At 43.4% G+C, this 144,179-nt stretch overlaps 1 protein-coding gene across 1 annotated transcript; it reads right to left on the bottom strand.

The window, feature by feature from the left end:
* Positions 1–29,321: 29,321 nt before the first annotated feature.
* bnc2 (basonuclin 2) lies at positions 29,322–126,919 on the bottom strand. The gene is made up of 9 exons (XM_056408781.1): positions 126,760–126,919; positions 74,329–74,431; positions 72,752–72,987; positions 43,476–44,032; positions 42,751–43,310; positions 42,452–42,702; positions 41,634–42,373; positions 34,894–35,053; positions 29,322–34,794 (listed from the first exon to the last, which is right to left on the bottom strand). Exons 1-9 carry the CDS (start codon positions 126,862–126,864, stop codon positions 34,228–34,230), a joined length of 3,279 nt encoding a protein of 1,092 aa, XP_056264756.1. The 5' UTR covers positions 126,865–126,919; the 3' UTR covers positions 29,322–34,227.
* Between the last annotated feature and the right edge of the window lie 17,260 nt (positions 126,920–144,179).

The following is a 144,179-nucleotide window of genomic DNA, read 5'->3' as shown; positions in this document are numbered from 1 at the left end:
ACTGGTTGGGGCTGGCCCATCGGCCCGTAGAAAGTGCTTGGAGCAGCAGATGCAGTGGCGGCTCAGGGAGCCCTTTTTCCATTAGGAGTCATTTCCAGGTCCACCCTCAGCCGGTGACAAAGTGGTCTCCGCGTCTTCATTTTCTGCTGATCTCGTGTGAGCCGGAGGGAGGGAGGGACTGTCATCAGTTACTGCTGCCGCCGCCCCCTAATTGCAGCCAACTGTCGATGCGTGCATTTGGTCCTTTTTCTGGCCTACATTATTTATTGGGAGAAAAATATTGTATTGATTTTGGATGGCATGGTGAGGTATAAGTGATGTTGCTAAAGAGCTGACAAGACACTATACACTTTTATAACGGTGTCATAGCTGTACTTTGCTCACATCAAATTAACACGTTTGAATATAATGTAGTCCAGAATATGTCTGCAATGCAGGGACTCACAAATGTGGATCTTCAGCACTGCTGCCAGATTTGACTTAAGCTTTTCTCATCTTTACAGCACTTCCACATAAAAGCCGAACATGTATGTGGTTTGTCTCTTGTCATAGTTTCCTCCACATAGAAGAAATAATCAGATTATTTATATAGAGTATTTATGGAATAGCCAGAATTTTAAAAGTAAATATCAGTGATAGCCTTGTGAGCGAGTTATGTTATTACCCAATCAAGTGTTGGAATGCGTTAAGTTGATGTGTCGGCGAGATAAGACCACTAGACAGTAATCATTTTGTTTTTTCACCCACAAACCCGAAAAAATGGCTGCTTATACCAGTTTACACTTCTGCGGCAAGGCTTGCGGAGAGCTGCACATTTTGCACAACGTTTGCGGTCCTCTTTTACACCTTGTGTTTAACGTCCTGTCAACCAATTGGAGAGTGATACCCGATTGGATGCTTGAGCAGTCGGGAGTATTCTTGATTTTGCTATGATCATGGAGTACTTCATTCCAAAAGTTAATGTACAACACATACATTTTATTTACTCGTTTCATCTTGCTACATAGGGCATCTTACCTCTCCTCGTTTAAGACAGAGTGCTTTGTTTTGCAGATTGTTACATTAGATTGGGTGTGCAAACACCCACATACTACTATAACTGTATGTGCTGTAGTGGCTCGCCATATCATAAACCTGGCTGCCATTTTTATGTGTTTTGAACACCTCAGCTTTGCACCTTATCCTCTATGTGAATGTGTGTTTTCTTGTTTTTTATTGTGCCGACTTGCCATACCATCTAATTTCCTCCAGTTGGGTCACATTATAAACATGTTTTCATTATCCCTTTCCAATGCAGTGACCTCATTACCTGTAAAGACTCCTCGTCGATGTGTGAGCACATTAGAGCTGTTTAGTGGGGAAAAAAGGTTCAAGGCTGTGTCTTGGCACCAGCTGTGGGCACTCCAGGAGTCCCAAGAACAATGCAAACAGCCAGAATGCCGCTCTGCATATTGAGCATCAGTCCGGGATTCATAATGAAACGCATACATGTGGGGAGTGACACGTATAATCCAACTCTAATCTTTTCAGACGTTTTAACAAGGCTGACAAGTCATGTAAAATCAAAGAGACCTCACTGTAAAACTCTGCATATAATAGTTAGCACAGCTTTGTGAAAGACAAAAAGAAAAGAAATCACATTGTTACTGAAAACACAACTATTTGCCAAACTACCACTTCCTTTTGTTGTACAATAGTTTCAAATCAGACAAGGCCGCCTTTCTCAGGCGAAGGAGGGCAAGGGCTTTGCAAACCATTTTCTCCCTCCCTTTCTCTCTTTCAACAAAGACCCTGTGCCTAACATACCTGCAATGTTTGATTCCTTGTAATTGAAACAAGGCGAGAGGGTCCTTGCCAGCACATGGCCTCACCATTTAAGGTAATGTTTGCGCTGCTAAAGCGGCTAATGAATCCAAGTCTTGGGAGCTGGCACGGTGACTCCCCTCACCAGGGCATGAAAGCGCCTCGGGATGCTGTCCCCTTCCATTCCATACAGCTGTGAAAAGTTTAAAAAGCCCGACCCCATAACATGAAACGGTGAGGGCGAATACAACTACAATTAAAAAGGGGAGAAGAAATATTACTTTGGCATCCTGAGGTCATTATCCACAGTTTATTGCCATTTGTACAGTGCTTTTATTTTGCTTTATATGAGGAGAACTGGCCTTTAATTGCAGCGTTTGCTTGTTTTTCCTTGGTGTTTTTAATTTCTGTATTCATGCGTCAGGGGAAAAAAGCCTGTGCACCTTCAATGACCCCATGAGTTTCCCAAAAGAAGTGTGTCCTATCGAGAAACCCTCTGCTCCCAGAGTTCTCCACAAAGCTCATGATACGTGGAGCAGTAGACAATAAGGTTCTTGAAGATGCTATACTCATAAATGTTACAAATTGACCGTTGTCAGAAAGCCAAGTGGCTTCATGACGAGAATTGTTTATTCCACAGTTAAGTGAAGTAGACGGGGTAACATGTGAGTTAATATGGTAAGGATCTCAGAAATGATAACAGTTCAGGTTCAAGGGTTAGACAGGACTACTTCGTCCAAGAGCAGCATTTTTAAATCCAATTTTTCTTTTCTGTGACGAAGTATAACACAACACAGCCTCCCAACAGGACAAAACCACAGTTAGCCAACAGTACAACAATTATGTATGTCCAAAGGAATTAAGAACACATTGGAGGCCACAAGCCACAAATGCGTTAGAGGAAACTCTACTTTTCAGCGATGCTACTTTTCCTGCATGTGAGCCTTTTGAGAGAGGGGCTTAATCCACTAACCAGACAAGAGAGCATCCTAGCTGACCTAATCCAGAGGCTCTCTGGGGCTCGCCCAGGTACTGATTGACTGATTGGTGGAGATGGATGCTATCTGGTGTAGTGCAGCTCCATTGGGCATTTAAACAACATTAACATTGCTGGATAGGCAGACAGAGGGCGAACATTTAGAACTATGAATGATGGTCTCCTGATAAATCAGTATGCTCCATGACAAATCCACATTTTATGACACCGTTTCTGTCAGAAAAAATGACGAATGCAGCTCCTGTGTTTGTATGTGGTGGAGTTAATGCATTCATATTGAGTCCTCGGTCAGTGTCCCTTTCTAGTAACTTGGCAACTGTGAAGTGATGTCATTTTCACCACTTCTGAAAGTTCAGACATTGACAAGAACATTAGGCATTGTTAGATTTCACCAGATCACTTTGTTGTTGTGTCGAGCCTTTTCTGGTCTCCAAAGGCTCACACCATGATGTAAAGACATGTCTTACGTAAAGTGGCAGTGATTTCTCCTTTTCTTGTTTTAAGGCCTTCATTGATCTGAAAGTTGATGTTTTGTCATCAATATATGCAAATTGTGTAAAGCTTGCATTGAAATATCACGCCAATAATAATCAAATCCAGCATCAACTCTTGATTTTGAAACCGTTAATTTGAACACTGAGAACCCTTTTTTGATGTGTTAAACGTGTATTAAGAGTTTGTAACACTTCTGAGTTGGGTGGGTGGGATTATATCCAAGACTTTTCTCCCTCCAAGGTTTCAGCTTCTTGTAAAATATGTCTATATCCTGTGCTCGAAACTCATTAGAACAGTGTGTACCCACCGGTGTGTGCGAGCCCTCGCAGAGCTCAAATCTTAGGAGCACCACTGATGTAATTCGAGATTGGTTCGCATTGCACATTAAAGTGGTCTTTTCTTTGTGGGCAAAGCAGCAAAAACAACACAATCTGATATTGTAATCTGTCAGTAATTTTTCTAATTTTTTGACTATTAAAACAATAACTTAGATAATAAAAAGGAACATGAACCATAATTGAGCAAAGCAATACTGGACTCTAATTCAATTACACCCCTCCCCTTTCATAGCTAAATGATAATCATCACAAAGAATTCACATGCCCATTTGCTAATAGATACGTTGAAGTTATTAAAGTAATCAGCAGCAAAAGAAATCCATTTAGAATTGATTGTGGAATATGCTGATTGAGGCATGGTATTATTTGGAGGTTGGGTCCGGTGTGGGAGTGATCATTAAGAGATCCTCCAAATGAATGGGAATTATCCCTGTTCTGAAGAGGGGGCTTACTGGAGCGAGGGCTTCTCACTGAAACATACCTTAATTAAGAGCTGCAATTTTATTATCAAGCAATAGCAAAAAGTCGCTTCTACAGGAAGAAAATACAGTAATAGATACATTAGAGCGAGGAGCCTTAGCATTATTATCAGCTTGAACAAAGGAACATTTTTACATTTCTTTACTCCAAACCTCAAAGTGAAATCTGTCCTTCAGCTTCCCCTGCCACACTGTTTCTCATGGTTAAAATGCTTTTTATTGTATTTGCATGCATGCAACCTTTTTCTATTGTCTTGATCCGAGTAAAAATCAATGCTGATTATCCTGGTAATATGATTATGTGCATCTGGAATCGATGTTTACCCTTAAACCAGTCGATACCAGTTAGGTATGAAACCATGCATTCCTTCACACTAAATCACATTAATAGCTAATCATCCAGAATGAGGGAGAAATTTAATTGGTGACAGACTCAGTTTAAATTACTGACTTTTCCAATTGTCTTTTAAAAATTAAAAAACAAGATATATTTAGAATAAAGAGGCCCTGCAGAAATGTTTTACAAAAATAATTTAGATTTTGATTTTGGTTACAGTATTAATTTAAAGTCAAAATAAGCCAAACTGTGAACCAAATTCTCCTCCTCGGCATTAATAAAATATTTCTTTGTGTAATGTTGGTCAGTTATTGTTTCAATGCTATTATTGTTTCTGTTTTTACTTTGTAATGTGCCTTTGAGTTCCTTTTAAAGTGCAATACAAATAATATGTATTATTATTGGTTGAGGTCTTCTTACTCATTATGCTATTGGCCTCATTTTATTATTATACTCTGTGGCACCATGTTTATCGGCCGTTGTCAGCAAATCGTTATTATATTACATTTCTACAATGAATAAAAGAAACGTTACGCCCCTGTCCTGCATTGCAAACAAGACTAGATGAATATGAAACACGTGCAAGCTTTGATCCTCACAGTAGGCTTAAGGCCATGCAGGCTTAAGTCCAAGCCACATGTTTACATATTGCGTTGTTGGTATAAAAGTAGTGTCATGCATGTGATGGTGGATGCACTCAGGGCATACAGCACCGGCCGCTTGTGAGAAGTGCCAGTGTACAAGAAAAAGTCATGGTACACCAAAGAGTAAAATAAAAAGAGATTGTTTGTGTCTGTGCCTCGTTTCTCTCTTGTATATGCAGGACAATAACATACTATAGCATTTCAGACCTTTCTGCTTTGCATTACACTTCCAACAAGCACAGATGCTTTCTAATATTCACAGGAAGTCCAGACGAGTAAAATGCTCAGGAAGGGGAAGAAAGGCAAGGGTAGGTATACAGTCCAGTCTGTTATTCCGGCCCATTTTATACCCACCTAATCACACGCTCAAATAGATTCTGTGAAACCCCATCTCCCTTTAAAGACACTCCCACCACTCATGTGATCTGATTAGTATTTTACATGAGATACCAGCCAAGGCCAATTATGAGAGCTGACCACAATGTTCCAGTCGAGGAAATTATGATTCCAGGAATCATAATTTAGGGCAGTTATAGACAGACCGCTGGATCACTGGCTCCCATCACCATAAAAAAAGGTGGCCCAATTAGTGGTTGTCCAGGAGCGTTTTTTCGTCTAACCTAGCCTTATGTACGCCAGCAATTAGTTGCCAAATCCTGTATGGGAGTTCCTTAATCTTTCAAAGCCCTTTACAACTCTATTTTAATTTTAGACGTTTTGTCTGTAAAATGTTATGTCCTTTTATTTTTATTGAACAGCAAATTCATAGTCATGTTTACAAAAATGTTGTTGGTTGTTGCACTGAAAGAGTACACTGCACATTATATGAGATTACATGTGTGCCTCGGTCAGAAAATTATATTTCTCTTTAAAAGAAAAGAAAAAAAGAGAATTATGTTGAAGCTCATTTCTACATAAAGCACAATAAAAGGATTGAAGACAATTACATTTTGTTGTGTTCTCCGTAGAGAGGAAAGTCAAAGATAGTGGGTCCAGAAGAGGGTGCCATAGATCAGAATCCAAGGACGCTCTGCCTTTTCTTTTGCCTTCTTTTCTATCAGCCATGGTAACACACACACACACACTCACACACATACAAATCTTATCAACTAAGGTAGCACGCTGCCTATTCATCTGAAGAGTTCATAACTGTCAGCTTCTAATTCAGTACAGTAGAGCAGTTTGAATTATCCTTCAGCAAGACTACAGAACAGGAGGCAGGGAGCCACAAAAGGAAAAGCCATTTGGAAAGTATGAAATTAATTTGTGCTATAAGGGCAGTAATTATGCTTTTATCCTCAACAATATATATATATATATTCTTTTTTTCTTTTATCATTCTCTACGCTCTGTCTCTCTTTTTCCTCCAAACCAGTGTATGTACTCTCCCATAGGACCTAGGTGAGGAGTTATTTCTGCATCTGGCTTGAGGTTCCACCGAGCTTTTACATAATCAAATCAATATTGCTATGATTCACCCTCTGGCAACAACTGCCTCGTGCAAGTTTCACTGGTGATGTTTGGCAGCTTACGAGATAAAAAAAGGCAGAGAGTGAGAGGAAAAAAAAAACCTTAGTTAAAAAAATCTCTGAGCTATTGATTTCTTGCCTTGTTGGTCCTTTCCCTACCACCCAGCTTCTCATCGCACTCTTTTTTCCCCTCACTCTTTTCTTTGTTGTGTCCTCAGTGTTCCAGGTGAAATTGTTTCAGTCATGTAAATATAGGAGTGGTCCGGCAATGAGGTGGTGTTTCGGGCCAAGGAGGGGCCTGAAGTGTGGCAAGGATTTCTCTCTGAGGAAGTGCGGCGAACCCACTGTGTGATCCGTTTTGATGGGTTGACGGACTCTGGACAGGAGCAGCATGCCAAACGGAATCCTCAATAAAAGCAAATATGACAGCCGAATGTTGAAAAGAGAAAAGAAACCCACCCACCGATATCTAAAACACAAAGACAAAGCCCTTGTAAGTACTGCTGTGAACGGCGGATCTCTCCGCACTGGTGTTTCGCTCCTTATTGAACTGGGGTGGTTGAGAGGAGTTGCAGAATGCTAGATATCATTACAACACGCTGGAATGACATGATGAAAAGTAACAGAAACCACTACGCTCCAAAGAAGCAACAAAAGCAGACACATTCCAATCCACAGTTGAAACAAAATTCACAGTTGAAACAATACAAAAAAAAGGTGTGATTAAGTTTGCAGTGAATCTCCACAACGTCTTTGTGTTGAAACCCACTTTCACCATAAAGTGTGCTTTGGTTTAGTCAAGAGGAGTGAGCACATTCAAATATCCTCTATTTTGCTTTTTTACTCTCTTCTATCTTCATAAATCTTGCCTAAATATGACTTATTTAAAAGGGTCTTTGGGGAGCTTGAAGCTCCGCCAGCCTTTTCATCTTAATACACTTTCTGGACAAGTTCAGCTCGGTCCTGTTAGATGCCGCACCACAGCATAAATCCTTCCCCTTTGTCACTTTGATCAGCCTCCTTTCCTTTCCTCAAGTGTCCATGAGGAATGTGATAGGGTGGGGGACAGCGGGTGGAGAGGGAGCACGGTGACAGGAGAGGCGAGAGAAGGAGGGATGAGAGTGTGTGTGTGTGTGTGTTAGGGGGGCTATAGCACATATCACATTGCATTGATTCGGTCCATTTGGTGGACTGAACATGAACCCAATAATCAGATCTTGCTTAAGCACGCGCTTCCTCAGTAATTGACTCTCGCATATTGATTAAGATGTTGATGTGTCCCAGTCCTGCTCCTGTGCTAATGCAACTGAGAATGAGCCTGACCCCCCCCCCCCCACCCCACTTGCAACACCGACACACAGACACATGACACACATGCACGCACGCACACCAACACACACACACGCGAACATGCATGAACAGGCACAATACACGTGCACACACAGACACGTAAACACACACGCAGCCGGAACAAGGCTGTCATTGGGCTCAGTTGAATAGATAAAGCTGTCATGCAGTGTCTCACAGGGCCAGCAGACCAAATTAGCCAGTCAATAATTTATGTAGAATAAGAAAAGAGAAAGGAACACAGGCAGAAAGGTAAACAACACAAGGTGGAAGTGTCAGCGACATACAAATAACTGGTGGATTTGATTATTGCTTTGAAAAGGTCAGTCGCTTAGGTCAGCTTTTTTTCTTTTTCTTTTAACTGATGATGGTATGTGCACTATGTTCCATGCATATTGGATATTTAAGAGGCACACTTGCCACATTGATTTGTTTACCATTGTGCACTGTAACCGTGCGTGTGAAGTATGCACAATGTGGGATTTGATGGCCTCAAATAACAACAATGAACGGTCACAACAGATAGAGATAAGAAAAAGAGGTGTTTTAAAATCATATTCCTTTTTATAGCCTAAGCTATTTTTATAATCAGATTATTTGGGTAGTCATTACTGTATGTCTTAAACATGATGTAACATAACCTGACAGTGTAAAGTGATTTCATGATATTTCACTTTATCATCACTTCAGTTATGGCACCTAATGATCCTTCATATAAATAAAACAACTGAGAAATCAACCATTTAGAGAAAAAGAAAATACAATGTTTCTTGTAATTGGCCTGACGCTGCACTGCGTGAACATTTCAAGATAAATGTTTTTATATTATTTAATGACAATAACTTACAGGCTAATAAAATCTGGTGAATTTGACCATGCGACTATTGTGAATAAGTTGATTTCTTTGTTGCAATCACAAACACAATTTATTTAATATTAAGATTGTAGTCCAAATCATGAATTCAAATAAGACCATCTTATTTTTACTGATTTATAATTAATTAAAGTAGTAATTAAATTCATCCATTCTCGCACTTTCAAATATGCCATAACCACATAAAACCTGACAAAGTGGCTTTAAGTTGAGTATCAAATCTGCATACTGTAAATGGTAGAGCCTAGTATGATGTTTTTTTGGGGGGCAAATAGATTGTGTATGTTACTTATTTCTCCATATATATGGGGGACGTAGTAGATGTGTAAATAGAATATTTATAATTCCCTCTACATTCATAATGCAGTGCTGTTTTTGCATGTCATCAAATCACATATTTGGGCACTAAACATTACATTACATTCATATGGAAGATACAGATGACCCATATGCTTTTTGTATATTATCTTTCAGGTTAAGGTTTGTTTTGTCTTCAATTTTGACATCATCATTTTGCACGAAAATAAAGAAAAAAATATATGATGTCACAGAAAATACATAGTAATTTAATCTGTGTACATTGAGGAATGCTTTTACTGTGCAGTTTGCACACAGTTCATTGGAGCTGGTGTCTGCTGAAACAAATGTTAAGATGGCATATTACAAATCATGTACTGTTAATATAAAATAACTGACAAGCAACCATTTACCACGGGCTATCATGGACAACATTCAATATATGAATGTGAAACAGTTTGACTCTTTGCACAAAAAGCCTCTTCCCTGCAGATAACCACAAATCTTATTCTCACCCTGACAGAGTGTTGATGCTTTTTAGATTTTACATATCTCCCAAATGACCATTTTGATGAGCTCTTGAATGACAGCAGTATCTGTTTCTACAGTGTGTTGTTGGACAGTGAAGAGGATTCTTGATTTCCATCACCTCTGACAACCCCCCCCCCCCCTCCCCACACACACATACACACAGACACACACACACACACAAACACACACACAGTTACCAGTACTCAGACTTCACTCTTCAACAATGCAGGGTTACAGTGGCAAAGCACACAAGCACTATTGTTTGAGATTAACCCTTATCTTTTTGGGACTGCAAGTCCCATGACTAGAAAAAAATCTTCCAGAGGATCTGGAAGAAAAGATCATTGTGTGTTTGTGTCTTATGAAAAGCAGAATGAGTGTCTGTGTGTGTGTGTGTGTGTGGCCTTCAGGCCTCTCCTAGCCTGCTCCTGCCCCAATGGGAGGACTGCCTGTAGCGAGGTGAACCATCACTCTGAACCACCCACCCCCTCCCTCCTCTCTCCCTTACTCCTCCATCTCTCCCAGGAGTGGACCGACACCTCTCCGCTGGCCAGAGGGAAGACCAGCGCCTCTCTTGGGCCTCCTTCCATGTCTCCAATCAGCCTGCGCTGCCATGGCCCTAGGGCTGCTGCAATGTGATAATCTCTGCCTTTTGCGTTATGCATTGCCCCGATGAATTCATCTTGTGACCACCTGGCACTCGCTGTTAGGAATTCACGTGTTTTCTTTTTGCAGCAGAGGCTGGGGCAAACGCTGAGAGGGACTGTTTTCTGACTGTCAGAGAGACCCTCTCCTCCTCCCTCCCCCCTCTCTTCATCTCTCCTCCTCCAACATCGGCAGAATGTTTTAACCTCTCAGAAGACCCTGGCGTATCTGCTGTTGTGGTGGCAGGAGTGGGATTCTTCACCTCAGCAGGACCTGTGTGGGAAAAAGCCCTGCTTGGTATTTAAAAACGGAAGGGCTTTTTGCTGTAAGACAAATTGAAACGAAGGAGGCTAGAGAGGAATGTGGCTGTCAGAGTCAACAGCTGCTAGTTTTTTGCTGTGAATAATCATTGAGGTTGACCCATGGAAGCTCAGGATTGTGTAACACATATTTCACAAAATTAAAGGTCAATGCAAACATATGGCAAAGCTTTTGCCCCATAACTTTTGAGTTTCTTCAAAGCTGCTTTTGTGACCTCAATTAAATTATGGAAATAGAAACTTGAGGCAGACAGAATCACTGTTGTGTTTCAGTGTTGGGTTTTATAATACAGGTTCAATCGAAATAATGAATTAATAGATGCATTTTTCATAAACCTTCAGCAGAAATGTGAGCCCCAATGCTGAAGAGTCCAAATTTGAATACGGTCTCACATGTGCAGTACACTATGTAGTCGCACTGCACTTGAAATAGCTTGTGGCACAAAACATTAGAATTTCATATTTTGTTCTTGGTTGCTTCTGTGTGTATTTGAGAGAGAGAGAGAGAGAGAGAGCGTATGAGTAAGAGAGCAATAGAGTGTCCATGTCCCTGGCATCACACCAAATCTATAATTTACACTTTTACATAATTGGACTTTGCCTTTGCTGCTTATTGATTGTGCATCCTTGTCTTCTCATTTTCTCCAAGTGACAGAGCGGCATGGGTAAATATTTTCATAAAACATTTTGGGGTAAAAAATCTTCACTTCCCACTTTACAAACACCCGTCCCACGTCTGAGAATGAGAAACACATTTTGAGACCACCAGGTAATGGCACACACCCGGCGGCTCAGACACGTGTGTCAGTGCTTTTGGTTTCACACTCATTTAATCAAATTTCTTTCCAGCCAGGCCAGGACACTAAACAGAGACGCAGTATTCACCGCAGCGTCCCTGAACAGGACATATTTTCGAACCCTCAGAAATGTATTTTTCCACAAAGTGAAAATAATCAAATGAAGGTTCGCCTTGTTTATTATGCCTCATTATGTTGTGCTGTAAATGGATATGATAAATTGTTCTATATATACCAGGCATGCTTGCCAGGAAAATCTGATAAGAGAAATATTTACCTCGAGAGTTCTGCCAGTAAACCTCCAATGATGAATGAGCAAAGGGCAGAGTCTTTTCCAGACGTGACATTTGTGGCCCAACATCTTCAGTCAAATTGGAAATGGGTTGTATTTGTAATTTCTATTACTCCACAATACTTATTCAGTAGTTTTTTGTTTTTATTATATTAATATGATGTTATAGACATACCTCTAGAATTTTTACATTTTAAATACATACAGCTGGTTAAAAATGCAATGAATACGAGTTATGACCATCAGATTTAAACATTGACCACCGCAGCAAAAGAAGTTTTCTTTGTCGGTAAAAACATTTGACGTGCTGTCAAAGAAAGTTTTAAATAGTGTTGAAGTCCCTCGTTTTGTAGTCTCAGCACTAAGTCATCTAAGACTCAGACAACTATGATACATCTTAGGGCCATAGTTCCAAGATGAAATATTAATCAGAGAGAGGTAGCTTGCCAGGCCGCTGTCACTCCTCGACCATTCACAGGACTTTGGACTTGTGAGCCAGGTAGCTACAGGCGAGGCCCCACGGTTTAAACCGTACGAGGAGTTGCTGAGTGGGCAGGTGTCTTTGTGTGAAACCTCTCTCTTGTTTCCCTGGACTAACTGTTTGTTTTGCTCTGCCTCTGATCATAAAGGGTAACCTTAATCGTGGTGGGTGAAGCCAATCTTCGGGAGCTGTCATTAAAACGGCCCCCACGGGCATGGTGGTGCGCTAGTAATTTTCCACTCCGGGCTATTCAAGTCGCCATCTAAAGATTTACTCCTTTATTTTTCGCTTTTCAACAAGCAGGCTTCAAATTTCCCCCCGTCTTAATGCTCGTTTGATTGAACATGACAGCTCTGTAACTAAACTTGAAAGGGGGCTCAGAATACATGCTGCTGCTGTGACTTTTCTTTTAGAAGTAGCATCAGAGGATCCAGAGGATCCTTCAGTCCTTCTACTCTGGAGCTGTAGAGAGCGTCCTGACAGGAAGCATCACAGCCTGGCAGGACAGGAAGGACACCAGGAGGTGTCCTCACCACCCCAACAACAGACTGTTTCAGCTGCGCAAGAAGTTTCTTTCCTCAGGCCATCAGGATTGTGAACTCCACACACACACACACACACACACACACTTACTGTAAATATTGTGTTGTTTTTCATTTCACTGCACACCCTGTGTGTGTATGTGACAAATAAAACATCTTGAATCTTGAATCTTGAATCTTGAGCTACTTTTCGGGACGCTCGAGGAACCAAAATGTGCTGAAATCCTTGATGTTGAAAATATCTTCTTCTTTCGTGCACTTAACGGACACATAGAGACCATACGTGAAGAAGTGGATTAAGCCGAACAGAACAGCAAAGTCCATCAATTTATTCTGTATTTTTGTGTTGTCGAATTTGGTAGCTACTATTTTCATTTGGTCCCCTGTGTTTGAGGTGGTGGAGAAAACAAAAGTAGAAGCTTCAGACCGAACTGTGATGGACTTGGGGCAATTATACTTAATTGGGTCCGATTGGTTCCCTTTCAGCTTGTCCACTCACCTCCCAGTTGAGAGTGATTTGGCTGTGAGTCAGGGCTGGATTGATGCCACTGCTCCTGGCATCTGGTGAACTTTCACTGAGCACTGGCTCGCTTGGTTTCTCCTTAACCAAGCCCTCGCCTCACTGTGACTACCGCCTCAATGGAGCCGAGCGCACAGTTACAGCTGCTCACCTTTGGAAAGAACCGGGTAGACTACAAAATATGCATCGCAGCGATTTGTTGAAATCAAAACGGTTAAATAAATAATCCATTAAGCGTCTCCTAACTTTAAGTTCCGTGTTATGATTTTAGTAAAATATAGTAATCGATTGATTACACTATAGGAACAGGATACATCTTAAATCGTTCAATATGGTGAGTAATATGTGTCAAAAGAGAACAATCCTAGTGTGCCTTCTAGTGATCGCCCACGACATTGTGTGTTCTCATTTAGGGTCTTCCTCCTGCTCCTCGATGCTGCTGCAGACTAATAAGCTTGTCCTGTAATCACGTTAGCCGCCCTGTCGGCCCCAGCCAGGGGACCTAATTGGGACAGAGCCTTGGACAAAGTGAAAATTAATAACTTTTGTCAAGCTCCTGGCGCATTGTCTTATGAAGCAGCGCAGGTCAATTATAAAGCGTGATACGATAAGGTCCAAGCAGCAGAGGAGAGCTGACTCAATTAGGACGGGGACTGGACTGGGAGCCCGCAGTCAGAGAGAGAGAGTTCATCCCTAAGCTGCAGGTTAACGTGCTGCAGAAATCCACTGTTGGTTGCATTTAAATGTCATTTGTAAATTCAGAGGACACAACACCACACGGATCCACCAAAGACATTCACTCTCTGGAAACATTTTCTATCAGCACATCAAACGAGGTGTAATGTTTTTAAGCAGCTGCCTAACTAAGTGTGTATTTTGTGTGTGTGTTTGTGTGTGTGTGTGGTTGTGCGTGCTCATGTGTGCTAGTGATAGTAGAGAGCTTGTGTAGCTGTCACTGAGATAGACTGTTCCCATGCAAGCAGTACAAGCCCCCGAAGCAGGTATCAGTGATGCACATCAAAGGAATTGTGTGAACGCCTTTATAGTTGTAATGGATGGGCAGACGCCAAACTGGAAAACTCTTGATCTTTTCCCTTTCCTCTTTTATTTCTCCCTCCTGAAAGTGATGCGTGGGACCGAGTCCAGGAAGGATGTCACCGTCTCAGTGGGCAGGCTTACTGAAATCACCAGCTTTCTGTTTTACACCACCATCATTAACACTCTGTTTGTCACTGAGCTTTATATAGCCCATGATAGACACGAAGAATCCTGCAAACTTGATCTGAGAGTGCACGCTGGCTCTTGCGACTGCATCCTTCCTCCCTCTACATGTGCTAATAATTTGAAGTATCTCAGGACTGCCACAGCACATGTAATTTAATTATCAGCTTTGCTTTGTATCAATAGTGTCTGCAACACGCAACCGGCTCAGCGGCAGCCAAGAAGTGCAGGTCTGCAGATAATTTACTCTGGAGAGGAAGAACATACTTATCTTTGATTCAACATATTGTCCCCATGTTTCCTCTCATCTCACTACCGGCCTCCCCTGTTGTTTCCCTTTGTTCAGATTCTGACTAACGTGTCCCACTTTTCCCCTGAATGTAACAAAATCTTCTGCTGCACATGTTATCACATTTTATTGTCGTGTTGCTGCATTTGTTGTAGAATACGGATTTATTACGGCTGAGGATAATCTGGATCTATTTACGATATCTATGTATGATGACTTTAATATGATTGGACAATGGTGTTTTCGTTGATTCGTGGACATTTGCACTTCTGTTTGAGTGTAGTGGGGTATTAAGAAGCACCGGAGCAGATGCGTTATTGGAGTATTTCACAGTCCACTTCCATTACCCAGAAACTGATGGGATGTCGAACCCTCTAGTCTAAGCAAAGGTACAAACACATTCAGAGTGTTGGGCGAGGCCATGTGAGCCCACAACTCCAAGAAAGTGTTCTCATTTTCTCGTTCACATGGTTAATAACGCAAGTGTGAGCTGACAAAAAAAAAGAATTCAACTGAACTGTGCAAAATTATAATGAATTTAATGCAGGAACTTGACTTGAATGGTTTCCTATTCTGAGCGCTGAATCAGATAAGATGTTACTTTAAATGCCTGACAAAACCACCGGTACGTTGTTTAGTAGTCCCGATGCTTGAGGCACTGCTACCGCTCCTTCTCCAGCGCCATGAAACCGATCTAATAGACAGTACATGGTCACATAATGTGATACTGTACGCATCACGCTGTAACATGAGGCAGATGTCTCCATCTGTACTTTCCAAGTGTCCCAATTCAATCTTGGGCTTCATCTGTGTGTAACCTAGTAAGCAGTCCCTCTTTGCAACCACATTATTGTTCTCTCCCATCACTGTTCCTTCTCGTGGAAGTCTCAACTCTCATCCATACAGGTAATGCAGACAAATGGGGCTTTAATGCTATTCACGGTCCCATCCTACATTCCCTCGCTTTGTCATCAGTTTGCCTCTCGTTTAAACGCATTTCTCAACCTTAAGCAGCACTTTATTGTGGCGTGTTATTTTGTCCAATTGGATTAAACGGACTGTAACTTGGAATCCGTTTGAACCTGATCCTTGCTTGAGCTTCCTCAGCCAACTCCATTAACTGTCATACATGTCCAGAAGGCCTCCTGTGCAATGGCCAAATGTGTAAGCTGATTCATCATCAATAACCATGGTGAGAGAACTGCACAGTCTTTAAAAAGTAAAACCTTATATTTTACGTCTTCTCTCTGAGGCAGCAGATCAAATCAGCAACAGCGCAGGCCCCGCTCTAATATGTTTAAACACTGATGAGACGCAACTCTAGACTCCCCTGAATGGGACCACGCCACTCTCACTCTCAGTGTCTCAGCGTAAAGTGGTCTCATCCATGAAGTTATGAGTGTAGACACAGGCACCAGAGCTAGTTTACCCACATTAGAGGCTCCTTATCAGGGCTTTCGAGACCCATCCCCTTCTCACATCTCCATCATGAAATACTTTCCTTCTCTATGCAGTGGTCTCCCTCGTGGAGCTATGAGAGGGGAGAGGCAGAATTTTGGGGGTATGAATCCCTGTGGTGAGTACTCTTTGGGCTTATTCCACGTATCTCCCCCTGCTGTCTGTTGGGACTCTTTCTTGATGCTAGAGTAAGAGGACACCAATGCCCTGAGCAGCCCCTCAGATTTATTGAAACTTCATGTCCTGTCCCCGTAGCTCATTTGTCAGGAGACCTAATTTACACTGGCCCTTAAGACTAATTGCAAATTTGCGAAAAAATGCTGATGTCGTTGGAACTGAGGAGGCCTTTTTGCCCCTCCCTCAGTGTCCCTTGCCATGCATTCGCTAATGCGTTTCATCTGTAGAGCATAAAATAGACTGTTTCTTTCCTGTGTGTGCGTGTGTGGTTGTGTGTGTGAGAGTGCTAAGAGAGACAGAGCGGTAGAGTTGTGTGAGAGAGAAAACGCTCCAAGATAAACCCCAAATGGGGACTACTTACAAACCGTAAATCGTGACAAAAACAGAAACATTATTTACTGTTTAATTCAATTGGAGGAGACCAATGCCCTTCCATCCTCCCCATCAAGTTATCAAGGCCAGAGACAAACCCCAAGACACACGGCCACGTGGCACTGTCTATTCTTGGCAACCAACAGACACCACATGATAATTAGCAGTACAATTATCCCAGCCACTGGGTAGCTCTATGTGCAGATGGCAATTGCTCCTAATGAGCGTACTTCAATAAAGCAGAAAATATGCATTTGAAATATAGAGGGATCTGTCTTAAATTGCTATTATATAGGATTTTTTTACACAAAATTCTGCACTTCTGCATTTTAGGTCTGCATATACATTGCAGCTGCATCCATACAGATGGCATGATTGAATGGAGTTTTATGGAAATGTCTTAATCATGGGAGGCCAGATTCCTGAGGTTTCTGCAAATGTTTCCAATAAATACATAATGTTTCAGGCCGTTAAATAAATCTTAAGAGAAGAAAGGTCTGATGTTAAAGACAGATCATGGTTTCACCCTGACCGTTGGATCACATTTCATTTATAGGTCTTCCAACAATAACGTTTATATCCTTAAGAGGGTGTGAAGTGTTTTGGGCTAAATGGCAGAGCTGTGGTGGGCAGTGGATTTGAGTGCTCTTTGCAGATGTGAGTGCAGAGCACATGCTGGTTGATTTGAGGGATAATATGCAACCACATGACTCAATCAGGAGATTTCCTCCCTTCATCAAGGTTTTGACACATTCAGCATACTTTGTGGCCGTTTCACATGCAAGTATTTAGAAACTGGCAGATTCTTGTTATGGAGTACATGTTTCAGGAAAAACCTCTCCATGTGTGCTCACTTTTCAAAGTGGAACCATGTAGAATTTAAAGTTGAGGGTTTCCAGTAATTGTTATTTTTCCATCCCTCATCAATTCACTTTTTAGTCCTTGCAAAGTCTTAATAAACATTGTCCTGAAAGAGTGGTTGCTTGAATGCAGCACACATAGACACACATGTAGAAACACCTCTTTCTTCTTCACGTTGTTTTTTCAAGAAGCCGTTTTGTTCAAGCATTTCAGCAGCAGCACATATGCAGAGAGAGAACGAGAGAGAGAGAGAGTGAGAGAAAAACACTAGAACGGGGGAGTTTAAAGGGTATAGCAATTATCTGATTACGAAAAACATTATATGTCAAAAAGAACAACAACATGTAATTGGCTTGGTGTGTTAAAACTGCAGAGGGCCAGATGTAGAAACGTGTGCATGCCTGTCAATGTAATGGCTAACAGCTTGACCACATAGTCCATAAGGTTTGCACCAGGAGGGCTCAAACAGCAATAAAATCCAATGCTAGCATTTGTTAGTCCTAGACACTCCAATTTGATTGGTAAAATTCACACTCTAATGGGCTTATAAAGGATTTCTTGGGCCCAGAACAATGAGCTGGAGGGCTAGAGCAGTGCCAGGTCATGGACACCCAGCGATTCACAACATCCCCCCCTTCTGGGCATGCTTAGTTTCCTCCATATCCACCAGTTACCCTCTGCAGCTCTCTTTAAAAGCCAGTCGGGATGTTCCAAAGGTATTTAATAGTAGTGGTGGTGAAGGTGGTATGTGAGTGTGGGGGGAGGAGGGATTTCTGGACCTCCCACACACAGGTTCAACCAAAGAGCCATGGTTTTTTTGTATCACCCCACCTCTCTCTCTCTCTCTCTTCAGACCATATGTGTAAGTAGAGGAAAAAAGCTCTTTAACCAGAGGCACCTTTCTCTTGCACCTTGCCCAGTTGCACCCCTTTCTGGGGAAGACAACACAGAGGGATAGAAAGACCACACATAGGGAACACATTTACCCAGGCAAAGGGCCAGAGCGTTGCATTCCCATGGACCTGCAAGGGGAAAGAACTGCAGAGCACATTTCACGCACAGATATTCAGAATTGGATGTGGCACATCCTCCCTTTTTTTTTGTCTTTGTCCTTTTTTTCCCCTCCTCTGTTTCTCACGTCTCATCCCCGTCACTTTAATCAGAATGTCTATGTTTTGACTGGCCACATTGGCCACGGTGGCCAAGATGGGAGTAAAACAAAAGCAGTGAAGGGGCTTGGATTCATTTGATTTTGATTTGCATTGCATCAGGACTTCAAACTCACATTTTGTATTCATTGGTCACACAACAAAGCCAGTGTTACCTCACCGCTTAGATATGTGGGATTATGCAGGAGGAGAGCATGCCTGTGTAATTACGTGTTCTGTATGTATTTGTTCTTGTATATTTGTGTCAATGTCTAATGAACTGTCAGCTGTGACTTAATACCTCAGGGATTTCTTGGTTTTGAGGACTGAATGTGAACGTGTACACGCCTTGTTGCCTCCTGAGAGCATTGTGTGGAGCCATATCTCCGGTTCCCTTTTGCATTACTGATCTTTCACACATGTAACTGGCACTCTCCATCAGCATTGGCATTGGCGTGCCAGTCTTTTGTATTTGATGTATTTCTGCACTAATCGACCACTACGGCCATTAAAGTTTCTACTTGAACTTAAGCGTTGCTGTATTTTTGTGAATATGTATATTTTCGGAATGGCAATTTAGTGTTTCTAGGATCTCAATTTTAGTGTGCGTTTCATCCTCAGTGGTGGGGATGGTGGCAGTGGTGGGATTATGGAGTGGGTGTTTGCTCCCTTTCAACAGTCTCTCCACATGGCCTCCTGCCTCCTTTGTCTTTTTATAGCCTCCTTCTGGGAGACGCTGCACTCTCCCCGAATGCAACACAAGCCAAAACACCTCTCAGTTCCTTCGCCAGAGCCCGTTACCCAGGGAATACTGCGATTCCTCTCATACTTTTCTACACACACCTTCTCTCATCTCCCCCCCCTCTCACTTCAACCTGGGCTGGACACTGATTTTTATTTTTGGAGCATGAGGGTGATATGTGAGTCATAGCGTTGCATCTGAAACTCAAGACTTTGGGTAACAAGGATGACAAGTTTAACCTCCTGTGTTACTGAATTATGATAGTCACCCTTCAGTCACATTCATTTAATCACAGTTATTTTGCAGTGGAAAGCATATGGATCACTTTTTGCACGATGAAATCATTCGGACAACTTTGCTGATTTATTGTAAAAGTATGCTCGCCCGTATGCACCGTATAACACATGTCATTTATTATTGTCAGCTCCACATCATTGTCTGAGAGAAAGTTTCTCTCTAAAATTGTTCTCAAGGTAATTTTTATGTTAAAGAAACATACCAGCCTAATTGCCAGAGCCAGTGGAGTTTATTGTTTTCCATCAATAGTACATTACCACTCCTACTGACCAGTCGGACCGGTTGTTTTCACTCTTTAAAATATGAAAATCAACCTGCAGAGACTTGGGACAGTTAATCTATCACAGTGCTAGTTTTCAGTTATTATCTTTGTATTTTTAGTATACTTGGTAGCGAGGAAAGATCTCTTGGAAAGGTGTTCATTGATGTATAGGTATTTGAGGGAAATGTGATGAAGAGCTTTACATTCATGTGCTTTTTCGCCACCTAAGGAAACAAATGAATGCAGATATATCAATATTGGTCTGTCGGCTGAACACAAGCTAAAATGATTCCATCTAGGTTTGAGGTCATTTGTACAATTACACCTTTGTGCGTCGATGACATGTGACACCTGGATTTGTCATCTGTAAAATGTCCCACTTTGTATGTCACAATTCTTGAGAAAACAAATCATAGTTATTTTTTAAAATCATATATTGGGCCCAGAAATCCAATATCAGTTAGGATATATTACCAAGGTTGTGAATATTAGGGTAACTCTACCTAGTGTGTTAATGCACCCACAATAAAACACAAAACTATTTTTCAACAGCTGCATATTAAGTAATAAATTAGGCTGTGCTTACTTTGTAGAACTCATTTCATCAACGCAGCAACATGAATGGAAACCACTCGCTGCCCAGTTTCTGCTGGAAAAGCTCCAATTCACAGGACCCTGCCCAAATTCCGAGTATATAAAAAATGGATGGATAGGTGGCAAGTTGAAACTGACCAGAAGGTAGATAATTAATCAAAAGAAATTATGATGTGCTTTTGGAAGAGGTTTGCATGCAATGACATCACACATGGCATGTGCTAAGTTAATGGGCCATTACGAGCAAAACAAGCTCCATGGCCCGCAGACTGCAAGGGCAAAGGTGTTTTTCTTTGTTTTCCACACAGACCTCATTGACCACATGAATCATTTCTTAGTTTGGGTATTTTATGTGTCCACAGTTTAGATAACGTATCGCCCCTTTCCCTGCGTTCTGGCTGCTTTGCACACCCAGCCCATTCCTAAGCGGGCCTGGCCTTCTTCCTGTCTGTGACCCTCACCACACCCACGCTGCACCCCAGTGTGGCATCAGACATACAGGCGTGCCACTACGCTGACATGGTCATTTGTCTTCTGACCGCCGTGGCATATGGAGAGGGCTGGCACTGCACAGATGTCCACTAAGTGCTGATGAAGGGAGTGAGGAATGGATGGGCTGGGGCTAAGATGATCTTTGCCGGTGCTGCTGGAGCCTGGTACTGCTCTGCCCTGCTGGTGTTATTAACTTTACTGTGCTGAGGAGGAGGGGGGGCAAGTCTATTCAATAAAGTATGTGTTTCCAGATATCTAGGAAAGCGAGTGAGCATGTGTTTGTCTTCTCTCTCTCTCTCTCTCTCTCTCTCTCCCTCTCTCTGTGTGTCCATATCTCTCTACCACTATCTAAAAAACTTCTATGTGTGTTCAGGCTAGTGGGTGCAGTCTGGTGCAGCTGAGGAGAAGGAGGGTGTGGATTAAAGCCGTAGGTAGAGTACAGAGAGCCTGAAAAGAATAATTTGCAGCTTAAGGGCAATAGCTTCAAAGTCATGAATCCTCATGGGTGAGCAAGCCAGGCTCTGAACCTGTCAGTGGTAACTTACTCCTCGGATAGCACGCCAAAGACTTCAATAATGACATCACCCAGGCGTGGGGGTAGTGTGTAGGAGCTGGGGTGGGGTAAGGGAGAGCCGAGAGACGGGCCAGCTTTCAGGGGTGCGAGCGCGGCCCTTCAGAGTACTTTGGAGTCCCGCTTGACGAGGGCTTTGCAGCTTCCTGATACCGGCCTTGTTGTTCTCGGGATTGGCCACAGAAGCCACCAGGGTGGCTTATCCGATTTATTATGGCTTAGTGTTTGACGTTCAGAGTGTGTATTTGTGATGAAGTGTGTGTGTGTGTGGAGAAGGAGGAACCTGATGAATAGGGAAAGGGTCATCCCTCTAACAATCCACTCGTCCCAGTTAATTTAGACGGCACCCTAGGGTCTGACAGTGAAGAGGCAAGTCTTTGCACCACCCCTCACTGGAGTCCTTAAGACTTGAGCCCAGGAAAGCACTAATATTGCTTTTCACACGAAATCCACCTTTTTTCTCCTTTTGATAATGCTGTAGTGGTAATAGTCATGAGGTAAAATTAAATTTGACAGAGCTGTAGTTATCTCACCATGTACACCTACTCTTTTTTTATACTATGGGCAACATGATCACATTCTGTACTGCCTAATACCACAGTCTGTCTGCATCCCATTGGTAAGTTTACCACAAACTAATGGGATGTGGATATGTTACCTTGAGTCGCGGTGTTCTTGGAGCGGAAAGTGCGCACCACAATCTTGTCTCTGTCAGGTTTCCCAAGCTTAAGTTTCAGACACACACTTCAAAGTCCCTCTAATGAGTGGAAAAACATTGCAGGCTCCCGCACGACATTAAAGAGCGCCATTTTTTCCCCTTTGTGTGTTGTTGCTGCGTTATATTTCACAAGCTTTTCCTTTCAAATGTGAGTAACTCATTTTCACCTCCAGCACAAACAAACAGTGAAGTATCACCCATTGTAGCCAGTATCAAAGGCAACATTTGTTTGCAATAAAACGAGGGTTTGAAATAACTCCAACACAGATTTTTGTGCTTTCACACTGGGCCAACATTTTTATGCAGTAAAAACCAAAAAGGGGAGATGGCTGGAAAAAAGAAGGCAATATATAAAGTACGTCATGGAAATGCCAGACAAACTACACATCTTTCAGTTGTATTTAATTGTTCAATTGCAAAATCTTTGTTCTTGCCGCTGTCATCTTTTCAGATATATATATTTTTTCATTTTGATCATTTTGTGTTGTTCGGAGAACTTGGCCCCTATTAAAAGCATATCGAATTTGGAACGTGCTTCCCAGCCTCCGTAACAGATATGGAGAATCGATAAGAGCATTACAAGGCTGTGACAGAATGACCCCCACCCCCGCTCCTCTCGTGTCTAAAAGGATGGCCATGTGACAAAAGGGTCTCGCTCACTCTCCTGAGATCCTATCCGGGACAGATCATATTATCTGTCGGGTGGCAAAAGTGGCCATTAACCCTTTGGTGACAGTGTGGGCAGAGCGTGGTGGCTGAACAGACCGTTTGATTAAAACCATAAACACATCCAGTCAGAGTCTGTTTAAATACACCAAGATCTGGATGCACTGCTCGTGTTGTGTTTCTGCTGCACGCTATTTTGACAGCCAGTTTCTGGCCTCATCAGTATCTCCACAGTCTCAGTCGCCTGAGCCGCCCGCATTTAGCTTCCTCAGCATCAGTACCAATTCCATTTAGGGGTAAAAATTTAACAATTCTCCCTCGACTCATTCCCAGGTGGTGTTTGTGATACAGAGAGAGGGGAATAGTTCGGGGAGACACACAGAGAGAAGGAGAATATAAAAAATGAGCACCGGGGTTTGTTCAGGTTCAAGATGCATTGTGTCTGTTGGCAGCTTGTTGAGCCAACATTGTTTGACGTTCTACCCCTAGTGCGTTTGTGAGCCTTTGAGGGCTTTATGGCTCGGTGTGACTCTGCCGCCAATAGGTTCCAGATGCCGCCGGTGTGGGAACCGGGGAGTGGAGCAAGAGGGGAAACGGGGAAGAAGCATAACCAGGTGTGACCCATTGCAATCTGGGATGTTCTCCATGGATATTGAGACTTATATGCATGCGTGTGTTGAAGAAACAGCGGGATGCAATATGTTCTCAATCTGACACTGGACAGAGCAATCGCCAGGTCGACCGACTTGTTGGACACACAAAAAAACACATACTTTACATACGCAATGTTTTTTTGTGTACTGCGTACTTCTTCACTCTTGCAAGTAGCCCGTGCACCCACCCTCTGCCAAGGCACGGAGTTCATGGTTTGAGTCTCGTTGTTCAGCACATTTGCTGCTGGCACCAGTGAGGTCCAACATATGGCAGCACTCTGAGCCTTCAAGCCCAGTGTTGGGGCTCCGAACAGAATCTGCCAGCTCCACAGTGGCCTACTGTAAGGGAAAATTGTCAGCAGGACCATTTAAGGTCCCAAACCACAAGCACTGATAAATGTCTGCATTTCTCTCCGCAATTACCTTTAATCCAGTGTCCCTTTTCCAAGGGGCCAGGGAGGAAACAACAGAGCTTAGACCGGCTCCAAACTTAACTGGTGAAAAACAAAACAGAAATACTCTGAATGCTTGCTAAATGAAGTATGGTTCTGCTGTGTGTGATTTAATAGAAAAGAAAAAGATGGGGGTGGAAAGAGGTGGAGTCGAGTTCAGCCAATGTGTTTTTCATTTGAAAAAAGGTAAGATACACTGGAGGGGAAATTTGCATTGGCGATAGGTCTACGGTCACTGAGGACATAAGTTGTATGTAGATAGTCCAAGTTCATTGGAGGCTTTTTAAATGTTCTTATTAATATCAGTGTGGTCACAACATACAGTATTGAGCTCTTATGAACAAAATAAACAATATTGAAAGACAACTTCAGGGATTTATCTGGAATACTTAGAAGTGGACTTGATTTTTTTTGCCTATTATATACATTTAATAAGCACATTCAAATGGGAAGAAACAATAAATGTGTGAGTTGTCTGACATTATGACATAAGTACTACACAGCTGTTGTTGCATGTATGATAAATATTATTATTAAAAGTTGTTGGATTTACCAAAAGCACGCTGTCATGCTGCAGTAGTCAAACCATGTCCAAGGAAAGTGAAAGACCACCAACGTGGTGTTAAACGATACTATTTCATCACATGAAAAAAAAGAAGAGATACAAATAAGAGCTGATTCTAATTTTTTACCATTTTGTGTTGTGAGAGCATATTTTAAAATGTAAAACTTTAGCAGGGCCTTTTGTCTTTTATTGTTTAACTGGACGTGTTCTGGGTTGGATTTAAAGTTTTTATGAAAATAACTGCCATTTTTGCAGCAAAATAATAAACCGTGGTTAATGTGCAGTGATAGAATTAGAGTAAAGATTAATATCGTGAGCCTTGGACCACATTCATTTTGAAATTGCTGCAGTATGCTATCTCAAGAAAAACTTTTCCTTTTGGTCTTTTTATAGCAAAATACCTGCTAGTGTTCTCAGCGGGCCGCTCCTGTTGTCGATAATCCCTTCCTCTTCAATCCATCATCTGCAAAATAAACACAGGCCACCCCCACCTGTGTCTGACTTCGAGGGGTGAGGGCCCGTTAACCTGCTCACTCAGGCCACCGGCTCGGGCTGCCGATTCCCCGCCTCTCTGTTTAGATTATTTCCACGGAGGCGGGCGACTCTCTTGTGTCACTGATAAGAGCGCAGTAGGGTGGTGGCAAGAGGGTCAAACCACAAGGGGAATAAAAAAACTCAGGAAAACAACGGTAAAAAAATCTTTATCCCCTAGAAATAGTACTCTCCCCCCCCCCACCCCTTAACTTCTTCACCATGGCGCAAGGCTATTACACTGATAGAAATTCTTCTCCCTCCTCAGCAGTCTGGCCCTGAGTACGCAAGGGGCCAGAGTCTAAGCCACATCTCAAGCTAATTTACAAAGATCCCAAATTATTCTCTTATCTTGGGCTTTAAAGGTTGTAAGGTTGATTAACAAGGCTCTGTCCTGTTTATCAGTTTGGGGCTGGGTGTGGAAAATAGCCTGCGATAAGTGCACAGACCATTAAACATTCTATTTCCCCTAATATTTGTCGGCAACCATCTGCTTAACTGATCTCCCTTCACTTTAATTAAAAGGGATTCCCGTCTTGTTGGGGTCATTATGTGCTGGCGGACGCCAGGAGAGGGGTTTGTGATGAGTTCAGCGTTCCCTCTGTCCCTGGGTTGCCAGAGGGCTTTTTTCATCCTGTCTTCCACCCTCGTCGGAGTTAACCCCTTCCTATCCTGCTGCACTTCCACCTTGTTATTTAGCGGGTGAAGCAAGCTGAAGAGTTAGTAAGTCCAACAATTTAAAAAGAGATCCAGCGTGTGCTGGTGCAAACTTTTCTCCTCACCAGGCCAGTGCATAGATATTCACACTATCTCCCTCAACTCCAGGGCATACGATTCTGGCTGTAATGGTTTGATTTGCCCAACACTAGTTGGATCGATGCAGCTGTTTACAGTTTCTCCCTCTCTCATCCCTTTTGTCTTTTTTCTAATTTAGTGTTCCCAAACCATGGACAGGGGTCTGAGTCTGTCTGCTGTGCTTGCATCTTCGCAATCCTCCCCACTCTCCATCACTGTCCATTGATGTTTTTATCCTCTCTTTCTGTTCTCCTCTTCCTCTCTCCTTCCTTGGTTGGTCTTGGAAAAAGAGCTGCATGCCTCCACACTTCTGGACAAGACTGATGGCTCGTCAATAGCATTAGCCAGCATTGCAGGCCTCACTGGTGTAGAACCAAATCAATAAGGGCCAGTAAAAAGTATTGTATGTGTATGTGGTCCATCCTAGCCAAGGCTCATGTTACCACAGATGAGTTTTTCTAAGAATTCAGGAGTGACCATTTATTTTAATCCCTTCAAACCCAAATTTTTTGAGCAACTCATTAGTATTTATTAAGTGCTTCTGCTCACAGTCATCCAGTCTCTTTTAGTATAATTATGAATTGCACCTTTCAAAGAGGTGAAAGAAATGTCTCTGCTCATTGTTACATTAAATGTGGATATTAAGATTGAGCAGCTCTGAGACAAAGTAGTGGAATATACAAATCTTTACTGCTCTTTTCCAATAAATTCTGGTAATTTACCTTTAATTACAGTGGGCAATTGCAATCAATTAGTCCTCAATGAAAATAGATTTTTGCTTTCGGTGCAGTGACGATGGTTTGTGGGCACATTTGAGTGATTTTTTTCTGACGATACACTTCACATGTTGGAAGAAACGAAATACAGAAATCCCATTTATGAATTTGGGTATTCTGTATATAGTTCACTTACAGAAATATTGGTCTGTATTTTTACGGCCTACAACCTCGGTTTTTATACATAATTTCATCCAGAAACAAATACTGACCATTTTGAGCCGTGGGAGATTCCCACAGTGAAGTATTGCAGGGGGCTGCAATACTGTCTGGTTGATATGATCACTTCTTTATACATCCTTCACTGACAGATGTTTACTATTGATATGGCTTATAGATTCAATTCAATCCAGTTTATTCTATATAGCCCACTATTACGAATTTGTCTCAGAGGGATGTGTATACAATCTGTATACACAAACGACATCCCTGTCCAAGGACCTCACATCGGATCAGGAAAAACTCCCAAGAATTAGAAAAAAACCTTTCACACGGAAAAAAGGGAAGAAACCTTCAGGAGAGCAACAGAGGAGGATCCCTCTCCCCGGATGGACAGAAGCAATAATATATATATAGCGCTCTTTTCTCTGTATGCCTAGTTTAGGGAACACTTTTACTTTATGGTTTGATTTTTCTTCAAGCCCCTCTTGCATGACATTACATGTTCTGTCTGTAGGGGAATTGGTTCTTTCTGCAGCACTGACGTCCTTCCACAGTGAAAAGACATGCAATTCTGTTGGACTGCAGGAGAGTACATGATACGTGTAGACATTTACAGCCGAAATGCTTCGCAAGCACTATTGACTTTCATTTGAAACTTAAAGATAACCTCTGTAACATGTAGCCACGTCTCAGTCGCTTGAGTTTCACTGCTGCTCGTGGCTGGAAACGAGAGCTGTGTCCTATTTGTGTCCTATATACCGTATTTGCCCCTAAATGTGAAGGTGAATGTTAGCTAGTGATTTGTCTTCTTCTACAATGCTCGAATAATCATTGTATATATCATTGTAAGAAAAACATACTTAACTCTGATATGCTCTTCCAATTTTCCCCATTGTGTTGAAAACATTTAAACCCAGCACGCCATTGACTGACGTAGACTCTTCAATGGACTGGCTCTAAGGTCAGCCAGACAGATGGACTGATGGACATATTTGCCCCCCCCCCCTCTCTCTCTCCCCCCTTTCCCAGGGCAACACCCTTTCCAGTTCAGACACAACAAAGCTTGCCCTGTCTGTCTGTTTGTCTGCATGTACACACACAGCAAAGAGCTCTGCTCCTCAAAGGTCAGCCGAGGGCGAGCGTGTTTGTCAGGCCAATCGATGGCCTGCCTCCGTCAGGAACATGCACGCGAGCGGAGAGGTCATCTTAGCGGCGGACAGCGCCCACCACCTCGTCGCTGAGAAAGGGAGTGTGTGTGTGTGTGTGTGTTGAAGATGGGTGGCTAAGGATATCTGTGAAAAGTGGGGGGAGTATCGTTTACTAACCCTGCATATAATCAATACCATCCAGCGCTATTATTCTGAAATGTGGTGTTTGTGTGTGTGTGTGTAGGGGGGGGGGGGGGGGGGGGGGGCGTAGTTATCAACAATGACAGGATCAAGGAACTGGTGTGTGACAAAGAGGAATGGTGTCTAATTCAAGGTCAATAAGGCCCGTGTCACTCCTTCACATTCAGAGGGGAGGGAGGAGGCATTATGTTCCCATTGGTTACCAGAGCAAACATGACATCCCTGCTGGAGCTCATATCAATTTGTAATTTGACCCCCAGTCACAGCAAATGATGTCAGCACAGGTCGCTTTTGCAAAATGACCCTGCATTTGTCCGTTGTCGTTGTCGATCTCTGTCTACGATGTCGCTTTGCTCTTCTATTGTTATGCCTTTTTCTTCTTCTTTGACTGATGTTAATATTCATAGATGTTAATATTCTTTATTTCATGTGGAGCCAGAAATTAAATTATTGATGGTTTGTTAGATCTTTTTGATACAGGGCATTTGTTGTGTTTTCGCATATTCTGTGCATTATCTTTATATACCCAAAGAATGAGGCCAGTTTGAAGTACTTTTAGGATACATTATTTCCCATAACATAGTTGCTTCACAAGGGTATTTAATTTAATTTCAGCATATGATGCTGTATGTCCTTTGTTTCCCTGTCAGTGACCATCTTACTAATTTGCTAAGACCAGTAGCACCGTCTCCTCATGCCAGTACATCTTTTAATAACTCTATTAATCTAATCGTCCACTAATTGGTCAAGATAGCCTTTTCCCTTGTGATTTTTATCATAGAGCAATTAAGAGCCCGGTAAAACCTGCTGAAATCAGTGTCTTGTTAAAATGGCTTGATTGACACATTGTTTCGGGGCTCTGCATTTCTTTGCTGCATTATGGAGAAGAGTGTCTTTTCAAGCAACTCTAATAAAACAAAATATAACAGAATTCGAATAAAATTGCGATGACAAAATGCCAGTGACTGATAAATCTTTAATATAAAAATTGTACAAGAATTCTGATACAAATTACAAGAGGTATTTGGACAAAATATGAATAAAATTCCATTTACATCCCAAAACCCTTATGCATTTTATGCAAAAACGATAGACAGTTATAATACAGAAACAAATACAAGAAAGGCAAAAAAAGAAAGAAAAGAAAGAAACAAGTCTTTTAAAAAGAGGAACATTTTTTCCCTCCTGTCTGCAAATGGGAAACACCTGTTTAGGTACATACAGTATTCATGAGGCTTCCAAATCACCATTTTGACACAAACTCCTCTGCTCTGTTTGTTCTTTGCTGTGCGACGATGTAGTAATGCAATGCTGTAGATGCCCGTGCCATAACACAGGCTGTTTAAGACGCAAACGCATCGTATACACAAAAACACAAGTGAAAACATAAATCTAAATTCACTAGGTCTTAAAGCTTATTTATACTTTAAGTCTGTAAAATATAGTTGGCACAATGGAAAACAATAAATGAATTAATTCTCGACATTTCACAGGTTCCAGTTCAAATTAATGAGGGTATATTCTTTAGAACATTTCACATCAGACTGAAGCATCTATACAAATGTGTATTGTTCCTCTATCTGCATATTTCTTATGATGTCCCATCAAACATTCGAATTCCGCTTGGTTCCATGAGCTACATAAACCGGACAGTTTGCGTGCGATGTCACCCCTCATCCTCTCTGCTTACACCTATTGTACTCACGCCATCCGTGAGGTGAACAAAAACGAACTGTGATTAACAGGTCAGCCGCTTCAGCCGTTGGCCATCCACTCCTCCCTCCGCTATGTAGAATTACAGAATAATTGATGCCTGACGCTCTAATCAAATATTAAAGATTCCCTCCAGTCGTCTCGGCCAATGAGGCGCTCTGAGTGACGTGTTCTTGCAGCATCCACAGCCCGGTCACTTGGGCCCATGAGCTTGGAGAAGTGAGCAAGGCAACGATTGGATTGTGGGCTTACTCGGAGGAGAAGGGGGGGAAATTGGTGGTCATTTCTCAAAGGAGAGGAGAGCGTGAGGGAGAGGGGTGAAAATGTGAGGGGTTGCTCGATCGCTCTCCAGCAGGCAATCTAGAAAAAGCTGGCGATGACTCCTGGGGAGTCCTGGCCCTGCTGCTCTCTCCTCTCCCTATGTACCTCTCTTTCTCCCCTGCCTTGTTAAGTGACTGCCGCAAGGCTTCAGCCAGACCACTTTCTAAGCCCAATCCCTTTCCACAGTCTCTCCCTTCTCTCTCTCTCTCTTGCCGTCAGTCTCCCTGTCTCCCAGAGGTTTGCATGTGTTCTCATCTGTTTTCAGCCTTTTGCAGCTCTTGAGATCCGCTGGCATCACCAACACCATGCAGGACTCATAAGGAGTCCGTAGGAGGCGGGAGAAGGGTGCTGTAATCTCTTCTATGATATTCAGTTTTCAGCCTGGCACACACGAGTACACAGACAGAGGTCATGCACTGCAGCTGCTGCTTGAGAAATGGACAGCGAGGAACAGAACATAAAGAGAGTGGTAGAGTCTGGAAAACTTTTCTCAAATCAAGAAGGGCATAGAAGCTGAGGTTATTCGGGCAGAGCACACTTACATTAAGATAATATTAGATATGTTGGGTACGCACAGCTCCTTTAATTCTACGAGGTCCAAAACAAAAATCTTGAAGGCTTTTTAAAATTAGATTTCCTTCATTAAACAATGTCTTTGTTCGGTAAAACGTCTCCAATAATTATCGTCTGGATGTTTCAATTTAAATAATAATAATAAAAGCTTTGGACTTTCCATTCCTGACTCAGTGCTAGCTCACATCATTCTCCATAATATAATATCAACTTTCTATGTAGTGGCAGCGGCAGCTATAATGTTGATGCAAGAGTTTCATTTCCTGTGGTGAGAATATTCCTCTGCCCCCATCTCCTCCACCACTAGAGGTTAACAAGTCATCTTGTTCTTGTCATCTTTCTTGCCCGTAAGTAGGAAGTGTGTGTGAGTGTGTGCCACTCTCTGTGTGCATGTGTGTGTGTGTTTGTATGGTTGTGTGTTAGAGAGACAGCTGTCAGCAGGGTTCCTGGAGTAGCACTTTTTTTTCCTGCCATAGCGAGGGCCGGTGGGATTGAATGAATGAATGAGGCAGCAAGCGCCTCAGTGAAACCCACTCCTGGGAGAAGGTAGGGGTTCCTGTACTCAATTTTCAATTCACTTGGGATAAACAGGCAATTACCCATCCCTTTTTTCCTATGCCATGGCCGTCCGGTGAACTTAAGCATACAGTGTGTGTCCCTGTAGGACCTGCGCTGTGGGGTGTGGAGGTGGTAAGTGAGTGGCGGGTTGAAGAAATGGGTAAGGCGGTTGTTAAATGACTGCGCTCTGACAGACAAAGAGAAAAACGGAACGAGAGAAAAGGATGGAATTAAATTATCAGTGACCCTGAATAAGAATAAGCACACATAGAAAAGGAATAGATGAATTGGATTCAACTCAAACAAATGGGTCAAATTGAATTGTTCAGAGCACACACAATATCTTCCCTTCTTTTTCTCTTTCTGTCAGTGTCACAGTCTTGTCAGCAACCTCGGAGCCTGGCAGTGTAACGAAGTGACAAGTGAGTTATTAGACAGAAGAAGCTGGAATGGCAGGGACGCTCGCCTCCAGGTAACGGAGAAGCAGCACATTTTTAATGATCGCTGCTGTCATCCTTTCCTCCCTAGTCAGCCTTCCACCTCCGCAACCTTTCCATCAGCCTCAGCTCTCTGTCTCGCTCTCTTTATCTCGGAGAAGAGAGGACTGAAACCTGCATGTGTCATAAAGGTGGAGTCTTAAAAAAAAATACAGAAATGAAATATTTCACTAGAATAGGTCATGTCTATATTGAAAAATTGCTTAAGAATGATATAAATGGAACTCAACACTGTTATGGATGTAAGGTGTTGTGAATACTGTACAGCACACCACATAAGACTGCATATGTTCCCCCTCTGTGTAGCACCAGTCAAGTAAGAGAAGATCTGCTTGTATAGTAACACAACGCATTGCTAATACATTGATAAACAAGTCAAACTGAGGAACAATCTCTATTTTTTGTCTTTTTACAAAAAATATTCTTATACTGGACAACAACATCTCCATGAAGATACATCACCCACCAATAAATACCCCTTCCCTTGAATACTTTGCCCAGTTACTGGAAATATTTGTACCGTAAGACAGTCATGGACATGTTCAAAATGTCTGCAAACAGCCAGGAAAATGGCAACATTTTTCAAAGAGTACATTTGTAGCTGACACTCAGCAATGGCAACTGATACCGGAAATATTACAGCAAAAGATTTAAGACTCAAGTGTATCATATTAATCCAATGGGGCATGATCTAAGTACATGGTGTCACACTGAAAGAGCTCTTCTTGAGCAAACGTATTTGTTTTGGTCACAGTTAAATGACTATTTTCATCTTTTTTCTCTTTTATCTCATTGTTGTTGTCAAATCTATGGGACAGTCATATTTGTCATTAATATGCCTTCTGTGCTAACAAACAGGAGTTCTTGCATCGTGTCACAATAATGTCATGCTTTACACAGATTTCCCCGCTAAATTTCCTGAAGTAATTATCGGGATCATAACTGGCAGCTGTACACAAATGAAACAAAAAGAGGAAGAGAGACTTTATCAATACTTAACTCCTTTTGTGTTTGTGAAAAAGCAGTTTATGTTCAGTCACACTTGGATTCCTTTTGAGGCAAGAGACTTCGGAGACGCTCTTCGAACACGTTGTTTAGCGACGTGGGCAGATCTCGGGTTTTGTTCAGGGAGGCAAGACGTTCTCTGTTGTGAAACTGTGTTTGAAACTGAGCACGTGCAAAAACAAACTGGCACAAGTATGTTGAAGGTATTATTATCTACCTTGGCACTGTCGCCATCGATGACCCCGAACAACGCCTCACCATTGCAAAAGTCCTCATTATAATAATATTACACATCCCCTTGTATAGATGCAAAGTGCAAAAACTGAATTTGTATACTAAAGCTCATAAACATAACAGACAGAAAAAAAAGAGGAACAAAAAAATAGAAATACAGAGAATGATATCAGTGTAGGGAGCCTAAAAGAGCATGCCGGCAACCTCTGAATATCTAACGAGTAGATAAAACAAGTCACATGATATTCTTTTTCTTCCTAGGACTCAGTTTAAAACGTGTCTTTGGAGCTAACATAAATGAGTCAAGCTAGTAAGATGCTACCTCTTTCTTGCCTATAGCTGGAAGTATTGTACTGGACTGTAACATAAAACCATAACGAGAGAGAAAAAAGAAGCAAACAACCATCAACACAACTCTTTTACACCAAAAACCTCTTGGGACATTATTTACAAATGAAGCTGTCATGCTTTTGTAACGGGTTCATTTAAAAGCTATCATTACACAAATACAACAAGAAGATTTTTCTTTTTTTTCTTTTTTTCCAATACTATCATTTCTGCAGGCAAATTCACAAATAAGAGTTTGAATAGATTCTTTGGAGATTGACATAAAAACACAGGGGGGAGAAGTCTGAAAGCAAAGATGGAGGAGCTTATGAAAAAAAAGAAAAAGACTGGAGTTTTGTTATAAAGCAAACTCCATGCGCAAGAGCGTCTTCGTGTTCCTCCAAAGAAGGAAAAGTCAAAGGTCACAATAATAAACTGTATTTAGAGTCCATGAATTTTATAGAGGGACATAGAAATGTCTTGCAATGACTTACAGAGGACGGGCAGGAGGCATACAGGCATTTAGCTTGCATTTGATGGCCCTGGGCTGGGAATAAAAGCTAATTTGAGGAGGAATAAGGATGAGGAATGAAGGGAGGAGTGGGCCGACTGACAGCAGGGTCGAGTAGCAAGTCATTATTTAGTCTATCATTGTAGAGAAGGGCATGTTTCTATGGAGGTTGGGGTTCTGAGAGTGTCGGTTACGGCTGCGCACAGAGCTGAACGCCATGTTACAACCGGGGCTTTTGCACTTGTGCATCTCGCGCAGGTGCACAGTCTTGTAGTGCACACGCAGGGTTCCTTTGTTGCTGTACATTTTATGGCAGATGTTGCAGAGGATCCCACTGCTACCACTGTTACTGCCCCCGGTGGACGAAAAGAGGAATGATGAAGGGGAGGGTTCCAACCCCTCACCATGTCCTTCACCTCTTAGTTCTCCAGTCTCATCCCGATGCCTTCTTTCAGCCTGCCCCTCGGCATGCTGGGAGCAGTCCTCCCCCTCACTGTTTCCCTCCTCATCCTCTTCTCCCTCCTCCTCCTCCTCCTCCAAGTCATCCAATAGGATGCCTTCGTCGCAGCCCTCGTCTGACTCATGTGAGGAGTGGACACTGCTGCTGGATTGAACACTGGATGTGGTGCTCAGGTCCAACACCATGTAGTCGTCTGGCTGGCCCCGGGAGAAGCCGTTGGTGTGGTGGTTTTTAAGGTTATGGTTGAGAGGGTGGTGGGGATACTCACTGCTCATCAGGGAACGGGCATGGTGGTTCAGGCCAGTGGGCCGGAGGCTGGCGCCTCCGATGCCCATCCCGGCATATGGGTCCAAGCCCATGTGGTGGCCGGCATAGATCTTGGCCAGTAACTCAGCTCGCAGGTCCTTGGGCAGTGGCGGGAGTTGGGGGTCCAGGACAATGTCGTCCAGCTCTTTGGTCAGCAGTTTGCGGTGCAGGTTGATGTTGGAGCTGTGCCTGTGTGGGGAGACATAGTTGTTAATCAGAAGGCTCAAGTGAATGAGCAATTTAGATTACCTCTCAAATATAAGATAGCCATAGTGATGAAGTACATGTATTTGTACTTTCATATTGTCAACTTATCCAAATTCGGTGAAATTGTACCAGGCTATAATATTTAATATTTATTGTTAAAAATGTACACACACAGACAGCAACACAGAAATAGAAATTCATCCTGCAGCTCTCCTCATAAAAAGATTGCACAGAGAGAGCATCCTGCCAGTGTTTACCGCTGTCAGCATGTCTGCACTGCACAGCACTCAAATCCAATAGACTCTGACTCAATTAAATACTCCACCATATTGAATGGGAGTTTATCAATTGATTCGAGCTGTGGTAATGTGATAATCGAGGGGAACTGGATAGCATATTAGCACTAGGCCCTGACAGCATTATCGCATTCATTCCCTATTGGAGGTGGCTTAATCGAGCACCTCAATGAACATGTCTTTATGTAGCCCTGGATTTAATTAAGATGGGCATTTTTCCCAAACACAAAGCTAACTGTATCACACAATGTACTACAGCTGATGAAAGAAACTAAGTAACAAGTGCCATGCTAAAGCCAAGATACAATTAGTGCGAATTTCAGATAGCAAACAAAGCCATGCTCCAAGATGCAAGGTGAAATGAGCTTTAAAGATCTGAGTCGATGCCTTTTCGCTCCAATTTCACAGTGACCAAGTCAGACTGAGAAAAAGGGGACCAACTGCACTCATGTCACAAAAACACGACATAACATAGAAACATAACGTAAGCAGCTAATTTACTGCATCTGGTATAACATACACAAGGCCCATTCCTCTTATATCCAGTAAGCACTTACATCAAATAAGAAAAAAATATGCAAACACTCAGTTCCTTTAATGTGAGGGGTTTCCATGCAAGGAGGGCACGACTGTGTAAAACAGATACAAAAAATTAAAAAGAAAATAAATCGGTCATCCTTTGCAGGATGAGCAAAAATGGAGTCACAATGGATAGTAGAGCTTACCAGCAGTGGCAGGGTTGATGCAGTCAAAAAGGGTCCCTTTCCTTTAATTATTTACTTCCCTATCCGACATTGTCCTGCAAGAGGTAGAAATACATTCATTTGAGGGACCCTTTTCTGTGAACCAGGCAACCAGGAACCCGTCCACTCAAGCATCGTCAGCATTGAGGAGAAAGAGCGTGGCAAATCGATTGGCCGTGGCTGTCACTGTGTGCGTGCAAGCGTGCGTGTGTGTGTGTGCATGTGTGTGTGTATGCACCTGCATGCATGTCTGTGTGTGTGTGTGAGAAAAACTGAAAATATACTTCTTTTATATAGCAGAACGTCGATCAAAACGACTTTATAAATCCTTTGTTCTTTTTTGTCCTTTGATAGTACAGTTGCAGCCATATGGTGTTGACTTATGGTTACAATATATGGGAGTCATAATTCAATGACTGAATCCCAGCCTTGTCAAACACATGTGTGGATGCTTGTCTGTGAGGGGTCAGAGTGTTTTAAAACAGTCTGAAATATGCTGTAGTCAGTGATCAGTATATAAGGAAATGGGGACGATGTCTGCAGGGATACCAAACAGGCTTTGACATGAAGGGGGCCACAACTTTTCTCAGTTAAGCCTGAAGCTCAGAATGCTGTTGATGATGCTCAGGTAGGCAGGTCCTTTGCAACATGTCTCCATCTCTATAACAACACCGTCTCACTGCTAATAAGCTCTAAGTTAACCATGTCTAGCTCAGTTTCAGATATGATAGTTAAACATGTTAAATATCATGCAGTAAGTAGTCTGCGCTATAGCCATCTTAAATACTCTGAAATGCACACCATATTGTTAGAATATTACAGCAATATCTATATAAATAATAGTCACATTTACGACAGTTTGTATTATACTGAACAGGTATATGAAAATAAAATTAAATAAATTGAAGAGAAAAAAAGGCATTTTATGACGCACAGTATATCATTTGTAACCATTTGGTAATGATTTAATCTCAAGAGATGAAGAGGAGAAGAAGAGGCCAGTTTATGATCATTTCTATACACATTATTATGTAAGTCCTGTATTGGTAATGCCTACTTGGAATAAAAAATCTAAATAAGTCCGCTGAATCCACACACAGTGGGCATAATGCACTTATCCCTTAATTTATCACATTTAGACTTTATGCCCCATTTCCCACTCCCCTCCATCACTCCACTTCTGCACGCTCTATCTTTCCTCCCCCAAACCCAACTCCTGAGTGTGCCCCCCCCCCCCCCCTTCACTCCTCCATCTTTACCTCCCTGTTGGCCAGTAATGTGGCTGGCAAACCAATTTGACAGTCTCATCTTTGCCCAAAAGATGGGGGAGGCCTCCAGAGAGCCCATTTGTGACTGTGCAGAGGAGGTAGAGCGAGAGTGTGTTCGTCCCAACCGGCGTTAATCATCTTTAGGTTTGTCTGATGGCCCTTGCCCTGTTTCTTCTCTCTCTGTGTGTGTGTGTGTGTTGTCTAAATTACTCATAATGTGTAAATTAGAGGGGAGGCTGAGTTGTGTTAAACTGCCACGAGTGGTTCTTTGTCTTTCCTGTCATTTGGGGTGTGTTATGAGGTTTTAGGTATAAGTGGGAGGACAAGAGTTTTGGCAACATTTATCACTCTCTGTCACTGTTCGATCTGCTGTGTATTCTTTCATTGTTTCAGTGTGTTCAAGAGCACGGGCTGCAAACAATGATTTAAACATCCTCAAATAAATAACTGCATAGACATTAAATATACATTAAAAATATCATAAAAAACATGTTCTTGTTCTAGAATTCAATTAATTACGTTATTTCTCTCCGAATAGAATAATTCCTCTTATTCTCATAAATTAAAGGGGTGTTATATCATTTCCCGGCATTTGAATGGGTTGATATTTTGATCTGGCGTGCGTGGCTTTTGCTTACATATTCTCTCTATGAGCAGCGTGCCCTTTGTTTAAAAGAGACAAACACAGAGCTAATTGTGAAGCGGTGGAGCCGGACCCCATGCCGGGAGGGGACCGAGGGGAAGGGAGGGAGACAGAGAGAGGAAGGAGAGGGGAGCAAAGAGACTCTCCAACATAATTAACCTTCACTCTCTCTGCAGTGGCCCATGCGCACTTCTGCACCATGGGAATGTGGAAGGAGCTACTCGCTTCAGCGACATAGGAGCAAGTTAAAGTGTTGGCGTGAAGGTTAAAAAAGAGAAGCAGGACAAGCAGTTGAAAAAGAGATAAGTGAGGCAAGTTTCGTCAAAGGTTTAACAACAACATGAATAACGAGGCCAATAATAGTGATGATTGCTGGTATGCGCGTCTATGCAGCAGTTAATCATGCAGCTTCTTCAACACTTCTGCCGACGCTGCTCGCTCCCCACAATAAATATGCAATCATTTACCACCGGCTAGCAGGCAGGTTGGAGGCTGGGAGAACACCCCACCGTAAAACCTCACATCCCCACATTCTCTTATGTTGGTCTCAAAAGACAACATTTACATGCTTGCTTAAAGGCACATTAAATCCTTTATTCTTTCCTGCATTCCTCAGTGTGTATGTGTAACTAATGCGTTGTGTCTTTAAATAGTCGGGTATCCAAAGTGAACGGACACTAGTGATACGAACACGTTGTTGCCGTGGGAGCACATTCGCAAGCCGTCCTATACTCTGACAATGTCATTTCCTCTTGGTTGTTTTTCTCAGTAGATCAAATGACCTCTCCTCCTTTTTTCTCCTTTACTTTGATACGAGAGCTTTTGATGCTGGTGTCTGATGGTGTGTTTACGTGCCTTTGGCTTTTCACCCGGTCAATGGGCTAATCAGATATGCAGATGGGCTTGGACTTCCTTGTGGCTGGATGTCAACAGCTGTGTTCGGGAGGAATTGAGAAGAGGAAGCCAGGCAGGGTTGCATATTAAAATACTGCTTTAGCATATATTATTTAGCTGCAAAAACAACAACAAATAACTCCTGGTTTACCGTCCTTTTATTAAGTCAATGTGGCTATTAATCAAATATTTTATTTTGCTTTTTTAAATAGGATTACTTTGTGTTAAGTATTAAATGTTCCATTCTTTTATATCTGAGGTGACCTCCTGATTTATCATTTCTGACTCATGTAATGCACATTCTTAACATTATTTTGTGGAAACATCTTCGTTCATGCAGTGTGTGCGCTTATGAAAACTACTAAATTATATTCCCTGTTTTATTGCCACCATGACACTCAAATTTACATTATGTCATTAGAAGATGACCCAGGGACAGATTTAATGCGAGCCCGGTGTGTGTATTGACTCATCTCAAAGCTCCAGGATTCCTCGAGCTTTGTCAAGCCCTTCTTTCTGCTTTTTTGCTCCCTGGTTGAACCAGCGGCAAAGTAATATGTCCCATATGCGACCAGGAATGTATCCCCCACGGGAAAAGTATGGAAACAATAGTGTGCTTAGGTCTCACCCACCTGGAACTATATTGTACACCCTCAGCCTTAAAGGTGCTTCATGTTCACAACAGCAATTGGCACTCTTAGCTACACAATGGTCTCTATCCCCCATATGTTCTGCCACGTAATGTTAAAATTGCATTTACATGCTGGTGATTCATCATGAAGTCAAACTGCCACACACACAAACATCCAGGTTGACACAGTATGATTATTTTATGTTTTCTGTTGTCACCTTATTGAGCTTAGTGACAGTTTCCATAAGCCATTGTGGGGTCATGTCAGCCGATTCCAGCATAAAGGGACTACGTTACATAACTGAACAAAAAGTCTGAATCACTGTCTCCATCTTCACACTAAATGCAATTCTGATCACTGTCTGCTGTTTACCAATGGAGCTAGATTCAGATGTTTTTTCCAGTTTACAAAACTCTAACTTGTAACCTATCTTCCATTAAGATTCTCCTATAATTTACAGTGAAGCTCTCATCCTGCTTTTTAAAATACAGGTAAGGCAATTAATAATACAACAACTGTTTGACAACATTAACAAATAAATTATAAAGAGATAAGGTGTCGAGAACAGCAAATAGTTTTCTCTGTCATCTGTTTGTCGATGTGTGTATCTGCATGTGTGTATCTGTGCATACACATGTTACACAGCAGGTCGATCATGCCTCAGGCATCCTTTATTCCTAAAGCCTTGTCTAACAAACCGGTGGCAGTACACCACACTGAGCAATGCATGCTATAATAACCCTTCCTGTCATCGTGCTGCTGTCGGCACAGTTGCGTCAGGTGAGCAGCAGGGTTTCACCTTCACTAACGCTACCTTGTCTCCTGCTCTGCTCCCCCTGTTCCCCTCCCACATCCATCTAATAGTCCCAGAATCACCTGCTTCCCTTTACATGCTGTTAATGAACAAACCGTGGTAGGAACAGATGCCACCAAAAACACACATGTAATCAAAGGCCCGGGTTGGAAAAGGAGCAGTTTGGGCGGATCATAGGGTGGCGGGGCGGAAATAAGTGTGTTGGTGAGACAAAACACCACAAGGAAAGACATAAAGCTCCCTCTGAAAAGATTTGTTGACCAATTGGTAGCAAGCAGTATGTTGAAACTGTCCCCTTCCTTAAATTAAAGTGCCACATATCATTTTTGTTTTGTGTATTTATTTGTTTTCTATTCCTCTGATGACAACTGATTGAGTAAGGTTGTTATACAACACAGCTAAGTTCTATTAAAAAGATAGAGAGTTTAAGCAAGAGAGGTGTTTGCGGTTCTAAAGGATATTATTAAAGTGATTACATCTAAAGGATTGAGAAATTCTGCTCATTAACCATGTCTGGATGTTGGCCAATACGACTCTTAAAAGTGCTCCCATGAAGCAAAAACAACTCCAGTGGTTTGTAATCCCTGAAGGAGTCTGTGCTTGCCCAGGGCACTTGTGATGTTATGTACCTCCAGCATACGTTATGGCATCAACCTGCTGCCACTTCTGCTCCAATATATTCTGCGGAGTGAGTGTGTGGGACTGATATGTGCTAACAAGCCCAGGTGAATATAGCTAGCCTCACCTCCTAATGCGCTAATAAATGCAGTGGTTTGACAAACCGCTGTCTATGTTAATATATGCGCCTCCACCTCTCTATCACAAGGTGAGGTTGGGAGGGCAGGTAAACAACACACTGCAGCTGCAGGGTTGATGGGTACAGCCTCGTGCTTGTTTGAATGTGTGTGTATGTGTTTTTAATCCCGACACCCTACTCTTCCGAACTCTGACTTGACAAGGAGCAGATGTCCCTGAAACCATTTTTTGTGTTGCATTAGTTAACAGATGTTAAGTGATAGCCTAGATGTCATACAGTATTAAAATACTGCAGCTAAATCTTGTTTTTAACATGAAATGAAAAGTGACATTTCTCACACAAATATCTGTTGATGACTTTTTATGAAACCACGATATCCCTATAAAAAAAAAAACCTGGTATGTTCTGTAGATTTAAAAATGCTTTAAATTCTAATATACGATCAATATTAAATTAAGTATTTCAATTGAACCTACCTGTGATTGCATTAATAAATAAAATGTTTTTGTACTAACCTGTCTCGGCTCCGCCGGGAAGGGAAGGCAGCGTTGCAGCCAGCCACAGTGCACACATGCATCTCTTTGAGGTGCACATTCTTGAAGTGCAGTTTCATGCTATAGGAACTCTTGAAGCTCTTCTTGCACACATAGCAGATCTTGGGGTCAGGACTTGAGCACGGGTCTCCCTCGGGTGATTGAGAAGAAGGGAATTTGGGTGGGCTGGCACCATATCCCATTGAAGAGATGAAGCTCTCATGTAGAGCAGCCATGCTTGCAGCAGCAGCAGCCGCCGCCATTCCTCCATTATAGAGGCCATACTGGCCCATGCAGAACATGTCGTAAGTAGGATCGTTGAGTTCTTCCTTGACCCTGATAGGGGGCTGATGAGGGGAAGGTGAGGAATGACTCTTGCTTTCCATTTCCTTTCTCAATTGGGCTTCCTCACAACCCTCATCGTCTTGATCCTTGTCCATACACCTTCCCCCCCGACTGTGTTTTTGCTGTTCGTCCACATCTATCAGCTCATCGCGGTAGAACATGTTGGAATCAGAAGTCTCGGATTCGTTCTCAAAGTCTCTTTCATGATCCTGGTCCTCAGAGGTGAAGCTGCCCATACAACGAAGCTCGCCAGAGTCTTGATGATCATGTCCACCCCTGCTTTCACTACCAGTCCCTTCCCTGCATTCATCTTCACTCTGTCTCATCATTCCTCTCAGAGCTAGGCCGGGGCTCATCTCATCCTGCGAAGGGGATTGCTGCCCACTACCACCACTGTGGTTTCCAGTACCACTGCCACTGTTGTTGTTGCTGTTACAGTTACCATTCATTTTGACATTGTTGTGTAGAAGCGTTGAGTGATGGTGGTGATTATGGCGGATGTCATCGTCATCATCATCTTTGTCATCGTACTCATCTGCCACATCAATCACTTCTTTCTCAATCTTCACTGGCATGCTTGATTTGCGAGGTTTCTTTTTGGGCGTGGGTTCACAGCCGGCAGTGTTGAGGTCGTGATTGGCATTATGGGTATGCAAGCGATGGGATATGGATCCCACCTCTGACATATGAACATTATTGTGTGAAGCTCCTGCAGCAGCCAAGAGATGTTGTTGATGGTCCATCAAGCTGGTACTGTTGGTGGTTGTGGGCAGGATGGGGCTGGTGGGCAGTGACACTGGCGGACTGACGAGGTCCGCTGGGGACAGTAGTGTGCGGTAGAACGGGGGCACTGGCTGGACAGGATGCACTGACTTCAGGGAGGGGAACACCAGTGGGCTGTGCAGGGGTGACTGAAGCATAGGGTCCACCGGTGGGGTTGTGAAGCCCAGTGGTGGCCTTCCAGGGCTAGTGAGGCTAAAGCTACCATTCTTGGTGCTTGAGATGACGGGTGTACCACTGGTAGAGCGGATGAGGTCCTTGTCGCGGTTATTGCGCAGCATGGGCATGTGCAACCGTGGATTGGGATTAGCACTGTGGCGGTTGCGGCTGCGTAGTGAGCTGAAGACCATATTGCACCCGTCAATGGTGCAACGGTGTTTGATCTTCAAGTGTACAGCGTTATAATGTATCTTAAGGGTACCTTTATCATAAAAGGTTTTGCCACACGAATTGCAGCACACACGACCCTTGCGTGAGGTGGATCCCATGCGGCGCATGCGATGCATCTTGGAGGAAAAGGAAGAATGGGAGATGCTTTTTGACTGCTCGTCCTTCACATAATGGTGGTGGACTTGGTGGTGGACTTGGTGGTCACTCAAACTGTTGGATTGCTGAGGTTGATTTTGGGACTGCTGTTGGTCCTGCTGCTGCTGCGGGAGCTGTGTCTGCTGTTGCTGCTGTTGAGCCTGCTGGGTAGACGGGGTTGGTGAGATGGGTGATGCCCTGTGGTTGGGCTCTGTTTTGGGTTCAATGTTGTTCATGTCTCCCATGGCTCCACGACTAGGGCTCTGACGGAAGGGTGACAGGGACACTTCTGATTCACTGGTGTCCACCTGTTCACCTTGGTTTGGCAGGCTGGGCTCCTGGAGCCGGAGAGCAGACCGCTCCATTGGCAGGCTATTGGGGGGCAAGCCGAGCATGGGGGCAGAGACTGGGTTGATGTATTGGAAGGGCAGGAGGAAAGCTAAACTGTTGGGGATATTCTCAAAATGATGAATGCTGGATGGGCTACTGTTGTTTTCCATATGGGTCAGGATCCCTGGGCTTCGGGACCTGTTGTTGCCTTCAATAAATGTTCTTATCCCGGAGTCTGTTTTAGAGGAGGGAACTGTAACTGCCTGACCTTCCTTCTCCTGAATGGCCATCAGTTCTACAATGGACTTGGTCTCACCAAAGCGCAGAAACTGCTGTAGGGTGATTATCTCCTCTTCTCGGGACATGATGGACCAGCGGTCCAGCACCTTGCCTGCAGTATCCTAGATGCCCCAGAAGAGACAAGAGAGAAGAAAAAATGGAAACCATTAATGATTGTGCAAAATCAGTTTGGTCAAGAAGGTGTAAGGTATGTAAGGGCAAGCTCCTCTGTACATGGAATTCAGATGCTCTTGGAGCAACAAGTAACAGAGGTTTGAGGAAAATCACTTTTTTCGAGAAATCATCCCTGAGGAATTGATCATTAATGACAAGATGATGACAGTGGGCCGAGTGAATCTCGGCTAATAAAACACTACGGTTGGGTGATTAGCAGCTCTGTGTGACATTGTGGGCATATTTATGTGGGAGACTGACTAAACAGCTTTGTAAAAGATGTGAACTCTTTCTAGTACACAAACTGCACCTAGGGGAACACACATTGTGTTAGCAAGAGAGGAAATGGTAGAAATAATAGCATAATTAATGCAAGCCACTAATCGCACCTTCGTTGGCAAGCATTTTTCTCAGTGTGTTCTCCATCTATAAGGCAGGGAAATGCTTGAGGGAGGATGGGACTGCTACACTATGTATCAGGGAGTGACTTTGGACATTCAAAGAGCAAAAAAAAATAAAAGCTTGGGTTTGTGTATACCTTGACAGTGGCATTAAGCCTGTGATCCTTTCCTTTGGCAGGCTGCATATTTACTGTATCATGCTTGTATAATAATGAGCATTCAAAAGGATAAATATGTTATTGGGTTTGACAGATGCACAACCTTAAATAATATTATTAATTATTTAATTATATTTAGGACACTGTCGACTGATACATTTTCTGTTGACAGTGGCTACCAATGAAAAACAGCAGATATGTGAACTTACAAACATTTCCAAAAGATAATTTCTAATAACTTTTCGATTTTACAGTTCCTGTATTTTGGAGGCTTTGGAATGGTGAAAATCAAGTTTCCATCATGAGAGACAAGAATTATTCCGACCTGACTTTGTTGGTGTCTTTTGGAGATGTTTAAAAATGGTTGAAAAAAAGAAGAAGCTTAGACTGCTTGCAAATGTGCACATTGTTAATATCAAGACATGGCAAGGGTTTCAAGGAAAATAATATTGGCACATCGTGAGAATTTTGTTTGTGGTTGAATTACTATGTTTGAGCCAGTGCATGTGGTCCTCTTGTATATGAACCCACATTACTTGATGCGTTACTGCAAATAGGATAGAAATTGTCCTCTTGTTATATAATATGTTATGATATGCATGTTTGCATGAACAAGATAGAAATCTTGAAAAGGCTAGACAGAGAGACATAGTGTAAATACTTCACACACAGGTTCCTGGGGAACTAGGCTCAGTGACATCAAGGGAATAACGCAAGCGATGACAATTAGTCACAGTGAAATGGTAACATTTCATATGTGCTTCTAGCTACTGGCATCTATAAAAGATAAATGGAAACTCTGGTGTTGAGTAGAAAGCTGTAAAAAACAACATCACAAAGCACAAAGGCTCCGGAAGAAGAAAACAGAAGATAAATGTTAAATGAGAGCATTGAAAGAAAGATACTACAGGAGAGACACAGAGGAAGAAGAGCAGAAAAACAGAGAAAATAAAAGTTTGAGTGTTTTCATATCATGCCCTCAGATATACTGAAGAAATAGATTCTTCTGAGACGAAACATCAATAGTCACTGGGGTATTTGTTCTAATATATACATTAAAAAACATTTTACACTTTCATTCTGTGTGCGCTCTGGAGTTTTTGCCTGGAGGTATGACTTTAAATTCTGGCCTGGGCACTATTATTCTATACAGCATGGCCATCTGGGTATTAATACTTCTATTTGATTTAATTGAAACAAAAAAAATTAAAGCAGATAAGAAAGTGAATCTTTAAATAAATCTACAACCAGAGCATTTCTTAAGAAAAAATCTTAAGAAAAGTCTATAAATGTTTTGTAGTGACACAAAAAGTTATTAATTTCTGATTAGAAGCATGAACAATTCTAGATGCAATTTGTATAATCCTAATAAATAGTGTCTCTGTTTAGTATTTAATAGGAATAGAGAGTACATGTGTTTTGGGAATCAATGGTAAGCCACATTTAAATAAATTTAAGCCAGTTTAACCCTTGTGTTGCCTTCGGGTCATTTTGACCCGAATCAATATTACACCCTCCCCCCGCCTATGGGTCATTTTGACCCGATTCAATGTTTCACCCTCCTGTTACCTTTATATTTACTAACATGTTTTACCCTTTGGGTTCAATTTGACGCCAGCAATTAAAACCTCCAGAAAATTATTAGAATTAATATTGTTTTCCAAGTTTAAGTGTGAGGCACTTTATGTTTGTTTGTTGACTTCCGAAAGAACACCGACATTAAACATTGAATGGGGTCAAATTAATCCGAAGGTGGGGGGAGGGTGTAATATTGATTCGGGTCAAAATGACCCGAAGGCAACACAAGGGTTAAGACATCTTCATAACAATTTCCTAACTGCTCCCCTTTTTTGTTTGCTGGTCTAATTGACACTATACAATTTTTAAGAACCACAAGCTAACCAAATGGAGGTCATTGTGATGGTTGCATTAAGAAATCCGAGGGATTAGTCGCAAGTTATAAGTGAAGTTCTGATGACATTCATAAAATAAAAAAAATACACACATCAACCAGATCACATGACGTTATCCAGCCCCGTCTTCATCCCTGACTCAAACAGGGATCAGATATTTATTTTATCCTCTACTAGTCCTAACCTGTGCCTCTCCTTCCCCACTCATGAAGTCAAACAAAAGCCAAAACACAGTGACAGAGGCCAAACTGCAACCTATTAGTGTTAGGAAGGGCCAGCCAGCTGTCAGAACAGGTCAGCAGCTCTGCTCTGCACTGGACCCTGTCTGAGAGGAGGCTAACCAAGCACTCCTCCTTCAACGGACAATTGAGTTTGGAAACGTTTGGGCCAGAGTCGGGCTTGAAGCATAGAGTCAACACAAATAAAAAAAATGGTCCAAGAAGGATGTGTGGGGACACACTTGATACGGTTCGGTCCATTTTGAAAAATAATACTGCCAAGAAGCCTTTCAAAACATGTCTTTTTCTTATAAAAGCACACAGTACCTCATTTATAACAACTCCATTTTGAAAGCTATACATTTATAGCCCAATGTTACATTTCAGGCCAAAAAAATGTGTTGACACATTTGCAAACAAACACCCTTTAGTCCTTACTACAGGACGTCTTACAACTTCACTTCCCTGCATTAGCGTTGCGATGCTGTGAGAGAAACAAATATGCCATTAGAAGCACTTTTACAAGTAGGCACTCATCTTCCAATTAGCTTAATGTGGCCCTCTTTCCCCTATATTTTCCAAGCGTGCCCCACCTCTTCTTGTACACTCCCTCCAGTAAAATCTCATTAATCCACCCCTCCCCCATCTCCCCCAGTGCTATGACATATTAGTCTGTCATTATGCATCCCAGAGTCCTTTAAACAATACAGCTAAACCTCTGTTTGCCAGGTTAATGACTATTAGCCAATAATTACAGCAGAGAGACGATGGAGTACCCACTTTATCTGGGGGACAGCCTGCTGCTGTTAGTTTATTTTATCTTCCTGCATCCATGTCTCTCAGAATTAATCTAGCACCGGCTGTATTTATTCATCTCTCTGCCGCTGCGATGAATTCTTAATTCATGGCTGTCTCTAATGCCGTGGTGCTGGATGTTGTGTAGTGGGGTGTCCGCCTTGCAAATTGCTGACAATGAGGATGAGCAAATGATGGCCTTGTCATGGGCCAAGGCACCTCTGTCAGTTAAAACAAATCAGGCAATTATGCAATTAGTACTGTGGGTTATGCGCTGGGCTGAATTAAGAGCCGGGGTGTGCAGCTTTGTTAGGTTGCATGGTGTGCATTGGGGATTATCAGCTTAACATGTATATGCTTTTCACTAATCATCACCTATCATACTCACTGATATGTATGCATGTATTTAGAAAGTAGTGGAGAGAAATGCCGTGCTAGGATCACACTTGGAACAAGGAAAATTGGAGCCATAAATAGATCTTCGGCAGATCAAGTGGGAGATCGCTGACCCTCGTAGAGCTTGTGTCACATAACGCCTCTGATGTTTACATTTTCATGTTAACATGTGTACAGTCTGTGTCGGGTGAATCTACACCGGTTATACATTAACATAAGGGCATCTCGAAAGATCATAAGACAGTATCACTTGCAATAGGATGGATCGGTTCTCACAATGGCAAAGTGAACCATGGGAACCACATTGATTTACCAATCACCTTTCAGTGAATGCGATCTCCACCCAGCCTCCAGGGAATCCCCATTGATCCCGAGTCCTGCTTTCAGATCCAGTTCCTTAAAAAAACTGCTCTATCCTTGTGTACGCCACTTCAAGGGAGGTTAAGCAGAAGTTCCTTGTGATCTGAGAAGGTCTTGAACCTCTGTGCTTCCTTTTCCATATTCTGTTTCTCTCCCCGACCCATCTAGGGCTGTATGAATAATGCAGAGGATCTAGTGGCGAGGGGTGCCATGGGGGATGGGTTCATGCAAAGCCCACTGCCTGGAGCCATCACATCTGAGGGCAACAGCTCCCAAGACACAGGACGCTGCCCCATTGGCTCCTCAGTGGTAGGTCAGGGGTCATGTGTGAACAACTAGCTCTACTTCTTCCCCTCTGATGGACCACAGGGAAATCAGTAGCTATGTCCAGATGCGGGTGGAGGACATTTGTAAGAATCATAGAGGTTGAAATTTGCACTCTGTGATCATGTTAAATTCCTCCTTTATGCTTGGCACATCAATGGTATTTGTTACTTTTGGATGTGACCTTGTGTCACCTTGGAAGTTTGATGTTTTCTAAACTGCGGAAACATTGACTTATAGCTAGATAAAAACAATATACTGGACATGGGCTGTCTGCTGTGGTACAATATGACACTAATTTATAACTCACAAGGCATCTATAAAAACACATCATCTTGTGATCGAAGACGGACAGAGCAGTCTCCCTTTGGACTGATCGGTCACAATCATGTCACCTTGTGGTTGCTTATTACAGGGTCAGGCATTTTTGTGAACCGCCCCTTAATTTTTCTTAAATAATCCCCCCCCCCCCTCCAAAAAAATTGTTTTGTAGTTTACAGATGTCTTTCTTTAAATCAGAATGCAAAAAAATAACAGCCAAACAGCTGTACGTCTGCAGATGGCATTGGTGCCTTCCTGATTGTGGTCTGGTTTTAATAAGTGACAATTTGCTGTTACACTTTGGTGGGAAATGAGATACAGATCAAACGGCTCAACATCATGTTGAAGTGTATTGTATTTTACGACCACTTATGTTCATCCTTTGTGTGCAAGCTTCAGTTAATATGTCAAATACAATCGTTTCAATCTTTAATTGTTGGGGGATAACGGCCACTAATTTCAGCATTGACAGAGGAAAGTGCACCCCTTTAAAAGTGCAGCTGACATGGTGATTCAGTAAAGTCCACAAAGGACCCTCTGCACCAGCTCATATTCGTGATTAAACTTGTAACTCTTCTAATCAAGTTGGATTCCTATTTTATCATGTTATTAACAACCATACCATCGATATTATGCTCATCAATGCCAGAAAGAAGAGCTTTCTGGGATCTGGTGTGAGGAAATGTGAAGCCACAGGGCTTGATTCACCAGGCCACACTGATCATCAGGCAGGGCCTTCCCCTCTCAACCTGCTTTAACTCATGGCGTTGGTTAAAATTTCATGACTGTGTGTTAGTTGTTGCTAAGGGCACGCTAATCGACTGGAGTGAGATTTATAGTGCAGTTCAGACTGCTAGGATAGGAAGGGGTGGGATGTGTGGAGGGTTGGGGGTGGTATTATAGAGGACCACAGATGGGTGAGTCACAATCTGGCACATCCCTGGTTCCAGGTGGCCTTTAGTAAACAGTTTCCGTTTCTTTTCCCTCTGACTTGTCTTTTTTCATTATCTGTTTCTGAAAACCAACCCGTTATTAAAGAAAGGTCTTCTAACCTCCGATTCATCCACACTCCTGACCTCCACCAATTTTTGGATTTAAAGCTGTCCCTCGTCATCTTTAAAAAGTGAAAAGGACAGTCCTTTGGCCACAGCCCAGCAGAGGTGCAGATGGCACGGCACATGGAAGCCATTTTGCAGGCCCCGGTTTGCTGCAGACCAAAGTTGGCTGTTCTCTGAGTTCAGAACCTCTGAAGACCCGCCTCGCAGCACTTGCATTTAAGCAACGTCTGGGTCTGGACTGTTGTATTGATTACCTGTCTCTTTTCACAAAGCATACACAATAACATTAGCTGGCCTCACCCAACTGTGCTAAGGAACCGTAGCCGTGGTCGATGTGTAAAACTCATCGGACCTAGCACTGAGCTAGAGGGGATGCCTCGGAGAAGAGGGGTGGGTGGAGGGATAGAAGCAGCGAGCGAACGCCTGATGGTTCATGTTAATTGAGGATGATCCGTGTGATCTGTTGGATCTGGATGCGGCAGCCAGGTCTGTCGTGGGCCTGGGAGACAGATGTGGGGGCCGCCGAGCCCCTCCAGGGCCAAAGGAGAGCAGTGAGGCGGCTGAGAAATGATCTGTCTGTCCAGTGTGTGTGTATGTGTGTTGATGGATGTGTGGAGGTGGCTGACGACCTGCTTTTCATTCCCTCTTAAATCACATCTCCTTTGTCTTGATTACTATTTTGGCAGGAGGCATAGCATGAACATATGCCCACAATTTGCTCTTCCGCCACATAGTCACTGCACATGTGTGTTTGTCTTGAAGCAACAATATTTTCTGTTACTCTTTTGTGTTATACCTGCCCCTTATCACATTATATTCCGAGGCTTGTAGTGGGCAAAAAATAACTTGATAAGATAAGATATATACTTTATTAATCCCCAAGGGGAAATTAGTTCTCTGCATTTAACCCATCCTTAGTTATTAAGGAGCAGTGGGCTGCAGTGATGCGCCCGGGAAGCAACTGGGGGTTCAGTGCCTTGCTCAAGGACACTTCGACTTGCAACATCTAATGGGGAGAGCGGGGATCGAACCGACAACCTTGGGGTTGCAGGACGACCCCCTTACCCCACTGAGCTACAGCCGCCCCCAAAAATATAAATATCTTGGCTTAAAAAAAGTGAAAGTAGATAAAAACAACGTATTTATTGCTGATGAAAACTTTACACGAGAGTCCCAGCTCATAAAAACAATATGCGACACATTGCTTTGGACTATACTGCGTATAACGTATTAAATAGTGGAAAACTCGATTACATTTTTTTCTTGCTCTCCCATCCCTGTGTTAAAGGAAATAGATGTGAATGTATAATGGATTGTACCTCCCAAGTCCTTTTGTTTTGGTCTGGCTAGGAACAGATAGAGGTGTCTGTAACAGGCAGACACACTGCATTAGGGGAGCTTTTCAGTTTTCTCCTGTGCGTTTGCTGTGGAGCATGCAGTAGGAAAGAGAATAAGCTAATGGACTCTTTACTTAATGTGATCAGAGCCATTATTGACATGCTGCCAGGAAGATGCAAGACCATTAACTGGAGCCTCTCTCTCTCTCTGGTACCTTCCCTCCACCCCGCTCCTTTCCCCGACAGTATTTCACTGGCAGCCTGACTCACATACAGACGAAGGGCCACTAGGGGGTCCGGGTGCCCCAAAGGAGTCTGTGTCTGTCATGTTAACTAGGAATCTATGATACAGGCTGTTTGGAGAATTGGCAATAAGTTGTTGCTCAGGACTGTAAATCAGTCATTATGTGTAGTGTTAGCTGTTGTATCAGAAGTTATAGCAGGACATCAGTGACTGCTGGGGCTGTTATCGTGCACATTCAACATCTTGGGTTTTAAATCCGCCTGTTTTATTCTTTTACTTCAATTTTTCCTGTTTCTTTTTACTTTGACTGTTCTTTTAAAACAGTGGTACAATTAATATTTGTAAGAACAATCGGGGGGGGGGGGGGAAAGCTGGTAGTATTAGAAAACACATTTGTGTTGAGCTTTGTGCAGTCACAAGAGAAATTATAAAAAAAGGTGCTGACATTTCTCACACCTTAAATATAATCATGACATGAAATATAATCTAAGGTGCAAATACATGTGGAGACAAGGCACCTTGCAACAATTATAAACAACCGTGTTACCAAATTAGTTAATTTGTCTGAGCAGGTCGTTTTTCAAAAATGATATCATAATAAATGTCAGCAACTGCAGCTTAACGTATAAAGGAATTAAAAAAACTATTTTAGCATGAGATAGAATGCTGGAATTTGGGTCGCAAGTAGTTAGAAAAAGGTATCATTGTAAGCTATAGGTATAATAAAATAATAAGCAAATTAATCAGACATCTTAAAAATTGTCTTTATGGGGTTAATTGTAAGTTGTGTTTCAAAGTGTTATGTTATAATGTACAACGCTAATTACAATATTCGAAGTGGCACCTCAGGCCGGCTATTCTTTAAAGAAGTGGGCAAGATTATAGTAGTTTTATTGAAGTGAAATAGTACGCTAAGTGGGTAAAGTGGTCCCAAATTACGAAGAGTGCAGTATCCCTGTTTTTAAACTGCCTCAATGGAATTGTTGCCTGGCAAGTTGGCTCATTCATCTTGGAGGCAGAGGGTGCCAGTGTGGCTGCAGTGTAATTTAGACTACCCCGGCCCATGTGCCAGAGCACATCTAGCCCTGACACATCTAGCATCGCTAGCGGCCCGGAGGATGTTCCTGTTTATCTGTGCATGCATGAGTGTGTATGTGTGTGTCCACGATCATGCGGGTACAACAGGAAGTGGTGCTCAGGTCTCTCGGGGCATGGTTCCAGGTCCCTGGGCCTGTCTACTGTCATAAGTTCGAGAATGGTGATTACTTACTGCAAAAATAAACACCATTACCATCTGGTGCTGCCTCTTTGTACTGTAACTTATACACCAAGAAATGCTCTAGACCATCAAAACACACCGTATTGAGAAGAATAACAGACACAACATGAAATCTGCACTGTACAATTGTATTTGTATTCCTGTTAATGTTTGTGAGCACACAACACCTTTCATTCTGAATGCCTAGAATGAAAGTAAAGTTGTTGTTTTTTTAAAACACACTTGGTTAAAAAAACAACTCAATATATATGAGGGGGCAAATAGTGAAGAAAACAAGCTTTACTGGGACGCATGTGGAGAAAGGTTGGATGATGGAGGTCATTCAAGACCGTTGAGGCCTTGCAGATTTAGCAGATGTTTGATCCATCCACAGCACATCTGGACCTCAACACACTCAATCCATTTCACTCGACTTCTCCTTTTTAGATTTTCATTGTTCCTCACAGTCCACTAAACTTTACAATCCCTTGCGGCCCACAAATAGTAATTCATAATGCCCACGTAGTCATTTTAACATATAGGCTTTTTTGTATGTTTCAAATTTGTATTGTTTTTTATTTTAATATCCGTCCCTCATCAAACATCTTTTTTTCTTTCTTTTTTTCTTCTTCAAATGACATAAGTTGTAATTCTCAGCAAGAAATTCAGTGGCACAAGTCGGGGAATGAAAGCTGTCGTTCTCATTGTAGTGGGCCCTGGGAGGGTCATACAGCGCTTAACAGCTTCATTGTTTCTTTTATTGTTGGAAACATAGAGGGGTGTGGACTGCACAGGTTTCTGAATTCTGGAGTGTGACGTGACGAGAGAAATGTCAACTCCCTGTAACTCTCCATGCAACTTCCTTGAATAAATGTCAACTCTCTGACCCAGCGGCAAACCCCTGGCATGCTGGGTGGCCGTGTCAGCAGGCCGGTGAGCCGCACAATGTCTTGGCCTGGCCTCGGTGACACGGGGGAAGTGGAGCGAACCCGCTGCTCTGTTTGTTCAGAGAAGGGATGTAGGGCCACCTGGAGGCTCAGGTCCAGGATCACTCGACACAAACATAACCTGCACGCTTGTCTTTCAGATGTTGGGACAGATCGCACGATACAATAGAATCGTGTTTGTTTGGAAGTGCAAGCTGACTGTGTTTGTGCTGCGTTAATAACACTGTAGTCTTGTCCTGATTTAAGCTCATGTGTAATGCAATCTTCCTGTGTTTGGGTCTGGCCCAGTCTGGCTGTACAGTGCAACGCTATTGATCCCTATAGCCTTGCGGTCCGATGAGCCGGAGCACCTTCCCCCCCCCCCCCCCCTCTGCCCCGTGTAGCACTACAAGCTAAACAGCCATCACAGAAACTCAATACAGGCAGACTGGGCCCGAGTCGTCAGCTCGCAGCAACGTCCCGCGAGGCTTCAGCTAAGTCAATTTAGTGTCAGCGTAGCATCTCACCTCGTAGAGCTGTTGCCAGCCTAATATGTCGCGCTAATATGTCTCTCCATATGAATTACAAGGCTGGGCGAGGAACCCAGATGCAATAAGTATGGATTAGCTAATGTCCAGGTTCTGTCTGAGTCGTGTTGGGATGGAGGGGGAAGCTAACGATAGTAATAGCTTCTAACAGGGTGTCTGGCTGTGGCTTGGAGGTGAGATGGGGGCGTACAGGCTTCAGGGACTTCTAAGGAGCTGTGGGAAATAAACTTCCCTCTCTGCCGCAGGAGAAAAGAGGAAGGGGTGAGGTAGATAACATTGAAAGAATGATTAGTGAAGAAGGAATGGAATTGAAGGGTTGTTAATGCGATTTTATTCGGACTATTGATCAACCTGGAGGGCTAAAGGTGTTTGGGTTAAAGGTCTTGAAACCCTTACCTTGTCTGCTGTTTGTCTGTGTGTTAATGTGTTAACCCATTGATTTGTATTGGACTTGTATAGTTGCCCTATGTGTAGGCCAAAGCGCCTGACAGAGGAAGAGTGGGATGTTAGCAGAGCTTGGAAAGAAAAGAAAACAAAAAGGTGGAAGAAGAGGTGAGCGTGTGGTCAAACGGGGGCGAAATTAGAAACCTTGTTTCCCCTATAGTCTATATATTTAACAGATAATTCACATGCACCATATCTTCCCCTCAACCAATGTGCTTCGATGCTTTAATAATTCATGTTGCAGTTTAACTCTTGTAAATTGCTACATACACTCATTTACATACCTGTTTTTCTGATATAAAACCACTTTTAAGCTTTCATTTTTTTCGTCCTATGTCTTGGTAAACTACTATTGAAACAACGTTTTTTTGATAACTGATCACAAGGTTTTCTGGGAAATGTCTCATCCAATTCACTAACCTGCTGGCATTGTTCTCTGAAAGGAACTTAGTGTTCCTTTTTTTGAAAAATATGAGAATTAAGGAGAAGAGAAGCTGTGTTCTTCATGTTGGTATATTATAACATTATTGGAGGTGGAAATTAAAAAATATATAAACTGTGACCTCACAAAATGTGTAAGTCGTAAATATTTTTTTCTCTGACTTATTACATATACATCTTAGAACATATGCTGTTTTTTGTTGTTGAAATAAACACACACACACACACACACACACCTACACACACAGCTACGCACACACACACAAACACACAGACACACACACACACACACTCACTCACACCGACAGGGGCCATGCTTGCCATTGGCAATCCCTGCAGGCAGATGTGGAGTGTGTGCCAATGGCCTGCTGAGTGAGTAGACCAGTGTGCCCCTAGCTCAGTGCTGGGCATAACGCTGAGCTGCTTTGATGTGTGTGTGTGTGTGTGTGTGTGTGCGTGTGTGTGTTTGTGTGCTGTAGGGGGAGGTCAGTGAGACAGCAGAGGGACTGTGTAATCCTCTGACATGCCTGTGGAAAAATACAAGGATCCCTCTGACAGTGGCTGAACTAAAGCCTCAGAGGACCAGTTAGTGTGTCCACAGGTTCATGTGTTCTGGCTGGACTGCAGGCTATGTGGCGATACTGACACATAAACACACACCACACGAACAAGTCATGCGCTAACACACGTCTAGACACAATTAAGAAGAATGGCATTGTTCATAGTCAGTCTCCTTAGTGAGGTTTCTGGCTTGGTGACACCAATTCTTAAAAGGCTATGTCACTAGCAAGACTGCAATGTAGCCATGTAAGGTGCAGTCCTCAACTAAAATGGCAAGCTGCATTGCTTTTGGCCCTACTCAGACAGACAGACACACACACACACACACACACACACACACACACTCTTTTTTGCTCTTGGAATGCATGAGGAGAAGAGTTTTGGCTCGGCCCTCTCTATACTTTGCATAATTGTATCTTACATTTCCTTTAGTCTGAAAGGATGTTGAATCCTAAACAGAGATGGGAACCGGGTCTGTTGATCATTAGGTTTTGGCGGAGTGACCATGCTGCCACATGTGAGAGAGAGGTAACAATACAAATAATGTGTGTATGCCAGTGCATGTGTGTGTAAATGTCTTCATCTCCACTGTATGTGTCCCCTTGAGAAAAGAAATGGCATAAAAGGGCATTAAGCATATGAATTAGCCACAAGTCTAATGTGAGCTCTGTGAGACAATAAGCAACACAACAATAGTCGCCATTTCATCTTCTTATTGTCTAATCGCCCATCTGACTGCCTGTGTATTTCCCCTCTTAACCCTTGAGATACTCGCTAATGGCCCTCACAATGGAATTATTTACTACCCATGGCAGGGGGGCAAATGGGTCAAATTGTGTGCGTGTGTGTGTGTGTGTGTTTGTAAGTGTGTGCACTTGTGCCCCTTGTAGTCAGAGTGAATGAAAGAGAATGATGGAATCACTGAAGCACGCAGTGACTGAGAGAAGAGGAGAAAGGGAAGGGGGACCGAAGCAGGAGTACTGAGTGGTGCCTGCTAAAGTGAGAAAGCATGCCATGGTGCAGAGGGGCCTGGTTTTGTCCACTGGGAGAAGTGACTACATCTCTGCTGGCACTCAAGTGCTCTTAAATACTCTCTCTTTCGCTCTCCATCTCCCCCTTGCCTCCCTCTATCTCTACCCCCCCCCCCCCTCCTTGTCCCTCTCTTTCTTTCACCCCCAGGTCCAGTCCAGGTACAAATGGCTATTTGCTGTACAAGTCCCACAACATGTTTGTGCTTGTCCCTAACAGCATGTAAAACTAAAAAAAGAAAACGGGCCCTTTCTTTCTCCCCACCCCCCCCCCTCCACAAACAGCTTGCCTGAACACAAAAGCCCCCTGAATGGAGACGTCAATGTGCTATTAGAAATGTCGGCGCTGGAAGCAGTCCCACAGCTTTCGCTGTCATTCGTCTTTAATTCGGCATGGATGTGGGAACCGTCATTGTGTGAGTCTTTGCGTGTGAAGCGATTGAACTTGGCAGTCGGTTAATCTGCATCCTACACACCTCACCACAGAAGGTCAATCCTCATTAAAACATGAAGGAATTACATGAAAGAGGTTATTGTTTATTTTTTGTGTCTCTTTATTAATTGTTATTACATTTTATAGCGATAGCCGTTTTCATCGGTGACCGACAAGGCGGAGAAAAAACTGAAGGGATCAATTCGCAGTTTCCTACCCTGCTCGGCCCTAATTGTGTCACGGTGAGACAAAGTGTTCACTTCTTGATTTAACGCAGCTAAATCAAGAAGTGAACACTTTGAGCACCGCTGACATGAAGGCTGCCTGTGGAAAAGGAATCAACAGGGCTGCTAACTGTCACCTGCTGGGGTTAACCCCGCGGTTGCCAACACATTCACAACGTAGATGAAACACAATAGCAGACCTTTCAAGCCTCTCTCACACCTCCATTTACAGAAGCCTATCTGTCAGCTGCGCCAAAGTGTGTGTGTGTGTGTGTTTGTACAATAGTGCATGCATCGTAGACATATTTCCCCCCTCTAATTAGCACAAGGGAGTCCTGGGGGCAATCAGAGCCGAGGTTAATGAGAGGAGGAAAGAGCGGAAGAGACGAGGTAGGGGTGCGGCAAGTAACGCGCACCATGCTGCACTGGTGCTACAATATAATACTGCCTTCTTATCACGCTGTCACCCTGAAGGGGCTTCATCCTTACGGCGCCCACATTGATGTTTGGGTGTGTGACATATCACATGTGTGTGTGTGTGCGTGTGTGTGTGCAGGAGAGCAGTGGTGTGAGAGTTCCTCTCTGTGCACCCTGATGATCCTTTCACCCATCCTGGTCTTGTATCATCTCTCCCTTCACATCTCTTTCTCTCTGGAAGGCCCAAATGTGACAGCATGTTCGCCGTATCAGAGATAATGTGTACACTGAGAGAGGGAGCAGGAGACACGGCGCTGCCACAGCGGTCTCGGCATCTGTCTGTTCTCAATTGCCGTGTGGCGGTGTGTACCAGATGTCCCCGCTGAACATTGCCCGGGCGTTGTAAGCGCTGACTTGTACAGTATCACCAAGACGAATCCTCCGCGTGGGATGATTTAGATTTTTATAATGAAAAAATGAAAATAATTTGACTTTTTTTTAATCTGTATCCTCTGGATGTCAAATTTGTTGTATTTGTGCAACGTTTCAAATGGACAGTTAATATTACTGTGCACATTTTTTAAAAAAAACTAATTATACACCAATTTGTTTAAGAATAATTTACGCATAGAGACAGACACATCATGGGGAGAGGAAGAAGGGATACGAGAAGCAACACCGATCCCCGGTCCAACTGGGGGCTTTGCTCCGCGTACAAATCCCTGTTCACTAATCATTGTTTTCTGACATACTTCTTTCGAAATTATATTATGAAAACATATCGCCAGATAAAAGGCTTTCTTTTGTGGAGCTCTTTAAAAAAAAACTAGAAGTGTGTTTTTATAAGTGAAGCCTGATGATAAGAGTGGTGTCATCCTCCATTAAGAAAATTGCAAATCAAATCCTAGATTTGGTGAATCATGACACAATAATTGTCTTCAGTCACTCCCGGCACTCCAAAAAAACACCTGCAATTACTAAATTACTTCAAGAAGCCAATTGTCTTTGTGTCCATTATTGTATTCCAGTCTCATGGTCTTGGTTCGAGCTCCTCTCTTTCCACTTCTCTCTCTCTCTTTCTCCCCCCCCCCTCTCTCTCTCTCTCTCTCTCGTGGTGACTTACTGTAGACTGGAATGAGACTGAGTGGAATGGGAATGGTGGCTCATGTGGCTGTCACTCCAAACATGATGTGATGGGGAGTAGGGACAGAGAAAAGAGCTTCCTGCATTATTAAAAAGAGTGCTGCCATTAGCAACATTTATACAGTAGACTGACCCGATCAAACTATAGCACAGATATACACGCGTGCTGCTGTGCACACGGATGCACACTCACTCGGCCTCAACATTGTAGCCTAATAGCCTAAAAAAAAATTCCAGGAAGAAATAACAAAGATTAAAGTTGATGTTGGTAATCTTTTCTAAAAAGCACTGTTTTCAGATCTGTTCAGGTTCTGCTGGAGATATTATCTTGACATGTTTAGATGTGTGTCACAGTTCCCCTTCATTTCATAGTCTCTCATCACTGTAAAAACAGAACATTACTTAAAGATATTGGCTTCAGATGTACTTTATAATTCCTATCTGTCACTATTTCATATTACAAAGGGAACACAAGTCATTCTCTTCCATGTCTCTGTGCAGAGCTACTTCTTCCCGTTTCGGTTTTCTGGCTTGTTTTTGTATCTCTCACCCGTTAATAATAATGCTCGGGGCGAGCACAGATGTATGAAGTAACAGCTCCGCTAAGAGAAGAAAAAGATGAGCGGAAAAAAAAGATAGAAGATGAGAGAAAGGGAAACAGACGGGTAACGCTGCTCACAAGCATCACTTGTCAATTTACAGCCGCTGCTCCCTGAACCGCACCGTATAAATTTCCAGTGTGACATCCGTTTCTACTGCTTCCAAGCCGACTGAGGCTCTGTCCCACCAGATCTCCTCCCCAGACACATACTTGGAAACCTTAAGTACAGACATTGTGCCAGATGTAGTCTGCCTTTACTTTTATTCAGTCATTTTTTCAGGTTTCGAAATGTTGACTTTTTTTTCCGTATCACTATGGTGGGATGAGAATGGATGGGTTAATGTCGGCTCAAGTGTATTTGATGTGGCCGCTGCCATGCACACAGAACACATGTGAACACACATTTACTCATACACATGCATGCAGGCACATACAGGGGTCTATGACAGTAAATCATGCTTGTGATTGTGTGTGTGTGTGTGTGTGTGTGTGTGAGAGAGAGAGGGAGAGAGAGAGAGAGAGAGTGGGTTTAGGATGAAGAGATGGGCCAAAGAGCACCATGTGATGTTGCGTATCTAACGGATAGAGAAAGAGAGCAGGAAAAAGAGAGAGAGAGAGAAAGGAGCTTGGCACTGCTCATCTGTGAGTGATGGCAGTTCTTCAGGGTTGAGACATGGCCTCCCTTTAATCTCTCCATCCTTTGACATGAAAATGGAAGAAAAGGCAGAGAGGAGGGTGGCTGAGTGGACCAAAGCAGATACCTTTGCTGGGTCTTGTGCCAGATTGATTTTGACTTTGTGTCACTTTTATTTTAAGTCAGACATTAAAACTCAACTACCTGCTAACACGCACGGCAGATGGCAACAACAGGAAGGATGAGTTGTGTGACCCCCAATGGATATGATGTTTGTCTCGGTTGGTTTAGTGCCAGCGCATGAATCCTTCATTGCTTTTTGAAGCACCGACTTGTAACAAGTATACCTGACCCAGAGCAAGTTCATCTTAAAATTACACCCATATAGCTTTAATGACTCTCGTTCTCGGAGTCTCTAACTCGTATGAAACAAGGTGTAGGCTTTCTAGCCGAGAAAGGAATCTGCAAAGAAAACACGGACTCGGAGGAGTATGAGCTGAGGTGCTTGCACTAATACAAGATTGCGTTATGAGTGCAACACCTGTTTCAACTTAAAAAGTAGAGGCCAGTAGCAAGATTAGCGAAACATGCCCATAAAGGGAGAAGGTGGCCTACGCTCTGATAACAACGGACTCCTGCGTTTCTTTCAAAGAGCTGAAGGAACTGATGCGGTCATAATGCTGTGGAATTTATTCCACTGCTACACGAAGGCGAAGTTCTTACACCCAGCCAGAGAAAAGTGCCTCAAACGGTCTATTATTAGCTCTCAAATCATACTGTTTGGAAAAGAGATTGATTTTGTGTAGAATATAAACCTGTATGAAAACCTCTTAAAACATTATCAAATGGCAAGTTGAATCATAGATGTCGCTACTGGCAAACTTTACGACTTCCCCCTCAAGGTTATTAAAGCTAATAAATAAGTAAAGAGATTTCTCTTCACTCAACAAGCAAAATATATATTTTCTACACTATCTCCAAAGGTAACACTGTGGGAATTTCAGTGAGTAATTACAGGCTTCGAGACATGTTCTGCCCTCAGAACTGTGAACCTGGGAAATCAATGGAATCCGGAAAATTCCTTCCCTGAGGGACATTGGGTGTGCAGCTTCGCAGTACTAAGGAGACTTGATCTAGGACTGATCCCAGGAATTTTTACGCGGTAATTAGGTTTGTCAGCTTGGTAAAGTGGGAAAACGCTTTGTACTGTGTCACCTCAATGGGCTGGATATTTGTCAGGGATCAAGGTGGAGACAGCTCACCCCATACTGAAGCAGGGCTGCACCGCTTGACGAAGGTGTTATTCCACGCTTAACGTGAGACGCTGCAGCTGGCAAAGTCATTGTCAAATTGTCAGAGCCCGTTGGCACATTGTTCAGTGACTTGCTGTGATTATACTGTCGGGTAACTTTTGAGCCGTGACGGCTGGTGGCAAAGACTTTGACAGCAAGTCGGAGAGGAGTTCAACACCTTACGCTCCCAGTGGCAGTTTCCCGTTAAGCGTTTCAGTGGCAGTGGGTAGTGCAGCACAACTCTGAGATGCTGCTCCAAGAGCTCTGGTCTGCAAATGACACTACATAAACACACACACACACACACACAAACAAACACACACAGCCACGCGACTGTGGTCTCCCAGTAATAGCTTTGTACCTCTTGGGGCCTTGCGCTGACCGTTCCTGCTCTTATCTTTGTTTATGTGGAGGGTAGATCATCATGTACAACTGTGTGTGAGTGCCTGTGCACAAACTCTTGCCAAAAGTGCACATGTGAGTAGGAATGCAAGCACGTTTGTGTGTGTGTGTGCGTGCGTGTGCTGGGGAGGTGATAAGGCAGTGCCTGGCACCAAAGCCAGTTGGCAATGAGCCTTAGATCCTGAAGATTTGGTTGTGTGTGAACACACACACACACACCCACACACCCTGTGTAAACCAGAGGTTAGGTGGAGACAACACAGTGGATAGCATGCCTCAAAGACTTACTGGTGCAAGTGTGTGTTTGTGTGTTGTTAGCCTGCATGCATGTGTCTGAGCTCACTGAGGTCGGTCACCTGTGGAAGTCTATTGATCTTCCTTCTTCAGAAGGCCCTGTTGTCTTTGTTGATTACACACACACACACACACACACACACACACACACACACACACAGGCGTAAACAGCTACACACAGGAGTTGTTGGAGTTGTGGGAGGCTATAACTTAGCTCTGCATCTTGAAAAAAAAAAAAATTCCAGACCTAGAGAAGTCTTAGAAATGCCACTGGCAGGTCGAGCGTTTCGTGCTGGGAACTGATGTATCAGCGAGTTAAACCATCATTTCTGGTGACCCTATATCATATCCTGTCTACGCCTGCGGCACTCAGCCCACAGAGAGCAATGTGCCAGTGACAGCACGGCTCACTTGGTGGTCCCAGCACTCAGCCACTTACCCATTTAATAAGACAGTCTTTAAGAGGACGGAGCCAAGCATATGCATGGTGCTGGTAGAGATTTTTATTTTTCCCCCCCACTTTTACAAGAGCCCCTTTTGTAGGAGGCCCAGGGGCTGGCATTCACCGTGGCTGCGTGTGTGTATGTCCTAGGTATCCATTTATTATCCATTTATTACTACTATTAGTCCCCTTTTCTCTCCCGCTCTCCTTAACCGTAGAGAAATTCTAATAAACAATCAGGGTAGCACCATGCTGAGATGCCCTATAATGGCCTCCTAATTAGCCACTACAAACACAGAGAGCGGCTGCTTCACGCCTCGTTTTCTGCACTCATCTGCGCAAAACTGGATGAATTGATTCCATTTGGTCGCCACTTAATGCTCTGATTGTTTATTGGCATGGCTGGGGATAAAAACAAACAAACAAACAAAATAATTATTTAAGCTTGCAACACATGCTAATACTAATCATCATTAAAAACAGGCTGACCTACCACAGGATTTAACCGACTTTAGAGTTTCCCGAGTCGTTCTCCTCCCCGCTGAGCCCTACCCACTCCCCCCCCACACACACCCCCTCCCCCCTCATCACCTACTCCTCCTCCTCAAACCTCCCTGTCCACTGCTCCTGTCCGAGGTGAAGCCAAACCAATTCGTAGAGGAGAGGTGGTGTCTTTCTTTAGACCCGAGGAAGAGAGAGTATGAGGAAGTGCAGAGGGCGGAGGTGGTCATCACCTTCGCCTCACACCTGCATGACAGGTCATCCTGCTTAATAAAGGCAGTCGTGCACAACACGGCGGTGAAAGAGAGGGAGAGAAAGAGAGGATAACGAAAGAAAAATAGGTACAGTAGAAGCACAAGAGACGGGGTTTTCCAACAAACTGCTGAACATATACAAATAAAGTAGGAGACTAAATTAAACAGGAATTCAAAATAAGCATTCACTTTAGTCGAGAATGAGACGCCCCATTATGTCTATGTATTATTTTGTACTCCGCGGTAAACTTCCGCAGGTGTCTCAGCACCGGTGTTGGTTCACGGTGAGGTCAGTCCACCTTTGAACCACCGCCACATAACATGGAGGTACAGTACCGGCTGTGTGCCTTTTGCCAATGGCACCACAGCGTCACGTAGGAACACAGGAAGCCAAACACAGCTGCGGCCACTGGCGAAAAACAAAACGGTGACAGCCACCGGTGCAAAGCAGCACAAGTGCGGCAGTCGCCGGCGTGTGGTTCGCCAGCATGTGTGTGTGTGTGTGTGTGCATGTCTGTGAGGTCCTTCAGTGTGTGTGTCACGCGCCTCTCACCTCCACCAGTCTGCCGAGCTCATTTCCTCCACAGGCTGCCTCCCCGCTACTTTATGAGTGAGAGCTTCACCTCAGGACACACTTCAGTGTCTAAATGTTTCCATTTGTGGGGGAAGTGACACACATTCACTCACACCGCAGGGCACATAACCATAACTAACCATTTTGCGAACAAGCAGCAATGAATCATGAAAGAGATTGGTTAAAATGTGCGCTGTGTTGTGTGTCTGTGTAGGGGTTGATTATTTTCGAGCCTGTGAAGATACAATATATGTGAGTGTTGTGCACAATTGTGGCTTCGCAAGTGGTATTCACAGCGTGCATATACCTTTAACTGCTTTGTTACGCCTCAATCATAATGTCGGCGTGCAGTTCCGGACATTGTTGTATATTCTTTTAATGTTCATCATCATGCATTTGGTTTCCACTCATTCTGGCAGAATCACACATTGTTTTTGTTTGAAGCATTCATTACTTTTTCTTTCCCAACCCCTGAAAGTGACCGCAGTCCCAAATCACCGCTTATACTACACGAGTGATTTCCACCACACTCCCGAACAATTCCGTGTGACAATCAATACTGGACTAGGATCTCCCGTGCAGATCGATACAGCGAGGTTCTGCACGAGATCAACACCTTCCCACACTATCATTAGTGTCGCTGACCTTGAAGTAAAATTCAATTTCCCTCCGCGGCAACAAACCCCCATAGCCCTCTGAAAAGCCGCTTCAGAATTCAGAAGCCATTTCCGCCTTACAGCGCAGGCGAGACAGGATATTATAACTTATGAAAAGGGATATATAGAGCGAGGGATGCCGAACAGAAAGAGAGGGATTCTGTTTGAGGAGCTAATTATAACATGACCCTCTTCGAAAAGTAAAGAGGGCAGACCCTGGCAGGAGTAAATAAAAATTCCTGACAAGCAGGCTGGCAGATTTCCAGTTTCAATTAGGGTGCGTGGCTGACTGAGAGTCTCCCAAGGGGGGCTTCGGCAGCACAAGGTCGGCTTTGAGGACCTGTTGAGGGAATTGTCCAGGGGGATGGACACTGGGTAAAAAGAGAAAGGCAAATGTGCAGTGAGAGAACCAGAGATCCCATTACACTGATCAGTGTAGTGCCTCTGGAGCAGGCAAGGAGGAGGGATGAACAGGGTGTTCAGAGGGGATGAGGAGAAAGAGAGCAGCCATTAATACAGGGCGAATATTCCTTTTTATTCTAATTATGACATGCCGGTGGGACTTAGAGGGGAGAAGAAAAGCACTGGTGGCCCCTGTTCTTCGCTAACATCTGGAGACACCATGAGGCTGACAAGAGAGAGATGCTTTTTTCCACCAGGTATAGATTGAAAGTGAATACGGTTGTGTGTCTGTGCTGGGGTGGATGGGAGTGGGGGCCATGGGAAGAGAGGCAGCCAGAGAATCAAACCAGCATCTCGGATAAAGCTGTGGGATTCAATATGAGGCTTTGAAGTCCGCTTTATCATAGGGATTTGAGAGGGAAATGGGTAAGAAGGTGGCGTCCATATACTGTGTGTGTGTAGCCTAGCGGAGGGTTTGATCAAACCCTATCGGATCCCATGGGAGCTCCCAGGCCTGACCATGTATGTTAAGCATATCATTTTCACTTCCCATGTTTGCCCTGTACAGCATGATAACCCTCCAATCAGATTTTTTTAGAGCACCGCCTCTCACTCCCATACGTGTTGGCAAAGAATATTCATGATCTTTAAATCTGACCAGATATGGGGTCACCCATCCTAGGTTTGAATAACATTTTGAAACATACATGTGGCCACCAAGCATGTAATGGATGCATTAAAGGGATTTTCAAATGTGTTGTAATTACTTAAGTCTCTCTTAACCCTCCCGTTACCTTTCGGGTCAATTTGACCCCATTCAATGTTTAATGTCTGTGTTCCTTGGAGCCAATTTGACCCCAGGCTGTTTTTCACTGTGTCAAACATATAAGAAATATCAACTTTTTTATATATTTAAAGGGCTATTTAGGTAGTCAACAAACAAACATAAAGTACCTCACACTTAAACTTGGGAAACAATATTAATTCTAATAATTTTCTGGAGGTTTTAATTGCTGGGGTCAAATTGACCCCGAGGGTAAAATATGTTTGTAAATGTTAAGGTAACAGGAGGGTTAAGGAGACATTGACATGTGTATTGGCTCTTTATCGCATTCTCCGATGCAGCATCCATGATCCTCGACGAGTATATGAACTGCTGCTACAGGCCTGTTCTGCATGTAATAATAATATAGTCAAATTTGTGTTTTAATCAGTGGATGACCCTGAAGAAAAGACAGCAGGGAAAGATAGAATGTGTCTTACACTGTAGATGATGCTAACATTGATGAGGTTGATGGTAAAGTGTTGAACCACACTGACTGTTTGATTTAGGAAAAGCACATCGCAGTGTTGAATGATAACAATTATGCCACGTTAAAATAGCAGTGGAAAGATACAGTAAATATCACAACAGAGCTGTGTAGTTCATACCAGCTGAGACCAGAGTACACACACTGAGAAAACCGCCTCAATTCTCTGCTGTAGTCAGAAGTGACAGGTGGAAGTGGAGGCTGCAGTAGAAACTGTGAGAGGGGGAAACGGATCCCAGATCGGTAGGTCAGAAACTATGAAGAAAGATCTAATGATGACGTTTACAAATCAAATGGTGTAAAAAGGACAAAGGACAGTCTGATTAAAAGATATTAAAGCATGAAACAGAATCACAAGGGCATGATCCTGCAGCTACGAACACACTTCTGTTTTGCATTGGCAGTCCTCATATTACCGTAAGACCTAGACAGCTATCTGATCAAAAAATAATCAGTCAGCAAAACTTCCCTTCAGACCTCTGTGCAGCTGAAGAATCATAAATGCACAGAAGAAGAAAAAATGCACTTCTGCTGATCAAAAGGAATTCGACATGGACACTTAATTAATCATTTCACTTATTCTCTTTGGAAGCGATTTTCTCCAACATGTGTAATACTTATACGTATATCAAACCAAACTGGTTTCATTAGAATAGTTTGGATATATTTTTAAAGCCTTGTAGAATCTATGGCAAAATGCAGACCTTCTTCCACATCCAATATCCAAGGAGAATTATTCCCCAAATTCCTGCATACAATGTAACCTGCTCATAACCTTGCTTCCCCAGCTTGAATTCATCTGAGGCTCGGGTTCAGGATTCACAAGCGAGGGACTGAGGATTTGGCATGGGCAGGACTTTGTGTAAGGAGCTGGCTGTGAGCTTTGCAAGCTGTGAGAAAAAAAAAGTGTCCGTGAAGAGGTTCGCAAATTCTGTTAACATTACATGATTTTTTCTGATTGTTTTTGATACATATTATTTGTCGTTGATAAAGCAGGTTTTTTAAATTTATTTTTACATAAAGTTGACTATGATATCACTAGTGTGTGCGCGTGTGTTTGTGTGTGTGTGTGTGCAGAGGGCGTGGGGGGGGGGAATCACCTTGATTCAGTACACCGGCCCTCTTTGAAGTGCTTGGAGCCCAGCACGGCCAGCACAGAGCCAACCGTAAGCCTTCCAACAAAGATCGAGCCTGACCTCCCCACCAAATCATAACCATATGAACGCAAGAATTTCCACCTTAGGAGAATGCTTTCTCCCCCGTCCATCTCCCAGGGTGAGGCATTAAGTAGTGATAACAGAAAACAGGTTCTGAGAGAAGGGGAGGTGATGGAGGGTGGAGAGGAGGACAGAAGGAAAATAGGGGTTACAAGTGTGCCGTATGGAGGGGATTGGAGAAGGGGATTGTGTCCAAAATTTTTGTTGCACTGAGCCTGACTACCTAAAATGGAAGTTTCTCAGGCGAGGATCAAGAGATTTGGTGCCCTTCGCAGTTGACAGAGTGAGAGACAGACAAGGGAGAGGGGGAGTGCAATGAGGGGAAAGAAAAAGACTGAAATGTGACTCTAACTCAATAAATACTTCTCTAAACCACTGTAGAGATGCATAGTGGTACTTTCACTAAGGCCTCAGGACCCACCTGCAACTGGAAATGGTTTCCTGTCTCACACAAATTCTGTTGCACCCTAATCCATGTAATTACATCTCATATTCCACATGTGTAAGTACACATGTACACCATTATAGTCACACTTTTTTTTTTTTTTTAAATAAGAGCACAGCCCCCCTGTGGCTCTCTAAAACGACCACCAATGTTCATGCTCATTAGAGAAAACAATATATTTACCCAATAAGTAGATAACAAGAATGAAAGTGGATTTTTTTTGCGCGTTAACGACTTGAAACACATCCTTATGCTCAGGCATCTGCCACTGAAACAAAGCCCATGCTAGACAAGTGTGATTTTGTGGCGGTGTGTGTGTATGTGCCTGATAGTTTGAATAAGCCTTCCTCCGAGTGTGTGTGCAATTAGGTTTAAGACTGTTTGTGTGAGTAGAGTCTGTGTGCGTGTGTGCGTGCGTGTGTGTGTGTGCGTGCGGTTGCGTGGCGGCGGTGGGGGTTGTTAGCGGTTCCATCTGGGTCTCCTGGAAGCCGTGTGGAGTCAGGAAAACCACATCTCATAAAAGTGGAGGCAGCCCAATGTTCTACAAGGACAGAACATTACTGAGAATGTCGCTCAGGAAAACCCAGGGCTTCGGGCCACATGTTGGCTGAAAAGGCTGCGTCTCTCTCCTCCTTCTCTTTCCACTCGTTCTTTCTCTCTACTTATTTTTCACTTGGTGAAGGGATAAGAAAGAGGAAGCGGCACAACCGTGGAGTGGAGTGTGGGAGACTGGCTGAGAAAGAGAGAGAGGAGCCAGGACTGATAGCAATTCCATCTGTCTGTATCGAACACAGAGGAGTGAGCAGTGACAGGCTGCGGGAGAGGGAGGAGGGGTGGGGGTGGGGGGCATCTGGTGCACATTGGCTGTGGGTCTGTCTGGAAACAACCACGGGAGAGGAGAGAGGGATGAGTGGAGGGAGGGAGGGAGGGAGAAAAGGATGAAGGGCTGTTCACAAAACGCCTCGGACTGAGCTGCAGTCAGGGCGACGTAACGCAGTGAATAAAATATCACACTCACAACCTTCTGTCCTTTCCCCACCCCCCCGACTCACATAACCCCGGTATAAATATAATTTAGGCATATTTTAACGTCGACGTGTACGCAGAAAATAAAAGATTAGAAGTATATATCAGTTGAATACGTCATGGAGAGCTTCATCAATCGATGAAGCTGAAGGAGCGACAGATCACACTTGGTTAACAAAGTGATCCAACCAACAAAAGCATTTATTATTTCAGTAAAGTTGACTGTAAGTTCTCTGAATATTTCCCAGAACATAAGCCAGCTACTGTCGCGGTAACGGGCACTGCACAGGTCATTACATAACTTTTAAACTCTAAAGCTGGGAGGGAGTTATTCTCTTCTGACAGCAATAACTTCGATGCCGCTCGACACATTATTGTGCAGATGCGCGGTCGGCTGAACGCACAAATCTGCATGCATGCATTTGTTTCTGGCAGTACTCCAGCAACTGGATTTGCTGCTGTACAAGTGTGTTCATGCCATGAAAGAGCAGTTTGTGGACTGAAGGTCAAGCTTCAAACGGTTTATAGAAGAGCAAAACATGAGGGAGAGAAAGACAATCATTCATTTTAATGGTTATTGATGTCATGTATAATTCTTCTCCTTTACAAATCAAAATTCCTACCGCTTGATAAGCCATTGCATGTTTAATAATATTGATTCATTTCTCCAGTTAAAGGAGCCAATTATAAAGATAAATTGCACAGTGTACGTATATTTAGTCACACCACCACAATGTGTTGCCGTGCAGTGAACGGCATTGAGGACGGAGGAGGGCAGAGTGTATCTCAGATGTGGACGTGAATTAATTCCTTCTGGAAAGCAAAAATAAAACACATTGGTGACATATTTGTAATATTACTTTACTTTGTGGAGAGTTTATTCTGCAGGTAACCGCGACTAAATAATGATGATAGTTATGTAAATGCATTGGAACGCAGGGTGGTGGTGAGACAGCAGCGATGCTTCTGACATGAATGAATTGGCTTGTGTCGTCCGTGTTTACGTAAAGTATGAGAGTGTTTGCTCACCCGTGCTGTGTGTGATGAGAAGTAGTGAAAGAAACATTTACTTCACTAGATAGATAGATAGATAGAGATAGATATATACTTTATTAATCCCCAAGGGGAAATTTGTCGAGTCATCAATGATGGCACTAATAATAAAATGGAGGGGGTGTAACACATGATTTTGAGCAACGCGGCCTTTTCTTTATGATATCACTATAAGCCTGCTCGCTATCTAAATCAAGTGTTGGTCTGAAGGCAGAAAACTGATGGCCAGCTGCATCTGTGTTTTCTGTTTTTTTTTTGCTGTATGATTGGTCGAATATAAGTGTGTGTTTCCCTTCTTCCCCCACTGCAAACATTCAGGTGGTCAGGCATCAGAGGAGCTGCAGGTAAACTCTGTCAGCTCCATGTCCTAAATTCTCTGGCGCATCACTGACACCCATAACCACTGACACCCAGCAAACACAATGCACACACACACACACACACACACACACACACACACATGCTAAACATGTGACACAATGTGACATAGTAGCAGAAAATTAGACAAATTAGGGGGCAGGGGGTTGGACAAAGAGAAAAAGTGAAATGTGTGGTATGTGAGTTTTTTTTGGAATATAAGTCAGAAATAGGGGCTGTATTTAATGTACAATTACAGTAATTTAAAGCATATCTCGATACAATTTGAATTAACATACCAAAACTACTTTATTTCAATTTAAAATAGGTACAAGTGAGTGTTTTTTAGGATCACAGTAAAGTCATTTGCCAACATCGAAATCAAAAAGACAACCGATTAGCTGTCATCTGAAATACTGTTCTACTCATTGTATTGCTCTTTAAATGCGGCATGGTGGTGGGGGACAACCCCTGACACAAAGCGTTGCCCGCAGGCTCGAGGAAGATGATTGAATTTCATAGCTACTTACAGGCTAATAGGCCCGTACAATGACTACTTACTGTCCTTAAGTGACTGGCTGCTTCTCGCCGGCATGCGACCCTTTGAAGCCCTTCTGAGGAGATCTAGAGGATTTAGCCAGTAGCGTGACATGAGGCTGAGCAGTTGAGCAACGGTGCTCCCACCAGCTGACTATTAGAGCCAGCTGATATAAACACAAAGGCTACAACTATGAGACCCACAGTGCTCTGATGGTCGCTCAATACAATGCCGTATCAGTGCAGATTTGGAGCATTTAGTTTCGTCATAGGGAGAATATTTATAATTTAAAAAATGTTGTGAGGAAACAGTTGATTAATTAGTCTGTCAACTATTATCAATCCAGCAATAATTTTGTTTCCTAATTTGGTTGATTGTCATTTTTTTTGTTTAATAAAGAAAACAATTAAATTATTATATTCCAACTTCCTGCTTGTCAGTGTTTTATATTATTTCAAATGTAATATTTTGGGGTTTAAGATTTGCAAGACATTTGAGTATGTCATCTTGGGTGTTTTAGAAATTCAGACATTTGATAGACCAATCCATTAGTCAATTCTCCAAAATGATTCTGAACAGAGTTAATTAAATATTTAAAAATGTTTATGTAAAAAATAATCAAATAATTGGAATATAAACACGTAGCAGACTAGTATAATAGTACTAAAGAATACAAAATAATAACTGAGGACATTATATTATATTATATAATTTAATACTTTCCCCAGATTTCTGATATTTATATTTGTATAAATATAAGTGTATTTTCACTCACACTTTTTTCTTTGACTGTAAATTCTAATCTCATATGGCAAACCATATTTTCCATATAAATGTAGTTCCATTTAACTGCTGGGCTGCTATTGTTTATTGTGTGTGTGTGTGTGTGTGTGTGTGTGTGTGTGTGTGTGTGTGTGTTCTTAAAGACTTTAAGAAAAAGGGACTGGTTCTGCGAGCGCTTTACTCACAGAAGCCGTTTCCACATACAAACCACCCTCTCCTCACCATGCTGTTCCACTTACACTCTTGGAACACTAAACCATATACACATACAGATAAGCACATGTGCACACAACAGACACACACATACACACACAGACACACACACACTAACCGCATACATATGTTCACTTGCTCTTAACTAATTCATTCAGGAACACTTTGGTTTGGGTTTCAACACCAAAACCTCCGTACCTTTGATTGAGAAATGTGTCTGACTGCAATTATTTGGGAGGGAGTGGTGGAGGGAAGGATAGATGGGGAGAGGAAACACACTACAGTGGTTTTATAGTTTGCTGGCATGACATTTTTTCTCCTCTTTTTTTCAAATTCCTTTCCCTTTTTCGAGAGGACCGGTGTTTACAGGGCAGACTGAAGTAGAAGTAACAGCGGGGAAAATGTGAGGAAAATGGATGGCCAATGGGACTGAAGTGGCTTAGATTGTCACTATTGTGCTTGTGATCAATACCTCTCAAAATAAATGCAGTGCAGGAGAAATTTTCCGATACACTTGGTGAGAAGTAATGGTAGTGGCTCACTGTGTACATTATTCCCACTTTGAAAAAACATTGCAAATGGCCAGCAAATATAAAAGCATGGGAAGGGATGCATTTGAGCAAGGAGAGAGTAAGTGCTGCTAACGTTTGGCCTTGACATTTCAAATAACCCTGTATGATGCTTTTCATGTGATTGTTGCTGGAGCATGCGCGCTGGTCACTGACCTGCAGTATGTAGCCCCTGACGTAGTCTCGGAGGGTCCAGCCCAGGCCGTGCAGGATGTGTAGCACCTCCTCCTGCTTCAGCACGGAGAAGAGGCGATCGAGAAGGATCTTGAGCCTGACGGGTACGGCTTGGGTGCCGTACAGCATCAGGCTGCTGATGTCGAACACCACGTTGGACTGAACGATCTCCACCTGGGTCGGGTGGTACATGTGCTGGGTGCTGAGCTTATCCAGAGCTGCGTGAATCACCGGGTGACAAGATGAGAAATAGAAGAAAATGCACACACACACACACGCTCACACACTCACATATGCAGACAGGCTGGGTCAATGACTATCACGTTTCATTCTCATCTCAAATCTTCCTTTGGAGGATACTGCACGGTCAGCACTACCTGATAAGAACATATCCATCAGATAAAAGCACATGGCATTAACGTAATTATCTGCCATTCTTTTTATGTAATCTAATCTCTTTCTCTTTCCTATGCATGCTGCTCTTAAAGCTCCCTTTTTATCCACTTCTTCTGTCTCCACTTCGACCTCAACCTCCATTACAACCAAACTGTTTTCTATCTTAATCCTCTCTGTTTGTGGCTGGAGTTTCATTTCTTGTTGCCTCACTTATTTTATCCTATGTATTTATTCCTAATCAGGCGTGTGCTCAAATGGTTTATGTACTATGAATTCAAGCATGTAGGTTTGGTTTCGGAAGTGGTGGGTGGGGGCACAGTAAAGTCAAAGGTTTGCAAAAAAGCTTGATCGTGGGTGCGTGTCGGGTTTTGTTATTGCCCCCTCTGTTGCAACCTCAGTCACCTCTCTCTCCTCTCTGGCTGTCTGCGCGACACCTGGTCTCTCTTTCTTTTTCTCTGTTTCAATCCCTCCCTCTCTCCTTCCCTCATACCTCTCGCCTTCCCTCCCCCCACCCCTTTCCCTGTCTGTCTGGGTGACACCTGGTTGGGTCTCTCTCTGATCCTGGGACGGCTTTTTCCTGCTGACGAGTGCTTTGCCTGACAACACAGCGCAGCCAGACACGAACATAATAAAAAATGAAGAACTACTTGTCAGAGTCCCTGCCAATGCCGACATGAAATGAAAAGTGGGGGAGAGGAGAGATGGGCGCCTGACAGTTCAGAGGGAGAGATTAAAAAATAGTCAATGGGGTCTTGTGCGATCCGCTGAAGGGCCCATGGCCCGCTCTTGTGCAGACGCAAGCCAAACAGGTGTTTTCTTTTTCCCCCTCCTCCCTCTCTTTGTACTTTCTTGCCTCCTCTCCCTTTTTCTTCTACCCGCATGAAAAACTCATGAGGTGTGGTCTCTCGCTTCTTTATCGGTCTTGTGGTTATCTTCTTTTCTTTTTGTTGTTGCAAAAAGGTGCAAAAACAAAGCAATGAAAGCAAAGCTTCTTCTACTATGGAAAATGTGCAAACACATTTCAATGTTAGTACGTTCACAACCACAGAGCGAGAGAAGCAAGAATTGGTGGTATATTTATTTAAGGACTAGTAAAAAAGGGTCATTTTTATTGAAACCATATTCAGATAACGTTTTGCCACCCTAACAAAGAGTTGACTCACCGTGGGCTACCCAGCCATGTTTGCACTGGTCACATGTCCGTAGGTGAATCTTCCCTGGCTGGAAACACTCACATGTGCAGTTCACCAGTGTGCAGCGAATGGCCTGCAGAGACAGAAACAGAGACACATCCCCATCAATCACAGCTCGAGTACAGAGGAGAGATGATAAAGACAGGACAGTTATCAGCTAACACTCATAAATACCCCCCAAAAAAGAAAAAATATAAATATATAAATATATCCCTCCCCCAAAGTCTTCCTTAAAAATGCGACAATTGCGGTAAAGAAGCATATCTGCAGTTGCATCCATCAAACTATGTCATTCCGACTCGTGAGTATGACGCTCCATAGCCTACTGTAATCTCCCAGAGTTCATGAGAACCGACAAAGGACTTCCTTTCCTGAAAACACCGAAATGTAACTTGTTTTGACTGAGGCTCCATTACGCAACACTGGAGCTGCACTTAGTCTGACCCCGGGAAGCTTTTAGTTGTGAGAGGTTAAGTGTCCAGACTCGACGAGGGCAACTCCGTACAGCACAATGCATCGTCTGCCTAAGCCTTCATCAAGGGCTGTTAAAAACTCCAACAGAAATCCAGGTGCATTTTTTTAGCGAGGTCATTTGATCCTGTGAGATGTTTCACATTCTTCAAACAATATAGAGGTTGTACAGCAGGGAGAACGTGTACCATGTAGACAGAAATGAATACAGCTCTATCATCACAAGTGCAGCAGCTGCGTGCTGTAAACTTCTCTCTGACAAGAAGGCAGAAGAAAAGGCGTCAAAAGAGAAAAAAGGAATTAGTAACATGAATCTAAATAAGCACTTGCAGCCCCTGTTCATCATTTTTTGTACATGATCCCGATTAATTGATGGATAAAGATAGTCACACTACTGCAAACTAAACTGCTTCAAAAGGAATCTGCAGATGTAGAAGGATCTGTGCAGAAAACCGTGCTTATGGATACAAAACATTGGCCCCGTTTCCCTCTTGAAACACTTATCTCCTTTAAAAATCAAATGCTGTATTTCCTTGTAATATAAGTGTGTAGTTAATAGCTTAATATAAAAAAACAGGGATAAGGATCATGTATTTTACATTTGGCACATATGGTGTTGAGACGTTGGCGAATGGTGTTTTCATTTAATTTATTTAAATGTATTTAACCAGGAAAAGTGTTAGTTATTTAGGCAAAAAGGTTGAGGCGGGAGGTTAGGTGTAGTGTACAAGGGGACTGCTGTGAGTGGTTGCATATTTCTTTTTTCAGGAAAATCCTAATAATCCAGTCCTGAGCAAACTTGTCATATCAAAACGGGAAGGCGCTAGAGATCCACGTCAAAGTGCTCGTCCTCACACCAAAGCTAATTATCAGAGCATGAAACTTTATGAATTTACAATCTGCCCTAAATATGCTGTCACATATGTTATAATAAGACAACAGTATGACAATAATGTGACACAGACGTACACACAAAGGGTCGTAGGTTGGAGTCCATGTTTGCATCAGCAAACATATATTTCACAATGTCTGAAACAGTCGATCAGCACTTCCAGACACATAGATCCACCTTTCTGTCACACGTCAATGCACGATTAGAGGGGACAGAATAGTTGCGCTCTTTCCTTATGTGCACCGGCATTGAACCGAGAGCACGTTCTGGTATTTAGCGGGAGGAAAGGATGTTACCTACTTGGTGGATTAGACCAATATCCTGTAATTCAGCATATGAAACTCAGCTCACTGATAATCTACTAAGGGACCATGAAATCTATCAGAATCCCCCCCTTGCTCACCCTAAGGTGTCGTAAACCAGATTAGTAACTGGTGGTGTCAAAGTGAACATGGGCTAATCCAAGATTAAACACAAAATAACACCACTTCTAACCATGTCACCTCACCGTTTGACACCGGCTGAGACACTGGCTGAGATTATTTGACTTCACACCATTTTTAAGCTCTCCAGGTGCAGGCACGGCAATCCTCACCGTGTGTGAGGATTACACAACATGTGTCAGTTTGAGTGTACATAAATTATGTCCTGAGCTGACGTTCTTATCCAGAGCAACGTGCAATAAGGGAGTTCAGTTCCACTCAAGGACACTTATGTAGCAGACATCCATTGACCGGGGATGGGTCGACCCTGTGACCTTTCAGTTCCAGGATAGACTCAGAAAGCTGTTTTATTTTACTGTTCTTCACATTCAAATGCAGTTTCCTATTAATTATTGTCACAATGTAAAATACTGACAATTTAACCTCCAATTTTGTCACCAGATCTTAACTCGTGGTTATGGATGCATCGAGAATGGATTTCACATAAATTTCCAGGAAATTGCTCCCTAAAAATCCAAAACTTTCGATAATGTTAAGAACTGAAATAATTAGTCAATTCATTTGTATTAGTTGACTGATGGAAACTTAATCGGCAACAATTTTGATCATCTTTTAATCATCATTTTTGCAGCAAAAATGTGAATAGTTACTCTTAGACTGTCGGTCCGACAACATGTGCAATATGTGAAGACTTCATATTCGGCTCTGGGATATGCAATACACATTGTCATCGATTTCATAGAGCAGAACCAGAAATTAGGTCTCACACAAGCCACTTTTTACTCCTTGTTTGTCCGTCAGCTCACCTTAAATGTTGTGTGCGATTCCGTGGCAGACATTATGCCTCACAATAATTCCCCCTTTATATAACACTTCTTGCATAACGATCGAGCAAACTCTCATGTAGAGAACCCAAATTTATCACGGTGATATCACCCAACGCAACCCTTTTCTTAATTACTTCTCTGTGCGGCAGCAGATGGAAATAAACAATTGGAAATATCAAATGCACCTCTGCTGTTTATGAGCCGGGGTCTGACAGCTGACAAGATAGTTAAGGGGCGTCTAATACGGCAATTAGAGCGTGCCACTGTCTGCGGGGCTGCTGCTGTGACAAGGCGCCCTCTAATCACTGACTTATTACGCTGGCTAGCAGCACCTCTCATATCTGGCCCATTAAGCAGACAGCGGCATTAAGGAGCATTAAAGCAGCAAGCCCCCTCAACTGAGGAGGCACTGACGGGAGGAAAAGAGAAGGAGAGGACGTACTGTGCCTGTTATTTTCTTGGGATTCATTTGTGCACTGTTTCCATGTTCAGTTGGGGAACTTGTAAGAGAAGAGCAACACAGGAGATGTTTGTGATATGACGGCATCAGAATTGATCATACGCAATAAGATGAAAGATTACAGACTGATTACAGAAGTGTTATTTTTTTAAGAGAGGCAGCGGAAGAATGTGTCAAAGATGGCCATCAAAAGCAACATCATCAAGGATGTGAGTTCGCCGGCATGTGTGGTTTGTCAGAGGAAACGAGTGAGACGGAATCATAAATACTTCTTCTCATGATTCTCACATACTCAAAAACTCTGCTTCTGTTGCCAGATTGGATCTGGTCTGCATTTGGCCTAGATTTAACCTGTGTCTGGCCGGGGCCGGTTCAGGGACATGCTTGGGCCCGGATCCCACCGCTACACTCGCACACATTTGTCACAGCAGGCAGGGGAGGAGGCTGTGCTATCTGAGGCCCGGCCAGATACACGGCATTAGTCACCGTGCTCGCGTCTCGCCAGGGTTTCCTCTTTGGCTCGCAACAAAGGAGGAAGACGGCGAGCAAAAGGACAGAGGGATGTGTGTGAACGAGTGTGTTTGACTTTGTAAGTCACGAGAGAAATGAGCGGCTCAAAAGGGAAAGCTGTTAGCGAGTGGAGAAAATCCCACAATGCTGTAGCAATTAGACCCAGACAACAGTCAACACTCTCACACAGCTGCCGTGTTACCGCTATGGTCAACAGCTTAACCTAGCTGCGTTCGGAAAGCATCATTTTTGACCCTTATCTGGCTCAAGTGTGTGTGTCTCACTGCTGGATTTTGTTTAGCTGGAGGCTTGATGTTTCATGGATGTTTTGCTTGGCTCGCGGTCCCTGTCCCAGCCCAATTGTATAAACACTGACGGTCAGCAATGGCCAGCATCAGACTGGTTGAGGACTCTCAATTAAAAAACTGTTAGTGGGACGGATGGACTGAAGAAAAGAGGAGCTGCAGAACAAGATGTGTTCAGCTTGGACTCCTGTAGTTTGGGTCCAATCAGGATTTTAAACAGACGATACGCGCAAATAAGTCCCGAGCAGCATATGTAGAGGTCTACAGAGACTATGAAACCATATCACTGATAGTGATCCTGCACAACTTTTTTACTGCCTTGTCATATTTTAAAGTTGACGTGGTAACAATATGCCACCGAAAACACCACTAAAACACCACTACCGTCTACCGGTAGTCTCTTTCAGCCTCTCTGCATCCTCCCTTGACAGCGTACAGTGGAGAAGCCAACCCAGCTGCTAGATGCTGGTCGGGTATTGTTCTTTCTACTTTAATTGAAACCTTTACCATGTTCAACACACAGCCACAGACCACATCTCTTGTTTGGTGAGTTAAGGAAAGCCGAGATTTAAATGAAAACCCTGTGTGTGCATGCGCATGTGTGTGTGTCTTTGCAGCAGCAGCTTCAGATTTAAATTTGTTTCTGCTTAGGGTCACTGTAAAACACTGGGAGCATCTTGTCCTCTCCTCCACCCACAAGATATTATCTCATCCATGAGTTAGCTGCTGAAATGCCGTCAATTTCCTGCCAGAAATGTGCAGCCAACGTGTGTATAGAAAAGAGGCACAGCAGCTTTGCGTGTCATAAAACAAGGCTCTGGCTCCATCAGATAGATCAGGACTTCACGATGTCCATATTGGAAACAGGTGACAAGTAAAACACAGCGAATAAAGAAAGTCTTTGTAGTCAAACACAGCACGCCACAAAATACAGGGGAGCAAATACCTCATGCCATGGCTAATTTTTGCTTGTTTGATTTCAGAGTGGATTTGACTTGAAGCGGAGCTTTTTCTTGCCTCACAAAGTGCGACAGAATAAACAGCGATTAATGACTTGTGCACTGCCTTCAGTGTAAAGCTGGTGTGCTCTACTGTAGTCGACATTTCGGAGGGAAGACAAGCGTCTTCCCTCCGAAATCCCCACAGTGTGAGGCCCGTCCTCCATGTCAGTTCTGGTTTTGCAGCCTGGCGGCTGGCAGTCACGGAGCCGGAGGTCCCTGTCCTCTGTGCAGCTGTGCGTCTGGGCTTTGACACGGGGCAGAGCGACCAGAGCTATGCTAATGGGAACCAAATGGGGCGTGAGTCCCCGGTGGATTACAGAAGGAGAAGAGAAGCATGTGTTTTCATGTATTCATGTGGAGACCTGGGACCCCTCTCTTTTCTTCCTTTCTTTCTCCCGTCTCTAAGCCAAACAAATGGACGCAGCCATGTCGGTTGTTTGCACGCACCTTTCATTAATGCTCTTTGTCACTTGACAGAATTTGACATTCCTTGTCAATCAACGCTGCGCCTCAAATCTAAATCGATATAAAGATTTATTTCAACGTTCAGATTTAAAAGCTATTTAAAGGCATGTTAGCAACTTACTGTGAATTACTTAGACTAACACTGAAAAGAGCCAAATGTGAAAATGAAGTTTGGAAATGGAGTGAGCATTGTAAAATAAACAAAGACTGGGGAATAACAAAATAATCTGTGAACATATTGTGTCTAAGAAAAACAAGTTTCAGATGTTTGGCAGTGCCTCTCAGATTGTGTTGCACTTCACCTGCTATGAATGCAACACGATGTAGCCATGTTAGGTCCTGCTGATCCAACGAATAAAGGTTCATAACTTCAAGTCTGCTCAATTGGGAAGGAGTAATAACAAATTAACAAGTCGGGTTGAAATGTAATAGATTACAAGATTACTGTTGAAAAATAAAGTCCCATGTTTGGCAGGACTCTGGACCTCAGCCTGTTTGTGATGCAATCTGACACATCAAACCCTTTCTTCTACCTTTTCGTGAGCACATGCCAGATGTGGGTTTGCTGCCTGCTCGTAATGAAACTTCAATACAGCCGTCATTGTTAAGAAACACTTATCGGGAACATAAATCTCAAGTTCAAAACTGGACAATCCAAACAACTACACTGTGAGTGGTGATGATATCTGTCATTCCAGATGACGTCCAGTTTTAACTTTGACCGGAGGTCCAGTCCTGTCTTTTTATGTTTGTCAGCCGTCAGATGTGACTCACGCTCTGCAGTCACAGCACCCATCTTATTGCTGCACAACATTACTGCTTTCAACATTCCTGCCCTTTTCTGTGTGGATTGACTCGGTCACAGAACTACCCCGAAACATTTCAAATCAGATCAACTCTCAGTCTGACTCACTCGTATGATAAATAGCTGTGCGTGTACTTCAGGACAGTCATGCATGTTTATGAAGTAAGTAAAAGGACCCAGCTGGCTTTGATATTGGGAAACCGAGAAGGGGAATAATATTCCAATACTGGACCGAAACATAACCCATTGATCTCGCTATCATATGCAATGCTTTCAGTCAGTGCAGGTTTAGATGGAGATCTGTACCTCACTGCTAACACTGGACTACACTGTCAGTTCAAATACCCGAGAATCAAGGGAGCAGCAGTTTCCCCCATATTTTGTGTCGACAGCAGGTCCAGGCAGAGGCCCCCAGTCCAGGCCCCTGGCCCCTCTCAGCTCTCCTCAAAGCATTTCCCCAGCCAGAGATCAAACCATCTGCCCAGTGCCCAGTGACAGACCTCTGGGTCCACAGAGACAAGGCCAGGTTCAAAGAAGGGTGCTCGGGGAGGCAGGGAGGGGATGGAGGGAGAGAAAGAGAGAGAAATAAGGTAAAGTTGGCAAAAAGGAAGAGAAGTGAGAGAGCAAGGGGAGCAGCGGGGGGAGCTTCGAGGAGGGGGGGGGGGGGGGGGTCAGGCAAGCTGCTGTCTCGGTAAGGTGGAGAAAAGGTGCTCTAGCAAAGGTGGAGGAGGCCGAGGAAAGCTGATGAGGGGAAGTAAAGGTTAACTAAATTAAAGTTTGTATACTAATTTTAAATGATAAACTGAACTCTATGTTGGTGTCACAGTTCAACTTTATATCTAACTGATCTATACTGTGTGACCAATATCAACGGTATTTCCTATCAATGTCAAACTATATGTCGACAGAGTAAATAACGGAGGGCAGTACAATTCCTAAGATATGTTTGAGGTTTATAGTTTGATTACCGTAGAGGGCTTTGAAGTTTATTGTTCATCTCTTGATGGCCTGTCCAGTATATATGCCATGACTTGTTTTTTTGTTTGTTTCTTCGTCGACACGTCTAAACAACAAATACATTCAAGCTCAATGAACAAAAACGAATACCTCATAATTGAGCGGCTGCAACCAAATGTGTTTGCTTTGTATATGTTACTTCCACAATGAATCAATGATCCAAATGTCACTTAATTAAAATGTCCCCCGGAATGCTTTGCCAAGGAAGTGTAACAAAAAAGCCAGAGTTCACGCTTCCTTATCACTGGCCATTGTGTGGACAGGAAAGAAGGAACACAAATGAAAGAGGCTGTTGTCGTCAATGCATCCTAGATCTGCTCTGACCTTCAGCCTATCAGAAGGAGCGACCTCTGCCAGATAAGGACAACTCCCTGCCCGACTTGACACCTGCACTCACCGGCCCACCGATCGCCCCCGCTGAATGCAAATATCACACCGAGGACCATGCATGTTTGTTTTCTCCCTGGAGACTTGAGGGAGTCGCATGACCCCTCAGTGCGACTAGACACATGCTTGAGAGAGGAGAAAGGGAGTGAAAGAAAAATGGAAGGAGTGTTTGGGCTGGTCGAAATAGAGAGAGGGGAGAGAAGATGACCAACAGCGTCTGCTCTTTACTTCCCTGGCCATCTACACCCTAACACAAACAGAAAATATTAGTCACAGGCCAGACATATTGCCGACCCCTCTCTGCGAGGGGACATCTCCATGGCGATCATTGGTTGGCGTGGGCGACGGTACACACGCACACACACACACACACACAAACGGTGCAGACTTGAAAGCAGCGTGACGACAGGAGGCCAGCGCTGCTGAGACTCCCCCAAATTGACATTTAGTCATCACACTAGTCTACAGGGTGGGACCCTACCTCCTGAACTACACACATACAAACGCCCACACACTCTCCCCACATTCCCTCTCATGCAAATGTGCACACACACACACACACACACACATGCTCAGTGAATTCCCCTACTCAAACTAGCTCGCAGCCAGAGAATTCTTGGAACAGTTCCTAGATGTAATCTTGCCAATAGCTCTTTATTTTCTTTGACCATTTTTAATGTAAAAACGGCTGCACTAATTGTGTGTAAGCAATCTACAAATTATGTATATGTTTTTTTGCAACTAAACCGAACACTACTGTAGACATATTGGCTGGTTTTCAAGACACACGACTCGGCAATAATATTTGTTTCTTTCCTCAGAGTTTAGTTCAAACAGTGTGTCGGCACGGTGGTTTACTTGTAAACACCTGGGCCTGCGAATCCAACAGCTCCAGAAATACTAAACTATGGATATCTATGCTGAACCGAGATAATTGCTCTCGTCACATTATTTGCAACCGAGTGCGACATTCGCCGACATTATACAATATCACAGAAAGTCTCAGAGCGAGAAGAAAGACAAATCAAGGCCCAGATTGTTGTTATTTACAGATTTATGCAGTCGTTTACCTCAGCCAGCATAGTTAGAAGACTCCTGATTCAGTTTCGTTGTTCACTCCAAACACTCCAAGAAAACAGCTGCAACTTTTATTAGTATTTAGTGTCGGTCAGCAAATGACACAAAAAGATACGACAAAAAACGGAGATACGGACAAAGAGGGGAGGGAGAGGAAGAGAGACGGTTAACCAATGGCTACATTACTGCAATGACAAGCGTGTCACTCCCAAAGCCACACAACGAGGGGAGTAGTGAGGAGTGTCTTTGGACGACTGTGTGTGTGTGTGTGTGTGTGCGTGCCTGTGTGTGTGAGTGTGGTGGGACAATGAAAGAAGGAGGGAGACGGCAAACCAAAGGAGTCCATCTGAGTGTCTTTATCAGTCTTACAAAGTTCAGAGATAGAGGAGCTGAAGTGGAGGCTAGACGCTGTTCCAGAGTCTCAGGTCACAAAGAAGACAGAGGAGCTCAAGTAAGTGGGAGGAAGGGAGGAAAGAAAGCAAGAACGCAAAAGAAAGAAAGAAACGTACAGTTGCGTGAGGAAAGCAGTGCTAACTAAGCCGTGGTGATTGCCATTCTGCAATCGACCTGACCAAATTGCAAATTCCCTCTCTCAGGGCCCTCTAAGTCCGCTTCGTTTGGCTAAAGCCGGAATCCTTATTTCTTCAATTATAAAGCTATTGACTAATTCGACATATGTTGGCGTGTCTTCCAGCGCGTGAGGGCTGGTGTGCCGTTGAGTCATTAACTTTGACAAATTGTGACAGGCTTTTTTATCGCCACCCAATCATGAGAAACAAGACTGTGGCAGAGGATTTAATGACTGGCATGTTTCTCCTCTGACCCCCCCCCCCACCGAACCTCAGCCACCACCACCTCGCTCTCTCGCTCCTCTCCAGCCCTTCCACTTAGATTCCTGCACCCCCAAATCCCCCTCACCCGTCCATATTTATAATTTTACCACATCCTAACAATAACACGGCCGGTACTCAGCACATAACACGCGGGCCCTGGCCTAATGAATCTCATGCCTCTACCGCGGCAAAATGGCCAGTAAGTATTACCAGCTGCGACACTCTCCCTCTTTCTCTCCCTCCTTGGCAGTGGCATTGAGCTTGGGAGCGCAGGGGTGGGTGGGTGGTGGGGTATTTGGGAGTGGGGGGGGGAGGGGGCAGGCAGACACATCTGAGTGCAGCTGGACCAGGGAGAGAGAGGTGGGGGATGAGGGGGAGAAAGACCGCAAGTCTCCGTGTTTCCAGCTGCCTTTCTCAGGGGCTCGGTTTTCTCCCTCCCGTCCTCCCTCCTTTTGGTTTTTTGCAAGGCCCTTCTGGTCCCGACTTACTTGAAAAATCACAAACACACGCACACGCACACATCCACCGACACACGCACGCACACCCTGATCCACCTCCCCTCCATCCCTCACATTCAGCCATCTTTGTTTGGACAGGGCTCAGGAGTTCCAGAAAAGCTCTCTCAGATGTGCTGAAGTAAGGGAAAAACAAAACAAACTGGCCCTCACACACACACACACACACACACACACACGTGCACGCTCACTCACTCATGCACACACACCCACACGCACGCAGTCACACACACACATGCACACACACACTCCAAATGTATGTGAACGCTCAGACACCAACAAGTACTTTTCACTCACACATAACACTGTGTAGGAAGTTCACACACACACACACACACACACACACACATGAACAATTTCACGTGTGAAAGACAAAATACCAGCTTCAACCGAAGTACAAATTTGCAAAGAGATGAAAAAAGTGGCATACATTTTTTCTTCATGGACGAAGGCATCCTACTTTTGAAGGCATGCATTCTTTTAAAGTGTGTTTTTGTGTGTTTTTGTGTGTGTGTTTGAGTGTGTGTGTGTCCCAATCCAGGATCACAGCACCAGGGCAGGCCTGAAGCATACCTCGACATGTGTTACCTCTTTGTAATATTGACTTTGTTATAGCTATACGAGTGGGAGAGCGGAGCCAAGAGCCTGGGCCATGCAGTAGTGGGGCCCCCAAGTTCACTAGAAAACAAATACCCCAACGAGCCGTGGAAATAGAAAACACAGTACCACAATAGCAATCTATAAAAACAGATTCAAGTAAACTATAAAATGTCCCTCACTCCTGTCTCTGACCTTTTACATTTTCACTCTCTAAATTAAGAATATTATTTGTTTGATTCCATTTCTGCAGAGTGTTGCTTACAAAGCGGTAGGATTTGGCCACTGAGTGAGTCTTGGCCTTCTCGTTCGAGCATGTGTACTGGACCAACTGTAAAAGTCAAAAATCCTTTTTACTCGGGACTCGACTTACTGTTTAATGTCATTACCAATACTAAACTGTGAACATGCTGTCAAGATATACAAATCTGTTATATTTTAAATTGAATAGTTCACAATTATCACTGCAACATGGCACTTAGTCAAGACAAACAAAATAATCTCTTGTGAAAAACAATAATAATTGAAAGAAATCCTCAGATTTCCGATGACACAAATACAGCCAAGATAAAGGAAAATCACATATGCTGTTTATTTGATTGCTTTTCAGAAATAAAAGATTGATTATCATTTTCTTGCTCCTGCGAGTGTGAATCCCATCTTGTCTCTTTCCCCAGTGATAACTTTGCTTTTACATTTGAATAATGAAGGCAAGTCATTTGAATATTCCCTCTGTATTTAAAAAAAAAGGTTGTTTTTCCACGATGCAGCAATATTAGCCATGTTAATTGGGCTCTTTGGACTTTCCCAATAGAAAGGCAAAATTAATTACTTATGTCGACTTATGGGTTTTTGTCGTGCGTGTGTGTGCGTGTGTGTGTGTGTGTGTGTGTGTCTGTGCGTGCGTGCGTGCGCGTGAATACACTTGAAAACACTTTGAGCGTCTGACTAGCCTGAGTTAGATCTAATGAACGAAATGGGAACAAAATGCTTTGACATCCTCTCCATGTTTCATGGGTGGCTCTAGAGAGCCCTTCTCCAATATTCATTCCCTCTTCTCATACTAATCAGCCACTACAGTATTGACTGTTTGTGCTTGCAAAGTGACTCGTGTTAGTGTGTGTCTACATTGTGCAAACACACACAGAGACACACACATTTTCTTATGCCAATCCACGCTCCATTTTATAATAACACTTGTAAGAGAGAGTGCATTTTTTGCAAGACGTTACGCAGTTGTTTGTGTGTGTGAATTGTATGGTGTGTTCATTAACGTGCCACCATTGGGGGCTTTGAAGTTCCATTTTTTTGGTGTGCTTTTGGCTGTTTTTCAGTCTTGAAGAAAATCTGTATCAGCGCATTTTCCTCTCGTACGAATAAACATTAGACTTTCGGAGAAGAGGCGATGGGGAGACATTATGAGTATCTGTGAATGTGAGACGATCAGATTATGTGGTGTGTGTGTTTGTGCACAAGGGCACGCACATGCATTAATACACACATATGCTAGTACACACATACACATGCGTAGCGGGCAATAGCTAAAAGAGAGGCCTGCTGATGCCATGTTCCAGACGACCCCTTGAAGTGGAAATGAGCTTCCTCGGTCTTATAAGTAGTCCGTTCTCACAAAGTCAGCAAACTCCCCCCCCCCCCCTCTAAAGAAGTGCAAACACCTCCCCACCCAGCACTGTGGTCAGCATGCATGATGAGAAACGGATACAGGTCCTCCTTATTTCATCCGCTTTTTTAGTTCTTGTTCCATCAGGATGCAAGAGGTGCCACTTCAGTGTCTTCAAGTGACTTTTGTCTTTTTGTCAAAGCCATGCAGCTCACAAGGTCAACTACGGTAGCTTAAACCAAATTCACGTTGTATAGACACAGCGCAACATGGCCAACTGTTGGTCTTAACAATCTGATGAATATTCACATTTTCCAGCTGCATTTCCTTACAATATCTTTGAATGTTGCCATTTTAAGTAGGCACAGCAATATTAACAATTTCAGTATTATATTATTATATATAAACATATATATATATATATATGTATATATATGTATAATAATACAATATCAGAATTATTATATATTATAATTATTATACTTGTATATTATAAGTCATATACCCAACCAAATTTAGCAGGAAAGAAAGGGATGTCTTACATAATAGGATGTTTAATCAACATTAAAAAATCGCAAACATTCAAAAGATTGAAAGGAGGAAAAAACATGTTTTTTAGAAACTGTATCCGGAATATGTATTTTCAGCTGATAAATTACTCACATTTCCACAGATGAATTTTCTGTTGATTGACAGCAAATTGTATGACTGTGATATTGTGTTCATGGGTGTATCAATACACGGACATTTTTTTGATCTCCTCTGTTATTTTGTATTACTATCATTATTACACTGTGTGAATGAATGCATTCATCTGCTGCGGTGTGCATGCACGCACACTGCTGTTTGAACCTGTGCAAGCACCTGAGGGTCAATCCCCAGCCGTCCTCGGAGCGGGGAGCGACAGCTGTACAGTGATGCTGTAGCGATAGGCATCATCGGCTTGCTCGAGACTAATTGGTCCACAGCGCTCCTCTGAGTGGCCTCGCTAATTAATTAGAAAGGCAGTGGAGCTGAAATTTTTAATCAGGACACCAGATTCTTCAGCAAGCAGGAAAAAAAGACCCATCACCCCATCATTCCATGTAATCCACCTGACACTGATCTCCCATGTTGTCATGTGAAATGTGTGGTGTGTTTAGGTATTCGTATGATATGGTCAGGGAATAAGAAATACATGTATTACAGGGCTTGTTGGATCATTTTAATTCTGAGAATTAAAAAACGCTCTGGATGTCCTACTACAATATTCATATGTTGTATTTGGTTTGGACACAGGGGAACGGTGTAAACATGGTCTTTTCCTCTGTGTGTTTGTGTATCAGATGTACATATCATGTTTTCTACTGAGGTAAATTATGTACTGACTGGTACTTATTTCTAGTGGCAAGATGCAGATAATATGCTCTAGCATGTGGTGGCAAAAGTGGTTATTGCTGCTGATCAAAACTGATAAAACGAGTGTGCCGGTGTGCTTTTACGCACTTCACATTGAACACCAAATAATAGTTTTCCTTCTTCTCCCTGTCTGTATTTACGAAATGAAAGTGGTCACTCAAACAACATATACTGTAAATAAATGATGGTAATCACAAGCTTGTTTAAAAAAATGAAAATAAAAAATACATTGGTTTTGAATTTCTTCCTGCAAACAAGGGAAAGATCAATTTGTAGGACGGTGTTTTTGTGCCATTTTAGGGCCACATGTGTGTCCACATGTGAAGCTGTACACAACACACCACAGTGATTTGCGGTGAAGGGCCAAAGTCTGGGAGGAATCAGACGGAGACCCAAAGACAAGAGGCGTGCTAAAACGAAAGCTCAGCCCGTCAGCCACTTCACAGAGGACAAGGGAAACAACATGTGTTCATCATTGTACCACTGGGATGACAAACTATCCCCCACCGACTACAGTTACAGTAACAGGAAAGTGTATGGACATGAAACAGGAAATGCTCATCCAACCCACAGATAACAAGTAGAGTGGATGAGAAATTAAAATTGGCACGCAGACCTTCCATTAAGAGGAAGGTTTCTGAAATGCACGCGCACGCACCTTTACCTCGCGCTGTGACATTAGCTTTGTGTGGTGCGCTAATCAGCCAGACGCTCTTATCAGCCTGTTGCTTTGGCCAAAATAAACACACGCCTTTTTATTGCTTTGTTTTCACAGGTCATTAGGGGAAGGAGAGAAGACGCATTGATTAGTTTTCCAGACCACTGGATTATTGTTGTGTTATGACTATCATCATTAAGTTTCATTAAGGTTGTGGTTGTTCTTGTTTCCAGAAAATGAAGACGTTGCAGGATGAGGCGAGTTGGTTGGAGAGCAGCCGGCGCGCCACACTAATCTGGAAGGTAAGGAAAGTGAGAAAGCAGCAGTTCATGTCGGTGAGAGGCCTGATTGGAGCAGTGAGTTGTCAGTTACCCACACCAGACTGAACCCTGAACCTTCAATCATATTGCTCAGGCGACTCTAAAACTCCAAGCTTCTGTCCTACATTCCAAGCATATTTGAGGTGCAATAAAGCTATAAAAAAAAAAAACGTAACGAAGCAGCAGCGAGCTTTTGCTCTGAAGCGACACATGTGCTCCCAAAGCAAGGAGGGAACTGGCTCTGTCGCCAGACTAATTAGCATGTGTTAGCTAGTTAGTGAGAGGGCGGCCCTCTGTGATGTGTACTGAAGTGGAGTAAAACGCCGGGGCAAGGACTGTACTAATGGCCCATTTCCTCCCCATGGGGACCCCTCCTGCAGCTCCGCACGCGCTGGCATCAGTGCAGCCCCGGGCAGCCACCGCGCCGGGGGGCAAAGGTGGGCACAGAGGAAGACGCCTGGCCTCGGTTGGCATCGTATTCATGCAGCGCGAAGCTCTCTGGGTGTGATGCTCTGCCACGCAGCAGCAGGCGACAACGACACTCGCTAACACACGCGGGCAAGCGAAGAGTGACTCGGAGGCTAACGGATTCATCGGCCTATGAAATAGTTCAGGCAGCTGGGGCCGCGGCGCTAGCTAGCTGCCTGGCATTGGCGGATGCACTATTTACAGGACGGGCTGGAGCATTTGCGAGCTCTTTGGCACTTGTTTAGCAGGCGTAGGTGGTGAGCACCGACGGGCAAGCGAGTGTATCTCTGTCAGTGTGAGTAAACAAATAGTGGGGACATGGAAAGCGGAAGAAAAGAGGAGGGGTGGGTGGCATCCATATTTATAGGGCTTTTCTAGAATTTGTCCCCAGGCCAAATGCTGTGACTACACTCAGCTAATGTCAGAACAGCACTTAACCAGGCATTTCCAGTATGTCATGGGCAGTGGGGAATAATACGTGGGACAAATACAAGACCAGGGCCAAAAAAGAGAGACAAGCGAGGATGGAGATGAAAAGCAATGCAGTGAGGCAACTATTCTTTGAAACACCAATCTCTTAGTCTTTTTATTTTTTCTCTTCCTTACTCTCTATTTTAAGGTCTGCTGCCTCTGACTAGGTATGTATTGCCAACAATACACTTTGTAACTTAAACTCAACCTGGCATTTTCTGTTCTGTAATTCTGTGACAAAACTGTGACGTGGGAGTTGCTGTATAGTTTCCTGGCATTTGCACTCAACACTATATTTGGTAGCCGTTGAGAACGCTTCAAATTTCATGTTGAAATGAGTACAATGAAGCTTTCTCTGAGCTAAGCTCGAAGAGAAAAACAGTAGCCAATATATATTCAAAATGTCCAACCTTGGTGCTCCCTCTTTTCATCATACCTGTTGACACCAGTGAGAGTGTTGACCTGGTTTTTTCTTCTTCTTCCCTGTAGGATTTATGAGAGGTGAAAATGACATGTTGGCATGTCATTACTTGCAAACTCGTGTGGAACGCAAGGAATGCCGTGCTTCGCTTTGGTCACCTGTCCCTGAGTTTATCATGTGTCAGGCAGGGCATTCACTTGGCTGTATGCCCTCTGGCACCGAGGGAGGCTGAGGGCCCCGCAGGCCTCACTGGCACGTCCCTTTTCACCAGACACAAACGGCGTGATACCCCCAAAGAGGGTTGACTAAGTGGGTGAAGTAGCTCCTTTTAGCCCAATCTGTCATTATCTCAAGTGGCACATAATCGTTTTGTGTAGCAAGATCCATTATGCATCCACTGAGAGCCAGGGCTAATTGTGGACGGCTCACATTTATTAATTTGCTTGCTGCCAGTTGTCCCGCTATATGTTTGGGGGAGGAGCAATGAATGCCAACGTTTGTGTTTCTGTGTTTTTAAATGGTCAGAGCACTTGTGGTGATGTGGTAAAGAGCCACAACGTTCCTTTTGTTCTCCCAAAGGAAGCTGGCAATTAACAAATGATTAAGAAGTTAACCACTGCCCAGTAATTTTTTAACAGTTTACTGTCCAGGTAAATCAATCAATAATAGACTACTTTTGACTGGAAGTTGATTAATAAGGAAACATTTGGATTGTGTGTCATTCAAGACGCGTCTCCATGTAGTTGTACTTTTAAGAAATTGTGTTCTCAGAGCACGGGGAGAAGAATATCGACAACTCAGAGAGAGAGAAAGACGAAAGGACAGATGAAACAGATTCAATAAGTTTGTGCAGTATGCGTTTGTGTGTATATGTGTAGGTGTGTCTTTGCACAGACCAAAAGAGAGCATATGCTGTTAATCTTGATCAAAGGTTGTTTCTGTCTTTCGGTGAGTACAAATAATACTGATAAAGCCCTTGGATTTAACACACTGAGATCATGAAAGTAAGTGTAATTCAGAATCAGATTTTACCAAATTAAAGCAGATTAAAAGAGGTAAAAATCAGCATCACGGCTAACAAACAGAATTACGACCGACAGTGTTTTACTGTGCTTTTCCCCATCAAGACATGCTGAAATAAGAGGATTGTGAGCAGCCAAAGATGAGCAGAGGATGAGGAAGGTTGCTGGTTCTAATCTTTGAAACAATAACTCAGTATCTATTTGTTTTTGTCTAATGACGCCCTTTCTACTGCTTGTGAATAGTGTTTTAATCGCAGCCATTCCCCTATTTCTGCATCCGCACCACTGACATTGATTTAGCCAGTAGGATTACAGAGGACTGTGTTTCCCAGGCTTGGCAATTTAGGTGAGAGAGCCACTTAAACCCTCTTGCACACATAGTATTAGCATTACCATATCTGGGCCTAACTGCAGCTGAGGGGAATAATTTGTGTCAGGAGAGTGTAAAATTAGAACCAAAACCAACACTGCTCTTTAAATCCACTTCCCAAGTCCCCACTTCCTTACTTATAGCCAAGCTTACGATGTCAAACACTAATAAGCCAGCTAATTCAATTATAGGACACCACCTCTTTGAGACTCCCGCAAAAAAGAGACTTGGTGAATAGCTCACAACTCTACACAAGAACTCTTCATCATGAAGAAGTGGCCTTTATTCTTAAGCTTCAGAGTACAAGAGAGGGAACTTTCTGCAGAGCTTGTTAGCAAAACACCCTGATCTGAGGCAAGAGATGTGTGACTAAAGCTGGGTCTCTTAAGTGTCTGTCACCCTCATCTAACCCGAAGAGAGCTCTTTGTCGGCTTTGTTTCCTCTGTCTGTCTCGCTGCGCTGTGCTCCGGAGTGACGGGGGATGAGCCCCGCTGTGTTGCTGCAGGTGACAGTGAGCCCTTTTTTGTTGTCAAATCCTGACGGAGCTTCCACATGAAAACATTTCGCATCAGCTGCTGCTGCCTTCTTCCTTTTCCTTCCTCTGTCTCTCACTGTAGACGTCAAAGGCTACAACTGCCCCAGTGATACAGAGGCAGAAAGAGTCAATCTCTTATGCTCCCCCCCCCCCCCCCTATCACTTTTATTTTTGTCAGCCCTTTTTCTCTCACTTTCATACCTCCCTCTCGCTTTTTTATCGTCTCTTTCTCTGACCAGCCTTTTCTTTTCTCTGCTCATTTTTCCACCCCTCTGGCCCCCCTCTTTCTGGTTTAGAGAACTGAGTTGAGTCCCAGGAGGAAAATACAAGTCAAGCCATTGTCATTTCAAAGCGGGTGATAACCAGACACTGGGCTGCCCACTGTCAACTCAAGGGAACTGGCCTTGACTTTGACTGTTAGCTCCTCTCTCTCTCTCTCTCTCTCTCTCTCTCTCTCCCTCCCTCTCTTTCTCTCGCTTCCTGCTCCTGATTTTATTATGAAAGACCCCCCCAGGAGGCTCGGTAGCTTATTGTTGTTTGTTGCATGGCGCTGCTGTGTCTTGAGTCTGCTCCTCTCTCCTCTCCGTGCCGTGCCGTGGGGGGCCGGGGGGAATAGTTGTCTTAGTGTGTGTACCAAGGTCAGTGCTCTCCACATGACAGTTCTCTGCCTCTCGACAAGGCGGGAAATCAATACTTTCGGACTTGTGGCGCTGCCCTCGGTGTAACAACAACACTGGCCAGCGCAGAGCGCGGCTCAGGCACCTGACACATCCCCAGCCGTCCCCGCAGGCCCTCACCAGGGAGCCCCTTCCACTCTTATTCTGACCCCTTCATGTTTCCACCAATGCCCTCTCTTTCACTTTACACCTTTTCTAACTATAATGTTTTCTCTTCAGGGCCTCCAACCTGCTGTATATCAGATTCCAAGATTTTTATTTTATGCAATGCATGTTTCTATGAACCATGCCTCTGTTGCTACTGTGCATGTGTCTTGGAGAGAGATGAGTATCTGGCGAGAGAGTGTGATCTAGGCAGAGAGCAGAAAGTTGATCAGAGAGGACGACAGAGGAGCTGCTGAACGAGAGACGTGCTAATTACGGACCAGTGGAGGATACATACTGGCACGTACACAGACTGGACCGACAAAGATCCGACGGTGGTGGACCAGACAGAAGAGCGGGTATGTGGGTTTACCAGGGTGGTGAAGATAGCGGCAAAACGCTGGGGCTTCCATCTGCTCCCGCCGTTTTCATGGCAAGCCCAAACACGGAAACTGCATGGCCTCAGGTTCAGCATTCAAGTTTATGAGTATAGTTCAGAAAAGATCAGAAGCATTGCATGAGTCCATCAATCGACACTTAAGCCGCCTTCATTTTCCTACAGATCCACAGGTGTTTTCAGTTCTCCCGATGCCACCTGTCTCACACACCAACCCCCTCATCCAGTCAAGCCAATATATAAAAAGCATCTGAAGTGTGAGCAGGGGCCTATAAACTGTGAGCTCTCTACCCCTTACCGGTGCTAAGGGGAAATGTCTTGCTCAGTCACAACACACACAATGTGGAGCCATGGGCGACATTTTTAATACAGCTCTAAAGTCTAACATGCCTCCTTATGCTTTTTCACTGCCAGATAGACGCTCAGAGAAAAAGAGAAAGCACTGGCAGTGCGCCCCACACCGATTGTTAAGCCTCTCTCTTGGCCTGCCTCTAATGACGAGAGAGAGCGTGCACAAGGCCAATTACAGCTCCCGTCCTTCAGCAGTCAAACGGAGTAAAACTCCCACTGCCAGTCGCCGTGGAGAGGAGCCACCATCGACCGAAGTCCCCGAGTCTCCGAGGGACACGAGCAGGCACACACTCGGCACTGGACGTCCATCAACAGGGCCATCTCCCTTCATCCCCCCCCCACCCCAGCTTGCTCCCTCGATTCCGCTGGTGTAAGGAAAATGCATCAAATACAACAGCCACTTTAATGAATTAGATATTGAGCTGTTCATTAAAAAGGATCAAATTCCCCGAAGTCAGCAGGGGAAACACAGTACCAGAGTGTAACCTGGGGATAAACGCGACTTGTTAAGAGGAGTCATAAAACACAGGGATCTGATGACTTGACTAAATGTTCGCCAGAAGCGACTCATGTTCAGGAATTAGATGACTTGTGTTTAAGAAAATACAAACAATGCTTTTTTCTGCAATCATGGCAAGGTAGATTGTCTTCCACTTCTCTCTTCCATCACCTCTCATACCAACAGCGAGTCCTACTTTCTGGTGGCAAGAGTTTAAACAAAAGTATTTTTGAATTAAAAAGACACAAAGCGCTGTGATTGGAATCTCTGCGGATGAAAACAAAAGGGCCGTGTGACTTCTCAGCTTTATGTGAAAATCAGTCCCTGGCAAGAGGCAAGAGTGAAAGGACATATCTGTGCATACATATACCTGTTTGTATTGGCTGATAGGCCAGGTAGTGCTGAAGATGTTTGCAGCAGCCTTTCCCAACACCGCTGACTATTGTTTCTACTTGGATTTAAAAGACAAGAAACATACTCTTGCTCTCAAACCAGAAGGCATTTCTTTTCTGATTAAGAAAAATAAAGGGTCTATCACATTCAAGTATTCAGCGGTTAGTCTATGGAAGACCAGTTAAACAAATGGCTTCATGGACCGCTGATGAAGTAGAAACAAAGGATCTATTTTTTCTCCAGTGTTTTTTTTTGTTTCTTTATCTTATCTCTGGCAAGCAACCATCGGCCTTTCCCCCATTTGATGGAGAGATTTAGAGGAAGCTGTCCTCACTCTCTCCTCCTCCATCTCTGCTTGTCCCTGGATGAATGTGATCTAAACAGCCACATCTCCCTGCTGTTTTTTCACAGTGACAGCCTTTCACATGGATTAACAGAGGAACCCATTGATTTTCCCATTGCTTAAATTTGCAACTTAATCCCCTAGATATGTCAAGAATGTACTGGTTTGTCAATAGACTGCACCGCCACTGACGAAAGGCAGAACTGATGCTCACTGGAGAGAAGGCGAAGAAACAGATGACAAGACAAAGGAGAGGGAGAGAGGCTAGCTTAGTGGTGAGCGTGGTGGTTTCTGGCTGTTTGTTCTACATTATGCCATTCAAAAAAAGTATGTTTTCTATTAACAATGACTCAGATAAATTACCACAAACATAACACAACATCTAACTGATCCACCAGGAGAACAAGAAGGAGGCCCAACATGACCAACTTGCAGTTACTTTCGTAACACACCACATCCTTATGCTTTTAGAGTTAATAAAGCAATCACCATTGTCCATCTGTATAGTGTAACCAGCCACCGAGCATGGCCTTCGACTGATTAAATATCATTATATAACGAAAAGCTTGCGTGGGACTGAGATGGAAAAAGCACACTGTCCCCTCTGAGTGAGGAGTTTGAGGAAGTAAGGGGATATCACGACCCCTCCCAGGAGAAAACAAGGCAGAAAGCCCATGCCCTAATTCACAATAAGCACCGTAATGTTCTCATCTGACTCTTAATGTATGCTATAAATCTTCAGTACTCTGCTCTACATCAATGTAATACCTGGTATTAATATCCTGATTTGTACATCGAGCACGGAGCAGCCTATAGACCGAACGTTGCCTTTTATCTCCACATGTTCAACATCATTATTGAGAAATGGGAGAAATATGGAATTCTAGGAAGGCATCTGATAGTTTCCTGAGGAATAACTGGACACTTTATACAGTACACGAAAGGGTGACCCATACAGATTTCACCCTCCTACACTTCGTCTCTGGTTGTAAACCCTATCCCATCAGCCTCTGGGGTGGTATGGCTCCTTGCCAGTAGCTGTGCTGTTGTTGGCAATGGATTTCCTTTGTGGCCTCAGTACTTGTGTAGGCCATAACATGATACACACAAAGGCCGACAAGAGTACACCAGTGTGCACACACTCACAACCACACGCAATCGGCAAATGCTGCGCACTGTGCACGCACATCGACACACGCAATTATGCACAACATCGCTATTCTCACCACTCATCCAGAGAAGACCCGCAGCCTCGTAGGAAACAAGGAGGGGGAAAAGCACAATGTATCCTTGACAGGGTTCATCTGTTTCCAGTTTGGTGCAGATGCTCAGGTTTTATTGCTGCAGTCTAGTATTTCATGGCAGATTTAGCCAGTGGTTTGGTTCTCTTCTCGCTACAGCTCTAATGATGGCACATCCCTTGTAAATGGTGGCACACCAGTAATACAGTTTGTTGCTTGAGTCCACCAACTTTGATCATAGAGAGATGTACAGTACACAGTTTATGCTCCTCTCACCGTGAAAACAAAAAGAGGTATTCGCTGATATATTGCACATACAGTGGAGAGCGTGGAGTTAATGTAAAGGTAGTGCTTGGATGAGATAATTGACCTGTTTGTTGTCCAAACTGTTTGAGCAGAGCTGCTGTTGCTGAGGCTGCGACTTGATTTAAAAAGGACCACATTTAATGTTCTACTCATTTAGTGGTGAGCTCATAATGTTTTTCAGCCCTCTGGTCCTCATGTCAACATAATGGGTCTCCATTTAACCAACATACACAGTTTTTAGCAAAAGAACACCACGAGGTTGAAGAGTTGTATAGACCAAATTAACGTAAACTATTTGTTCTGAATTTGAACTTTAGGAATTGTTGGGTGAACTGTGTCACTATTACTATTAACATGTATTATTACAATGATCATATATGTTTCTCCTCCTCATCTGCTATTGCCTAATGTGTATTGCCCTTCATGGTGACCAGATGTTGAATGTTGAATTAAAAGTTAATATTGCTCGTGTGATATTTCAATTTTTTACGGCAATCAATTTGATTCCTAGAAACTGCATTTTATAAAACATCAATTTCGCAAATACAAAATACAGACAACTTACTTAATATAGTTTCCTTAAAGCTCAAATTCAAATTCAAAGCATTACAGAAATTGAAATTAATTTTGACAGTGGCACTACTTTAATCCCGTAAATAGCGGGGGGAACCAGCCTCATTTAGACACCCTGTTGCCTTCTTCACAAACACAGTAAAAAAAACACAAACAAAGAAAAACATCGATGATGTACTTTCTACACTCTGACGCTGACACACACATCTGTTTTCTCTCTCCGTGTGTCAACGCAAGCGGCGCACACGGGCGATGCCGCTCTGTCTTAAGACAGAAGTGTAGCGTTGAGTGTCTCTTAACTGGCTCGTTTAGTCCTGATGGTTTAAATGATTTCATCACAATTAATGACGGGCACCGTGGCACCCCGTGACGCGTTGCCAGATGCTCGGGGACCGCTGAGCTTCCCGCTCTCATCCTCTCACACCTAGCAGCCTCTCCTCATCCCTCCTTCTGTGCAGTCTAATGATTGTCCTCTACATGCCCCCTACCATCCTATTCCTCCTACTTTCCTTGGCCGCTGTGGCCTCCTTTGGATACTAAAACATGGCGTAGAGACACAGTATTGGCACTCGCATTGCATGAATGCTGGGTGAGAGTGCTGCAGGGCTACAACAATGTTACAATGTCATCCAACCAGCAAGTAATTGTCATGAATATCTATACCAAGTACAGAGAAGTTAAGCAAAAATAACATGTCTAAGAACACACACAAACACACACTCTCTCTCTCTCTCTTTCTCTGGGCTATCAGGCGAGTCAACAAATCCGCTATCAGCCCAGTTCCCGAGCTACTACGGAGGTCAGAGGTCAGATAAAGAAGGTCAGCTGGCATCGGACCAGACTGCGCTCGGAGGCCTTTCCTCCAAATGGAATCAAAGGCCTTTTGATGGCTGCGAACTATCTCCACACTGAGCCCCTGCCTTCATTAGCTTCCGCACATAATTGGTGAGTTAATTTTGAGACAGATGTGCAGTCTTGTCTTGATTCATGGATGTGATTTTCATTCATTTGGATAATGAAAGAATTAAGGACCATTTTGGTCTCTCTTTTTCTCCCTTTCCCCGTCTCCTCTGTCTTGTTGAGCTCCACCGTTGCAGCTAAGTAATGACATTTTAATTCTAAATGTGTGATTGTGTGCACAGGAAGCTGCTGCTCTTTGGTGAATGCTAAATAACTTTAGTCTTTCCTGGCATTGTAACCAAAAAGCTTGGTATGGGTTACAAGTGAACAAATTGCACAACCCCAAATAAATGATCCCTCAGAACTAGACAATCTGAGAGTGAATTCTCAAAGTTTGTGCACTGGAGCATATTACAGTATAATTAGAAATCCCTCCTTTAACATGTGTTTTCACTATGTACAGTGCAGGTACAGTTTCCCCTCGTATTTGGCCTTGGGATTTAATACAGTAACTGATTGCTACTTTTGAGAACTGCCAAATGTGCAAATGCACTGCTTTTTGTTGCACACAGAAGTATATTGAATACGTTCTATTCACCTGAAATTTAAAAGAAACATTAATACTAATTTAATAGCATTTTCTCACAGATTGTCACTTTGTGTGACCAAATAAAATACACTATCTCTTGCAGTGAGGCGAGCATACCAGATAGAGTAAAACAGTGTATGTGTGTGTTGTCTTGGATATAACCATGCGTGTTTGTGTGTGCGACTCCATACATGTGCGTGTGTGTATGCGGTATTAATTTCCCAGAGCCTAAACCTTCATTGATTCAGTTGCTCGTGTCTACCCAAGAAACAGGGAGAGGATTATGTCTTTAAACGAGCTTTCTCATTGTAGATATTAGGTCATTAATTTCACAGGCTTACATATGAAAATATTGACTCTTCCCAGACACCCCACTATATCCTCTGTTCCAGCCGCAGCCTTGCATAAATAAATCTTTTCAAGTATGCAACATTGATAGGCCATTGATTTATTTGTTTGAGGATAATAAATAAGCAAATGTATTGGATTAGAGTTTAGTTATTAAAGTTCTTGATTGATTTATATGGGAAAATGTGAGCATTGTATGTGCCAAATAGCAGAAAATCCCACTATGAGCTACAAGATCCGTAAAAAAAACTTTGATGGCAAAAATACAAGCCTTGATTTGAAAGCGTTTCCAAACTTTCGGTGTGAAAATACACAATAACATAAAATCCCAAGGTGACTCTACTTCTCTTCATTTTTAATTCCCTTCCCACAACATTTCCTGTAAATGTTCCCCTTCTCAGTTCCGCTGAAATGAATAATGTGTCTCAATTAAATTTGCAGCAGCCTTTCCCAACACCGCTGACTATTGTTTCTACTTGGATTTAAAAGACAAGAAACATACTCTTGCTCTCAAACCAGAAGGCATTTCTTTTCTGATTAAGAAAAATAAAGGGTCTATCACATTCAAGTATTCAGCGGTTAGTCTATGGAAGACCAGTTAAACAAATGGCTTCATGGACCGCTGATGAAGTAGAAACAAAGGATCTATTTTTTCTCCAGTGTTTTTTTTTGTTTCTTTATCTTATCTCTGGCAAGCAACCATCGGCCTTTCCCCCATTTGATGGAGAGATTTAGAGGAAGCTGTCCTCACTCTCTCCTCCTCCATCTCTGCTTGTCCCTGGATGAATGTGATCTAAACAGCCACATCTCCCTGCTGTTTTTTTCACAGTGACAGCCTTTCTCATGAATTAAAAGAGGAACCCATTGATTTTCCCATTGCTTAAATTTGCAACTTAATCCCCTAGATATGTCAAGAATGTACTGGTTTGTCAATAGACTGCACCGCCACTGACGAAAGGCAGAACTGATGCTCACTGGAGAGAAGGCGAAGAAACAGATGACAAGACAAAGGAGAGGGAGAGAGGCTAGCTTAGTGGTGAGCGTGGTGGTTTCTGGCTGTTTGTTCTACATTATGCCATTCAAAAAAAGTATGTTTTCTATTAACAATGACTCAGATAAATTACCACAAACATAACACAACATCTAACTGATCCACCAGGAGAACAAGAAGGAGGCCCAACATGACCAACTTGCAGTTACTTTCGTAACACACCACATCCTTATGCTTTTAGAGTTAATAAAGCAATCACCATTGTCCATCTGTATAGTGTAACCAGCCACCGAGCATGGCCTTCGACTGATTAAATATCATTATATAACGAAAAGCTTGCGTGGGACTGAGATGGAAAAAGCACACTGTCCCCTCTGAGTGAGGAGTTTGAGGAAGTAAGGTGATATCACGACCCCTCCCCAGGAGAAAACAAGGCAGAAAGCCCATGCCCTAATTCACAATAAGCACCGTAATGTTCTCATCTGACTCTTAATGTATGCTATAAATCTTCAGTACTCTGCTCTACATCAATGTAATACCTGGTATTAATATCCTGATTTGTACATCGAGCACGGAGCAGCCTATAGACCGAACGTTGCCTTTTATCTCCACATGTTCAACATCATTATTGAGAAATGGGAGAAATATGGAATTCTAGGAAGGCATCTGATAGTTTCCTGAGGAATAACTGGACACTTTATACAGTACACGAAAGGGTGACCCATACAGATTTCACCCTCCTACACTTCGTCTCTGGTTGTAAACCCTATCCCATCAGCCTCTGGGGTGGTATGGCTCCTTGCCAGTAGCTGTGCTGTTGTTGGCAATGGATTTCCTTTGTGGCCTCAGTACTTGTGTAGGCCATAACATGATACACACAAAGGCCGACAAGAGTACACCAGTGTGCACACACTCACAACCACACGCAATCGGCAAATGCTGCGCACTGTGCACGCACATCGACACACGCAATTATGCACAACATCGCTATTCTCACCACTCATCCAGAGAAGACCCGCAGCCTCGTAGGAAACAAGGAGGGGGAAAAGCACAATGTATCCTTGACAGGGTTCATCTGTTTCCAGTTTGGTGCAGATGCTCAGGTTTTATTGCTGCAGTCTAGTATTTCATGGCAGATTTAGCCAGTGGTTTGGTTCTCTTCTCGCTACAGCTCTAATGATGGCACATCCCTTGTAAATGGTGGCACACCAGTAATACAGTTTGTTGCTTGAGTCCACCAACTTTGATCATAGAGATGTACAGTACACAGTTTATGCTCCTCTCACCGTGAAAACAAAAAGAGGTATTCGCTGATATATTGCACATACAGTGGAGAGCGTGGAGTTAATGTAAAGGTAGTGCTTGGATGAGATAATTGACCTGTTTGTTGTCCAAACTGTTTGAGCAGAGCTGCTGTTGCTGAGGCTGCGACTTGATTTAAAAAGGACCACATTTAATGTTCTACTCATTTAGTGGTGAGCTCATAATGTTTTTCAGCCCTCTGGTCCTCATGTCAACATAATGGGTCTCCATTTAACCAACATACACAGTTTTTAGCAAAAGAACACCACGAGGTTGAAGAGTTGTGGCGTAGACCAAATTAACGTAAACTATCTGTTCTGAATTTGAACTTTAGGAATTGTTGGGTGAACTGTGTCACTATTACTATTAACATGTATTATTACAATGATCATATATGTTTCTCCTCCTCATCTGCTATTGCCTAATGTGTATTGCCCTTCATGGTGACCAGATGTTGAATGTTGAATTAAAAGTTAATATTGCTCGTGTGATATTTCAATTTTTTACGGCAATAAATTTGATTCCTAGAAACTGCATTTTATAAAACATCAATTTCGCAAATACAAAATACAGACAACTTACTTAATATAGTCTCCTTAAAGCTCAAATTCAAATTCAAAGCATTACAGAAATTGAAATTAATTTTGACAGTGGCACTACTTTAATCCCGTAAATAGCGGGGGGAACCAGCCTCATTTAGACACCCTGTTGCCTTCTTCACAAACACAGTAAAAAAAACACAAACAAAGAAAAACATCGATGATGTACTTTCTACACTCTGACGCTGACACACACATCTGTTTTCTCTCTCCGTGTGTCAATGCAAGCGGCGCACACGGGCGATGCCGCTCTGTCTTAAGACAGAAGTGTAGCGTTGAGTGTCTCTTAACTGGCTCGTTTAGTCCTGATGGTTTAAATGATTTCATCACAATTAATGACGGGCACCGTGGCACCCCGTGACGCGTTGCCAGATGCTCGGGGACCGCTGAGCTTCCCGCTCTCATCCTCTCACACCTAGCAGCCTCTCCTCATCCCTCCTTCTGTGCAGTCTAATGATTGTCCTCTACATGCCCCCTACCATCCTATTCCTCCTACTTTCCTTGGCCGCTGTGGCCTCCTTTGGATACTAAAACATGGCGTAGAGACACAGTATTGGCACTCGCATTGCATGAATGCTGGGTGAGAGTGCTGCAGGGCTACAACAATGTTACAATGTCATCCAACCAGCAAGTAATTGTCATGAATATCTATACCAAGTACAGAGAAGTTAAGCAAAAACAACATGTCTAAGAACACACACAAACACACACTCTCTCTCTCTCTCTTTCTCTGGGCTATCAGGCGAGTCAACAAATCCGCTATCAGCCCAGTTCCCGAGCTACTACGGAGGTCAGAGGTCAGATAAAGAAGGTCAGCTGGCATCGGACCAGACTGCGCTCGGAGGCCTTTCCTCCAAATGGAATCAAAGGCCTTTTGATGGCTGCGAACTATCTCCACACTGAGCCCCTGCCTTCATTAGCTTCCGCACATAATTGGTGAGTTAATTTTGAGACAGATGTGCAGTCTTGTCTTGATTCATGGATGTGATTTTCATTCATTTGGATAATGAAAGAATTAAGGACCATTTTGGTCTCTCTTTTTCTCCCTTTCCCCGTCTCCTCTGTCTTGTTGAGCTCCACCGTTGCAGCTAAGTAATGACATTTTAATTCTAAATGTGTGATTGTGTGCACAGGAAGCTGCTGCTCTTTGGTGAATGCTAAATAACTTTAGTCTTTCCTGGCATTGTAACCAAAAAGCTTGGTATGGGTTACAAGTGAACAAATTGCACAACCCCAAATAAATGATCCCTCAGAACTAGACAATCTGAGAGTGAATTCTCAAAGTTTGTGCACTGGAGCATATTACAGTATAATTAGAAATCCCTCCTTTAACATGTGTTTTCACTATGTACAGTGCAGGTACAGTTTCCCCTCGTATTTGGCCTTGGGATTTAATACAGTAACTGATTGCTACTTTTGAGAACTGCCAAATGTGCAAATGCACTGCTTTTTGTTGCACACAGAAGTATATTGAATACGTTCTATTCACCTGAAATTTAAAAGAAACATTAATACTAATTTAATAGCATTTTCTCACAGATTGTCACTTTGTGTGACCAAATAAAATACACTATCTCTTGCAGTGAGGCGAGCATACCAGATAGAGTAAAACAGTGTATGTGTGTGTTGTCTTGGATATAACCATGCGTGTTTGTGTGTGCGACTCCATACATGTGCGTGTGTGTATGCGGTATTAATTTCCCAGAGCCTAAACCTTCATTGATTCAGTTGCTCGTGTCTACCCAAGAAACAGGGAGAGGATTATGTCTTTAAAACGAGCTTTCTCATTGTAGATATTAGGTCATTAATTTCACAGGCTTACATATGAAAATATTGACTCTTCCCAGACACCCCACTATATCCTCTGTTCCAGCCGCAGCCTTGCATAAATAAATCTTTTCAAGTATGCAACATTGATAGGCCATTGATTTATTTGTTTGAGGGGATAATAAATAAGCAAATGTATTGGATTAGAGTTTAGTTATTAAAGTTCTTGATTGATTTATATGGGAAAATGTGAGCATTGTATGTGCCAAATAGCAGAAAATCCCACTATGAGCTACAAGATCCGTAAAAAAAACTTTGATGGCAAAAATACAAGCCTTGATTTGAAAGCGTTTCCAAACTTTCGGTGTGAAAATACACAATAACATAAAATCCCAAGGTGACTCTACTTCTCTTCATTTTTAATTCCCTTCCCACAACATTTCCTGTAAATGTTCCCCTTCTCAGTTCCGCTGAAATGAATAATGTGTCTCAATTAAATATCAAAGCAGTATGACACAGTTGTTCTTGGTATCTGTGCTGACTTGTCGTACCCGTAAATGAAATAAATCTCTGATTCACCGCGTCGACTGAGGGACCCCGAGGAGCGAGAGCCGTCTCCACATGTACACTAAACGGATCCAAGTCACACACACAGACACAAAAGAGGCAAACAGTCTCAGAATGAGAGTCATCCAGTGGGAGCGGGAGGGAGATGGGTGCAGCTTTATGTCCCCACATAGCGGACAAGGGATAGGCAGACTTCTGGGAAGAAGAAAAAAAGAGCGGGTGAGAGTGCAAAGGTTGTCACAGACGAGTCACAGCACAGGAGGGAGGGAAGAGGTGGAGCGGAGGGTACGTTCCAAACTCTCCCATCTGGTATTCATTTGTCCCGAGCTGGGAAGAAAATAGCAGGAAGCGTGGTGGCGGAAGATGAAAAGACAAGAAGATTGAATCAAAAAACATGTGTCGCACATGCACTGCGGCTGATTGGATGTGTCCCGTGGATTATTCCCAGGAGGCGCTGCCAGCTTGGAAAACACCAGGCGCCCTTCTACACACACACACACACACACACACACACACAAGCAAGAAGAAGATTCCCCTCACTCATAAAGCAGCTTGGCGTGCACACCCTTCCTCTGTCTACACAGCACAGTGTCAGAGTCAGATCTACGCCTGTGGCCTCGACACACTGCTGTCGAACCAAACCTCCCGGTTTTGTTTTGGCCATCATTACACTTACCGCTGCTTCGGCTCCCATTACACTGCCGACATCAACTCGCATCTGGGCTTCTGTGCGAAAACACGCTTGACTCAAAAAGCAAAAGCGTTGTTTCATTCAGACTAAGTGGCAGCCTTTTGTTGCGCTCATTACGGACACACCAGGTGTGTACGACGAAACGCAAAAAAATAGAAACAGTCATCGAAAACGCGACATGACAATGCCAAGTGGCAGCCATTAAAAGCTCGTCACTAGCCCACACGGTGGGACCTCCCATCGCTAACGAGCTGCAATGTGGCGGGACGCAGACAGGTAGGAGTAATGCCTCTACAATTATGAAAAGGGCGCGAGTCTGCATATGTACGCACGTGCATGTGTTTGTCTGTGCATGTGTGTGTGTGTGTGCCACTTAGGGCCCATCCCACAGCTCATTAACAGTAATAAGTGACTGCCGCCACTTCTTTTTTTTGTCAGTGGGGATGCAAGTCAATCAATAGGGTCATTTCACATCATAACGGCTTACCAGAGAACATTATGGCACTTGTTCATGGCTGGGAATGGCCGCCATTAGTGGCATATCCAGATTAGATAAGGGTTGGGTGGGTGAAGGGCGGGAAGGAGGGGGGCAGATGGAGAGAGAATTAAAGAGGAAGGCGGATCAATATATGGATAGTTATGGAGATAACGTCACAATAGGGTGTCTGGGAGAGATTGCATATATACTCTTGATTTTCTTTTTCTTTGTGGAGATGGGGTAAAAAAGTGTGTGTGTGTGTGTTGTGAGAGATCGAGAGAGAGTGAGTGAGTGAGGAAGTAGAGGATGTGTGTGTGAGAGATATAGAGAGAGTCAGAGAGAGAAAGAGTGAGAGAGAGAGTGAGGAAGTAGAGGATGTACACTACCGTTCAAAAGTTTGGGGTCACTTTGAAATGTCTTTATTTTTCAAAGAAAAGCACTGTTTTTTTAATAAAGATAACATTAATCAAAAATACACACTATACATTATTAATGTGGTAAATGACTATTCTAGGTGGAAACGTCTGGTTTCTAATGAAATATCTCCATAGGTGTATAGAGGCCCATTTCCATCAACTATCACTCCAGTGTTCTAATGGTACATTGTGTTTGCTAATCGCCTTAGAAGACTAATATCTGATTAGAAAACCCTTGTGAAATTATGTTAGCACAGCTGAAAACAGTTATGCTGGTGATATAAGCTAGACAACTGGCCTTCCTTTAAGCTTGAAGTTTGAAGAACAAAATTAATCCTTCAAATATTAATCATTATTTCTAACCTTGTCAATGTCTTGACTATATTTTCTATTCAATTTTCAATTCATTTGATAAATAAAAGTGAGTTTTCATGGAAGACACGAAATTGTCTGGATGACCCCACATTTTTGAACGGTAGTGTATGTTTACCCAATTTTTGATGTGTATGAGGACTTGTCTATGAATGAGTCCATTGAATGTGTGTGTACAAATTTGACCATATGTTATGAGAGAGTATGAATTACAGAGATCTAATCACAAACCTGCACCTCGCTCTGTATATATGTGTGTGTGTATGTGTGTGTGTGTGTGTGTGTGTGTGTGTGTGTGTGTGTGTGTGTGTGTGTGTGTGTGTGTGTATGTGTGTGTGTGTGTGTGTGTGTGTGTGTGTCTGGGAGCGTGGAGGTGTGTTTGATCGTGCTTTACTTTGGCATATGCGTGTGCAATCCTGTTTAATTACAGATCAGGCTTTGAGGCAGAGGCAAACAGTGCTATAATTACAGGAAACACCTTTTTTTATATTTTATGGAAATCTACCCTTTGTGTGTGAGAGAGAGAGTTGTAAGTTGCACATATTTATTTAGCGCGAGAGAGGAACAGAAGAAGAAACGAGGGATGTATATGCCAGGTTTGTTCTGAAGGACTTTGGCTTCTTGCACCCTTCCTGTCTTCCCTCCTTTACTCTTTACAGTCTCTCATTTCAGATTTGTGTTTCCAAATGGCTTCGCTAAACGCCCCTCTTTTCCCCACTTTTAAACCTCGTGCCTCTCAAATATTTATACTCCCTTTTCCACGGCCAAGAGACAGAGGGGTGAAGAAAGAGGGAAGAGACTCAGATCTATCTATTAAAGATGAGCGGCATCTCAAATGCATAAAGAGGGGTGATGAACACACTTGCTCGGGGATGGCGAGGTGTAAGCCGTGGTTTAATGCTCATTGACACACTATGAAGAAGGTTCACTTTTTGATTTACTACAAGAGAGCGGAAGCAAAGAAAACAGTCTTTCGAAAGAGGAAATAAAAATATCAGATGGGAGTAATAGAGAGAAAAAAAGCGAATACTGTATACTTTATTGAGATTTGATATTAGTTCAACATCTTTTTTTACTGCATATCCTAACCTCGGTCTTCTATTTTATTTTCCAGTCCCTCCTAAATAAATTTACAAAAATGTGCATGAGCATCACGGGGAGTCAACAACAGCTGGAAGCGTTTAGATCACAACCACAAAAAAGATCACAATGTCATCTCATCGAGTGAATGCTAATTTATTTATTTGTGTTCTATTTTTTATTTTCATTTTGAGGAGGCCAGATAGAGGCCAAACTGAACACATGTTCCTTCTTAGCCCGCAGTGACACAATTGAACACACACACACAAACACACAATGGCAATATGCTACCACTACCACTAAGCCAGTGCCCCCGACAGGGCCTGACACACTGGGGGAGTGGGAGCAGGCTTTGCTGGTAGCATGCTTTATTACTCTTTGATATGCACCAGTCATTAAAAATAGATGGCGAGCAATCATTACAGGCATCGGAATTAATCTAATTAGCCGAGCGCACTATGCCTCTCTGGTATGGGGGGTGAGGGAGGGTTTCTGCAAACAGAGCCACTCGGCCGCAAACACAGTGTAAGCAGAGCGGGCGAGGACGCGACGGGGGCTGTGGTAGAGAACGGGGGGGGGGGGGGGAGAGATAATCTGCCTTGATTTATTAATACGCGCAAACAAGATTTAGCTCCTCAAAGCAAACAAATGAAGCAAGTGCTAAGAGGAACGGGGGGCGAAAAAGGGGAGGGAGCGAAAGCGGGCGACATGAAGAGAGAGAGAGAGAGAGTGCAACATCGAGCGAGAACAAGAGTTTATTAATTATTTAAACCTGCATGGGCCGTATGGAGAGCCGCAGCTACCAGTGGTACAAATTGACTTGGGGCCAGAAGATGGTGTGCTCTTCAGTCCATGTCGCCTTTCTAAATAAACGTGTGTGTTTTTTCTGGCGTATAGATTCCCTGTAAAGAGATCTCACTTCACTTTAGACCTCTTTGGGAGAAGCTTGAGCAAGTCACAACATGGGTCATGTTCTGCTGACGAGTAATCTGCTCTCAAACACCAACATACAAATGCACATTGCTTTCTTGCTTAAATAGATCACTGTAAGGTTCGCTGTGGACAGACATGAGCCTTTTATTGACTCTATAGCCAATGGAGTGCTTAGCCCGCGACCTTCTTGACCCCTGTCACGGTTAATGACCGCTGCAAGGGGGTACGGGTAATAGGCGCTACGAAGTTGGACGCAGCCCTTCTTCTTCTTTTTTTTAAATTTTTACTTACAACCATGATGTGGTTGAACAGGGGCGGGTCCAAACTACAGTCATTAAAAACAAACATAACTACTTGCACAACTTTTGGGATTATCCACCCTCTTTTTGTTTGCTTAAGGACGTTTTATGCTGGGGTTAGGACCAAAAATAGCAGTGTTCAAAAAAAAAAGAAGAAGAAAAATAGTCAGGCTGTGAAAGCTTGTCTTGTGTGATCATAGTTCTATCTGCTGTTGAGACAAATGACCAGATTTGAATGGCCGCGCAGGATGAAGTTGCAGTGGGGGGGTGGTTCGGACCCCGACTGCGTCGATACAGGGATCTCATTGAAATGAATGAAGGGGATGTATTTGTTACAGAGTCATTTTTTTGGTCCAAACACAACAAGACACTGTTTTGCGGGGCTCAGAGAAGATCTCCATGAAAGCATTCAGCAATATTTTTGGACTTTAACCTACTTACATTTTACTCTGGACTTTAAAATTGTTTGGAAAGTGAAATCCGTCAACATTTACCGTCACTCAATAGTCCCCTGGATAGGACAGGCAGAGTTGGTTATAAGCTCACAGAGCCAAACTCTCCTCTCTCAGTGGACTCTTCGGCCATTCTTTTATCCCGGCTTCTCTAATGCTAGCAGACGGTCATTACCATCTCTTTGATGGTAGGGGTCCCAGCTGTGCTCCGGGGTCTAATACCCCTCAACCGCTGTCCCAGTGTGCCCCTCCCTACTTCTTCCTGCATCCAACCGTCCGTCACTCCCTCACACAGCCAGCCTGGAGGTGCATCTGAATGAAACCCACAGGAGAGAGGTGTGAAAGAGGGAAGGAAAGGGAGAGAAAAGAAGAGAGCGAATACCAAATCTCCGATGACCAAACCAAACGAAAGTCTATCAAAAGCCAGCTCAGCAAACACAACTTCCATACTGATGAGGAGGGAGCAGAGCAGCGAGGGAACGTGGCGAGGACAGAGGACTACATCTTAGTGTACGCATCACTTCAGGGAAAACATTGTGTTTTTTGCTGCAGTTTATCATTATCTTCCACTAATCTTCATCCATATGTCAAAATGAACGTACTACCTGATACCAAGTGCTGTTTAGCCATCAAAACCTACATTTAAGAAGACTATAGTCTCCCTAAATTCTAAGAATCTGCAGGCCTTGTACCTGCTAATAAAGCTGACAGATCCCACAGATAAATCTATGCCTGTGATTTTAAATCCATAAAATTCCTGTAATAAGGTCTGTAAAAAAACACAGTGTCTGGTAGATTTAAATTAGCCTTACTTACATGAAAATCATTTTGGAGACATACAAAACGGAAGAGGAAAAAAAAGAGACAACGACAGAGGGAGAAAGGCGTCTATCTGCTTACGTTGGAATCGACGGCATCACAGAGCGGTCAATTGCCGTATATATTTCAAAATGAAAGCTCTTTTTGCTGTTATATTATTTATAGCACTGTGAAGACACACATACAGACGGACACAAGTATGAAGAGAATTAAGAGAACAGTAGGTGGACTGTAACTGGAGGTGCCACACGGAAAGACACAAACCAGAGAAAAACCGACAGACAATTTCACCGGCACCTCCCTCGCACGAAGGACACATTAACGCTGAGAGCAAAACGACTCCATTAAACAGGAAAAGTCTACTTTTTGGAATCCCCTTACTCTCAAATTGCAGTGACATTCTTGGCCGAGCTTGCAGCGGCACACACACACACACACACACACACACACACACACACAGTACTGTGGAGCAGGACGGACACTTACAAGGGCACCAAAGAAAAACTATTAACATGCAGGAATGAAAAATCCCATGAAGGAATGAAATCAACCAAAGATTAGGAAAAGAAATAGGGCATGCTTCTTGGCAGCAACTAAATCCAACTTTTTTTCTTCTTTTTTTCCATCTTCTTCTCCCTCCTACCCTCCGTCACCAGGTTAAGTTACAGACATGAGGCGCAGGAATGAGGGAGGCAGAGTGGTAACATACGGTACCATGAGGAGAGAGACGCCGGCCCTCCCTGACATGGCGTGCACCGAGCCTGGCCTCCACAGGCCGGCACACACACACACACACACACACACACACAAACACAGTATTTGATCTGCACATATACAGACCAGTCTGCCAAATGCAAGCAGATATGATTGTGTACACGCACGTATACACACCCAGCCTTTGCACCCCTCCCCCCCTCCCCCCCACCCTCCCTCTGTGGCCCACTCTGCATGTGTCCTGTCATATCTCCTTCAGTCCATAATTGTCCAAACTTATGGTGCTTCTTCCTGCAAGCCACAGTTTAAGGGAAGTGAAATCCTTCTAAGTGACTGTCACAATGCATCAGCCTCAGGCAAGGGACACACACACACCCGCTCCCCCACCCTTCCTCTTCCTCCTCCTCCTCCCCAGTGCAGTCCCCCGGCTGCGTCCCCTCATTCTCCGCTTGCGATCCCTCACTTTAAGTGTTTTTCTTGCTCAGATGCTCCACTTGTGCTCTCACTCTATTTCCCCCCCCCATCGTTCCGTCTCCCAACAACCTCCTCCTTCTTTCACTCTCTCTTTACCTCCGTCCCCTCTGCGTTTAAACGGAAGGGACAGCTGCAGTCACAACGTCACACGGCCTTTAGGCCCTGCCTGCGAGCCGCTCTCCGCTCAACCCTTGTTCCCCCCCCCCGACCACGCCGCCCAGGAGAAGCAGAGGTTGAGTTTGTTTCTACTTCCCGTTTCCTTTGAAGGGACGGTCACTTCTTGACACGCATTTACAGACAGCTACACGCATGCATCAAGAGAGGAGCGAGAGGAGATGAGTGTGACCTTTGTCGTGACCCTGGCATGTCACAACCCTGTGATGCATGTGTCACTTCTTCTCTGCCTCTGACCTTGGTGCTCACGTCTCTGTCACCCGGGCAGAGGAGACACACACACACCCTTGTTTCTCTTCTTGCGCCTCACTACACAAGAAAACAACTGGTCTTTTCATCTCAACCACATACTTCTGATTCCATGTTAGTGTTTTTAAGGCCACTATATAAACAGATGTGGATTAGGGCTTTCCCGATCTAATAATCTTGCGACTACTTTTTTTAATTCAGGAATTAATCATTTGACCTATAAAATACCAACCAACCATCCCAAACCAAAAGATACAGTGACACTGTGTATAAAGAGAGACCTTTTGGGGGATTTTTCAATAAAGAAATGACTTAAACAATGAATCTGTCTTTGAAGTTGCCAATTCATTTCTTACTCACCATTTTATTTTTGAATATAATGAAATAAAAGCACTAGATGTCACACTGACTGGGCTAATTCAAATAAACACATGTGGTTTAAACTAGCCAAGAGATACGTGCTTATTTTCGGCCACAATTATGTTTGCATCTGTGCACTTGTGTGTGTTTCGGTGCTTTTTTTCTCTTAGGTTTTTTTCTATTAGCCCTGTAAAGGCCGGGATCGGTGCTTTATTGAGCATTTTATTGGAGCTGTGGACAGTTCAGTCACCCATCAACCTTTCATCGACCAATCATGTGCAGGGAGGGGAGGGACCTGGGAGGTCTGGCAGAGACGGACACTCGGCAGGGGAGTCGGGTGGTCACTCACTCATCGCTTGGACAAAGTCCCGCACTCTGTGTGTGTGTGTGTGTGTGTGTGTGTGTGTCACACAAAAAGGGTCAGTCACTGGTCACCAGATGGTAACTGTTTGGGCTGGACCACCGCGAGCTAGATAAAGAGGGGGACAGTCTCTTTACTCTCCTCCTTCTCCTCTCTTTCTCACATGCTCACACACATACAACAAACCATGAGAGTGATGGGTGATAATGGAGCAGACACTAACAATTCTGCACCTCTTGGCTTGGGGCCTTGACTCGGACTCAGAAAGCCAGACAGTCTGTCCAAGTCACAAGCCCAAGTACAACACACCACTACATGCTCAGCAGACAGAGGCACCAGTGACCCTTTCTGTACGCTGCTGTCTCCAGAAGCACTCTCTTGTTTTTAAATGACATTTACACCAGTGGAATTCACTGTGGTTAAGCGTGTAGATGTATAAGTCATAGCTTTGCACTGCAGGAGTCGGGTGGTTTTAAATACAGCGAGTGGTGCAGGAGTTTGTCACTGTGTGTGGCCTTACAATGTGCCGGCTACTGCTGCTCTGGATATTAGTTCTTCTGTATGTCTGGCTATTAAATACCAATCCCAGCCACATACACACACATACCACTTCCCTTCCAGTCTCAAAGTCAGGGACATAACAGTTTTGGCTGGCAGTGTTGTGTGGGCCACAAGAAGGAGGGAAAAAACAACTGTTCTTTTTGGGGAAACCTTCCAGCTGGAGACTAAAGAAGGGGAAAATAGAAACCAAGGAGAGCAAAAGTGCTTCAAGTAGCACGTGTGACCGAACGAAAGGTGTGTTGTTGGGTAAAGGAAGGAGTCGATCATACGGAGAGACGAGGCAAGGAAGTGCTAGAGAACAAAATGAGATAGAAAGAGAGGAAAAATCAACACTTCGGCATGTAGAAGTAAGCAACAACGAGGGAGTAAAAGAGTGCAAAAAGGCGAAGCCAAGAGAAGAAAATACTGAAAAAAAGGAGAGAAAGAAAAAAAGGTACAGAAACGCGAGCAGCTGGACTTCTGCTAATTCAGCACTTTAACAAATCAATGCCACTTGAGGAGTACAATCCGCACCCTGAGCTCAGCTAGACGCATCAGTGAGACTGTAGGTGTGTTTGTGTGTATGTGTGTGTGTGTGTGTGTGTGTGTGTGCCTGGAGGGTTGATGATGTTGGTGTGGGGTCATCCACAGTAGTCCACATTAAGGTCCAGTAATGTGTTAATTTATAACTCTATCGCCCCAGACGCCTGCATTATCCATCTGTGTCACATGCTAGGCCTACCAGATCTATCATCCAGAGGGGGAAAATGGCCAGTCCAGAGAGATTAAGCCACTGGTCACACAATTTCTTCTTTTTTTCCCCTTCCTTCTTTTCCCTTTAGTCTTATCTATTGCATCCTTCCACACCCCGCTCCTTTTATCCTCAGCTCCCCAGGTCAGGGTGATCAATTAGGGCTTGACAGACTTCTCAGTCCTGGCTGACCACTGGAGCTCCAGAGGCCCTGCATACATCACTATCTACCCAGAGACGAAGCACTTATACTGGGCTGTAACACCCTCTCTCCCCCCCCCTCCCCCACCCACCCCTTGCCCCGGAGGTCTGTACGGGGGGCTCTTTTGATATCAGTGATCAGAGATTGGATTACACTTTACCGTGACCTTTGCAAACCGTAAAATGTGTCATCACTTTCAGCAGAATGACAAAACGGAGTGTGATGATAAAGAACGTAACTTTGTGTGTGAGCTGGAAGGAATACAATTCTCTCTCTTTGAAAAGACCCTTGACGCATATAAGTCAGTGACACATTACATAATTTGTCATAATACTGCAGGAGCTACGGCATATTTTTTAAAGATTTCCCACCGCCACCTCTGGGCAATAATTTTCCATAAAATAATATGTTGGTGTGAAGAATACTGTTCTGCTGTTGAAGCAATGCATTACACTTGTCACAACATGCAAACGACACACTGTATTTCTTGAGTAAACATGTCTCTTGCGTGCGCGTGTGTGTATGCTTGTATGTGTGTGTGAGATTGCACATATGTGTTTCTCAGTTTGTGTTTGTGCGGGTGGCTCATGCTCTCTTTGTCAGTAGCAGCAGGCACTAATAACACACAGGGGGAAATGATCAATACTCACCCTCTCTATTCAATTTCACAACATCACCACTATCACCGGACACATACAAACACGCACACGGACTCGGGCACACATGTCGACATACAACGCGTGAATGTAAAACAAAGAGCCTTTGACTAACCGATGTAGCCAGAGGGCTGGCTAAAGCAGGAGCATTGGCTTTGGTGTGAATGCGAGCAATGCATTAAGATGTATTTTGTTAATAAAAAAAAATACCCGCCTCTATCCTAGGAGAGAAGTATAGTGAACATGTGATACAGAGGCTACAGGAGGGGTGGGGGTGGGGGGGGGGTGATAGGAAAGACAATCAGGCAATTCCACCTTTAAAGAGTGCAACAGTCATCACGAGAGGAGAAAGGGAATCTGCCCATTAAGACTAAGTGGATGTCTATTAGATCATGGAGGTAAGGAGGTGGGCATTTACCATCAGTCCGACGCGCAAACAACCTTGTCTGCCCCTGGACCATGCCAACAGCTGGAAGTGCAATGCAGAGCCATCGCGTTGACATCATTTAAAGTTTCTCTTAAAGTTAATAAAGCTTCTTTTCTCTTTCCTTTAAACGGCCCTCTGAACTCTCAAGTAGATTTACTCGTTCTCTATTTAAAACTATTTACCCTGTGAGTGTCTGCCAGGGACATCACCTCTGCGAAAATGAAGGCAATTAAAAGACTATCAAAGTCACCGCCCAGTCCTGTGAGATCAAACAAACCCTGTGCCCTCTTTCTACTTCTCTCCCTGCCTGTCCCCTTTGCTCTCCCCCTCTCTCCCTTCTTCCCCAGTGTAGAAACCCCCCATTCTTATCACCGCGGTACAGTTAATCCTCCCTCTCTCCTCCTCCTACCATCGGGGCGTCCCTCAGGGGGTACGCGGGAGGCTAAAAGGAGTGAGCACATTTGCTACTTGCCTGCGACACATAATACGGAGCAGGCAATCAACTTTGGCTTGACATGTATTTGCTCATCTCTGGGACACACACACACTATCCCCCCCACCACTGCTGGGAAATTGAAGGGTGAGGGTGGGGGTCGGAGGTAGGAAGGTGGGAGGTGGAGGGGGGAGCCTAAATTAACACTTGACATTCAATACGGTCAGGTCCTTAATTGGCCGGGGCCTTCCTGAGAAGGCAATTTTCTATTCCCCAAACTGCCCCCGCACTGCGCCATGTGCCAGTGTCATCTGTGTATGTATGTCTATGTGTAAGTGTGTGTGTGTGAGGGAGAGGGAAATTGCATCTGTGTGTAAGTATGTGCCAGAGAAAAACTGAGACAATGAGTATATGCATATATCTGCGCGTGTGCGTGTGTGTGTGCGTGTGCGTGTGTGTGTGTGTTTGAGCCCGGGCCCTGTCCTAAGAGAGGCCCTCTGGTCCCTTCCCTCTCTCTAATGAGGCTGGATGAATTAGCGCGACGTGACACGATTTGAACAGCGGTACACCCCACCCCCTCCCCCCCTCCCTTTTGCCTCCCCTCCCTCCTCTTTGTCCTCATCTCCTGCTCTTTTTTTCTTCTTCCTGAAAGCAGTGACAGGCATCTGGTGGCCGAAAAAAAAAATGCCAGGAGCAACCCCGCGGCTCTCGCCTTTGTGCGCGCTGCTGCTGCTCGACACCGCGCATTAACGCACAAACACACCTAGACGTTACACACACAATGAAACACTTTCGTCTTCCCGTTCCTTTTCCACTCACGCAGACTCACTTGCACTTCCCCGCAGATCCAGTTACAGTTGATGTTATTACAGCTTTCAACCTGAGAGGTATTAGGCTTCCTTTAACAGATCTGACAGCATTTACAACACAGGCAAGTCGACGCCTCTAATCGCCTCTGTGACTTCAGCCTATTACCAATTGATCTCAAAGAGAGCCTCCTCCTCACCTTCTGACTGATGCACAAGCTGCCGGCTCCTCTTGCTCCTCTTTTTCATAATGCGCTATCTTTCTTTCTCCTACATCCTGTAAACTTTAAGTAGTCTCATTTCACCGTTTTACTGCAATACATCTCGCAGCCTATTGTTTATGATACTTGTCCTATTCATGTTATTGAGTTATATCTGGTCACTCATTGATTGGGCTCAAGGGATCACCTTTGCCCTTATGAGGCCCCGTTTTAGCCACAATCAAGATGCTAAATTTATCAGCTTTAGGGTGGTGCAGGAAAATGCCTGTAAATCTGGGTGATAAATCCCATGTTGCCCCCCTTTACACATCTAAACTGATCAACAAGCTGTGAAGTAATGGCCTGGATAAGGGAAACAAAAGCTCCAGATTTATGTTTTGTTTTTTTGTATTTGGAGGAAACATATCAAATGGATTAAATGTCATGAAATATTAAATGGCAGTCAGAGTCACACGCATCATGCTGCGAACAGTGCTCCAACAAAGCACTTATCGCTGAGTGCGTTTCCCGACAATGGAAGAAGCAGCCCAAGCCATTTACAAGTAAACATCAACATAGAAAGCAAGTATATGTGTGTGTGTGTGTGTGTGTGTGTGTGTGTGTGTGTGTGTGTGTGTGTGTGTGTGTGTGTGTGTGTGTGTGTGTGTGTGTGTGTGTGTGTGTGTGTCAGTCCCGATCAAACAAAATACATCTTTTAACACACACAGAAAAACAGCTTTTTTCTTTACAAGAATTCTCACTTTGTCGCTTTCTGAAAGACTGAAACCGTCACTTCAATCGCACAATGAATGTCACACGAGGTGGACAGGCAACAATGCGTGGGGCCAGAGGCCATGCGTGGTGGACCTCCGGCCTCGGCTGGTTGCCACGGATACAGGGTCAGACCAATTGATGTGAATCACAGCCGGCTAATGAGATCATTTGTGACTTAATTGATATTATAGATTGTTAGAAAGTGAAACGGAATGTTGCTCAATATCTGATCGGCTCACATGCACAGAGTTTGGATTCAGCAGTGTTAACAGGTATGCCCAGTGACAACACACACAATGCCTCGCCCATCCAGGCCACACACATTGTGGTATTTCATTGCACTGCGTATATACACACACACACACACACACACACACACAAGAAGCCACCCAGAGTCTCAGTTTGCCAGAAAAACACGAGCTGTGGGATGCCAAGGCAGCTGCATTTAACAGTGGCCATTAAATGTTATTAATCCAACAGCGCAAACATCTTTACAAAGTCAGCAGAGAGCACAAACAAACGCTTACACATGTTGCTTCAACACTTTGCTCACAACAAAAAGTAGCTAATGAGTTTGGACTCAAGTTTTTTTATGGGGTTAAAATGACAGCATAGAGAGGAAGCAATTTACACTTGAATAAGAATATTGAAAAAACATAAGAGGAGTGTGTGAAAGCATGTATGTAAGTCTGTGACTGAACATCGTGTGTGTGTGTGTGTGTGTGTGTGTGTGTGTGTGTGTGTGTGTGTGTGTGTGTGTGTGTGTGTGTGTGTGTGTGTGTGTGTTGGCTACAAGCCTACCACAGCCTGTACCACTAGCCTCCCTTCTCCAGAACCTCCCTAAAATCCTCCCTGGGCCTCTAGCAATCAAATCTCCATGGCAAGCCGGAGATAGAACAGAACGGGGAATAGTTCAGGGAATGAAACAGAACATCGTGGGGAGAAAAGCCTCTCTCGCCTTCACACAAACACAGAAGCCAGAGTTCAACCGATATGCATTAAGAGATGTAACACATTTATTCTTGCCTGTGTTGGCCTCACCTCACATATGAACAGCAGATATGAAAATCACTGTTACCTGTTGGAAAACCATTTTCTCTGCACAACAACTTTGATAATTTGCCAGCACATCGAAAATGTAAAGTACAAATAAACACACACACACACACACACACACACACGCAACAGTACGGATTAGCAGCGGAAAGAGATGGAGTCAACTGTGAGCCCCGAACAAAATGACCATAATTATCCATAGCCATAAATAAGCCTGATGATGATGATGATGGTTTTCACAATAATAATAGCAATTCACCCCGAGTGCTTTTTTCAAATAACAGTGACAGCATTAGCCACACTGCCAACAGAAAAATGAAAGGCTCAGTGCCTCGAGAGCTCGTCTTCGCTGCCACTGCTGATGGGGCAAATTGGCAGGCAGAGCGAGCAGACAGGGGTCCTTAAGACAGATGTAAAAATAGTATGCTGTTTGATTTGCCCGTTGTGCTGGCGCGGCTCCAAGGAAAACAAAAAAGCAGGAGTTGAGGAATAACAGGAAAAGGGAGAAGCCACGGTGAAAGTATGCCCAAGTTCCTGTCACTTAGCACAGGTCACACCTAATGTCACCTTCCTCTGGCTACAGGACGGGAAAGAACAGCCTCTGACAACAATGTCTCTGCCATCTGGTCATGTCTTAAAATACTAAATACATAAATATATATATATACAGGACTGTCTCAGAAAATTAGAATATTGTGATGTTTTTTTCTTTTCTGTAATTCAAAAAAAAAAAAAAATCATGCATACATTCTGGATTCATTACAAAACTGAAATAATATTGCAAGCCTTTTCTTTTTATTTTGCTGATTATTGGCTACAACGAAAACTCTAAAATCCTATCTCATAAAATTTTAATATGTCCTCAGACCAAGTAAAAAAATAGATTTGTTTGTCATGTCAGGGCTCAGGAATGCAGGTGTTTGTTTTTTGGTGTAATAACAATTCAAAAGATAATGTTTGAGTATATTAGACAATATACTTATTTTATTATTTAGAATATATATTTGAGTTTTATTTGTTTTTTTGTTCAGATATAAATCAGAAATAAATAATAATAAAAAAGGCTTGCAATATTTCAGTTGATTAAAAAAATCCACAGCATGACATTTTTTTTTTTTTTTTTTGCAACAGAGAAAATAAAGACTTCATCTCTAATTTTCTCTTTTTTCTGTATATATATATATATATATATATATATTACTTCTTCTTTCACTTGAGTCAATATGTGTGATGATTCTCGCTGCCGGTGGAGATCTCCAACATGAGCCTCTCCCAGCTCTCAACACCCTCCTGACCCGTTGTACTGCACTTCACACACACACACACACACACACACACTCAGACACACACACACACAGAAGGCACAATTATACTTCAACCTTTTCATAACTGCCTGGACCTTGGTGACAGCTGCTGCATTCTTGCCGTGTCAGAGTGTGACTGTCTATGTGTGTGTGTGTGTGTGTGTGTTTGTGTGTGTGTGTGTGTGTGTGTGTTGCCCTGGCCCTGTGCTTCTGTCCCCCTCATTAGTCAGTGGCGGGGTGGTGACATCCTGAGCGACTGGCCCTTCAAACACACACACTTCCTCTTCACACCGGCGACTTCTCCCCACTGCAGGAAACCCAAAACAAATATCCAACGGCCCACTTTTGAAAGAAGAAATGTAGAAAAATAAGAAAGGAAAAGAACAGTGAAAAGAATGTCGTTCAGTTGCTAAACAGACAGCAGGCAAAGGGACACAAATAGTTGTAAAATAGAAAAATATGTATATATATTTATATGTATATATTTGCTCAACTAAAATATATCCAACAATTCTATAAAATGCAAAAAGATGTGCAAAATATTCAAATAATTTTACATACAATAAGTATTTTTTTCTTGTATTTGTAAAAAAAAAATTGCAGTACAGTAGGGTCCTAATCACATGCCATTGCTGAGTTTATTAAACCCCATATGCCACAGCCACAATGAATACTATATGCAACACTGTGTTTACTGCCTTAAATACCACATGCATCTCCTTAATGTTACATGTTGAGATTTCTATTCACATTACCGCTACTTCATTGATTATTTTGTAAAAGCAGCTCACATACTAACACTAATTAAATAGCAACAATATTGTATTTCTCTCCTTGTTCATGCACATTCCCACACATGGCTAAAAGCAGTCCCTTGGAAAGACTCAAACATCGTAGATTTCACCAATCGGCCCCTCTGATAAGAGCAGAGGCGATGGCTTTGCATTTCTACAGTTCCTCAACACTTGTGTGTGTGTGTGACACAAACACACAAAACGCACAACACACTGCCCTGCCAGACATATGGTATCGAAAAAAGCCTTTTGACTTCCACGATAGCTTCTCTACGTTCTGTATCCTCCCAGTTATTCGTGCAGTCAACATAGTTGTGAGGCGGCCGTCTCCTCAGGAAAAAACAGGAAACAGCTGACATAGAACCCGTGAGTGATGCTCATATGATGCTTATTGATCGCTGGATGCCCCGGGTCTCACACACACACACAGTCAGGGTCGGTGCTTACCCATCACGCTGGTCCTTGAGGGCATTACTACGCGGCTACAGAGGTTATTGTATGACCTGGGACACACATGATCACGGCCATGTGCGAGGCAGATTTATTTGTTGGCAAGATCAATGCATGTACTATAAAAATAAAAGAGTACTTTTTTTTTTTTTTTTTTTTTTTGCAGGCTATAATAGTAAAAGATGGTGAGCATTAAAAAAAGGAAAATGGGGGTGTCTGCATGAGGAGTCTTATTGACGGATTTCCTCAACAGTCTGACAAAAGAATATGGAAATAAAATCAGGGACATTGATTTGTATCCACTTAAAAATATACTGTTAACGTGCACCGTAGAAGCAACAGAAAAGCGTTTATCAATTGACATAACAAGAAAACAAATGATATAAATCTATCTTCATATTTTGATAGAAATGAAAGGACATGTTAAGTAATGCAAGGCACTACAAAAAAGAACATTTTAAAAGTCTGTTGAAACAACTTAAAAGGAAAAATATTATGGACGTCATATCTCCCTGGTTGGTGCCTAGGTAAATATAGTGGGGACCACAGCATGAATGGGACCTTGTACATCCTCCTACTCCTTCAAACTAGATGGCTTCTTAATAGAACACACACACACACACACACACACAGTAAATATACAAGTAGCTGCAGTCACCTTTCCACTCAATCTTATTCTCCCATTTCTGTGCTCTCTCTCTTGTAGAAATAATGCTGCCTTCTTCACATCATCATTGCTGCATATGCAAAAAGGGAGAGAGAGAGAGAGAGAGATGGCCGCTGAATGAATGCTACAATGGCCTTTCTTAATGTTGCTTATGTTATCTGGACCCTCTTTAAAGGCCAGTTACAGTGCAATAAATGCATTAAACAATGTAAGAGCCAGCCCCCACTACAGTGAGGGACCACGACTGCAGGTTGGATCTGTTCTGGTGAAGACGTAGTTTTCAACCTCCTTAAATCAGTCTGATTGAGAGGCACACCCATCCACTTCCTCTTCTTGAAGAAACATTGTGCTCCTTCTGACACTTGTCCTTGTGTCTTATTCAAAGCGGTAATCCTAACGCCCAACGTGGCCCTTTGTTACACACATTCAATGTCAAGATCCCCTTCTCATAAAACACTCTGATTTAGCATGGGGGGGGGGGGGGGGAGGGGTTGGGACTGCTGGTGGAGACAGAGTTTTAGGAAAGAGAGTCGAGGAAAAGAGGGGGTGCGGTGTGGGGAGCAAGAAGACGAGTAAGGAAAAGCGAAGTGAGAGAAGAAGAGGCCGTGAGACACAAAGACATCGTAGAAGAAGAAGAAAAAGGAAAAAGTAGTAATGGGGGGAAGTGGTGCATGTCTTTTCTGCAAATCTCCTCTTTCACCTCTGCTCTCCTCCAGCTCTCCAGCCAAGGCCAGCCAAGAGACACTTCACCTCGCACCCACACACACATGGAGCCAGAGCCAACACACACACACAGAAATGCGCTCTCTCTCTTTCTCTCTCTCTCACGCACGCACGCACACACTCACACAACTGGCATATGAGTATTTAGCCACCCACTCAGAAAAATAAATGGCAAAAGCACAGACATGCACGCCTAACACACACATGCACATACATAACTTCAGTGTCAGGTCACACACAGGCACGTTTGACACCAGATACATGGACGTATAGGCATCCATATGCTCTGTGTGCAACGACCCATCAAAGACATGGAAATAATAACAGTCGAGTGTAACGACACACATACACGTTCACTGACTGTGGATAATTTGACACATATGTATCAAATCACTGCCTTCCAGTCACACACGATGGCAAGAAGCAATGCATGTGCACCACATATGCAACATGCCTGTACCTCACTGTGTAAAACCTCCGGTGCACACACACACACACACACACACACACACACACACACACACTGGTGTATCACTGTGTTAATAGGCAGATTAGCGCATTCTGTGATCTGCACTGAAGAGGATAATATCAACCTCATTTCTTCAGTCAGACAAATGTTATTCCACTAATACGTCTGTCATCGTGGCCTCACAGCTAACAGCATGCAGAGGTTCAACACACAGGAGTACATAGGCTGCACTGCAAAATAATAAATCAACGAGTATAATTGTAAAATTGCTCCAAACTAAAAGTTTAAATGTCACACACGATGTGAATACACCAGAAAATATTTAAGAAAAAACGAAATGGAAGATATTCGAAATTCACAGTATATGGGTGGGGGTGTTTTTTGTATAAAGCTGCATATTTACAAGAACAATGCCAATGATTTTTTTTAAATTCTAAAAACAAAACACTTTTAACTAATCACAGCAGTTTTTCTTTTCTTCTAATCACAGACTGAAATATATAAATAGGATTTGCGTAACAGTCCATTATTGAATTCTTAAAGTTTTCTTTTTCAGGATCCTAAATTTAAAAATGCATGATGTGAGAGAAAGAACAATCATGCAGGCGTGCAGGTCTTTCCAGCTCAGAGAACTTTTTATTATTATTTGCCAAATACATGAAAGAATGCAAAAACATAAAATAAACAAATATAAGAAAACATAAAATAAACAAATATAAGAAAACGTGTATTATTATTATTATTATTAATTTATATTCTTAATATTATTATCATGTCAAATTCTGCCTTTATGTCTCATGAATATGTCCACATTGTAAACCCTGGTATTGATATGAGAGCTGTCATGCCGCTGCACCTCTCGCTGGTCTCGGCCCATCGTCGACCTGTCGCACATCAAAGGAAGCCGCGCTCCAGCACAGTGGAGAGGAAAAGGCGATTTCAGAAATGTTTTTTAGCTGAGCTGGAGTAAATTATTTGTGTACTCCTCCCCCCCCCCCCCCTCTCATCTGTGAGCCTGAGTGGCAACAACCAGATCCTCAGGTGGAGTTTAAGGCACTTCTTTTGACGAGCTTTTTGTTTTAATCCTTGTGTTGCTCCTTCGTTCCTGCGACTCGAAGCGGAGAAGAAAATATGAATGTAAAAGGAGACGCGGCAAGCGGCTGCTGTATTGTGGAGGAATTATCCCTGATGAACCAATTAGGCTCGTATAGCATCACTTAACTCCGGGCTTTTTAACTTGCGAGGGTCGATATTCATAGCCACCCATGTACAGCAAGCGGGTCAATTAAGGCTCAAAATATTATCACTCCGTAATGCCTGGGAAATTATTCAACTCCTAATTAATGTTTGACCTTTTTTTTTTCCTCTTTAAAAACAATAATGAAAGTTCCCTCTTGCATTGTTTTGTAAAATGTGCACCGATTTCTGAGCATTAGGAAGCTGCGAAAACAGGCAGTATTTATCAAATCCATTTAATTGATTGCATTTAAATTGCATGCAGTTCGTGTTGTTTCCTGTTGACACTCACGTGGATTATGAAGGTTGAGAATCTGCTGCTATGTGTTTTAGGAAAAAAAGATTTAAAGCCTACTAAGGCCTCTTGTGAAAGGTGTAAATTATTGGCTTGCAGTTGTGTCATAATCGCGACGGTTGTTTAATTTCGTTAGTTTAGAAAAACCCGCAATAATAAAATGCGATTGCATGTTGATAGATTATCAATATGAGATCTTAACTAAATAAAACATCATAAAAAAACATTGTATGCACCTTTATTTTTAATTTGTAACAGTATCCCCTCTAGGAAAACATTCGGGGGGGGGGGGGCATAGTCTTAAAAACGTGAATATGGAAATACATGAATTTATTAAATCTGAAATAGTTCGAAATCAGGACTTTCGTTTAAAATACAAGAACTTGTCTTGAATTCAGGAATCAATCATAAAAATAAATCAATAAATTATTAGATGAAATTCGTTCTCGAATTGACATCTATTTTTGTTTTATTTTTTCTTTACGCTGGGGAAGACAGGTGCTGCTTTTTTAGTTGTTGTTGTTGTTGATTGATTGAGTTATAAAACGAAGAGACTTTTGCTGTCACTGAGGTTTTATGCACCGATAAGTTCAGACACCTGCTGTAAAGCATGGCCTGATTTCAATCGTGGAACGAAAATACCTGCATTAAATTTTAAATGTCCGAAGGTCTTGTGTGTGTGCGTGCGTGCGTGTGTGCGCGCGCGCGTGTGTGTGTGTGTGTGTTTTTTACGATAAACGTCCGAAGTATTGCCAAACGTGTGTGCTTGGTGATGCCCTGCCTGTCTCCACGTGCAGCGGCTTCAACGCACCGCGCGCAGCTGTTTCGCGTCTCCATCGATCCGGTAGAAATATAATTTGGCCTATAACAACGATAAAATAGCGCATCCCTCGTGTCACCTGGTTGATCTTTAAGGGAGAGAGTGGAGATTTAGAAACGCAAGCCCATACCGCATTTCTCTCCTCCAAAACCCCAGGGTGCGCCAACCTCGGCAAACACAAAGTCATTATCGGTTAGATTCCAAGAAGGCGAGTCTGTCAAGGAACGGGCTTCCTTCGGAGAATTTATGTCATGCCTACTAAACATGGGAAGATGTCTTCTAAGTGGTGCGAGGAAGGATAAATAACAGCGAGTCCCTCGGCTGATTATATTGAGACAACGGTGCGCATTTGTAAAAAAAGATATGGGATGCAAACATGGGGTCCCAGCAGATGATGAGCGCAGGGGCCCATCCACCTGCTTCACACCGGGAACGCGCGAGAGAGGAGGAGCCCTCTCTCACTTCACCTAGCAATACGTAGTGGGGTCGTTTCTTCAGGAGAGTGTAAGGACGGGGATTTATGAAGAAGAAAATTGCGATTTGAATGAAAAGAGCAGGGATGCTATTCATTGAAATACATGTTTTGTTTGATATATTAAGATGAGTGAAAGGCAGAAAAGCGTCAATAAGAACAACACAACAATATCGGGACAAGGTGCTTTCAGAAATGTGATATTTGATAACTTACATATGGGGATATGTTAATATCAACACAGCTGTTTCACCTTCATGATTACACCTCTGGGATAAAAAACAACAACAACAACAACTATATTTATCTTCAAAGTGACAGAATAAGTTTCTCATATTTTAAAACCGAGAGCCGCGGCTGTTGCGCAAGAGCCGCTGTGGTCTGGCTGCGTAACAGCATGTGTATGGTACGGAGAGCCTGCAGGTCCCGCTATGATTAACTGCGACCTAACAACCGTCCTCGATCTATGTCTCCCCCTCACACACGTGCGCAAGAACGGACGCACACACACTCACGCGCACGCACACACATATACACACACACACACACGCTTACGCAAACTCCTCTTCCCCTCTCCTTACCTGACATTTATCCTAATACGAAACCACAAAATCCCCCCTCCCCGTCCCTTAAAAATAACTTACGAGGGCTGCTAAAAAATATTTTTCAAAAATCAAATAAACAAGAGAGAAATTCAGTGTAACATCCACGATAACAGGCGAGAAATGTCGGGAGGAATTGTGGACTTTCCCTCGGTGAAGGCGATCTGTTATCATCATTACTTTTCCAGACGAGCCTGTTTTCATTCGCGGCTCCTCTGCTGTTCTGTAGCCGCGCGAGGGGCTTCCTGCCTCGGCCACATGAAGTCAATTATCCGGTCCCGGAGGGGTACCCCTTCCCGGGTCTTTATCGGCACTGGGGTTACCAAAACACTGCTATTGCTTGCTTTAAAACTCCACACCGCTCATAGACCAATTACGGAGACTTAAGCATGTATGTAACAAATCCGGACATGCGATAATCCATCAAATGCTGAAATAAATGAATTCGGCCTATCTGATATTATGCACATTTTGCATTAAAATGTGTGTTTTTACAAATCCACAAAATATGGATTTTTTCATTTTTTTCATGGGGCAGAAAATGACTCAAATAAAAAACTAGACAAACAACACACACACACACAGCCAACTTAGATGAATGAAAACACTGCGTGTGGAACAATAACATTAAGACAAGACACACAACATCAAACCTGATGTGTTCCAAAAGTGTGAAAAAGTTGCAATTACATGTAAGGATTCTTATTTTTAAATATTAAATGACAAAACATTGCCCACACCCCCCCCCCCCCCCTCTCTCACCATTACCACCTACAGATCACACACACACACACACACACACTGACAGACAAACAAACATGCTCTTGACCAAGTAAGAATCACAACAGCCGACGTCTGAACATAAACCCAGATGAGAAACATAAAAGTGTAGTCCTCGGCTGCACATGTGGAGCGAGTGAAGAGGAGAGGAGGCCGGGAGGGGAGAGGATGAAGGGGTGAGGCGGAGCTGACGTACCTGCTGGGACATTCTGTAGAGGAGGTTGCTGTCAGTGCTCTGCTGCTGCCATGTCCCCATGAAGCCCGGCTGCTCAGCACTAGGCGGTCTGGTGCTGAACTGCATGGAGCTTTCGCCTGCTCCCTCAGCGCTGCTGCTAACGATGCTAATGCCACCCAGACCACTTCTTCTGCTGCTACTGTGGCTACTGGAGGGGTTGCTCATGGAAACGCCAGCGGTGGCGGTGGCGGTGGGTCCGTTAGCCTTAGCTGGAGATGGCCCGGGCGGATCCGGGTCTGTGCAGGGCTCTTGTGGGACGGTGTCGTCGCACTCGCTCCCTCTCACATCCAACTCTGCCTCCTTGGACTTAGACCGAGAGAGGGAGAGACAGAGACGGTGGGAAGGGTGTGTGAAGGAGGAGAGAAGAAGAAGAAGAAAAAAAGTCAGTGAAGGTGGGTTCTTTGGGGTTGTGTTTTTCTTCTCTTTTTTTTTTGTGGTCTCTCTCTGTCCTGCTTCACCAGAAGGATAACAGTGAGAGGAGAGTTGAGGGAGTACATGTGTGTGTGAGGTTTCTTGGCAGCTCTGATGGCAGAGGAGTGTGTGTGGAGTTAATTCTCAAGAAGAGAGAAAGAAAAAAGGGCTCGCACTGAATTTCCTCGGGGGGCCTCGTCTTGGACAGGGCAAGATGAGCGGAGAACTGGAGGTGAGGAAGGATGGGGATGAGGAGAAGGATGGAGGTGAGGAGGGGGGCTGATGAGAGGGAGAGCATGAATGGAGTAAAATAAAATAAAAGATGGGGGGGTATGGGAATTAGATGTTTCCCGTGGCCTTAGATTTTGCTTTAATCCATCTGTCAGTCACTGGTCGTGGACATGGACTCTACACAAACACCTACATGCAAACACACACTCGAACACATTGCCCTACATGCACGCCTGTAATACCTCTACTATTAAAGACATTTCTAAAGAATAGGGGAGAAAAAAGTTCAAGAACCTGGGAGCTGCCATCAGCACTAAACACATGCACACATAAAAAAACATAAATTAAAAAAAAGTGTAATTCATGTATTATTTTTCTCATGTCATAAATTAAGCTTGGATATAAATTGTATACTATATTTAAACAGAAACTAAAGGTGAAGCAGTTTCACACAAAATATGTGTTAGAAAATGTAAAAAAATTAACAAAAGTAAACAAAAACAAAGATCGTCTAAAGACAAAAAAAGTCCCGTGAAAAGCGCCATACAGCTAAGAGAAGAGCGCAGAACATGCACGAGTGTCTCTTACCATCAATTCTGTGCCTGTCCCAGCAAAGTGAAGATGAGGTGTGGGAGTGAGCCACCAGCTATCCCTGCTCGCGCTTCTCTCTCTCTCTTTCTCTTTTTCTCTCTCTCCCTCTTGGAGACCGTGTCCCTCTCTCGATGTCCGTGCCGCCTGTCCTCTCTCTTTTCCTCTTTTCCTCTTTTCCTCTCTCTCTCTCTCTGTACTCCGCTGCAGCCGCTGAGGAAGTGGACTGAGCGCCTGTGTGTGTGTGCGCGAGAGAGCGAGAGCGGAGAGCATGTGGGAGCGAGCGAGCGAGCGTGTGTGTGTGTGTCGGGCCGGTGCAGGCTCAACTGAGTCAACTGTGCCGCTCCACTCTGAGATGCTCAGTGACATCGCGCTGCACGCTTCCTCTCTCTCTCACACACACACACACACACACACACACCCCTCCTCTGCTCGGGGGAGGAAGGTGGGGGCAAGCGCCATCGCAGAGCAGGAGAAGGTGGGGGGAGCATTTGTCCCCCCGCCTTATTACCATTTGCGCTTCGAGCGGCCGGCACGTCTCAGAGCAACTTACTTCCCCTGAGGGACCATCCCGCCACACACACACACACACACACACACACACACACACACACACACACACACACACACACACACACACGCACACGCGCGCGCGCACACACACACCTACATACAAAAACAAACGCACACACGGCGCTTAGCAGCAAAAGAGCTTTTTACTTTAATATATATATTTATATTTATATTGAACAAAAAGCATCAACATTACAAGCACGTTATCAAGTATTTGTTTCTTTGTTAAATAATTAGGAAAAGCAATATTGTATTCAACAGAACGGTTCTGTAATAACTGGTGAAAATAGCTTGACAGCAATAAAAAAATAAACAAACAGAAATAAACAAGAAAATATCAATAGACTTGCTTTATCGCAAAAAGAATAATCTGGTGCCTTTGTTTGATTTTCTCCCACTCTAATGAAAGACTAATGGAACGCAGGCAATCTGCCACCAGCATGCATACGAACACACACACACACACACACACACACACACACACAGGAAGCCCCCCCCCTGCGGAGGCTCTCAGATTTTAATTAAGAAAAAAATGAGGAAGAGGTTCCATTTTAGCCAAATTGGTCCCCACAGCCACAAAGGTAAGGGAATAAAATGAGGGATGGAGGAGTAAAGGGAGGGAGACATTGAGAAAAAGACACGCAGGAGGATACAACTAAAAAAGAAAAAAGAAGAGGAAGGAGATCTTTGCTCCCTTTGACACAGCATAGGACATGTCTGAAACAATGAAGACAGTCCCCCCCCCCCCCCACCACCTCCTTTGAAATCTCCCATCTCCTCCTCTCCACCATCTCTTCAGCACCATCATTAGAGGAATGACAGACCAGGTGCCCCAGTCCTCAGCGAGTGGGAGATGTCACTGGGATCTCTCCGCTGCCGAGGAACAAAAGAGAGAGCGACAGAGAGAGAGAACTTCTACATTAAATGGATTCTGATAAATTAAGTCACTTCACATTTTGTGGTAAATTGCTGCAGACAGGTGCTTGGTTTTTCTGTTAAAAGCCTTTTGTACGATGTACTAATGGCAGTATACTGTTAACCTTTGCTGAGATTATCACACCGGTGCTGTGATGTTCAAGGGATTTCTGAGAGAAAAGTACACACCGTGTGTCCGACCACTTTGGGTCTTTGTCTCAAGCTCAATTTACATCTCCCCCCCATGCCGACATCTTAGTCCTTTGCTTTTGTCTCCTGTGCTCTTTTTCTACACTTCTAGGTCTCCTTACCTTGCTGTCTCTCTTTTACCCTCCCCCCCTCCCCCTCTCCCTTTCTATATATCTTTGGCATAGTGGCCTGCGCCTTCTCAGAAGCCACAATCAGCCGTGTCATAAAGGCGTAATGTGTCACCTCCTGTCCATGTACGGCCCACGGTGCTTAGCACCTTATTGAAAAGGTAACGCGTGAGGCTTAGACTAATTATATTAAGGGACAATTTAGCGGCTGAGGTTCCTTTTTGTTTTCCAGCTCCTGCTTCCTCCCCTCTCTCTCTCTCTCTCTCTCTCGCTACCTCCCTCCCTCTCGCCTGTAAATGTGCGAGTCTGTGGGTTTCTTCGAGTGGCACTCAGTGTTTCAAGTCAAGCTGGTGGCTCAGCTTCTGACCCGGCTGGTTAATGGCTGTTATTTGTGGGAGGGAGGAATGGACTCTGCCAATATTGCTCAGGCTGCCTCTTTTTCTCCCCCCCCCCCCCCCTTGCCTCTGCTGATGGTAATGGCCGTGATGACAGAGGAAACGAGAAAGAGACACAGAAGTGAAAATAACGGAGATGGAGAAATGTTAACGGGGAAACAGAGAGGAAGAAGGAAATAGAAAGATAAAAAGAAATTCTAGGAAGCAAGAATGGGGGTAGAAAAAAAAAATGGATGCAGGAGATTCGCAGCCTCCTTTATTAAAACTATTATTGCGCAGGACTTGAGAATTCCCCCCGGGGCAGGGGTCCATGTCGAAGCCCATATAATTAACTAGAGGCTCAGCTACGGATCAATTACCAGACAAGCAAGTGATAGCCGAATCAATGGAAGATCATCAGGCTCGTTATCAGTGTTGCAACTCATTAGAGGAAAAGTGAGGTAGAGCAAGAGCGAAAGGAAAAAGGTGTGCATGTGTGTGTGTGTGGGGGGGGGGGGGGGTGTTAGAGGGGAGGTCAGGGTTGGTGGCAGTTTGTTAGCCCCAAAGGCAGACGGGTGTGGGTTGGATACTGGTGTGTGATGGTGTGATGTGCTGCCTGTGACCAGAACAGGAGGGAGCCCTGTATGACAGAGGGCAGTCCGCTCTGTAGCAATAGTCACTGAGGCTTGTATGGATCAATACAAGTGTGTGCACGAGGTTAAAGCTCCGCCATTGCATCCTTATTCCCCGGCGACTTCAGTCTGGGGCACAATCCAAGCAGTCAGAAAGGGGATTGTCGAGATTGAAGAGTTGCAGAGCAAAGCCAAAATGCACAGTCAGAATTGAAAGGAATATGTCACCTAAATGTATAAATTACCCCAATCCAGAAAATGATGGTGTCTGTGAGACAATTCAATTCAATTCAGTTTATTTGTATAGCCCAATTTCACAAATTACAAATTTGTCTCGGAGTGCTTTACAATCTGTACACATAGACATCCCTGCCCCAAAACCTCACATCGGATCAGGAAAAACTCCCAAATAACCCTTCAGGGGGAAAAAAAGGGAAGAAACCTGCAGGAGAGCAACAGAGGAGGATCCCTCTCCAGGATGGACAGATGCAATAGATGTAATGTGTACAGAAGGACAGATTTAGAGTTAAAATACATTCAATGAATATGACAGAGTGTATGAATAGTTCATAGTAGGCATATTCCACGACACCATGGCTCTGTAGAGAGCAGATATGTGAAAAGAGATAGCTATGAGTCCGCTCATTTGATTAGATTCTGTTAAATACATACGCATTACACATTCGGCCAAATATGTACAAGACATAAAAAAAAGATCAGCCAATCGTTACAATAAGACCTGTGCAGTGTACTGCTCAGCAAACATGCAGCATGATCCAGGTGCACGGTACTCGAAAAGTATGTTGAATAATCATTTCTGCACTGAATGACGACTTGAAATTTCACACATTTTTAAAAGAAATGTCAATGTTTAGTTTTTTTAAAATTATTTTTACTAAAATAATCTCAAGAGATCCTCTGAAGTGGCACCCACTATATTTGTTTGTGAAAGAATGGAGTAAAAATTAAGCTTGACCTCGCATTCGAGGAGATAAAACATATAGGATTTCATGAGTAAATCCTTCCTCAATTATTGTTTCCTTTCGTGCTGGCAGCAAGAAAAAAAAGGAAGAAAAAAAAAAGGTTTTCTTCAAGAATACAAGGCGAGTATATGATAAGCAAGTGCTCATTTTGTGGGTGACGTATTTCTTTATGCATACAAGTTATACAAGAAAAAGATGTTGCACTTCTTTTCCTGTGAGCTACAAGTGTGTTTCAGAAGGCGCCATCCGTCACTTAGCCCACATTATTCTACCCATCAAACCTCTTAGCACTGCCTGTTTATTTCCTAAACTTTTACATCTAATGGGTCCAATAGCCCAGAAATTAGGTGCGACCACTCTGAGTTGTTAGAATGTTCTCAAGAGGTAAAGTATTGTACTTTTCATTTTCTATGTAAAGTGAGAAAATCCATTCAAGCGAACAACAGCGAGTACAAAACAGATGCAAAAATCATCAACAAGTCATAATTAAAATGCTTGACTTCTGTGTTATCTTTCTGTTTCTTATGTTTTTAACAGGAGGTGGGAGTAATTTTTTTCATGGAATGAAATCACACCTGAGCTAGATCCAAGTGAAAATTGGCCTTTTAGACCCTAAAACATGTCAAATTGAGGACAGACGCAGAGAGAGAAGAGAGTGGAACATAATGTGTGCAGTGATGGTGATTATGTGCCACAGAAAAACAAATGATTAAGGCCAGTATAAAAAGGTTGAGTGAGTTTCTCTCTGCTGGGGAGGATGCGTCCCGAATGCAGCGAGAGAACACTGGTTCACTTTGGGTTGCTGCGCCAAAAGGAACATCCAGAGTTCACAGTCTGCATGTGACAAGGAATGGCGTGTCGATCAGATGGCACTGGGATAGAACTGTCACTGTTCTGCCTCCACTGAAGGGCCACAAGACATCATATGACACGGACATGAACAGCCCTCCACTTGTGATAACAGCAGAGAGAGAGACGCAGAGAGACAGTCGGGGGGCACCGAAAGGTCTTAGAGGAAACGATAGAGAGCCACATGATGGTCTGTGTCACTGATCACCGCAATCTGGCCTCCACTAATAAGTGCACCTTTGTGAGAAAACAAGAAGGGCACAAAAAAAAGACAGCGGCATTTGCTTTTTCCTCAAGTCTTAGGAGTTATTTACACATGTTGCACTGTCTCTGTAGTCATGAAGGTTAATGTCTGAGAGCACAATCTGCTTATGCATATTTTGCAATTCATGACCTAATGACACATGTTGTGTATGAAGTGCTCCGCATGATGGGTCTGTTTCTGGCAAGAGGTGAAGACACCTCTCATGGAGGTTAGGAGACAAATGTACAGGTTGTTTTTTTTAAACACAGACTAGTCTAGCCATGCACACACACACACGCGAACACACACACACACACACGTCTAGTACACATCAGCACCTCTGACCCTGCAGGCACCGAGCTGACCAGAGCATTGCTCTTCACACAAATTACAGCAAATCGTGTCGGCCTCCCTTACTTTACCTTTATGCACTTCATTTTCACCTCACTACACTAGAAACACACACACACACACACACACACAGGCTCTCCGTTACTCCAAATATAACATGTACTGTAAAAAATTTCACGTGGATCTTCTAGAGAAATGAATCGGGCTGCAACTGAATATTTTCTCAATTAGTGGTACAATCGTTTCTTTTATAAAATGTCAGACAATCATTAAAGATCACATCACAAAAGAACCCAGAGCCCAAGGTCGTGTCCGCCCCCAGTCTAAAGCCCATAGACATCTAATTTACTAGTAGGAAAATATTTGGCCAGCAAAAAAATCTGAAACGGGAAATAGTCAATACTTTGAATAGTTGCTTAAAAAATGATGTCCACTATGTAAAAAAACGGACTTTGTGATTTAATTATCTGGCAGAATTTACAGTACGAAGCTAATTATAGACATCTCCGAAGATATTTTTGACATTATTTTTGCGTATTGCCAGTCAATCCAACAAACTGACCTTTACTCATCAAAACTTTTAAGACCTCTTCACTATGGAATCCTGATTTGACAGCTAAAGTTTGACCAAATGTAACTTTGACCCAAATACACTGACCCCACAGTGGGATTCTGACATCAATAGGAGGTGGGCATGATGATGGAGACAATTTTACGGCACAGTAGAATGAAGTTAAAGTTCATTTCCGCATCTCGGAATTTCTGGAGTTCTGTAACTTGATTCCAGATCCCACCAGGACTTGGGAGGAAGATTCTAAACATGACAGAACATTTCGGAGAAGAGGAAATTAATATTGGCATTGTTTACATTCTGCTTCAGTCTGTAGAGTCCTCGCTCGCTACTCTTCATTTTCTGCTCTCCCTGGTTCAAAGTTACCGTGTGAAACCCCAGTAAAGGTGTGGAGCATCAGGGAAAGGGTTATAAAGTGTTTGAGCCTGGAGCTGGAGGGATATTGTGTGAGAATAGGAAGACGTGAAAGAAGCGGTTCAGTTCCACCACTCGTCTTTTGCTTTTTCTCCCTCTTATTTCCTCCTCTAACTCCATATTCATCCATACTCGCACTTGAATAATTAACTTCTAATCATCTCCAGTTCTCCTGCTCTTCCACCCTCATTTACTTCCCTCATGTCTCCCTCCCCTTCTACGCTCTCTCTCGCCTCACCTCATCAGACAGGCCTCCACCTCACCCCTCCGCTGCCTCCATCCCCTCGCTCCTGTCCTCTCTCACTGACCCGTGCTCCCCCCAGTCACAGGGCGTAGTGTCTCTACCTGCCAGGCTCCCTGACAGCCCCACGTCCCCCCTCACCCCCTGAGAGGAGACCGCCTGCCCATCCGGAACGCTGCTGTGGCAACCCTGCCAGCGCCCCCGTTGTAAAGCCCCCCCCGCCCACCACCAACCCCATCTTCACCAAACTCAGCCGCAGAGAGTTTGACAAAGTCCTCCTCCTCTCTTTGCTAACTTCCCATCCCTCCATCTCTCATTATTCTGTTTTTACTCTTCGTGTCTCACGGCCCTCCGATCCCCCACACCCCTCCTTCCTCCCTTAAGACCGTACTAATAGATCTTTACTTCTTTTAGCTTTCTGCTCTCTTTGACACTCACCGAAACACTTTCTCCTCCTGCTAAGGCCCGCATGAAAGGACGAGTGTAATGTCAGTGGTTGTTATGGTGACCTCCAGAACTGTTGGCTTGAGGATTGCTGTTTTTTTGTGTTGTGGTGGGGCAAAATACTGACAGGAAATACAACACCAGGAAAATTGACCATGGTGGCTCAAAGAGCAGACTTTTTTTGGTGGAAATTACATTTGATAATGTGAGGGTTGTATTATATTCGAGGACAGAGAGTGCTGCATTATGGGTTGTTTGTAGCTTCGATGTTGCTTGGTTAATAGGTTTTCTTCTGATCCTTACTGTGTCTTTTAGAGTTAGTCAACCCTAAAGTGTTTATGTGGCCTGCATTAAGCTACAGGAGTTTCTGATGGACAAACCTCTAGCTTAAAAATTACATTCATATATTACAAAAAGAGCAGTCTGAATCCTGGCTCTGGCTTAGGTTTAACATACTTTGATGTGGGTTTAATGTTAAGTTTCTGCACACTTTTCTGTATTTAACCATGACATGATCGTTCCCTAACCTCACTCAAGTACTTATAGTGCTTAAACATAAAACAAAATATTTATGCACTAGTCACTACAAGCTTACATTGTATTGAAAGACCAGATATTTGAACAAAATCTGTCCGTGAATATTTTCCTGATAACTTCCATAACAACATTTTGTCATGAAGATTTCCTCACTGTGCTATTAAAAAAAATGTAAACTGGCCGGCATTTCGTCTCCTTAAAAAGATATTTGCTGTTGCTGTATTGCTGTAATTTCTTGGAGACAAGCTTGAGTTGGCTTATGTAACTTGCTGAGTCGCCAAGTAGGAAATCAATTCCAAAGCTTGGGACCAAACCGCCTGTCATGCAGCCAAGAAGTACTTGTGTCACACAATTTAAGCTCAAAAGGACAGTCTGAAATAAATTAAGCAGCTAGACATTTTTTTAAGTATTACATTTTTTAACAAGAAAAAAAGCGAATGAGATCGAGCACTCTCAGGAAAACATTCCCGAGAGGATGTTTTTTTTCAAAACCAGATGTTGGAAAAAAGGGAGTTGTTTTATGGACGAGGTCATATTAGATTCGGTCCAATACGGTATGTGAAATTACTAATTTATGTATAATTGAGACCAAATCCAACCAAACGGGGATGTATCAGTGTAATACTCATGTCTGGGTATGACTGTGTCTAAATGTTCCCCATCAGTGACCAGCTGTGCCTCTGCTCAGTGGTGAGGTAGTGGAGTAATGGGAATCCTTTGTGAGTAACAAGGAAGTACACGACTGCTTTTGATAAAAAACATTAAAAGTTGAGTGATCTCACAAAAACTTGAGAGGCGTGTGTGTGTACCATCAAAAACAAATGCTGAGCTGAGAAGGAGGTGGGAACACACACACAAAATCCCAAAACATGTGGGTTACATTAGCCAGGGGAGTCTTTTATTTATGGCACACACATGACAAGAAGCCTAACCGCTAACAACACGACAAACACACAAACACTTGTGACTCTCCCCTGCCAAACAAAACTCACAAATGTAATACAAATCATCCCATGGTATTAAAACCACTTAGCGAACACGCAACAAAGTTTGGGTTTGGGACTTCACTTGCAAGGAAAGATCATTCATCTTTATTTCAACTGTGGGTATGAAGAGGAGGGAAGTAGGAAGTGCCGCTTTAAATGTGATGCATTTTTTATTCTATAACTTCTGCACGCATCAAATCGAAAAAAGTTTTTTAAAAAGTCATAGTATCTTATTTTCCAGTGAGCCCAAGGAGAGGTTGTACGAGCCCAAGGAGAGGTTGTAAGTGCAATGCCCTCCTCCACACTTCTTGTAATTGAACACTATCCAACAGCACAGGCAAAAATCTGCTTAGTGAATGCAGAAAGCAGGAGAGAAAAAAAAAATGAAGAAATGATTATTATTCCACCATCGGGTATCAATTACAAAGAAGAGGGGGGGGGGCTAAGTGAACATCAAGTCATATTAAAGTATATAGGAGGCCACTGGCATCGAGAGACTTTGTTGAAAGCTCTCGTGTATTAACACACATTCTTACACGTGGCCAAGTTACATTATTTGATTATTACAACCGTAGCCACAGGTTTGGCGTGCAGGCTCTGAGTTCCCCCTCTTGCCATAGAACCACTTCCACAGAGAACAAGAACCTATTAGTCTGAAAACTGTGATGAGAGAGAAAAAAGAAAAGTCTACATCTGGCAAGCACAGGGGCCAGAAACCCAGCTGTGTGTGTGTGTGTGTGTGTGTGTGGTGTGTGTATATTCCATCTCGCGTGTCTGCGTGGTATTGCTTCAATACAGAAGACAGATTTCACGACACAACGGATGTGAGGTTCTGCGTAAGGAACCGGCATTGTAAAAATGTCGATTACAAAAAATTGGCTGCTTTTTCATGATCTTTCAGTCACTCAAAAAAATCACCTCCAGCTCTTCCAGTCCTTGTCCGTTTCTGAGCGTTTACATTCACGCCGCTGTCCTCTCGTAGTCAGTCGCTCTCACTTTGTCCTCACTAACCACCACACCGGGTTCTGTCACCTGTCTCTGCTCGTTCTCTCACTCCCTGAGAGGCAGAGCGATGGCCACCACAATCCCAGAGGCAAGACATAAAGGGCTGTGGATGGATGGATGGCGAAGAGGGACGAAACCAACGACTAAATTATTAAGTGACATTTCGCTTCGCTTTGAGACACACAGAAACACACTCGAAAGGCAAGCGGGTGAACGCATTAGAACAGTTAGCCCCCTGAATGCACCCGACAACTCGACTACGCGCTAATTCACGTCAAAATCATCAAACCAGGCCCGGGGCTCTTAAAAATGTTACGCTATCGCTTGAAGGGACGTCGTGGAGCGAAGCCTGGGAGGCTTTCTGAGAGTGAGTGGCCCTGTCATCGCAGCCATCGCTCCCAATAAATAAGTAAATATGGGAGTGGAGTGGCTAAGTAGCGATGCCGCAGAGTTGACAGCACCCATTCACTGTGAGTTTGTGCCCCTGTGTGAACACCAGCGAGGAGGTATTCGCACCTGTGCATGTCCTTTCCCAAACCTCTGACCAGCTCCAGGGGGGGGGCTCGCTCTCGCCACCATCTCCCCAGATAGAATGTGCCAAAGTGGGGCTTCATTCACTTAAGTTCCAACTGGCCTTGATTTCCTGTAGACAAGCCTGGAGCACACTGGGACAGTTTGGTCTAATTTGGCACGTAAGAAGACAGGATGATGGGCCATTTGGCCACCATGGACCCCGGCTCTATGTGTAGGTCTAACGGGGAGAGGAGCCACTCAGTTCTTTGTTTGGGGGGTTTCAGCAGAATTACGCAGCTGAGTTCCTCTATCCAGTTAAACCAGGTTCACTCTCCAAGTGTAATTGACCCATTATACATACGTCGGATACAAGACACGGGATATTAAACATTAGTTTGTTGCAAAATTTTAAAAAAGAAAACTGCATTCCAGTCGGCAGGAAATAAATATGTCTTTGTACGTTGCTGCAAATCAAGGATGCGTTTTTATATTCGGTCAGAGCAAGTGACTTAGTATCATATTGAGCGTTATGTTGAAAGTTATGTGATATGAAAACAAGTTTAGAAAGCGAGACAGAGCACTCAGGGCAGGTAGGAGGCCGGTTGACGCTCTTCAAGCCCCGAGTAAAAACCAACAGTAAACGGTGAATTTAGACTTGTACATAATGATTTTACGTTATAATGCTTATGTGAAGAAAGTATACTACGGGCATTGTTATTTATTCACGTTACAATTGTTACGTTACAATTGTTACGTTACAATTGTTACGTAACAATGATTCTTTTTGTACACATGGCATCTATTGCTTCTGCCCATCTGGGGAGAGGGATCATCCTCTGTTGCTCTCCTGAAGGTTTCTTCCCTTTTTTCCCTGTAATTTTTTAAAAATTATATTTCTTGGGAGTTTTTCCTGCTGAGGCAAATTCGTCATTTGTGATATTGGGCTGTATCAAATAAACTGAATTGAATTGAATCATTCCGTTATTATTTAAACACAACCGCTGACCTTGTCTTACCTTAACAAAGTAGTTGTGTTGCCTAAACCGAACCAATCGTTTCACGCGGCATTGTGCATTGTGAATTTCTGCAAGCGTGATAAGAGGCTGACGTGAACCTTATGTTTGGTTCAGAAATGTTGGCATTCAATGTATCTGCGGTTTGCAGAAACGTACAATGTCAAAACAATGTCATGATAGAATTAAATAGCATTTAGTTTCACAGTGTTGAGCCCTGTCAAAAGTTCAAAGCAACTATTTTGTACGGTATAAAATAGCTCAAACAAATGAATAGCCTCCATTGTATTGGAAGTGTGAAGGATATTTAAACCCCTGGACAAATAAAACCAAAACTTTCTACATTGTACAATGTACACAAAGAATTGTTTTAGGGTATGTTATCCTTGTTATTTGGGTAAACCTATCCCTTAAGGAGTGAGGTGAGTGTACTTCTTCCCAGCAGCACTTCTAAAACAACACAATGAGGCAGACCCATAAGGACACAAACATGTTTTACTTGAAGTGAGAACATTCTTAAAAACAAATGTGATTTACTGTCTGTCTTTTGGATAATAAGACGACAAATTAAGATTTTTCTTTGTAGCATTCAATCTTCATGCCATCATTTGTCTCAAAGTCGCCAGCGACCAACAGCAAACAGCGCAGGCAGTCTGAACTAACATCTAAATGCACCGGCACAGTGATACTTAAGCAACTGTAAAGAGAGTTTGTGGGCCTATAAATGTGCTCACAGTCTGAATGTATCTGTTTCAGTGTGTGTCTGTGTACGTGTGTGCATGCGTGTGTCTATCTGTGGGTACGCTCATTGTAAAGCCGGCTAATTGCAGTTGAGACTCCTTTAATTAACACAAAGAGAGGTCTCGGGGGTACGTACGGGCACCGTGAGTGTGTCACGAGTTTATATCGAGCCAACCTGTGGGACACAACAGCCTAATCAGAGCCTTTTAAATTCTGCCATGCCTACACTGGAGGATTAACTGAAGACACACTTTAGTCTCGGAAAATGAGACAACCGAGGATCGCGTTGGTCTGGCTGACAAAACAAGCAAGGCATAAAAAAAAGAAAACCTCAAATGTGCCTATAAAACTAACACTTTGAAGTAAGTACACAGTGCCGCCGACAATAAGAAGTGCTGTGTTTTACGGTTGTAATGGCTTTGCTCAACTGTAAACAAGATGGTTGCCCTCCTGTTGTTGTTTGCAGACGGATGGTTTGTGGATGGCAATGGATGCCACAAGAGATATGACACAGGATATGCCTCAATCTTTCTCTCTTCCCTTTGTCCACCCACGTTCGTCTCCATTTGCTCGCTCGCTTCTCCTCTCTCTTTAAAAAGAACTTCCTCTCTTTTTATTATTCCTGCCAATTTGGACAGGCGCCCTGGTCAAAGACAGATTACACTAAGTCGCATATCAAACCTAATCAATCTTCAGCCCCTGGAAGGCATCACTCTCTCAATGAATAATTACAGCAATCCAGTTATGAGCTGCCACTGCCAAAATGTTGCCACCGCCATCTTTTAGGATGCTGGACCCCCTGGCTGATGAACCAATGAACTTTGAGGGGGAAGTTTGTGAGTGAGTGTGGTCCAAGGACAAAAGTGCAGAGGAAAGACGAGACCAATATCCGGTCATGACGAGTGTAAGTGTGTTCCCTCTGAGAATAAATCAAGTCAGGTGCACTACTTTCAGCGCAAGTGGCACCTCGGGTCTGCAGAGGTTGGAGAGCGGATGCGTGTGGAGGATGAGAGTGATCAGGAGAGTGTTGTTCATCCAGGATTTAGTCTGGCATGCTCGCGGTAGTCAAATTAAGGCCAAACTTAATTTGGCTTCCTTGTGCTTTTCCTACAGCTGTCTTACAATACGCCACCCTCTGGTGCTAACACTCACACGGGCACACAAACGCACACAACAAGGTAAAGATGATTAAAAGGTGAGTAAGGGCGGTGGTGTGAAGAGGGAGAAAAAGATTAAAAGACAGGTAGAGAGAGAGAGAAGGGGGAGCGGGATGAATGATGAATGGACAAATCATCCTGATGGTGAAGGCCGCTGCAAACAGCGGGGAGAAGATGCTCCAGACATACACTGTCAGTCAGTCATTCAGCCGGTGAAATGTGATGTATGGAAGGGTATGTGTGTCATACAAGACACGGGTTCTTTCATCAGGAGGCACGTTGAGTGGAAAATATTGAGGGGAAATTGACAAGAAACTGTTTTTCTTTCACACGAGGGAGGAAAGCCACTGTGCTGTGCATGAGAGGAAGTGGTGGAGGAAAGAGTGAGTGCAGCTGTATTGAGCGGAGGAGGGTGTCATTTGGAAAGTGGCTGGCTCAGCAATGGCCATTAGCAGCGCTGTGACACAGTGGACCGTCAAGCAAAGATAGACAGGCAGAGGAACCGGAGTGGAGGTGGGCCGACGTGCAGGCAGGGGAGCAGATGAACCGGTTCACAGGTTAAAATCACACTAGCCATTGCTTTCATTCATTATCATTCTTTACTCATGATCGATTTCTCATTAAGTCTAAGAAGTGTTAAGCTTTCTTCTTTTTTTATAAATTTGATGAATTGATTATCAATACTGATGACGATACATTTTCTGAGTTTCCTCTAGTTGATTGCAGATTAACAGGTTACAAAGCTGATTTAGAGATATTGCATATATTCAGATACATTTTATTCTTGGAACTATTTTCTGGGAGGGAGTACTGTAAATATGTAAACAAATATATTGGCTAATATTAAATTATCAATGTATTTACCATTTCCGAGGCTAGTGCATAATCACCCTGGTGCCGGGCTCCGGGACTATACGCCGCGAAAGAGCTTTCTTCGGGGTGAAATAGCACCTCCATTCCACCGGGGGCAGTGTGGTGGCACTGACTGCGGCCTCCAGAGTGCTCAAGTGATCACGCCTGATGTGCCGCCTGCATGTTTCAGAAGGTCCCCGTCTGATGAACAGCAACTGAAAAAAAACCCGAGCTATTCTCATCTTATTCCTTCTCACTACATTACCCACAATGCAAATCACCATTAGTTTAGAGATGAGGTTAACTGGAACTGAACTCCACAACTCCAGATTGTTGTTTTTCACTTTCAGACTTGTCGTCTTGAGACCCAGTCGATGTTTATCAGACAGGATTTACATTGCGCCGCTTCCCCTGGAGCCACAGAAAGCTTTATACTAATTATATTCACTTATGCAGTTTTACTCCCCATGACCGGAAAACAGACTTCGATGTGTTAAATCAGCGCAATTCCCCTTTAAATTAACGTTTTACCATTGAGAGCTCCAAACTTTAACTCTATTGAAATGATTTTATGAAATACTGGGAGGATACTAATATGTATACTATTTCAGGTTATCTGATATTGTAATCCAAGGAAGCCTCTTAAGACATTATGGTGAAACACTAGCTGCCTAATACTGGAATAATACAGCCGCTCTGAAAACCACAAACTATCCAGCACCGCACCACAAATAGCTATGATTTTAGTCAGAATTGAGTGAAGGAGAGAAAAAAAAATTAGACATGGAGAGACAAAAACTGAGAATTCCTCAAGCATGTGAAATTCCTCAGACGGCCGAACTAGCAGTGAAGGCTAAACACTCTGGAGTCTGGGTGTTGGCAGACACAAAACACCGCCACATCGGGAAATCTGAAGCTTCAAAACACACCAATCGCAACCCTGGGCAGGACTTGAATCACCAATCGCGAGTCTCAGCTCAGCTAAAAGCACCAATCCCAAGCAGCATCATACATTAAGGAGATAAGTGCTGATCTGATGAGATAAGCTTGACCTGTGATAGATATCTAACGCTTTGACAGATTATTTATCATCAAACGCCACATGCTCGTGACTCTTATGTGCGTTAAACATAGCAGACACACTCCAGCTCTCCATTTTTTGTCCAGCAATCTGACGAAATAACTCTGAGGTTAAACACTACAACCTTGCTTTATTTATTTGCATCAAAGACAATCGTAGCGCTCCCTTCACTTTCCCACCGGCCTATCTGCCAGAGAGCCTTTTGCTGGGGACAGTGTGGTCCTGCTGGAGCGGCAGGAATTCACAAAACAGAGGGGGCAAACCAAGGTTACCGAGACAGAGGGTCCAGGCACGCTCCCAAACGAGGCAGGCGGCGACGCAGCCGGCCCAATCTGGGGTCCTTCTGCTGACTAGCCACGCTAGGACTCATGGGAAGGGAATGCAAGACCCTGTCCCGGGCCAAGTTTGGAGGAGTGTGGAGTGAGAGACAAACTGTTTGAAGAGGACGGGGTTTAGCACATGAGAGCGCTGCGTGTGTGCGTGGGTAAAAAACCTTGACAAGTAAACTCTGGCTGCCGTCACTCGTCACTTCTTTGTGTTGGAAACGACCGCCTTGCCACACCCCGTCCGGGCCAAGTCTTCTCCCGTTCCAACGAGGAGACATTAAGGGAAGAGTAATCATTTTGGACGCAAGCTGCCAATTTAGTCTGAACTTATTTATCTCATTTAGAGTCAGTTTGGAGGGTTATGCACATGGCAAATGCCGACTTCTTAGTTCCCACAGACGGTGGAGGAGAAACCGCTGGCAGGGCCGGCGATATTGCTCCATTGAGCTTTTCTTTACTGTAACAAGAGAAGGGGTGACAACGGTTTGCCAAATCCTGACAACTGCAATCCTGTCGCTGCTCGCTGCCAGTTTTTCCGCGGGCTTTTTTTTTTTTTCACTGGATGCTTTACCACTAATTAAATTTCTTCTGGTGTTTCAAGCATTACATTTTAAATCAGGATGTCCTGAGAAAGCAAGCTTACCTTATCAAACAAAGTCACATGTACACACTTACACGCACACAGCGTATGTGGAGGACAGCGGCCACCGTAGCAGCTTGCCTCCCCACAAACCACATGATGCGAGGACCCCCCAAAAAGCCATATCCTACACGGCTCTGGCTACGCATACTAACTAGCCAGCGCAGCACCCAAAGGGGGTACAGTAATGCAACTGGAGATGGCCTCTCTTTTCATGAGAGCATGCACACATGTAAGCACACACACACACACACACACATGAGGTTTAGTCTAATTAGCGCTGGTATTTTCAGGGCTTGTTTGCGCAAATTGGAATTGTGTTCTGTGAATTCAAATATTGCTGGGGTTTTTGTTCCCAATAGAAAAATGGAATGGGGTTTCACCTTGCCCCT

This window comes from Pseudoliparis swirei, chromosome 24, assembly GCF_029220125.1.
Source record: "Pseudoliparis swirei isolate HS2019 ecotype Mariana Trench chromosome 24, NWPU_hadal_v1, whole genome shotgun sequence".
Taxonomy (NCBI): Eukaryota; Metazoa; Chordata; class Actinopteri; order Perciformes; family Liparidae; genus Pseudoliparis; species Pseudoliparis swirei.
Note: the sequence above shows the minus strand (reverse complement) of the source record. Positions and strands in the feature narration are given on the sequence as shown.

Excerpts from the sequence above, each read along its gene's own strand:
- bnc2 (XM_056408781.1), bottom strand. The coding sequence starts at position 126,864 with ATGCAGTTCAGCACCAGACCGCCTAGTGCTGAGCAGCCGGGCTTCATG. Across the intron at positions 44,033-72,751 it reads TCAGGGGCTACATACTGCAG|GATACTGCAGGCAAGGTGCT; the intron begins GTCAGTGACCAG and ends TGGGGCATCTAG. Across the intron at positions 42,374-42,451 it reads CAACGCTTCTACACAACAAT|CAATCCCCTTCGCAGGATGA; the intron begins GTCAAAATGAAT and ends GGTAGTGGGCAG.